The sequence below is a fragment of the Miniopterus natalensis genome, chromosome 1, assembly GCF_054644295.1.
Source record: "Miniopterus natalensis isolate mMinNat1 chromosome 1, mMinNat1.hap1, whole genome shotgun sequence".
NCBI lineage: Eukaryota > Metazoa > Chordata > Mammalia > Chiroptera > Miniopteridae > Miniopterus > Miniopterus natalensis.
In genome coordinates, this window is record NC_142081.1 from 118,279,626 (window position 1) to 118,398,665 (window position 119,040).

General features: G+C 37.6%; 2 protein-coding genes and 1 non-coding gene across 3 annotated transcripts in view; 1 reads left to right on the forward strand and 2 right to left on the reverse strand.

The window, feature by feature from the left end:
• HACD1 (3-hydroxyacyl-CoA dehydratase 1) overlaps nt 1–3,031 on the reverse strand; it is a 23,342-nt gene extending 20,311 nt beyond the window's left edge. Inside the window, exon 1 of the mRNA XM_087825287.1 lies at nt 2,767–3,031. Coding sequence (XP_087681413.1) covers nt 2,767–3,023 — 257 coding nt within the window. The 5' untranslated portion in view covers nt 3,024–3,031. The remainder of the gene's footprint in view (nt 1–2,766) is intronic.
• Nucleotides 3,032–17,354: 14,323 nt separating this feature from the next.
• On the reverse strand, nt 17,355–17,489 carry LOC148094372 (small nucleolar RNA SNORA48). The gene has a single exon (XR_015716542.1). It is a non-coding gene; the product is annotated as a small nucleolar RNA SNORA48 (small nucleolar RNA).
• Nucleotides 17,490–23,190: 5,701 nt separating this feature from the next.
• Nucleotides 23,191–89,761, forward strand: STAM (signal transducing adaptor molecule). Its single transcript, XM_016217414.2, has 14 exons — nt 23,191–23,417; nt 42,457–42,541; nt 56,954–57,029; nt 57,110–57,205; nt 59,637–59,783; nt 64,774–64,864; nt 66,648–66,840; nt 68,061–68,155; nt 71,370–71,458; nt 73,250–73,337; nt 73,782–73,836; nt 74,585–74,738; nt 76,500–76,672; nt 87,398–89,761. Exons 1-14 carry the CDS (start codon nt 23,378–23,380, stop codon nt 87,621–87,623), a joined length of 1,608 nt encoding a protein of 535 aa, XP_016072900.1. The 5' UTR covers nt 23,191–23,377; the 3' UTR covers nt 87,624–89,761.
• The last annotated feature ends 29,279 nt before the right edge of the window (nt 89,762–119,040 follow it).

Genomic DNA, 119,040 nt, shown 5'->3' on the forward strand with positions numbered 1-119,040 from the left:
AAATACTTGACAGAATAGTAAGTGAAAATAGAATATACAATAGAGCAGATACTATAACTACAATACTCTATAATACATATTCATTCACAATAAATATTTATTGAGTGCTTCATGGAGCTTACACTCTAAGAGGGAATGACTGGCTATAGGCAACAGGACAAATTATTAAAATACATTGTACAGTTAGTTATATGGCAATTAGTGGGACAGACATAAGCAGACAAGGGCAATACGAAATGTCTGGGTGGGGTTGCTATTTGAATGAAGATAGCCAGGGAGGGCTTCCCTGAGAATAGAGGTTTGAAAAGAAATCCTGAAGGAGGTTAGACACTCATATGAAAAATAAGTAAAAATGAAAGGTTGTGCTAAGCTTACAGAATTAGGCAAGTTTTTATACATTTATGTAAAAATATTATTTCTTAATTATTATTTTACTGTTTTCAAAACTATTACAAAAATTAATAAGCACTCCAAAGTTCTGCTAAGAGAAAAACAAAATAGGCAAGGTCAATAAACAAACAAAAAGACTTTTAGCTAACCCTCAGATATCCACCCCATTAAATGTAGACCTTGGTGTCCCACTTCCAACACAACATCCCCAACCTTGTAATTAAATCAAGAGAATATACCAAGCTTCCTTACATCTCATGCCTATTTCCAGAATTTATCACTTGAATTATCTACCCTCTCTACACATGCAAATCCTATTCCTTTTTCCCGCACCTCTAGAAAATCTCCCAAAGAGTTAGTTCTGTCGATTATTCCATTTCAGTTACCCTTGCCTTTAAACAGAGATGAAAATGACAAGAGACCTTCTCACTATAGGCAGGGAGATGGACAAGTTTCAGACAAGCCGTAATTTGCTGGGGCAGGTAGAAGGGAGAGGAATGAAGTGTGAGAGCACAAGGAGAGTGTGCTTAATTCTGCTCCGGGTCGGGTAAGAGACTTAGAATATACTAAAGAGGGTGGCTTGGTTAGAAGTCATGGGAGGTATATGTGGATATTAGACCAAGAAAGAACAGCTTGAGCAAAGATGGAGAGAGCCATGAAAATTAAAAGGCATGGTTCTTTGAGGGCATCATGCATTAGAGGGAATATCAAATGCAATAAAACTGAAAGGGGAAATCCAGAAGCATATTGCGAAGGGCCTTTAATGCCATACAGCCTAAGTCCCTTCGATTGCAGTGAAGGTAGTAATGGTGAGTCACTTAAGACTTTAAACTGGAGTTATACATTGCCTTTCATTTTTTAGAAGGTAACCTGGCCTTCTAAAGAAAGGCTGGACTTGAAAGAGAAGGGACAGCAGACCAGCTAATACATGGCAGGTGTTCCAAAAATGTTTATTAACTGGGTGAGACTACCACAGAGGAGAGAGAATTCTTTCAGCCTCCACTACACTTAGAGGCAGGAGCATATAGGGGGTGCTCAATTGTTCTCCAGTTGCTTTGAATGTATTAGTTTTCCACGTTCAAAATCATAGAATTTAGTAAATCAGGACGGTGAAGGAGAAACTCGTCTCTGGAGTCAGACTTGGCTGACGTTCAAGTCTGATAATTGCTAGTTGTGTGCTTGTGAGCAAACCACTTAACTTCTTTGTGCCTCAGTTTCCTAATCTATCAAGAATAATATTATATACCCCTCACAGGATTGTAGAAAATCAAAAATGATATGGTACCAACACAGTGCCTGGCACACAGTAAAACTTCAGTAAATATTATGTTTCTTATGAACTGTATTTGGTATTCAGGATTATACACTAAGCACAGAAGAGGTACACAGTACTGTGTCAAACCATTTATTAAATCTTTGACAATCCCATTTTTCTATAAACTGTCTATCAAAGCTTCTTAAACTTTCCCCCAGATTTATATAGGTGAGTTAGATTCAGGCCATAGGGAAAACAACTACTTTTTAAAGGCACTGCGAGTTAGAAATGGAAGAGCGTGTTCTTAACAGCTTTCGAAAAGCGGTCTACACAGAAGTCACTCTGCCAACTCTTTGAAGAGCGACAGTCATTGTGTAACCTTAACGTGTCAGTTAAACTCAAAGGCAGAAACAAAAGGACAGGGGATCGGGTAATGGAGCCTGGGGCCATAAAGATGATGGACACGAGAGACACGCTCCAGTAAGGCAGGGGTTTTTTTGGTTTTAAATCGTACCAAGTAAGAAGCTCTAGGGAGTACCAGAGCTGAAAAGAACCGTGGTGACATTAACAGTTCAGAAAACGGCCCGGCGATCTGCAACACGAGGAAACGCACGCCAGGGGCCGGCGTCCCGGGGTGTGGGCCACCCGGGGACGGCGCTGGGCTCCGGGAGGCTGGACCGAGGCGTTTCTTCACGAGCAGCGGCGGCGGCGGCGCCCGGGGCCGCCGGGCCGAGGCGGCCTCCCCCGCGGGTCGGCCCCGCGTTCCAGCCCCGGTCTATACTTAACCTCCGGCCCGCGCCCCGCGCCGCCGCGCCCCGCCGTGCACCGTATTAGGCAATGCCGGTGAGCCGGGCCCGATCCCCCGCCCAGCTCCATTCAACCCGCCGCCGCCCGCGGAGGCGGTGGCGGCGCCCGCGCCCCTCCCCCACGGGCTCTGCCCGGGTCCCGGGCGCCGCGACCGCCCCGCCGCCGGGGTCCGCACGCACCTCCACGCGCCCCACCCGCGCGCCCCGGGCGCCGGACGGCCCCCGCACCCCAGCCGCCGCCCCGGGCGCGGAGTACCCGGGAACAGCAGCGCGGGGAGGGCCTGAGGGACAGCGGGGACCTTCGGGCGCACGTACCCCGCGGTCATGGCGATGTTGTAGAGGGTGAGCCAGGCGGTGGCCACCCAGCCCCGGCGCCTTCTCTCGCCGGGGGCCTCCCTCTCGTCGCCGGCCTCCGAGGCGCCGCCGTTGCTGCCGTCCTCCTCGCTGAACGCCATGGTGGCCGTGCCGCCGGGGGAGGTGGCCGAGCGGGGCAGGGGAGCGGGCGGGGGCCCTGCAGAGCGCGCAGCCGAAGCGCCGCCGCCCGCTGCCGCCGCCTCGGTCGAGCGCCCCATGTGCGGCGCGCAGGGGGCTCGGCGCCGCCAGCCCGGCCGCTCGCGGGGGGAGGAGCGGGCGCCCCCGGCCGGCGCCCCGCGCGCCCCGCCCCCGGCCTCGTCAGCGCGCGCGAGGCGGAGACCCGGCCGCCCCGCCCGGAGCGCGGGCGAGTCCCTGGGCGTGACCTCGAGGCTCCCACGGAAAACCCATCCGCCTCGCTGGCCGGGGGACCTCCTCTCCGGACGCCCCGGACGGCGTGAGCCCTGGCCACGTGCGCCTTGCTGGTGCGTTCAGTCGGGGCAGAGGACTCACCTGGGCAGGGAGTGGGCACGCCCCGCCCAGCCCTTCATAGCCCGGTTTCTGCAGGCGAAGGCGGGTACTGGGACCTGGCCCCCAAAGACTCATCCTTAAGAGCTTTTGGAGAAGAGGTGTCCGCTTAACCCCATTCACTTTTACTGGCCTGTGGGGCGTGGATGGCGGGAAGGCAGTCGGACCTGGCCCCTTGTGTGGGTTCCCTGGAACGGGGTGTCCTAAGGGCGTTAATTTCCACGCGCAGTGTTGTGGGCGTGAGAGGGAAGCTGGAGGAAAGAAGAAATGGCGAGATACTGAAGGAGAAAAGTTTGAATAGATAGAGACCATCCAGGGCCGCAGGGCTACCAAGAACCCTTTTCCACAGAAAAAATAGTGTCCCTGTGTTCTCCGTGCTGTGTCTCTTTACTTTTTTTTAAATCTTCCTCCAAATACCCTTGTTTTCTCCTAATAGCTCTTGCCTAGTTTTCCTTCAAGCACACAGTTAAGGCAGGTTCTGAAGTCAGAGTACTGGAATTCAAACCCCCAATTTCTGGCTCCACCGGTGGTCTTAGCTGTGTGCATGTGGGCAACTAACCTTTCTATGCCTCAGTTTCCTCAATGGGAAGAATTTAAAAACCTACCTCATGAGGTAGCTGTGACACAATCACTTATGTTAACCACTTGCAGGCCTGAAACACTTTGAGTCACCCCAAATCAGCACCTCAGCTCTTTCTCTGGTGATTCCTGAACTCTGTCCATCTAGGGAAAGAAATTCTATGTAGACCAACAGAAGCGATCTGCTTTTTAGGCCTTCCTACTGGAACTTGAGCCTGACCGCAGTCAGGGGACCAGCTCCTGACAACCACCGAGACCAGGGGCTGGGAGCTTCTCAAGGTATGGAATCCTCCCCATGTGGCAAGAAGGGCTGGAGATGGCACCAAAGAGGAGAAAACAGAACCTGGTCCATGCGGGTCTCCATCCAGGCTCTCAGCCCATTGCCCAGGCCGCCCTATCAGCCTGCTCCAGAGAATTTAGATTTTGAGGAAGATATTCTAATAGGGAAAGGGGGAAAGAGGGGATGGGGAGTTTGAGGTGCACCCAGGGAAGAAATAATGGCTCAAAATTGTTCAAATTTGATGAACACTATGAACTACTATTTTTAAAGGCATTTAAATTGGGAAGGAAGAAGTGAAGTGATTTGCAAATGACATTGTGTAATTAGAAAATCCTAAGGAATCTACAAAAAAGTTACCAGAACTGTTTGCAGGACACAAGGTCAGTATAACAATCAATCATTTTCTACATAGTAGAAAAGAACAACTGGGAATAGAGTGATCATTTCTCAACATAATAAAGGCCATGTATGACAAACCCACAGCCAACGTCATACTCAATGGGCAAAAACTAAAACCATTTCCCTTAAAGAACAAGACAGGGGTTTCTGCTTTCATGGCTCTTATTTAACATAGTACTGCAAGTCCTAGCCATAGCCATAGCCATCAGACAAGAAGAAAAAGTCAAAGGCATCCAAATTGGAAAGGAGGAAGTTAAATTGTCATTATTCACAGATAACAAGATATTGTACATAGAAAACCCTAAAGACTCCACCAAAAAACTGCTAGATTTAATAAATGGGTTCTGCAAAGTAGCAGGATACAAAATTAACATCCAGCAATTAATGGCATTTTTATACACCAATAATGAACTCTTAAAAATAGAAACTTAAAAAAATATATACCATTTACCACTGCAACAACAGAAAAATAAGATACCTTGGAATAAACTTAATTATGGATGTAAAAGACCTGTACTCAGAAAACTACAGGACATTGAAAAAAGAAGTAGAGGAAGATACATACAAGTGGAAGCATATACCGTGTTCATGGATTGGAAGAATTAACATCATTAAAATGTCTATACTACCCAAAGCAATCTATAGATTCAGCACAATTCCAATTAAAATACCAATGGCATATTTCACAGGTCTAGAACAAATATTCCAAAAATTTATATGGAACCAAAAAAGAACCCAAATAGCTGCAGCAATCTTGACAAAGAACAAAGTTTGAAGGAATCGCAATACTAGACATCAAACTATAGTAATTTGTTATAGCCATTGTAATCAAAGCAGCCTGGTACTGGCACAAGAATAGGCATATAGATTAATAGAATAGAAGGAAGACCCCAGAAATAGACCCACATCATTATAGTTAATTAATATTTGACAAAGGAGGCAAGAACATACAATGGGGTAAAGACAGTCTATTCAATAAATGGTGTTGGGAAAATTGGACAGATACATGAAAAAAAGTGAAACTAGACCACCTTCTTACACCGCATATAAGAATAAACTAAAAATAGATAAAAGACTTAAATGTAAGTCAGGAAACCATAAAAATCCTAGAAGAAAAGAAGGGCAGCAAAATTTCAGACATCTCATGTAGCAGCATTTTCATTGATACATCTCCTAGGGCAAGAGAAACAAAGGAATAGATAAACAAATGGGACTACATCAAACAAAAGTTTCTGCACAGCAAAAGAAACCATTGTTAAAACGAAAAGGGAACTCACTGTATGGGAGAAGTATTTGCCAATGACACATCGAATAAGGGGTTAATGTCCAAAACTATGAAGAGCTCATACAGCTCAACAAGAGGAAGACAAACAATCCAATTAAAAAATGGGCACAGGACCTGAATAAGCACTTCTCCAAAGAGGACATACGGATGGCCAAGAGGCATATGAAAAAATGCTCAACATCACTAATTATCATAAAAATGCAAATTAGAATGACGATGAGGTATCACCTCACACCTGCAAGAATGTCTGCCATCAACAAATCAACAAACAAGTGCTGGCAAGGGTGTGGAGAAAGGGGAACCCTAGTACACTGCTGGTGGGAATGCAGACTGGTTCAGCCACTATGGAAAACAGTATGGAGGTTCTTCAAAAAATTAAAAATGGAACTGCTGTTTGACTGAGCAATCCCATTTCTGGGAATATGTCCTAAAACACCAATCACACCCTTATGCACCCCTATGTTCATAGCAGCACAATTTACAATAGCTAAGATCTGGAAACAGCCCAAGTGCCCATCAGTGGATGAGTGGGTAAGAAAGCTGTGGCACATTTTCACCATGGAATACTATGCAGCTGGAAAAAGAAGGATCTCTTACCCTTTGAGACAGGGTGGAGGGACCTGGAGAGTATTATGCTAAGCAAAACAAGCCAGTTAGAGAAAGACAAACATCACATGATCTCACTTATATGTAGAATCTAATGAACATAACAAACCGATGAACAAAATAGGTCCGGAGGTATGGATGCATGGAACAGAATAACAGATCATGGGGTTGGGGGGTGGACTGGAAGAGATTAACCAAAGAACATATATGCATAACCCACAGACACAGCTCATAGTATGGGGTAGGGTAGGGGTTGGTTGGAGGGGGCCAAAAAGGGAGAAAATGGGAGACATCTGTAATACTGTCAACAATTTTTAAAAAATTAAGATTGAAATGAAACAGTGAAGGACAAAGTGCTATGGGAGTTAAAGAGCTGTCAGAAAGTACAACTTCTTTGTGGGCTCAGAAATGCTTGCTTGAAATCACTTGAATACTTGAAGGATGAGTGCAATTCCAATGGACAAATTGCAAGAGGTTATTGCAGGTTAAAGGCTCGCCATGAACGTGGGGGCAGGGAAAAGAAGCCTGAGGAACACCACATTGTGCAGTTTGACTACATCTTTAAAGCATTAGGAGAAAGACAGAATAGAAATATGTTGAGAACCACTCTATTTTATTTATTTATTTTTTAGAAAGAAGAGTGTTTAATTCACAAAATTTGAGCTATGAGATATGAAATCAGTGTTCATTAATAATTTTATCAGGAATATACTCTGCTGAAAGCCCCAAAAAAATCTATCAAACAATGGCTTATACAAATAAGGCATTTTTATTTGTTTTTTTCACACAAAGTCCAGCACCCTGATGACATCAGTAACTCCTGTTTCTTCCATCTCCTACCTATTTTAAAATGCATTGGTGAACTTCTGAAGACGTGTGAGAAGGAAAATCATTTTAAAGAAACCACTTTTCAAAGGTTTGACAACAGTGTATTGAATAAATTGGCATGGGGGGTGGTCAGGAAAGGAGGTCAGTGACATAGAAGTAATAAAGGCCAGGACTAGGTTGGTGGTCAGTTTTGGCATGAAGAGGGGAATAATAAGGAGATATCTTGAGATGTCTTGAGATTTTTTAACAGAGTAAAAAAATGTTTTTGTTTATTTGCTGAAGTGAAGGTGCCATAAGATAGGGCGAGATTAATTGTCCATGTGAAAATAGGCTATTTTATGAAGCAAGATCCCTCTAATTGTTGGGAGAGTAGGATTTGCAAGATAGATTGGAGAAATTGGGTTTCAAAGAGAAAAGACAATTTTTATTTTATTTTCTTTTTTTTACCAGACAGAAATGAAGGAAGTGGAGATAGAGATATTTTGAAGTAGAGGAATAAAAATTGAGGTGGCTTAGCTGAAAGCGAGGACGGTTTGACTTCTCAAAACATCTTTTATTTTATCAATCTGGATTAGCCCTTGCATTTAGGATAAAAACTGATTATTTAGCTTGTCTTCAGGGCTCTCTACTATAACCTGAGCCCACGGGGGCCGATAGAACATAATTTCTCAGTAACCACCTGTCACCAAAATACTATGATCCATCCAAGCAGGTTTATTCATTGTCCGTGGACTAATTCAATTCTCTGTTCTCACCATCCTACCCAAACTGCTATTTTGGCTTCTTTCTGGTTTGTATAAATCTCACTCACTCTGCACGGCTGCATCCAATACCAGTTCTTTCAACTGGCGTTCCCTGACCGCTCCAACTCATACTGGATGCTTATGTTTCCCCAGCTAAAACAGTCTGAATTGGTACAGTGTCATTCACTTTAGCAGTTAATTATAGATTGTCTTCTGCTCTTGTGTATGTTGTGTCTGTGGGGAAGAATTGCATATCAGAGATGGTGACTATATTTTTAAAAAGCCTTCTCAAAGGTCAGTCAATGTTTTGCAATTTTAATAGCTCTATTGAGGTATTGGTGACATACAGTAAAATACATGCATTTTAAATGCATAATTTAATAAGTTTTGACATATGTATCACCTCTGAAGCCTTCACCACAATCAAAATAGTGAACATATCCATGATTCCAAAAAGTTTCCTTCTGCTGCTTTTTAATCCCTTCCCCCTACTCTATCCTATCCTCCGAATGTCCCCAGACAACCACTGATCGGTTTTTCCTCCCTACAAATTAGTTTCCATTTTCAATCATTTTATATAAATGAGGTCACACATCATATACTCTTTTCTGTCTGGCTTATTTTACTCAGATAATTATTTTGAGCAGGTCCAGCTTCATGGACGTGGAACTTATGCCGTCCTACTGGACCCTGTGCTTAAAAGGGCCTGGCACTTAGTTTAATGCTGTATTGTCACTGTTTTTGAAATTCTTAATAATGTATGAGCAAGGGGACCTATATTTTCATTTTGCACTGTGTCTCACAAATTATGTAGCTGGTCCTGAATTAGAGATTCATCCACACTAAGGGGTGTATCAATAATTCACTCCCTTTTACTGCCCAGTAGTAAGTATCCCATTGTATGCATTTGCCACAATTTGTTTATCCACTCACCACATTATTTGTTTATCCATTCATATTTAGACGTTTAGGCAGTTACAAATAAAGCATCTATGAACATTTGTTGACAAGTCTTTGTATAAAGATATGCTTTCATTTTTCTTAGATAAAAACTTAGGAATGGAATGACTGGGTCACATGGTAGGTATATGTCTGACTTTTTAAAAAAACTGCCAAAGTGTTTTCCATAGTGGTTGCACCATTTTACATTCTCATCAGCTATATTTGAGAATTTCAGTTGTTCCACATCCAGGCCAAGGCTTGGTATGGTCAGTCTTTGAAACTTTACATATTCTAATAGGTGTGTTGTGCTGTCTCATTGTGGTATTAATTTCCCTTTTCCTAATGACTAATGATGCTGAGCTTCTTTTCATGTGCTTATCAATTGTATATTTTCTTTGCTTTAGAGACTGTTCAAATCTTTTGCCAATTTTCTTAATGTACAGTTGTGTTATTAAGTTTTGAGAGTAATTTATATATTCTGGATACAAGCCCTTCATCAGATATATGATGGGCAAATATTTTCACTTTGTAGGTTGTTTTTCATTGTTTTAATGATGTCTTTCAAAAAGTAGAAGAATCCTAATTTCGATGTTCTAGTTACCATTTTTTTTCTGTGATATTGTATTTTTGATGTCATATTTAAGAACCTTTGCCTAACTCAAGGTCACAAAAGATTTTGTCCAGTTTTTTGATGGGAGATTAATAGTTTGAAATTCTACATTTAGGCCTATGATCCATTTTGAGTTAATTTTTGTATATAGTGTGAGATGTAGGCTGAAGTTCAGTTTTGAAATTGATTTTAGAGAGGGAGGAAGGGAAAGAGAGACAGAGAAACATCAATGTGAGAGAGCTACATTGAGCTGTTGCCTCCTGTATGCACCCCAACCGGGGATCGAACCCACAACCTAGGTATGTTCCCTGACCAGAAATCGAACCCAAGACCTTCTGGTACACAAGACGATGCTCCAACCAATTGAACCACACTGGCCAGGGCAAGTTCATATTTTTGCCTACAGTTATCCAAGTGTTCCAGCTTCATTGGTTGAAAACCCATTCTTTCTTCACTGAATTGCCTTTTTTTATATATATATCATTGATTTCAGAGAGAGGAAGGGAGAGGGAGAGAGAGAGAGAGAAACATCAATGAGAATCGTCATTGATCGGCTGCCTCCTGCATGCCCACAACTGGGGATTGAGCCTGCAACTGGGGCATGTGCCCTGACCAGGAATCAAACCATAGTCTTCTGGATCCTAGGTTGATGCTCCACTGCTGAGCTACACCCAGCCGGGCCACTGAATTACTTTTATACCTTTATCAAAAGTCAATGTCCATGCATGTATAGATGTATTTCTGAAATATCTGTTCTGTTCTATTCATCTATTTGTCTGTCTTTACACCATTATTGTACTATCTGCATTATCATAGCCTTATGAAAAATCTTGAAATCAGATAGAGTTAGTGACTTATGTTAGTGATAGTGTTAGTGACAGTGTTAGTGATGTTAGTGATCTGTAAAACATGTTTTTAGCATATAGGGATAAAACTTGACTAGGCCTGGTGTCGTTATTTTAAGAGGATATGAGCAATGATATCATTAATGTGAAGTAAAGCCATTAAGAGAGAAAAAAATTAATTTTAACTAGTTTTTATATTTGTTGGTCTCACATTTGGAATGAATATGAGAGAGAAGAAAGCTGGTAAATTCAGGAGGAGAGTTTTTGTGAAATGCAGCAGAAGTAATGAAGTACCATTAAAAGCAAATGCAGCCCGGCCAGTGTGGCTCAGTGGATGAGGGTGGACCCATGAACCAGGAGACCACTGTTCAATTCCTGGTCAGGGCACATGCCCAGGATAAGGGCTCAATCCCCAGTAGGGGGCACCGCGTGCAGGAGGCAGCCAGTCAATGACTCTCATCATTGATGTTTCTATCTCTCTCTCCCTCTCTCCCTGAAATCAATAATAAAAACATATTAAATATATATATATATAAGCTTTATTTTTATAAGAAAGCAAATGCAAAGAAAGAGAATGAGAACTGAAATGTGAAGAATGAGAAACCTCTAAACACAGAGGTATTTATCTAGAAAATGCTAAGTTGAGCACTGTGGTTTGGAAGGAATATTGGAGTTAATTTCTTTTTTTTTATTAAATATATCTTTATTGATTTCAGAGAGAGGAAAGAAGAGGGAGAGAGATAGAAACATCAATGATGAGAGAGTCATTGATTGGCCCACAACCTGGGCATGTGCCCTGACCAGGAATCGAACCCCCATCGCCTGGATCCTAGGTCGATGCTCAACCGCTGAGCCACACCTGGCGGGGCATGGAGTTAATTTCTTATTGATGTGGAAATGGAGGCACAGTGATGTCCTCACCTAGAGGTTATCTAGAATCTCCTTTAAAGCAGAATCAATCTGTACAAATTTGGTTCTAGGCTGACAGGTGAAAGTAAAATCTTTGTGAGTAAAATCCTTCTAATCTCTAGAAGTGTTGTTACACATAAGAACTTCATTCCCGAAGAACCGTTTCATACCTTACCAAATTGATCATGAAAATGAAACAAAACATACACATATGCTATTATAAACATTAATTATGTTAGGCTAAACACAATATAAAAGTTAATATTTTAGCCCTGGCTGGATAGCTCAGTTGGTTAGAGCATTGTTCGTCTACGCCAAGTTTCAGGTTTGATCTCTGACCAGGGCACATACAAGAATCAACCAATGAATGCATAAATAAGTGGAACAACAAATCATTGTTTCTCTCTCTCAAAAAAAAAAAAAAAAAGAATCAATCAATAAATAAAAATTTTTAAATTACTATTTTAAATGCTCCTTTAGGGAACAGTTTCTACACAGGTACATATGTATATAGTACAGGGAACTTGACAACGAAGATGACTTTTTTTCTTGTAAATTTTCCTACAGTAAGCACACACATTTTTATTGTGCCCAGAAACTTTGACTTGCCTTCAAAATTGGAGTTATCTGTTTTGAAAATCTGTGGCTTATTTTAATGTCCATGAAAGCCTCTGAAAAGTCTTTGAATGGTAAATGCTGGGGAGAAGCATAATTCCTTGGTGAGGTTTTCATTTTCAAAGAGCCTTCAGGATGCACCAGCTGCAGACTGAATCAGCCCAATCACCATAAGCCCTAACCAGCTGGTGAGTGTTGCTAATCCAGTTACCCAGTCCTGAGCAGTTGTTAGGTTAAAGAAAATATATGATCATTATAATAGCAAAGGGGGAAAAAGTGAGTCACGAGTTGAGCTATAACAAATCAAGGAAATTTATATTTATTATAAAACTATTGTTTGTTGGGAGGAGGCTATTTATAGACCCTGGCATTATACAGATTGGTCCAACCTGCTCAAGAAAAGATGTTAAACCATGCCAGAGAAGCAGCTGTTAGAGAATTACCTATCAGGAGAGGCTAGGGAGGTGAGGCCTTCTGCTTGTTGTGGAAGGGACTGAGGCTGTTGTTTTCAAACATTTTTATCTTCACTCATATTTTTAAGTGATCATCTAAGATTTTTCATCAAACCTGTAAAGGTTTGTTGCAAAGGATATAATTTATGGCTAACTGCTTTATTAAGTTATAATTTTCAGACAATAATCTACACATATTTAAACTGTACAATTTGATAAGTATTGACATATATGTAGATATAGATATATCCATGAAACTATTACCACTATCAAAATAATGAAGACAGTCCATCAACTGACTCACCCTCCCAGTGACCTCATACCCCTTTGCAATCCCAAGAAAACCCATCAAGCTGGAAGTTAGTTTTGTTGAAGATTTTAAAAAAGAAATTACATTTAACAGAAATAGAGTTATTCAAGTTAACTGTTTTTTTCATGAGCATTAGTAGTTCCTGCCTTTCAAGTAATTTGCCATTTCCATTAAGTCATCTAACTTATAAAGTGGTCATAATATTCCCTTATTACCCTTTTAATATCTGTAATATCTATAGTGATTTAACTTCTCTCATTCTTGAAATTGGTAATTTGCATCTTTTCTCTTTTTTTCATTAGTCTGACTATACATATAATTTTATCAATTTTCTTTGTCTCCTCAAAAAACTAGCTTTTACTTTTGTTTCCCCTGTTTTTGTTTTCTTTTCCTTTGCTTCCCCTTTGATGTCTATTATTTCTTATTTTCTGCTTACTATGGGTTTCATTTGCTATTTTTTTCTAGATTCTTAAAATGAAAGCTGAGATAATTGATTTGAGAGCTTTCCTTTTTTCTCATATATATGCTATATTACATTATAACTATCCCTCTAAATATTGATTTAACTGCTTCCCACACATTTTCATATGTTGTGTGTTTATTTTCATTCTATTTAAAATACTTTCTGATTTCCATTTTTGTTTCTCCTTTGACCCGTGGGTTATTTAGAAGTGTGTAATTTAATTTCCAAATATTTGGGGACTTTTAAATATCCTTCTGTATTTATTTTTAATTTATTCTGTTGTAGTCAGAGAACATACTTTATATGACTTGAATCCCTTTAAATTTATTGATATTTGTTTAATGGCCTGGAGTATTCTCTATCTTGATAAATATGTCATGTGCACTTGAAAAGAATATGTATTTAACTTTTATTGGATGTAGTATTCTATCAATTTCAATTAAGTCAAGTGGGTTGATGGTATTGTTCAAGTCTTCTGCAGCCTTACTGATTTTCTACTGTTCTATCATTATTGAGATAGGAGAGTTGACATTTCTAACTATAAACATGGAGTTGTCGGTTTTTCCTTCAAGTTCCATCATTTTTTGTTTCATGTTCTTTGAAGTTCTGTTACTATGTGAAAAACCATATAGGTTGTCATGTTTTATTATTTGACCCCATTTTCATTATAAAGTGGCATTCTGTATCTCTGGCAATATTGTCTGATCTGAAGCCTACTTTGATATTACCATAACTATTCCAGATTTCTTTTGATTAGTGTTAGCATGGTAGATTTTTATATACCATAATACAGGTTTATATTTGAAGTGGTTTTTTGTAGATAGCCTGGTAATTTTTTATTGGCTATCAGACATTGCATATTCTGTCTTGTCAGGTGATGGGTATATTGTGTCCTAGCATGTTTCTAGTACTGTGCCCTGCAAACCCAAACAGCCTTGGCCCCTCTGGATTCCCAGCTCTATTTTCTCAGCTCAAGGAAACTTTTGCAGGATACCATGGCGGGGAAAATCTATCCAGGCAGTAAGCTAGGGCACTCACGAGGCTCACTCCAGTTGTGTCCCATCTCTAAATGATCACTGTCCTTCATTGCCTGATGTCCAGTGTTATGAAAATTCCTGTTCACATATTTTGTCCAGCTTTTCAGTTGTTTCAGGCAGGAAGATAAATCCATTCTCTGTCACTCCATCTTGGCCAAGGGCAAAGTCTGAAACATATATTCCTTTTATTTTTTTCTTGATTTTAGCACCGTTATAATATTAAATAGCAGTGTGAAAATGGGCATTCTTGTGTTGCTGCTTATCGTAGAGAGAAACACCATTTTCTCTAGCCATTGAGTAAAATGTTACCTCTTAGTTTTTTACAGATGCTCTTTGCCAGGTTTAGAAGTTACTTCTATTCTTTGTTTGCTAAGAATTTTTATCACAAAGACTTTTGAATTTTGTCAAATATTTTTCTGCACCCATGAGATTATCATATGATTTTTCTCTTAAATTCTGTTAATCTGGTGAACTATGTTGATTGATTTTTCAAACGCTAAAGTAATTCCATATCCTGCAATACAATCTACTGGATCATGATGTATTATTCTTTTTATATATGGCTATACATTTCTATTTTAAAGGATTATTATATTTATGTTAATGAGAGATATTGTTTGAAGTTTTCTTATAATGTTTTTGTTTGATTTTGGTATCAGGGTAATGCTGGTCTTATAAAATGAGTAGAAAATTGTTCCCTCCTGGTATATTTTCTAAAGGATTTTGTACAAGTTTGATAGAATCAACTATTGAATTCATGGACCTGGAAATTTATGTGGAGTGTTTTAAACTAACAATTTAATTTCTGTTATTGATATATATTTTTTCAAGTTTACTGTTTCTTTTTGACTGAGTTGTGGTCATTTGTATCTTTCAAGGATTTTTTTCTCTTTTTCACCTATGTTGTCATATTTATTGGCATAATATCTTTCAAAAGAATATTCCTTTATGAATGTTTTAATATCATGTAATTCCTGTGATATTTTGATTACAGAATCTATAGTCACATTGCTTCTTTCATTCCTAATGTTGGTAATTTGTGTGCCCCTCTTTATCTTTTGATCTAAGTAGAATTTTATCAATTTTATTGATCTTTTTCAAGGATTAAATTTTGGTTTTATTGATTTTGTCATTTGTGTTTTACTGATTTCTGATATTATCTTTATTATTTCCTTTTTCTATTTATTTGAATCATTTTTCTATCTTCTTAAGGTAGAAGCATAGCTCACTGATGTTTGTAAATAATATCTAATGTTCGAAGCATTCCTCTATGCCAGTGATTTTCAATCTTTTTAATCTCATGGCACACATAAACTAATCACTAAAATTTGCAGCACAGCAAAAAATATATTATTTTTTGCCCAGCTGACAAAAAATAGATATAATTTTGATTAATTAATGAAAATAATAATAATCGCAATCACCTATTTTTTCTGCTCCAAAGTGATTTTTTAAAAAATCAGTTGCCTATACTTGCATATTAGAATTTCTGGAACCAAGGATTAACCAATCAGATGTAAATTTATTATTCGACATGAGCAATGTGATGCAACTCTGTTATATGACCTGTATGTTTATGGTTCAAGACTGTGCAGTCACACCAGATGGCTAGTGTTGTGTTGGCTGTTGTCATATTTTTATTTGATGATCTAAGGGAAAAGAGGTCAGTTCCCCTAATGAAACAGTCAGGTTTTGCAAGTTTTAAAAATTCTTGCAGCACACCGTTTGAAAATTGCTGCTCTATGCATCACTTTAATTGCACCTCACAAATTTTGGTGTTTTCACTTTCATCAGTTCAAAATATTTTGATTTTTTTTGACATGTAGGTTATTTAGAACTGTATTGTTTAATCTTTACATAAGATGAAATTTTTCATATAGGTATTTCTGTTATCTTTCTAAGTTAATCTTGTTTTAGTCAAGGAACAACAATTTATGTTATTTTATCTTTTAAATTTATTGAGTCATTTCAAGGGTCAGTCTACTGTCTATCTTTGTTAATGTGCTGTGTCCACTTGACAAGAATGTTTGCCTTGCATGCTTGGGCGGGCCATCATGAATGGCAGGTCAAGATGGTTGATACTGTTCTTTGAGTCTTCTGTGTAATTGCTGATTTTCTAATTGCAGTCTTTACCTGAGAGAAGTGTTAAAATAGCCAACAGAACTATGGGTGTGTTGATTTCTCCTTTTAGTTTTGTAAGTTTTGCTTCCTTTTTTTTTCTTCAAAATCTGTCATTAGGTTGATACACATTTCATATTATTATGTCTTCTTGGTGAATTTATTCCTTTATCATTATGAAATGTTCTTCATTGTCCCTGGGAAGTTTTCTGTTTTTTAGTTTATTTTGTGTGATATTAATATAGCTAGTCACTTTCTTTAAATTAGTGTTTTCAAAGTATGTCTCTTTTCACCCATTTACTTTTACCCTATCTTTGTCTTTATTTTTAAGACAAGTTTCTTGTACACATAATATAGTTGGGTCATCTTTTTTAAAAATTCAGTTTGATAATCTATTTTTAATTGGAATGTTTAGACATTTTGTATTTAATGGTTGGATTTAACTCTATCATCTTACTATTTGTTTTCTATTTGTTGCATTCATTCTTGTTTCTTTATGCCCTTTTTTACTGCCTTCTTTTGAATTATTTTAATTTTTTAAAATTCTGTTTATTTCCACCATTGCCTATCACCTTTATTTGATTTTCTTTTGGGGAAGGGTATTGCTCTAGGGCTTACAGCATACATTTTTAGCTTACCAATCTACTTTCAAATAATATTTATACCACTTTATGTGTAATATAAGAACTCTTCCAACACTACATTTCTATTTTCCTTCTCACATCCTTTGTGTTATTGTTTTCCTATATTTTACTTCTACCTATGTTATTAGCCCCATAATATCTGGTTAATATTGTTGTTTTTAAAGAAATTTAAAAATGAGTAGAAATGCGTGATCATTCTGATGCTCTTCATGCCTGTGTGAGGATTAATATCATAGAGGTAGTCCTTTTATCCGAAGAAGTTACTTTTGCTTATATGATTTAGCGTTTCTCATTGTATAGATCTGCTGGTGATCTTTTTTGTATGTAATTCGTGATTTCACCTTCTTCCCCCCGCCCCCCCATGTGCCCAAGGCATGAACCAGGCACAGGCACAGACCAAAAGCCAAGCCGGGATGAGCAAGGAGTTACTGTGTCCCTGGCTGATACGAGACGAGCACCACCAAGCCAGGTGCAACTCTCCAAGGTCAGGGACATCATCTTCTCTTCTGAAAGATACTTTTGCTGACCAAGAATTTTAGGTTGACAATTTGTAAGTTCAGGATTTTAAAGGTACTGTTCCACCGTTGTTGTTTTTTTATATTTGATTAGCAGTCTACTGTAATATTTATTTTTATTCCTGTTTATAATGTCTTTTTGTTTTCTGAATGTTTTAAAGACTTTGTCTTTATCGGTGATTTTCAGCAATTTACTCCTGCTGTGCCTTGATGTCATTTTTTATTGTTGTTGTTGTTAATTATGGGTAGGGTTCACTTATATTCTTAGGTCTGTGGGAATATAGTTTCCATTAAGTTTGGGAACATTTGGGCATATAAAAATTACTTTTACTCCCCCATTTTTTACTTCCTGTGAAATTCTATACATGTTATACTGCTTTATATTTTCCTACATGTCATTGAAGTTCTTTAATTTTTTTCCATTTTTGTCTTCTTTGTGCTTCAATTTGTAGACATCCAGTTACTGTATCTTCAAGTTTATTTTTCTTCTGCAGTGTTTAATCTGTTAATCCTATTTCATGAAAGTTTCAATTAAAAATTTTATTTTAATTTATTGATTTGAGAGAGTTAAGGGGGAGAGACAGAAGAGAGAGAGGGAGAGAGAGACATTGTTGTCCCACTTATTTATGCACTCATTGGTTGATTTTTGAATTTTGATCTCCTGATTGGAAATCAAACCTGAAACTTTGGCTTTGGCATATGGAGATGATGCTACAACCAGCTGGCTTACTTGGCCAGGGCCGAAAGTTTCATCTTAGACATTATATTTTCATCTCTAGAATTTCCATTTGCTTCTTTTTTATATCTTTTATTTCTCTTTTAGCTATGTTCATTGGTTTGTAATTTCCTTGAGTATATTGACCATAGTTCCAATAGCACTTTAAACATTCTTACGTGTTAGTTCAATCATCCTTTAATTTCTGGGTTTATTTCTAAGGACTGATTTTCCCACTGGTAATTGGTCACATTTTTCTGACCTTCATGTGTTCAGTAACTTTTTATTGGAGTCTAGCCATTGTAGAATTTTACATTTTTAACTGCTGCATTTATCTTTTTGGTGGGGGAGTATTCCTTTTAACTTTCATACTTTGTTCTGACGTTCATATAAGATAGTTATGTGTTATCCATTTTTATCTTTTGAAAAGTAACTTTTAAATTTAAATTTTTTTTTTTTTTTTTTTTTAGCAGATCTAGAGTGGCTTTCTCTCCCACTCTACTCCCCACTACTAAGACATTACCATTTGGGGGTATTTACTAAATGCCCTGTATATTCAATTAGGTATTTTCCCTCTGGCTTTGAGAACTCAAGTGATTCCCAGACTTGTATCTGTTCTTGGGATTTTTCAGATGTTGCTTCCTTGGTAATAGCTCTTGGTAAAGAACCCTGAAAGTTCTATACTCAAACTCGCAGAGTTTCACTACATGCATGTCTAGGTTAGCATTCAGCCACAGTCTCAAGACTATGCAGGTTTTGGAGCACTTCCTCTACATAACAGCACCCTCCCAGTATTCTGTCCTCCAAATTGTAGCCCCTTGGCTCCCCCAAACTCTGATTTTTATCTTTTTATATAGTTAGACCTCCTGGTTCGTTTTGGGTTTCCCATCCATACGGCACAGTTCAGAAAATGACTCTAGGCAGAATGTTGCAGCAACCATAGGGCTTATTGCGTGTTTCCTTTCTCCTAGGGATCACAGTCTGTTGTCCCATGTCTGAAATTGTTTCATTTTCCCCTCAGTGTTCTATTTGGTTATAGTGAAAAGATAAGTCCAGATCCTGTTACTCCCTTGTGGCTGGTAATGATAGTATACCATTTTAATCATGTCATTTATTTACTACATTTAACAAATATTTATGGAACACCTACTGCGAAAAGCCCAGAAATAGAAACGAATCACTGACTAAAACTTATACTGCAGTAGCTTTCAAATATGGCCCCCAAATTCTTTAATATTCCTTCCATCAAGAGGGGAGATTTATTTCTTCTCCTTGAGTATAGACATGGAGACTCCTTTTCCAATATACTATGACTGAAATAATAAGTTGTGTGATAGAGGTGACCAATATCAAAGTAACAAATATTTATTACGTGCCTATTACCAGTCAGGTACTGCACCAGGAAGGCTTTTGAAAAATGAAATATAAGTGGAGGTTTAGCGACGGTTGAAGATTGGAGAATCAGAACAGGAAAGGCAAAAAGAGTTCTTTGTTTAAAGCCATGGAAAGTATGGGGGACATCAGAAAAACTAGAGAGAATGAATAAAGACTGGGAGGAGAGGAGGTACTCAGGGACCAGTTCAGTAAGGCTGTAATATCAAGGAATTAAGATTTAATCTTGAAGGCAGGAGACTAATCTGCACACTTGTAATCATGCAATTAATTTTTTTATTTAATGACTATATTTCCCATAGGCTATACTCCAAAAAAAGCAGTTATCTCACATAGAGCTTTTATCCCTATGATGTTTCCAGCATCTAGAATGGTACCTGGCACACATAAGGAGCTAATAAATATGTATTGAATGACTGAGTGACTGAAGAACCATGTGAGAATTTCAGAGGAATAACATGATCAGATTTGTGTGCTAGAAAAATCTTTCAGCAGAGGTCTGGAGAATGGTTGGGAGATAGGCAGGCATATTAGTCAGCTTGGCTGCCACAAGAAATGATCATAGGCTGTGTAGCTTAAACAACAGAAATTTATTTCTTTTGTAGTTCTGGATTCTGGATCCTAGATCAGGTGCCTGCATGGGTAGGTTCTGGTGATAACTCTTGTCCTGGCTTCTCGCACCCAAGGCAAAGAGAAGAGAAATCAAGCTCCTGGTATTTCTTCTTAGAGGAGCACTAATCCCATCATGAGGACCCCACCCTCATGATCTCATCTAAATGTAATTAGTTAATTATGCACCAAAGGCCCCATCTCCAAATAATATCAGATTGATATTATGAGTATCAATATATGAATTTTGGGAGGACACAATTCAGTCCATATAGCAGGAAAGGAGAAAAACATAGTAGGAGGTGAATGTAATTATTCACCTAAGAGATGATGAGGGTGTGAACGAAAGTAGTGTTAATAATCTTCCTAGGATATTTTTTTCCCTAAACCTTAAAATTATAGATTTTTCTTGGAGTTACTCCACTTACATGTTGCTAACATTTTTTAATGTATAAGAATTTTCAAAATCAAACCAAAAAAGGGATTTAGCATTTTAAAATTAACCACAGAATTTAGTAAACACATGTTACTGAAACATTTGAAAGTGAAATTCATATATAGTCTCTACAGTATTTTTAAAGAACTATGGTAATACTAAAAATGAAACTCCTGCACTTTCAATGTTTTGAGGGATAATAATGAAAAGCTAACCTCAAAATAAAACCTACTTCGCTTTTTATATTTGGCTTTTATGTTAAACATAATAATAATGTTAAAAATTTTACATTTTATAAGTGTTTATTATTCACAGCATATTAATTATAAAAGGCCCCAAATAGCTAAATTCATCCTTCTAGGTCAGAATATATAGATAATGCTATCAAGATTAATAGTTTTTATTACCTCACTATTCTCAGTGCTCACATGTTGATAATTAAGGCTTGAACAATTTGATCAATAGATATTGCTGACAACAGAACAATTTAGTCTCATTACTGAACCAAAGAGCACATCCAAATGCATTTCCAGAAGCATTTGGCTGTGACGCAGAGTGATTATAATAATGTGCCCAGACTCTGCTCAGGAACTTGAGATGGACAAGTTGTCACCTGATTCTGTCAGCCCAGTAATCAAGAACTGTTTTTTTTTTTGAGAGAGAATGTTCTGGTTCACATTCCAATAGTGATGTTTTGGAAGGATTTTATACTGTCATAATGAAACACAAGCAAGCTTTTGGTACTGGCTCCTCAAAATGTTAAGAACCAGTGGTACAAACGTACTACATTTTTTCACTTTTTTTTTTTTTGCTTTTGAAAGGAAATAGGCTCATATTAAAATATTTGGAAAACATAAACTGCATAAAGAACTAAAAAGCATCCCAAATCTTATCACTCAAATCTGGATGATTTTCTGAGTGGTTTTGTAACCTGTTTTTAAAAATTTATGTATTTAGATGTCTTTCTATGTAAATATAGATCTATATTACCACCTTTAATAGCTGTGGAGTTTTTACATTGTTTCTATTGCAATTACTTGACCAATACTAATTATAACTCTTGCTTACTATATTTATTGCTTACTATATGCTAGGCACCTAAGGGTTTCACTTGCTTTAATTCACTTGCTCTTTGTAACCCTATTATTTCTCCTGTTTCTTACAGAAGAGGCAACTGGGGCACCAAGAAGTGAAGTAATTTGTCCAATCTCTTAATCTTGGACATTTTCGTGCTTAACAAAACTTTGATAATATAAGTAATGTTGCTACGAATATCTTTGTTCATGTTCTTAAAGAATGTCTTTAGGATAAATTTCAGAAAGTGGAATTGCTGGGTCCAAAGCTGTTCACATTTTTAAAGGCTTCGGTTACATACTTCCAAATATTTCCTTCAGGAAGAATATATTTACACTTAATTAACAATGTGAACGTATGATTCCCCACATTCCTGATTCTTTCTATTCTTTGTCTGAATGACAAAAATGTATCTAAATGCTGCTTTAATTTGCAGTTTCACTTTTAGAAATGGAACTTAATTCTTAACGGATTTTTGTAAACACTGTTTGTATACCACTAGTAATACTAATCCTGTTACTGACACTTCGCAAATACTCGTTTACAGGCTACTTTTGGAAGTGCTCTGTTTCTGGATACAATTGACATAATTTCAATTCTCGTGCAAGATGCTGTTTGTTCCAAGTGGGACGAAAAACCTAGCAGGTGCCCTTTAAAATTTCTACATGACAGAGTTTTTATTTGTTAAATAAACTTATACAGAAAATAACTAAACAAACATATCAATTTCTAGCTCCATTTTTCAGTTTTCTTTTTTTGCTCGGTGTAGGGGGACCTTCTTGGGCTGTGAAACTTACACCCCAACCAACACCACTGCTTAGTGACTCCATAGTTAGTCAGTACTAACCAACGCCCAACTAACTAGGAGCGCTTTCGACAGACTCCGAGGCTGGCGAGCGGGGACTCCGGGGACCGCGCCGGCGCCCGGCTCCCGGCGCCCGGCGCGCGCGCCCGGACACTCCCCTCTTCAGGGATTCGAGCCAAGCCTTCCAGCTCACATGACTTCATCCAAGCAAGTTTCTTGCCACCTCAGACAGCAAATTACTCATAGCCTTTTGACCTAGACGACTCCGAACGAAGGCGTTTCCATCCCCCTCCATAGGGAACTACCAAGTTAGGACCGACGGACCGGGGGGGAAAGGGGGTCTTGCTCAACCGAGACGCGACCCTTTTTCTTTCCTAGTGTCTGGATCACGCCAGGGACTGCTAGTCGGCTTCGGCGCGCCTGGAGGTCCCCGTCCCTCGGAGACTGCCGGCCAAGGCGAAAGGAGAAAACGCAGACATTACTGTTCCTCTCCTGTATGACTAATTAAAAGAGGAGTCCGGTAGAGGGGGGCGCTTTGGTTGGACTTGTTTGGGAAGGAGAGGTTCTGGGCAGGTTCTAGTCAGGCAGCGCTGAGGTCGCCCAGATTCCCGACAGGCTCCACGCGGGGGCCTTCTCGGCTCCTTAGCTGTGGCCACCGCTGTCGCTGCTGCTGCTGCCGCTGTCGCTGGGGTTCGGGGAGACGAGAACCTGTCGCGGACCCTGCAGAGTCCGTGTCTATTGCTGTTCTTGCCTGAGGAGTCTTCCTTCCTCCGTCGCACCCTGACTCCCTTGGTGTCGACGGGGAGTCCCTGCGGACAGCGCCGCACGCAGTGGAGATGCCTCTCTTTGCCACTAATCCCTTCGATCAGGATGTTGGTAAGCGCTCCTGCCGCTCCCCGTGCACCGGTCTCCGCGCTGCAAACCCGCTCTGCCCGCTCTCTGCGTACGTTCTGGATCCCCGGCCCGGGGTCGAGCTGTTCCCCTTCACTGAGGCTCCAACCTTAAGAGTTCGGAGGAGATTGCGGGCTTGGCGCATCCTCTTTGAAAGAAATGGGACTCAGAGAGCCTGCGAAATGGGCCTGGCGCTGGGACGGGGGGTTTGGAAAGAATTGCTTGGAGGGCTGCTGTAGGGAGCTTCGGAGGAACAGCTGGTGGAGCGTCTGGTGCTGGGGCAGCGATTCTGGAAGAAGGGAGCCGACGGGGCTGGGGAGGAGCATCTCGGCTAGGGTAGGATTATAATAAGCCCTCGCTGAAAATGGAACACTGGCAACAGCTGAGGCCGAATTGAGGCCCTGAGCTACTGGGCTGCTTGGCTTAGAGCGGGTCTCTGTACTGGAAGGAGTGTGGACGGGCACCTGGAATCCGAAAATGCTAATTTGTTTTGAATTTGAAATGTTCCTTCCTTTCGGTTTTCTGAATCATTGGTAGTAGCTACTGATCACACCAATTCAACAGGTTAGCTTTTGTTTATCTTTTTCTGGTTTAAGGGCAATAACTACAGGAGTTTGAGTTTCCGTGAAGAGAATTCGGGGTTGATTTGAATGCAGTTAGGAACTACCTTGGCACACAGGTGTGGAATGACAGCAAGCCAGATACCATATCCAGATCCCTTAAGGCAGAATTTACTAATTACTGTGGTAAAGAGATAAGAGGACAGCTTTAAGTGGAGTTGCTTGTATATTTTAATTGTGAATGGTAGGTGTCAAGTTTTGCTTTTTTAATCCTTCCTCACAGCATATCATTGAAGCTTGGAGATTTGGGTTAAATCTGGAAAAGGGTTCAGTTTTATCTGCCACTTCCTAGCTGAGTGAAATCAAGGGCAAGTTACTTAAGCTCTTTGAGTCCCAGTATCCTCATCTTTAAAGGTCGAAAAACACATTTTGTTCATGATTAAATGAAATAATGTGTAGAGTTCCTACTGTAGTGCCTTTATGTAGTAGTTACCTACTAAATGATAGTGCTTTTTTTGTTCGAGTTTAAATGAATGTCCTGAATACTAACAGTGGATGGAACTTTAGAGATCACCAATAATACTTATAAATAATTAATTGGAAAATTGATTTAATAAGCGCCTAGCACACACTATTTACAGGACACTTCAGTGAGAAATAGTTGCTTAGAAGACACGGTTACTGCTCTTTAAGTAGTTTTACAGCTTTCTACCTTAATTTCTACGGCAAATGCTTAAAATAAAACAATTTCTTAATACCCGTTTCTTTTGGTTCCAACTAGTTGGAGTTGGAAGTAAACTTAGTTTATGTAAAATCTAGCTTCCAATTACCCAATCACCTTTATATCTTACTGACTTTTTCAGTGCACGTTTTCTTTGAATTCAGATAAATTTCTTAATGTCAAAACCTTTCTCAGTACCTACACCACCAGTTCAAAGCAGGCTCCTTCTTGCCTTTATATGTTTGTTTCTTTTATTTCTTCTACCTTTCTACATGTCCTCATGATTAAAGGCCAACTCAGAATCCTACTCATTGTAAATGAATCATTTCCTGATTAGCCTAGGATTTTTCAATAGCAACACTATTGATGGTTTGGACCAGATAAATGTCTTTGTGGGGTGTGTGTGTGTGTGTGTATGTGGTGCGCGGGGGGGGGGTCTATCCTGTGCAATGTAAGCATCCCCCGACGTATACCTACTAGATGCTAGTGGCACTCCCCTCCCCCAGTCATGATTTAAAAGATTTCCAAAAATAGCTAAATGTCCCCCAGGCCCACAAAATAGCTCCCAGTTGAGAACCACTGCTCTAACCCACCATAATCTCAACTCTTTTTACAACTCCTGCAACACCTTTTATCTTCACCAAATTATTTAGCATTAAAGATAGTTATATCCTGTGTTATGCTCCTTAATTATTTTGTTGGTTGCTATATAATAGGTGCTTAATAAATATTTGTTGAATTGAGAATATGTCACTTGAGCCTGCTAGATAGTAAGTTTCTTGAGTATAAGAACATTGTTTTGCTTCAGAAAAGCTTACTTTTAAGAGTTAGTCAGGTTTGGGTATTTGGATCAATTCTCTCTTCATGATCGATGTATCAAAATATGCTGAAAGATTATCTAAGAAGACCTGTCAGAAACTTCCAGTAAATAATCCTTAGACAGAGTCCTGTAAATGCCTGTGTTAAATTTTTTGCTAGGATAGCATGTAGAATGTAGTATGTAGAATACATTTAACAATATTCCTTCTCACTTTGTCCATCAATGAATATGTCAGTGGAATTAAAGTGCTCCCACTAAATCACCTGATATAATTATTTACTATTTAGCATTAGTATACATTTGTACTTCTTCAAAATTATTTTCCACTTTATTCATAAACTAAAATGGTTAATCAGAAATTCATGAACTGATTTATGTAATATAACGTTTCATATGAAGAATCATAATAGTGGCAGTAGCTTTTCCCTTGAAGAAATGTCTAAACATGTTATCAAATGTAAGCTCCAAAAAAAAAAAGTAAGCTCCATGAGGACAGGGATTTTTGTTTGTTCACTATGATATTCCCAGCATGTAGTGTGTCTGATACTAATAATAAACATTCAGTAAGCATTTATTGAATAAATGAATCTCATTTTGGATGTATTTCTTGCAAAGTTCAACTCTTGAATTATAAAGGTAATTCATTCCATCAAACTTTTATTTCAAAATCCCTAGTGACTTCCATCTTGCCAAATCCAATGGTCAGCGATCAATTCCTAGTCCATTTTTTTGTTGCTCTCTTAAGCATTCCTCTTTGATATACTTTATTCACTTGGTTTCCAGGACACCAAACTTTTTCTGATTTTCTGCTTAGCCCTTTTTTAGTGTTTTTTTTTTTTTTTTTTTTTTGCTTCTCCTATTGTGACTTCCAAATGTTGAACTGAACCTGGAGCTCACATCTAGAACTTCTTTGAAATTTTTTTCCTTAGAGTCTTAGGAGGCAATTTAGCTTAGCTTTAAGAATTCAGATTCTGGAGCTACAGTGCCTGAATTCATTTCCCAGGTTTGCTGCTTACCAGCAGTGTGACTTTGGTTTAATTGCTTAGATATTCCATGCCTCAGTTTTCTTATCTTTAATATGGAATATAGAGATAGTGATAGTTCTTAGTTTCTTTCCCCAAACCTGCTCATTCCTTCATTATTACCTATTTCAGTAGATGGCACCATTGATATTCCCTGTCACTCATCTCCATTGTTTAGGAGTCGTCATTGATTCTTATGTTATATTTTAATTTTAATTTTTTAATCCTCACCTGAGGATGTTTTTTAAATTGATTTTTTAGAGATTGAGCAAGGAAGGTAGAGAGAAAGAGAGAAACATTGATCGGTTGCCTCCAGTACACACCGCGACAGGAAATGGAACCCCCAACCTGGGTATGTGTCCTGACCTGGAATCAGGCCCATGACCTTTCTGTGTCCACACAGTGCTTCAACCAACTGAGCCACACCAGCCAGGGCTCTATTTTTAAAATATATCCAGAATTTCATCACTTCTCCTTACCTCAGCACTATTGTCTTACTCCAGTTGACATTATGTCTTTCGTATACTGTGGCAAAAGCTTTCTGTTAGACTTCTTTGCTATCACTCTTGCCCCCTATAATCACTTCTCATCTACAAAGGTCAGTGATCTTTGAGAAATGTCAGGTAATGTCACCTGCTCAGCATCCTCCAGTAGCTTCCCATCCCACTTATGGGGAAATGCAAATTCCTTATTGTGCACAATCTGGCCCCTTCGTGTGTCTCTGATGTGATTATGATTCCTAAACACACTCTCTCATTCTAAGCTTCTTGCATCTGAACACTCCAAGCTCATTTCTGCCTCTGTATATTGTGCTGTTTTCTTTCCCAGGAATAATCTTCCCTCAGGTATTTGAAGGTCTTCCATCACATCATTCAAGACTGTTCACATTAGTTTCTAAGAGAAGCTTTCCCTAATTACCTTCTGTAAAAAAATATTCGTCTTTACTGACTCACTGGTTCCTTGTTCCATCTTCTTATTTTTTTGCAGTATTCAACTACCTGACATTGATTGATTGACTGACTGTATGAAATGTAAACTCTATAAGGATAAGAACTTTTCATTTCCTCCTTTTTTTATTGAATTTATTGAAGTGACATTGGTTAATAAAATTATATAGGTTTTAGGTGTACAGTTCTATAATTCATCATCTGTATATTGTATTGTGTGTTCACCACCCCAAGTCAGGTCTCCTTCCATCACCATTTAGCCCCCCTATATCTCTTCTAAGGACTTTTCATTTCTATCCCCAGTACCATGGGGGCAATACATAGTAAGCACTCAATAACTATTTATCAAAAATGAATTACTGATATTTTTCTAGATCTCCAGTCTTGCATTTCTATTTGATGTTCTGTTATCACCTAAATAATCTATCAGAAAACTGAATTTACCTTTCCGAGTCTGGTTCTTCTGTCATTATTTAGTAATTTGATAGTGTTTAGTTATTTTATTTTTTAAAATATCTTTATTGATTTCAGAGAGAGGAAAGGAGAAGGAGAGAGAGAGATAGAAACATCAATGATGAGAGAGTCATTCATCAGCTGCCTCCTGCATGCTCCCGACTGGGGACCGAGCCCGAAACCCTGGGCATGTGCCCTGACCGGGAATCGAACCCCGATAGCCTGGATCCTAGGTTGATGCTCAACTGCTGAGCCATGACTGGCCTGGCTGTTTAGTTATTTTGACTTGAAACCCAAGAGGCATTTTGAATCATTCCCCTGCCTCTGCTAAATCATCAAGTATTATTTTTATAATAGTAAATTTGCATTCCTTGTCAGATTATTTTGGACCAATTTTTATCCTACTCTTGGACATGTTTTTCCTTTGTTTTGCTTAGTCCACTCAGTATCATAAACTACAGCCAGATTGATCTTCATAAATATTAATGTTCCATTCTCCTACAGTATGGTGTGATGGAAGGACCTTGGGCTTTTGGTTTTAATTGCAGCTGAGGCAAAATATGGACTTGGGCAAGTATAGAACCCCTCAGAGTTCACTTTCCACCTTTGTAAATAGGGATAAAAATATTTGCCTCATGGAGTTGTTATGAGGAATACTTATAAAAACACTGACATTCTCTTTACTAGAGTTGAATATGCTTCAGATACCTTAGGTTCAGCATACCCAAAATCATACTCAAACTTTTCTTCTCTGGTGTGCTTCTGTTCTGATGACTGGTTCTCAGTTTATTTAGTCAAATACATATGTCAGGTATCTGTGGGTCGTTCTTGACCTCTGTACTGTAATTCTTTACATTCTTTTTCTTTAAATATTTCAGAGAGAGGAAGGGATGGGGAGAAAAAGAGAAAGAAACATCAGTGATGAGAAAGTCATTGATTGGCTGCCTTCTGCATGCCCCCTACTGGGGATTGAGCCCGAAACTTGGGCATGTGCCCTGACTGGGAATCAAACCTCAATCTCCTGGTTCTTGGGTCAATGTTCAACCACTGAGCCACTCAGCTGGGCATCCGTTGCTCATTTTTGAAGAACATCTCCCATCTCCAAGCTGATTGAATGACAGTTTTTTTTTCTGGAGTCTAAACATGGTGGGCAATCATCCTGTAAGCATTTCTAACCTCCTTAAATCTTTGAGTGTAGTAAATTTTGAGAAAATCAAAAGAAGGTGCTTATCAGAAAAATGTTCTCCAGTCCATTGAGGCTATTTAAATTTAAATGAGGCTGTATGTGTTATCTTCTGGATATTGCTAGGCAAATTTATCAGTCTCCTCTTATTAAGTATTTGTGTAAGAATAATCTGAGGATGAAACAAGATCATTTAGAATCTTTGGCCCAGTTGGGTGTGGCTCAGCAATTGAGTGTCGACCTAGGATTCAGGAGATTGGGGTTCGATTCCCGGTCAGGGCACATGCCTGGGTTGCAGGCTGCAGCCAGTCAATGACTGTCATCATTGATGTTTCTGTCTCTCTCCCTCCCTCTCCCTTTCTCTCTCAGATCAATAAAGATATATTTAAAAAAACAAAAAGAATCTTTGAATTCTTTGGAAGCAAGTCTTTTATATTTTTCACTTTTCTCTTTCCCACAAACCTTGTTTTTGTCTTAGAAACTAAATAGTTTTGACTTCATTTACTGTTCACAAAACCATGTTGAATTGCTGCAAGTAGTTTATATTTTTCTGATTTAAAAAATACTTGTTTTATTACTGAGAAGTTGATCTTGAGGCAACATCAATAACTGATGTGAACAGTTTTAGAGCTCTGAATAGGTGGCATTTCTGATCTGTATGTATACATTTAAGTTGGATACTGATACTTTTATGCGTAGCAGTATAACGAAGGTAGTTCATGAGTGTTCAGCATAATATCTGCTAATGACTATAATAGACACTCGACTTAATTCAGGAACTGTAAAATCATACTTAGTTATGGTAATAGGCAGTTTGTATTTGTTCAGACATAAGCCTGTCATTTCTAGTTAACTATTAACTTTTTAATATTATATTTTAATAAGCATAGCTATTATGCTTTTAAAAAAGGTGATAGATTTTAAGGTTTAAGTGTGTTCTTTTTAAAAAAATGCACTTTAAAAAAGTCTGCTTGGCTACCAGTCAGTAGGATGAATTAATTATTTAAAGGCACTACAGATCAAAGTAATAACTTGCTTTCCTTTTCTAAGAAGTAGTGAATGTTAGGCTGGAGGATATTGTTCAGGATGACTTACTCAATCTTCTTGGGCTTCAGAGGGGTTGAGGATCAGTTGGGTAGGGCTATGAGACTCCTCAATTAGAACAATTCCATTTAGAGTTGCTTTACATATTGGTGGTTGTATTTTTTTTTTAAGATAAGATTTTCCATTATAAAAGAGTGCTGAATAATAAAGAATTTGAATAGTCTTTGTTCCTGTTTCCTGGGAGGGAGCCTATAAATCCTTGCCATTTCCTGAATGATAAGAGCATCATTCTTAGTCATAGTAGGTTCCTGGTACTACACCTTAGTTTAGATGTACTCAGCAAGGGGGCTGGCCATTCTAGAAGGAATAACTTTGTGACTAGATAGTTGGAGCTTTGAACAGCCCCACCAGGAAGCAGGGAGGGGACTCGAAATAGAATTCCAAGAGATGGTTAGTCATACCTTAATAAGGATACTCCAGTAAAAACTCTGGAAACCGAAGCTCAGTTGAGCTTCCTAGTTAGTGACGTTAGCGGCGAAGCTGCATCAGAATGTTCCCTGTGATTGCGTTATTGGTGGAAATGAGGTGTCCACTGGTGGAAGTAGGGGATCCCTTTCCCCACTGGATGCTCGGGGTTGGGTCCTTGTGATAGCTTGAGAAAAAGAATTTTCTAAGACTTACATGGGAGGATGAGTGGTTTTTATTTGCCTGGAATTATATCCCTGTGTTTACAGAAAGTCCCATTTCCCTTAAACTGGTCTGGAAGAGGTGAAGCTGGGGATTTAGCAGAGCTAGAAGCATTCCATGGTGGAGCTGGGTCTGGTGTAGCATCAGGCTAGTCACAGTTCATCAGTCCATTGTGTGTGGTCCACATGGCTGTGAGCCATGTGGGTGAATGCAGGCGAGTGCGCCCCCTGCAACAAGAGAGCCAGGAGCCCAGTGCCCAAGAGAGATAACTCAGCTGTTTAGGAGAACTCAGTTAAATATCTGAAATCTTCCTGTGCTTGCAGTGGCCATGCCTATTCTGGCCAATGGCCTGTTCCCAGGTGTGACTGACAGGCAAGTACCTTCCCTATGTCACCCAGACTTTACTGGGTATGTGTCTATTTGGCCTTCCCTTTGTTCCTTTCCATTTAATTAATAATCAGGTTATTTATAACAGTATCAATTGGACTTGGTTCAGCAACCTTGGTACTTGAGTTCTTGCTAAGAAATAATTCAGAGCCAAGACTCCAATACAAACAAAAGTTTATTTAGAAAGTCACAGAGGTTGAAGAAGTGAGCCAGCCCAGCTAGGCATGGCTCAGCGGTTGAGCATCAACCTAGGATCCAGGCTATCGGGGTCGATTCCTGGTCAGGGCACATGCACGGGTTGTGGGCTCGATCAATGACTCTCTTATCATTGATGTTTCTATCTCTCTCTCTCCCTCTCCTTTCCTCTCTCTGAAATCAATAAAGATATATTTAAAAAAAAGAAAAAAGAAGTAAGCCAGTTGGGCTGCATGGGCTCAGAAAACAAGTTACAGAGGCAAAAGAAGGGTCCTTGGAGTTTAAGAGAAAGAAAGCAGAGACATACCTAATGGAAGAAGGCTTGGTTGGGTGTTGAGGCCTGTATATAGAAAGAGGGGTGGGAGGAGAAGGAACGGAGAGAGAGAAGGAGAGCCTGAGAATGCTTGCACGGCACACTGGGTCCTTTGTCTTGAGGGTCTTTAAAGGCAGGGATTTCAGGAGATATTTCAGGGAGGATCTCAGTAGAATATTCATCAGCTTTCCAGGTGTGTCCTTTCAGGTGTTTTTGGTGTCAACTGAATGGTCAGCCCTAGGGGAGGGGATCATTAGTTACTGCATCTGGTCTGGATGGCAGCCATGGTGTCACTATGTCTGGTTTTGCTGCTTTTCTGGGCCTGGGACTGAAACACAACTGGGACCTAAATGTCACCTCTAGTTTGACCTAAACTCTGTCTCTGTGGTCAACAGACCTGAGTCTTTGTTACTAAGATTTGATGTGGGCCAGAACCTTATTGTCATGAGGGCTCAATGCTTAAGGGAGTGATCATTGCAAGGGTTTGTATGGGAGTCATATGAGGTTATTCTACAGCCCCTTTCTTCCTCCTCTAAGGGGGTCTACTGCATGACTAGCAACATGCTAGAGGAAGAAAGGTCAGGGGAGGGTCCGAATCGCATCACCTGTATAGAGAGAGAGTAGAGAGGAGAGGGAAAAGGAGGGGGGAGAAAGAGGGAGGAAGGAAGGAAGGAAGGGAGGGAGGGAGGGAGGGAGGAAGGAAAGGGAAGGGAGGGGAGGGGAGGGAAGGGAAGGGAAGGGAAGGGAAGCGAAGGGAAGGGAAGCGAAGGGAAGCGAAGGGAAGGGAAGGGAAGGATCTAAACCACATAACCAGCCATATGCTAAGGGAGGAAAGGTCACCCTGGGGGTGAGGTCCTTGTTTTCCCAGTTTTACCTGTTGCTAGGTACCCGGGGCTTTCCACCTTGGTGACATTTTATTGTTTATTGTTTCTACTCTGCTCATGCCGGTCTAACTGCCTACTACAGTGACACACATGTGCTGGGAGGGTGATGCTTCCTGAGGGCTCAGAAGCTTGCTTTGCATTTGGGACCCTCCCAGAGCTAGTCCTGTGCATCGTGCATCTCTTCATTGCCTGGTTCAGATTTGTATCTTTTCTAATTAAAACTGTAATCATAAGTGCTTTCCTGAATTCTGTGAGTTGTCATTATAGTGATTTATTGAACTTGAGGGGATAGTGGTGCTTTCAGAGAAATGCATGGGTGGTCTTTCTCTGTTGTAGAGGGGGTGGGGTTCTTGGAGTACTGCTGGAATAAGCATTTCCGGAGGCGCCCACAGGAGGATGAGATGTGGTAGAAAGCTTTATCTTCGTGGAATTACATCCTTAGGTTCCCAAAGTTCCATTTCCCTTAATTCAGACCTGAAAGGTGTGTAGCTGGGGATTCAGTAGAGCTGGAAGCAAAACCATTTTACAAAGTTTCCTTTCCATGTTGGAATTGGGTCCAGTACAGCATTAGGCTAGTTGCAGTCTATCAGTTCATTGAGTGGGGTCCACATGGCCATGAGCCATGTGGGGGAACCAAGAGAGTAAACTCCTTTGTTTTAGGAGATTAAATATGTCAAATCTTCCATTGCTTGCAGTGGCCACACCTGTTTTGGCCAGTAACCTGTTCCCAGGTGTGACTAGCAGGTAAGTACCTTCCCTTTGTCACCCAGACTTTACTGGGCATGCTTCTATTCTCCCAGTGGTCTGTGGGGAATAGACCTGGGGAGTGTTAAAGCGCAGCTTCCTGGCAGAGTTGCACAGATGACATGCCTATATTATTTGGCCTTCCCTTTGCTCCTTTCCAGTTATTCATAGCTAGGTTAAATTACAGTGGTATCATTGGGAACCCCTATATTTGTAGCCAGTTGGTCAGAAGTGCATGTGGCTTGGGAACCCAAGAACTTACTGCTTTCTGACGTGAGGGTAGACTTGTGGAGTTCTATGCTCTCAGCTTGTGAAATCTGTATTAACTCTGGGTAGTTAGCATCAGAATCACATTGTAGAGGGTTTCTGCATTGAAGAGTAAAAATTGACAACAAATGAAGTAGTTGCTGTTAAAGTCTATGTGTTTCTGTGTCTTTTATAGATTCATATTGTAGTTATGTGATTAGATTTAGTATTTATTGAGCATAGATACTGAGAACATGGATATTGAAAGATTTACTCAAAGCAGAAATTATTACTTTCAAGGGATTTATAATATATTATTGAAGCTTGGACAGCAACAGGTAAATTTGAGTCAGTTATCTGTGGTCCCTGCTGACAAAATTAAACACCATGTTGCCTGGCAGGTGTGGCTCGGCGGTTGAACATTGACCTAAGATCTGGGAGAGGAGACTGTGGTTCTATTCCTGGTCAGGGCACATGTCTGGATTCTGGGCTCAATCCCCAGTGGGGAGCATGCAGGAGGCAGCCAGTCAATGACTCTCTCTTCATTGATGTTTCTGTCTCCCTCCCTCTCCCTACCTCTCTCTGAACTCAATAAAGACATATTAGAAAACAACAACAACACAACTAAACACCATGTCAGCATTTGGTTTGTAAGTAACCTATTTAATTTTCAGAGTAGAGTTAGTTTCTCATGTTTTCTTCCTTTCCCTGTACCAAACCATTTTTACTTATTGGCTGTAGATTCATTTTTTTCCTAAAAGTCCATCTCTGATCAGATTATTTCCTTGCTCAAAACTCTTTCTTGGCTCTTTGATGTTTTTTGAATTCATACTAACACCTCAACTGGTATTTTGGGCCTTACAATGGTTCTAACCTTTTACAAAGTGGTCTGTGATTCAGCCAGACTAGATTCTTCATTATACTTCTTCAGTTTTCGTAACTTTATTTCTTTCTGTATTCACTTAAATAGAAACAGTTTATTAGTAATCCTGTTCTCTTCTGTTTTAGTATACTAAGAAGAAGCCTTTTGGGATACTCCTTTTCTCTCCTCCAGGTCTTTCCCTGTTTCTCAGTTGTTTCAGCTTTGCATTTTTTGTGACTCCTTTTCTATTTTATATTTAGGTCTCTGCCAGTTTCTCTTTCCCTCCCTCCCCCCCTCCCTCCCTCCCCCCTCCCTCCCTCCCTCTTTCTCTCTCTCTTGCTAGTTGAGTCCTCAAATAACTTTTTTCTTTTTTTAATTAAATTTATTGGTTAATAAGATTATATAAGTTTCAAGTGTACAATATTATAATACATAATCTGTGTATTGCATCATGTGCTCATCACCCAAAGTTTAGTCTCCTTCTTTCACCATATATTTGACCTCCATTTACCCTCTTCAAATTCCCCCTACCTCCTCTTACCCTCTCTGGTAACCACCAGACTGTTGTCTGTGTCAATGAGTTTTTTGTTTGTTTTGTTCCTTCACTTGTTGCTTTCTGTTTTATATCCCATGTATGAGTGAAATCATATGATTCTTTTCCTTATCTGACTTCTTTTGCTTAGCATGATACTCTCAAGATCTATCCATGTTGTTGCAAATGGCAACATTTCATCTTTTCTTATGACTGAGTAGTATTTCATTGTATATATGTACCACATCTTCTTTATCCAATCATCCATTGAAGGACACTTGGGTTATTTCCATGTCTTACCCAACATGAACAATGCTCCAGTGAACATAGGGGACCATATGTCTTTATGAATAATTGCTTTCAAATTTTTTGGGAGACACCTAGAAGAGCGATTGCTGGGTCATATGGTAACTCTATTCTTAAGTTTTTATTTTCATTTTCGTTAATCCGCACTTGAGGATATTTTTTTCCATTGCTTTTCAGAGAGTGGAAGGGGAGTGAGGGGAGACAGAGACAGAGAGAGAGAGAAACACTGATGTGAGAGACACATCAACTGATTGCCTCCCGCATGTGCCTCGACTGGGGTTGGGGAGCAAATGTGCAGCCCAGGTACGTGCCCTTGACCAGGGAGAATCTAATCTAACCTTTCAGTGCCCGTGCCAATGCTCTAACCACTGAGAAACACTGGCCAGGCTCTTAAGTTTTTTGACGAACCTCCATATTGTTTTCCGTAGTGCCTGTGCCATTTTACATTCCTACCATTATTTTCTGTTTTAGCGGGTAAGTTGCTTCAGATCAGGCCTGGCATAGGCTAGAAACTTAATTCCATTTTGTTGCATATATGTTTACATTTTATAATTTCCTACAAATAAGTCACCTAACCAACATCTTAGATGTTTTAGACATTGATATTAATTCCTACACAAGGAATTCATCTGTATAAATGACTTCCTTTTGTTATTTTCTGTTTTAGGAGATAGTAGGGTGACTAGGCATAGATACTTTTCTTACCACTACCCATTGGTAATCCCCCTCTGCCATTTTATTACATACTAATTCTAGTTCTCTAGTGGCAGAGACTAACTGGTAGGTATTTGCTATGTCCCTTGGGGCTGTGATATGGATCAGGTATTGTAAGCCTGCAAAAATTTGGGTAAAGTTGGCTGCTTTCTATTTTCTCCTTTTAAACTGGCTATGTCCTACCTCCAGCTCTCAGTAGTAGGTCAGAATGGAGAAATGAGTGTTCTCTGTTGAACTAGATAGCAGGGCATTGACCGGAGCAGGGGAGCATGAATTTTACCATATCACCAAGACCAACCATTATAGATTAGAATGTTGGTATGGGTCAGACCTCTCACCCATAAACCATTTTAGGTTAAGAAAATGGGGAATGTTAGGATCTTTGTGATGTTATCTTTCAGCATATTTGTTCTTTGAATTGCAGTGCTTAAGTCAAGACGATTTATCGTCTACTTCTATATAGCTTTTGTTTCAGAAGATAAGGAAGATTTTTTTTTTCTCTCCTACTTAGGCTCTTGTTTCTAAGTTGCTTTCTTCTGTTTTTTTGTTGTTGTTTTTTTTTTTTTCTTTTCTGTATTTGTTTTGTCTTTTCTTTATCTTCCATGTTAGGTTTTCTCAGCTGACAGTCCTTGAATATCTGCTCATGATTAATACCAGAGAAATAAATAGCACTTTGGAAACTCTGGTTAGTGTCTGGGAATTTTATTGGGACCTAATTATGTAGGCATACTCTGCCTGGCACATACTCAACCTCCAGAATCTCAGAAGGAAAGCATGTGCTCAGCATAAAGCATATTGTTTGTACAACCAGTTTAGGTGTAGTGAGCCATTCTTCTCAGTCCAGAGAATGGTGGGAACCCTCCTGAAATCTTAATTTCCATATACCAGCCAACGCTTGTAAGTAGGCCTTTTAAAGGATGCTAGTCAGGCCTGTATGTTAACTTTTTTCTGCACAGCAGGTATCAGCATTCATGTAGTTGCTTATTTCCTTTATTTATATATATATATATATATATATATATATATATATATTTTTTTTTTTTTTTTTTAATATATCTTTATTGATTTCAGAGAGAGGAAAGGAGAGGGAGAGAGTGAAAGAAACATCAATGATGAGAGAGTCATTGATCGGCTGCAGCCCGCAACCCGGGCATGTGCCCTGGCCGGGAATCGAACCCTGATCGCCTGGATCCGAGGTTGACGCTCAACCGCTGAGCCACGCCCGGCTGGGCTATTAATATTTTTTAAATGGACTTTAGAGCAGTTTTAGATTCACAGGAAAATTGAGAAGATGGTACAGAGATTTCCCATATACTTCCTGCCCCCACACATATACACAGCCTCCCCCACTGTCAATATCCTGCAGCAGAGTGGTAACATTTGTTACAGTTGTGAACCTACCAGCACCCATCATCATCACTCAAAGTCCATAATTTACACTAATGTTCACTCTTGGTGTTACACATTGTGAAGGTTTTGAGAAATGAATGTATAATGACATGTATTCCAACATTATAAGATACAGAGTAGTTTCACTCTCCTACAGATCCTCTGTGCTCCACCCCTAACCCCTGGCAACCATTAATCTTTTTTTACTGTCTTCATAGTTTTGCCTTTTCTAGAATGTCATGTAGTTAGAAATGTGCACTATGTAACCTTTTCAGATTAGCTGCTTGTATTTAGTAGTATGCATTTGAAGTTTGTCTTGTCTTTACTTCATAGCTCATTTCTTTTTAGCACTGAATAATATTTTCCTGATGTTACCACAATTTTACCCATTTACCTACTGAAGAGCATCTTGGTTGCTCCCAAGTTTTGGCAATTATGAATAAAGCTGCCAAAAATGTTCGTGTGCACATTTTTGTGTGGACATGTTTCACCTCCTTTGAGTAAATACCAAGCTGTATGGTAAGAGTATGTTTAGCTTTATAAGAAACTGTCAAAATGTCTTCCAAAGTGTCCGTACCATTTTGCATTTTCACCAGCAATGAGTGAAAGTTTCTGTTCCTCTACATCCTTACCAGCATTTGCCGATGTTAGTGTTTTGGATTTTGGCCATTCTGATAGGTGTGTAATGATCTCTTATTGTTTTGATTTGTAATTCCCTAATGACATATGATGTGGAGCATCTTTTCATATATTTATTTGATATCTGTAGATCTTCTTTGGTGAGGTGCCTATGCAGGTCTTTTGCCCGTTTTTTAATTGGTTGTTTTCTTATTATTGAGTTTTAAGAGTTCTTTGTATTGTTTGGGTCATAGTCCTTTATCAGATGTGTTTGGCAAATGTTTTTCCCAGTCATTGGCTTATTGTCTCATTTTCTTTGCAGAGTCTTTTGGACAACAGAAGTTTTTAATTTTAATGAAGCCCATATTATCAGTTATTTCCTTCATGGATCATGTCTTTAGTGTTATATCTAAAAAGTCATTGCTATACTCAGGTCATCTAGATTTTATCCTGTGTTATCTTCTATGAGGTTTTCTTTTTTTTCCTTTTTAAAAATACTTTTATTGATTTTTAGAGAGAGAAGAAGGGAGAGGGAGAGAAAAACATCAGTCAGCTGCCTCGTACATGTCCCCTAGCAGGGACTGAGCCCTCATCCTGAGAATGTGCGCTGACAAGGAATCAAACCAGCCACGTTTTGGTTCATGGGACAGTGCCCAACCAAATGAGCCACACTGGCCAGGGCTCTAGGAGTTTTATAGGTTTTTACATTTAGATCCATGATCCATTGTGAGTTGGGAAGAACTGACATTTTGACAATATTGAGTCTTCTATCAGTGAATAAGGAATAGCTCTCCATTTCTTTAGTTCTTTGATTTCTTTCATCATCAGGGTTTTGTAGTTTTCCTTATATAGATCCTGTATATATTTTTTAGATTTATACTTCAGTATTTCATTTTTTGAGTGCTAATATAGTGCTAAGTGGTATTGTTTTTAATTTAAAATTCCAATTGTTCATTGCTGGTCTATAGGAAAGCAATTGACTTTATTGAATATATTTGACATGTAACATTGTATAAATTTAAGGTGTACAGCATATCAATTTAGCAAGTTTGATGGTTATACTATAATATTGTCTATTTTCATTATACTGTGCATTAGATCTCTATGGCATATTTACTAGTCCTTGCAAGTTTGTACTCTTAAACATCTGTCTTACCCTCCTAGCAATTGACTTCTGTATACTAATTTAACCTTGTATCTTGCAATCTTGCTATAACTGCTTATTCCAGTTTTTTTTTTTCTTTTTGTTGATTCTTTTGGATTTTCTATGTAGATGATTGTATTATCTGTGAATAAAGACAATTTTATTTCTTCCTTCTTTATCCGAGTACCTCTTATATTATTTTCTTGTCTTTTTGTAGTAGCTAGGACTTCCCATATGATAATGAAAAGATGTGGTGAGAGGGGACATCCTAGCCACAGTGGTAAAACTCCCAGTTTCTCACCGTTAAATATATTAGATTTTTTTGTAGATGTTCTTTATGTTCTTGAGGAAGTTCTCTTTTATAACTAGTTTGCTGAATATTATTTGCCTTCATTTCATTTATATACAAGCAAACGTGCCCATACCTCCCCCCCCCCCATCATTTCCCTCTCCCTCTGAAGAACTTTTTTTACATTTCTTGCAAGACCACTCTCTGGACAACAAATTTTCTCAGTGTTTCCATGTTTGAGAAAGTCTTTATTTCTCCTTTCCTTTTGATGAATAATTTCAGGGCTACATAATCCTAGATTGGTGGTTATTTTCTCTCAACACAGCTATTTCACTCCATTCTCTCCTGTTTGTATGGTTTCTGAGGCATCAGATGTAATTCTTATGTATATTCCTGTGTAGGTACAGTGCTTTTTCCTTCTGCTGGCTTCTTTTTCTATTTTTTTATCTATCGTTGATCTTCTGCACTTTGAATGTGATATGCCTAGATGTTGTTATTTTGACATTTATTCTGCTTGGTGTCCTCAGTGCTTTCAGGACCTGTGGTTTGGTATTTGACATTAATTTGGGGACGATATTAGTCACTATTGTTTCAAATATTTCTTCTGCTTTTTTCCTCTTTATTCTTCTCTGGTATTCCAGTTATGTCTATATTGCACCTTTTGTAGTTTGCCACAGTTCTTGGATAATCTGTTCCAATTATTTTTCCAGTCGTTTTTTTCTCCTTTTCAGTTTTGTAAGTTTCTATTGATATTATCCTCAAGCTTAGAGATTCTTTTTTTCAGGCATGTCCAGTTTACTGTAGAGCTCATCAATGGTGTTCTTCATTTTACACTGTTTTTGATCTCTGGTATTTCTCTTTGATTCTTTTTTAGAATTTTCATCTTTGCTTGCATTGCCCATTTGTTCTTGCATGTTGTCTCATTTTTCCATTAGAACTCTTACCCTATTAATCATAGTTTAAAAATTCCTGGTCCCATAATTCCAACATTCCTGCCACATCTGAGTCTGGCTCTGATGCTTGCTCTGTCTCTTCAGACAGTTTTTTGCCTTATAAGTGTGCATTAATGAAAGTTAGACATGATACACTAGATAAAAGGCACACCAACCCTTAATTGTCTTATAGTAAGATATCAGTGGAAAAATATTCTGTATTCCTGTGATTAGGTCTCAGTCTTGTAGTGAACCTCTGCCACTGGAGAATGAATTTTTCACATGCTTATCAGATCAGGATCCCCTGCCACCCCTCAGGTGGAAGGTGGCCAGAGTGGATTGGAGTTGGATATTTCCTTTAGCTAGGTGGGTTAATCTCTGGTAAACCCTAGTCTGTTAGGTGCTGGTAAATAGTTTCTCTTGAGAGTAGTGGGCCTTCTTAAGGAGAGAATACTCTGGTCTCTTTCACAATGGTTACTGTTCTCCTCCCGCTGGCTGGAAAAACAAGGAAACTTTTCTCCTATAAAACTCACAAAGAAGTGTTGGGGCTTCCCTATGACTGGTCCCCTCTGAAGTTTTGGCTCTTAGACTTGTACGCACTTAGCTCCCAGCAGTTTGTTAGTTTAAATTTTCATGCCCTGGTACTGGTTTCTGGTGATGCTTCTGCTTATGGGTTTCTGCTCTTAAGTTGTGATTCTGTGTATCCACCTGTTGGTGTTTCTGATTTTGGGAGCAGCAGTTTGCCCTGTGACCTCACTTTTGAGGCAGGTAAGAAAAGTTGTTAATTTTTCACTTTTGTAGTGCTTTACTTACTAGAATGGAGTGATGACTTCTAAGCCCCTTCCAAGCTAGACTGGAAACCAGAAGTTGATGCCTATGTCTCAAATATGTCCGATACCTCCTTGTCTAGAAAATCTTTGCTTTACCTTCAGGTAAAAAACCTTCACTCATTTTCTTAGGTGGAGGAGAGATGGTTGCTAGAGCCCTTGAATAAGGAAGGCAAAGTAGGAACCTGCCTACATTTCAAACAGCGTTAACCCATTACAACTAACTTTAAGTCTTCTTTATTCTTCACTCTCAATTGCAGACTTCCTTTTGCTACTGATACTTGAATTTTCTGAGAATTCAGTGGTGTAAAACAGGCTGGTTCTTATGCTTTTTTTCTTACTGCCAATATATGTTTCACCTTTCTTGGTCTTCTGTGTGAGTTATGTATCAACATTGTTATATAGCTTTTGAGGTATTGTTGCTGTTATTGCTTCCCATGTTTTCTATCTCTCGGTATCTTTAATTTGTCAAGTTTTTATTTAAGGGAAATATTCAGTTAAAGCTTGTTTTTCTTTTTTTAAAAAATATGTTTTTATTGATTGAAGGGAGAGGAAGGGAGAGGGAGGGAGAGATAAAAGCATCAATAGTAAGAAAGTCATTGATTGACTGCCTCCTGCACACACCCCCTCCTGGGGATCAAGTCTGCAACTGGGGGATGTGCCCTGACCAGGAATTGAACCTTGATCTCCTAGATCATAGGTCAACACTCAACCACTGAGCCATGCCAGCTGGGCAAAGCTTGCTTTTCTTTTGTTCAGTTTTTCCTTATCAGAACCCAAAATCAAAACTAGATAATTTAATTATCTGAAACATGTCATAGAGGTCTGTGCCCAGTCATGTTCCTTCACTAGCAAATAAAGCTAAGAATTATTCGATAATGAAAATTTCTTATTTTTGTCTTTCTATATATAGAAAGAGGTAGACCTGTATATAATTATTAAAAAGAAAAGAATGGCTTATTTTTTATACTAAGTAACAAGCGACTCGAATGTGAATGGGGAAAATAATTGTGATAGATAATAAAGGTACCCCTCCTTCCTTTTAAAAATGGACTTGAACATCTCATTAATCAGACTGTTGGCAATTATTATGATTTGTTGTTGATACTTGATTATACTACAGTTTGATGATTTGAATCTGATTATTTACCTTTTAAAGATTTTTAAAAAATAATATTTCTGCAATTTCTTTTTATAATATACAGAGAAAGCAACCAGTGAGATGAATACTGCTGAGGATTGGGGCCTCATTTTGGATATTTGTGATAAAGTCGGTCAGTCTCGCACTGGGTAAGTATTGCAAAGTTTCAAAGGATTTTTATTCATTTTTCCTTTTTATTAATATAGTACAACAAAGATAAGGTAGAACATATTACAATTATAATTTATTTTAAAAGATAATGTTTTTCCTAGAAAGATTTGAAGACTCATCCTATTTAGGTTACTTCTTATAACCAGTTAGAGTAACACGGCTGGTAAAAATGTTGCTACTTCAATTAATCACTCTTTTTCTCCTGAAATCCAGCTTTTTTCACTGATTTTTCAAGTCATCATGGATTTCTCAGTTACAAAGTTTGATGGTCATTTTTGAGTTCTTTTCGTCTTTGTCACATCTGCAACATTCTACCCAGCTGATGAGTGATTACTGAAAGAGGCACTTTAGGGAAATAGAATCTTAAACTTTTTGGCATATGGGCCTTTGGGAAATACAGAGCTTCTAAATAGTGCAATGAGTGGATTAACTGGTATATAGATTAATGCTTTTCTTAATTCCTGGGCTAATAACGTCCAACTATTGGCAGCCTTACTTAGGCCTTTATGCCCCACAAATGTTGGCTTATTCATGTACTTTCATGTGAAAAATGTTAGGGAGCACTGCTGCATTATACTGGGTTCTTCTGTTGGTGATCTTAACCTCTGATGTACCTTCTTTGGCTGTTCTTCTTTCCCTTCTAAATATAGTTTCTTAAACTTTCTTTGATCCATTTCCCCCCCCCCCCGTAATACATTTTTCTAATACTTTTTCTTTTGAAATCTGACAACTTCCAGTGATACATGTATTTTTCAGCTCTAATTTTTCTTAATTACCAGTTCTGTGGACACAGCATTATTTCTGGATAATCATACTGTATAGGCCTTAATCTTGCCATCCATAAACCTGACCTTGTGTCTCTTTTATCTTTAAACCTACTTTCCCTCCTTTGTTCCCTGCTTCTGTTAATGAAAAGATTATTCTCTTATTTTTACTTAAAACCTCAGTCACTGCCACATTTATGTTGTTACCCAGTTCTGTCAATCTGTCTCCATAATATCGCTCAGAATGTTGATGTTATAAAGTCTCCATGGCCAAACCAGGCTAGAGCAGTTTGTCTTCAAGTCCTTTTTATCCCTTCACTTTAGCCCTTTGAGGCCCCTACTGTATTCTGTCTGAGGTCCCCAAAAATGTTGCCTCCAAATGTGGCCTTATCCATCCCCTTTGTTGTCTTTATATTTAGTATACTAAGTCTTGTTCTTTCTGACCTTGTTAGTTCCTTAATATAATTGAAATTTGAGTAGCTACTGTGTGGTACATATCTATTCCTCTTTCTGTATTTCGATTGTCCCCTACCCCCTTTTTTATTTTTTACTTGAGACATTCTTTACTATGCCTAGATTTGTGAATTCACCTCTGGCATTTCTTTCCACTTCCATGTGGGTGCACCATTCTTTTCAACTCAAGCATTTTAGTTGTCAGTGCTTTTCTACCTTAGTTTAGTGCTGTCGGTCATTCTATTCCTTCAGTATGGAATATTTTCTTCTACCATTTCCTATCTCTGTGTCTCATATCCTCCCAGACCCAATATAGATACTATTTCTTCAGCAAAGCCTTTCCTTACTCCCTTCACTGAAAATCATATTATGGTCCTCTGAATCCTTAAAGCACCATACCAAAACTGTTTATATTTGTTTTGTCTTTTATGATAGTAATTTATATCCATTTAGTAGACTTAGATTTGTAGAATGAAAGGTCCATGAATTTTTGTTATACATAGGAAAGTAGCTTAGTGTTTGAGAGCATGGATTCTGGAGTGAGACTGCCTGGGTTCAAGTCCTAGCTCTTAACCCCTAACTACTCACATTGGTAAGTAACTGACCTTTCTAATTTGCTACATATGAAAATATTATCTTCATATGGGGCTTGTTTTGAGTATGAGACTTGTGTGTATGTGTGTATATATATATAGATAGATAGATAGATAGAGATATAGATAAATAGATATAGACATATGTAAATACATTTTTATATATAGTGTTTATAATAGTACCTGGCACACGGTTAAATGGGTGCACCTCTGCTTCTTTTTGATTAAAGTCATATTTTGTGACAGTTTGTTGAGGAGTGGGTATCAACCTAGTTCCATCCCTATATATTTTGGAGATAAAACCTTTATCTAGCATTCCAGTTGCAGAGTTCCTCCTCTCTGTTTTTTTTACTCCCTTGGTTTTCTTTTTATTGTTACTCTGGTGTTCTTCATTTTGTAGATATTTTTTATAATTTGGTTAGTCGCGTGACATGAAAAGGCAAACTGCTTTTCATTACTAGAAATAGTCCATATTTTTCTAGTTAAAAAATAAATTTGTAATTCTTCTGAAATTCTGTATGATGTATAATAAAGATGAGATCAATTTGTTTTTCTTCATGTTAACATTATTATACTAATAACATTTGTTTTTCTTCTCCCTATTTTTCTTGTGATGAGAACTTTTAAGATCTACACTCTTAGCAACTTTCAAATATATAATACAGTATTATAACTATACTCACTGTGCCATACATTACATTCTCAGAAGTTATTTATCTTGTAACTAGAAGTTTGTACATTTTGACCACATTCACTCATTTTGCCCCTCTTTTCTCTGTTTCTATGAGTTGTTTATATTTCACATATCAGTGAGATCATACAGTATTTGTCTTTGTTGATTCATTTCACTTGGCATTAATGCCCTCAAGGTTCATCCATGTTGTCCACATATATTTAAAATATACTAATTTATAGCTTTAAAGAACTACTTTTTATTTTTATTTTTTAAAAATACAGTACCAGTAGGTTTAGGTACATGCTCTTTTTAAAATTTTTTTTCAAATTTAGACAATGTTCCCTCTCTCAGTATAATGAGGGGTGGTTCTGTTTGTCCTTTTAATCACTATTTTTTCCCTTCCTCTTTCCTTCTTTGTCTTTTTTCCTTCCACTTGTTTCCCCCTCTCTTGACAGTTATGGCTCTCTAGTTCCTTTAAATCCTCATTAATTATTTATTTGTATAAATGCAATATTTTTTTATAGCTTTTGTTAATAAAGAATTGTTTGAAAAGGATTATCTAATAATTGTGATACCATTCTGATATTATTGGAGCTTTTTAAAAAAAATGTCAAACCCTCAGTATTTATTCTTGTGTATGATTTCTCTTCAAGAATGTTTTACATAAGGATCAGGACCACATTTTGACTTTCATGGACACTTGGTACCTTTGCTTTCCTGGGTCCCTTTCTCTGTTAAAAATAAAAATATTTTATGATTGCATTGTTGTAAAGACAAATGTACATTAAAACATTATTGTGGGCCCCTAAAATTATTGTGAGCCCTAGGCATTGTATCAATGTGCCTAAGGATAGTATTACAGAATTGAGTTATATATTATCAGGTCAACTTAATAATAGACAATTCTTAAGGTTTTTTTTAGATGAGCAATAAACTATGGGATACTTAGGAGGAGTTTTCTAATATGTAATTTATTTGTTGGTTTATTTATTTTTATTGTAGTAAAGTATATGGAACAAATTTATCACTGTAACATTTTTAAGCATTTGGTATGTTCACATTGTTGTGCGATCATCATAACCATCCATCTCCAGAACTTATTATCATCTCCAACTGATCTCTCTACCTGTTAAACAGCTTTCCATTCTCCCTTCCCCCAGCACCTGAAAATTACTTATATAGTTTGTTTTTAATCTTTTAAATCATTTTATGGCTAGTGTATATGGAAAACTTATGGAGATCTATCTGGTTTATGTTATCTAGGAACCTAGATACACATGTTTAGATATGGGTTACTGATGGTAACATAAGAATATTGAACAATATTCAGTATTCTAGATACCTGGTGTGCTTTATAGAAGATCGAGATGTATAATTGGTGTGAGAGAGGAAGGGGGACATCAGTTTTCCTGAGACAAATTTAGACAGGGTAGGTTAATGTAGAGAGAAGTTATGGATTGGAATGCAATTCATAAGTTTATTTTTTTAGGCAATAGTCTAGATTTTTTTTTTTTTTTTTTTAAAGTATTACCATTTGGTATTAATCTGTAGTTTTATAAATATAGACCTATTTAAGAGGGCTGACTTAGGGATGGTGAAGGGAACTTTAGGAAAAACATTTCTCTTTTAGTAAGACTTTTTTTTATCAAAATGATTTGTAACCAGCAATATATTATAAAATTATTTAATGCATAAATACAATAATTTATTTTAATTTAAATCCTTCTTTCCTAAGGAAATAATATTTTTAAATCCTTTGGTCCCTCCTCCTCCCCCTCCCCCACTCTCCTCCTTAGACCCTTTTTGTTGTAGTCATCTGTTTTAGAGTTCTGGTAGTTTGGAAAATATTCTCTAGTTTTAAGGGGGGAAAAAAGAGCCATTACGGTGAAATTTTCTTTAGTCAGAACTATGACTCAAAAACATGGCTCCTGGTGGTGGTGTTTGTTTGTTTGTTTGTTTGTTAATCCTCACCTGAGGATATTTTTCCCATTGATATTTTAGAGATAGTGGCGGGGGGGGGGGGGGGGGGGGCGCGGCAGGGAGAGATAGAGAGAAACATGGATGTGGGAGAGACACATCGATTGGTTGCCTCCCGAATGTGCTTTGACTGGGGCAGGGATCCTATGCAACCTAGGTAGGTACCCTTGTCCGGGAATCAAACCTGTGACTCTGGTGCACCGGCTGATGCTCTAATCACTGCGCAGTGCGGGCCAGGGCTCAGTGATGTTTTGAAAATCTCTCAATTCTTTGCCTCTTAAAAAAAAATCTTACTACTGTTCTGTTCTTTAATTATATATATGTATGTGTGTGTGTATTTGTTATTTTAAAAAAATTTATAGTATTTTTATATAATAAATGCACTTTTTTGTTTTAAAAATAAATACATGTTCACATCGCTCAGACATTAAAACAATTTAAAAAGATGAACATTCATAAATATCCCTTTTTTCTCCCTCATCCTCTGTAGATAACCACTTTTGTTTCTCTTATATCTTTCCATTGTTTCTTTACACAGATATGAATATATTTTCCCTATTCATACACAATAGGCATATTGTATACACTATTCTACATTTGTAATTTCTTAATATTTCCTGTCAGACTTAGAAATATATATTTTTTACTGTCTCTCAGTATTAAATTTGTTGTAAAAATTGACAAATTTAGAAATAATTTTCTAGTTTAGCATCAGTTTTGATTAGTGACATATAGAATATTTAACATACTTTAATAATTATTAAAGTTATTCAGTAATTTTAAATAATTGTCTAATTTTCAGGAAACCTAATAGATGTAATTCCTGTTTGTGTCATATAGGTTATAGGGTTTTTTAAAAGCCTGAAATGTTTGAATATACTGGACTTAAAGCCTTAGGAGCATTCTGAAAATATTTTTCTAACTGCCTAAGATATTCACATGATTTTTAGTGTGCAGTTCCAGTGTATGAGTAAGTACTGAGAAGTGCCTAGCCAATGAGGTCATATGGTGGACTAAAAAGCCTGTTTGTTTAGAATCAAGAGAACTTTCAGAAGGGTAGTACCAGTTTTCTTTAACACATCTCCACATAATAAAAATGCTTTTGTTAGTTTTGATTGATTTGTTTATATTATTTGTAAAAAATGTGAGCATAGGTATTGCTTCTCCACAACAAAGTTAAAATTAAAGTTTTGTAATTGACAGTGAGATTAATTTGTGCTATTATTTTATATTTTAACTCCTTGCTTAGGTTGACTGAAGGTGGAAAACATACCTTTTTTTTAACTTGGCTAAGGGATTTACTTAGGTTGTAAGTTTTGATTTATTCAAACAGAATTAGAAGGATAAAATAGTAGTCATTACTAACATTTTGTGAAAAGTATAAGCCTTTTGGAAAGAGTTTGTTAAAAATATTTTTCATTGGCTTTCTATTGCCCTGTCCTCGACTTGGGCTGTGACTTTTTCTGACAGTCAACTGGAAGTTGATAGACTACTGTATCCTGATTTTTTTAAGGAAAAACTAATCTTTGATCTAGACTTCTTCAAGTTAGAAGGGCAGAATCAGGGAGAGAAATAGTTTTCTTGCAGTATATATTTTATTATAATCGTATCTTCAATTTCCAGGCCTTAATTTTCAAAGTCTTTTAAGTCCTCTTTTAAGAATAATAGCCAACATTTATTGACTGCTTATTATTTGCCAGGTTTTTTCTCAGTCCCTTATAAATATTTTATGTAGTCATCAGAGCAGCTCTAAGTACTGTAGTTTTTCCAGTTTACAGATGGGAATCTGATCCAAATTTGGGATTCTTTAATGTAATTTAAATTAGAGGGAAATTAAGATGATGGATGAGGATTCAGGAGAAAGTGGGGATAGTAGCAGAAGCCACATTACTGATTAGGGAATAAGATCTTATTAGATCTTTTTTTTCATCTTTGTTTGCCCTGGACAGTGATATTACTTTTGTATTTTAGTATGATTTTTAAAACACCATGTATTTTATAGATTGGGACCTATAGAATTCTAGCAACTGTAGAGATCATTTCATGGATAAGGAAATTAAAGTTTCCTTATTTTAATGTGACTTGTAGTAGTAGAGAGGCAAAATTAAAGTCAGATTTTTTACTCCCAGATTTATGTTTTTGCTCAGTTCTCTGTGCTGTGTCCTTCAGTGCCTATAGTGAACAGTTATTTGAAAGTTAAAATTATTACTAAGACATACCAATTTTATATTGAAAGTTTTAGTGATTCTTCTCTCTCTTATACATTATGTTGCATTACGTTTTGTTTGAAATATACCTTACTGTTATATAGTCTGGGAAATTCAGAATATCATCATACTCAATTTAAGTATGTGGTGACTGTTATCTATCCTTTCATAATTCTCAATGTTTAGTATGTAGAAGTTTAGTTACCTTTCTTTTCTGATAAAGTCTTTTGGGATCATGAACTTTTTTTGTTTTTTGTAAATTTTTAATTTATTGGGGTGACATTGGTTAATAAAATTATATGGGCTTCAGGTGTACAATTTTATAATACATCATCTGTACATTGTATTGTGTGTTCACCACCCTACGTCAAGTCTCCTTCCATCACCATTTATCTCACCTTTACTTTCTCCTACCTCCTACCACCCTCCTTTCCTTCTGATAGTTACCATAGTGGTGTGAGTCTATGAGGGGTTTTTTTGTTTTATTTTAATTTTAATTTTTTGCTTAATCCCTTCACCTTTTTTCACCCAGCCCCCAACCACACCCTCCCTCTGACAGCTGTTAGTCTATTTTCTCTGTATTTGTGAGCCTGTGTCTGTTTTGTTTATTTATTTTGTTCGTTAGATTCCACATATAAGTGAAATCATATGGTATTTGTCTTTCTCTGACTGGCTTATTTCAGTTACTATAATACTCTCCAGGTCCATCCATGCTTTTGAAAAAGGTAAGATTTCTTCTTCTTTTATGGCTGAGTAGCAGTCTATTGTGTGAATTTACCACAGCTTTTTTATTCACTCATCTACTGATGGGCACTTGGGATGCTTCCAGATCTTGGCTATTGTAAATAGTGCTGCAGTGAACATAGGGCTGCCTATTTTTTTTCGAATTAGTGTTTCGAAATTCTTTGGATATATTCCTGGAAGTGGAATTGCTGGGTTCTTTAAATAGCCAAATAACATTGTCTATTATATTCATGTCCCACCACTCATCATACAAGAAATACCTACTGTATTTGAGAATTTGATATTTGTACTCAGTGTTTCCCCCTTTTCCCCCTTATGTTGTGTAGACTGTATTTTATGTAATGTGTATTACAAATCAAATACACATTTTGAATGTTAGTGAATATACAGCTATTATTCATTCCAGTTCTGATTTCTTTCACATTTTATATTAGAGTTCCCTTACAGTTATATACATATATATGTATTGACTTCATTCAGCAAAGATTTGAGTTCCCATATCACAGTGTGTGCCTGCTAGGCACTATATACTAAGTATAAGTATAAAAGACCTATAAAAGCTATGCATACACATTATTCTCCCTCCCTCCACAATATAGATACACTTACGGGGGTGGGCAAAAGTGGGTTTACAGTTTGTATGGAAAAAGACATGCAGGTTAGAATTATTACAATAGCTTTTATTAACTGTTTCACATACTCAAAACAGTAAACCTACTTTTGTCCACCCCTGTATATTCTTGAATGGTAAGTTGTAAAGCACTTTCTATAGCATGTCAGATGAAAATGTAAAATTTAAATCACTTTAAAATAGCTTTGAAAATTAAAGTTGTAAAAGTAACTTGACGGAACAATAAGATATGTTTGTGCTTTCTAGAACTAACATTGTTGACTGTCTCTAAGTCCCTGGCACCATTCTAATATTGTAATAGCATATTGATAAGCATAAGAATTCCCTATTACAAATGAGGTCTGTCAATCTACAAATCTTTTTCTACTGTACCACAATACTGCTTTTGTCTAACAGTGGTTCTCAGCCCTGGCAGTATTGCTCTATTAGGGATGGTTTTGGTGGTTACACTGATGGGGTTACTACTGACATTGATTGGGCAGGGACCCAGGTGTGTGATACGCCAGATAGTCTTACTCTACAAATAATTTTTCTGTCCTGAACACCCAGGCGTGCTCCTGTTTAGAAACATATTACTAGTGTCTTTATACATTTTAAGTTCTATTTCATAGGTAATTAGAACTATGTGAGCACATTCATTAACTGAGCTTAATATTATTATTGCTATTAATATATATTTTACTGTTTTTCTTTTATATTTGCAATACTTTAAGGAAAATGTCCTTTTATTCTTTTTTAGGGCCCCATGAGGGAGATAATGAAGAGATTGTACCTTTATTTTGAGAAGTTGATGGCTCTAGAATCATTGATTGATTTAGTAATAGATGCAATAATTAGAATTTAAATTTACTGTCTTTCAATGGTAATAATTTCCTTAAGAGTATAAAATAACCTTTTTATCATAGCTTAACTTATTATTTTTATGATACAAAAGTACTTTTCAAATGGGATATAGAGACATAATTTGAAATAATTTGAAAAAGCTTTATAAAGCATAAGATGCCACAAAATCTTGACTTCTTTATCTAACAAAGTTATTAAATATTTTTGGCTTTCTCCTTATATATTAATGGAAGGACCTTTTCAGGTAATCTCACTAACTGGTGACTATGGACTAATGTGGAGCTATCTATCTGTCATAACTACACAACATCATAGATATAAGTGGATAGACATTTATAAATAATGTGTGGTGACAATTTTGGAAATTTACTTGGAGCTATTCTCAAAGAGATTTGAAATTTCATTATTATTTGAAAAGAGAATTGTAGGATTGCAAAATTAGTTTTAAGTTTTCCTTGATCCTCTGACAATAGATTTGAGCTATATCATATGCATATTTAACTTATTGAATTTAACTGTATTCTTTTACAGCCCCTCAAGTGTTACTTGTCCTAAGAACTTGTCCCTGCTTTTCATTTAGTGAACAGCTTATATGTGCTGTTTCACAATTTTAGTTCCCATTTCTCTTATAGACTGTGAATGTCTCACTGAGTGCAAGTCTTGCTCAGAGTAAGCATGTTTTAAACAACATGGCCCTATATGCAAGCTAACTTCTTCACCTGGTGCTAAAAGTAAGTTTGCTTCAGTAATTGAGGAAAGATTGCCTGTATTGAGCATATTTGAGAGATGACAGAGTATTTTCTTCAAAAGGTAACCCCTTAATCAAGAACAGTTGATGAACTGCAGTATTCCCATTATAACCTTGATTTTGCAAACAAACCCCTGGAATGGTACTATTCCATTACATTTTACAATGGTGTGATTTATGCTATTGTCCTTTATCACATGGAAGAAAAACAGTTATTTTGGGGTTGGGAAATTGGGAGAGATAAGAGAGAATTCTCCTTTCCTGTTTTTTTCTTTGTTCGTTTGGTGGTGGTGTTTTTTTACCTCTATCTTCTTGTTTTCCCATCTAATGGTAAGGGAAAGAGAGGCTACATCTTACAAAAAGTTTTAAAATATCAAAATGTGGTTTTGAGAAGTTTTTGAGAGAGATGAATTTGGTTACCCTTACAAAGGTAGGTGATAGAAACCATTGTAGCCTCCTAAATGCACATGCAGATTTTATTGTAGCATGTATTTTTACAAAATACTTCATTTGTGTTTATTATTTCCTCACATCCTGTGTTCCTTCCAGTACTACTTATTGTGCATTTTTCCCTTATGGTCTTACTATAATTCTGAGAAATACATTTTATGAACGTATGTATATTTTTCACGTAGAAAACAAGCTCAGTGGAAGACATGCAGAAATTGGTAACAAATAGCTTTATAAGGGAGAATATTTAATTCTAAATAATAATTACTGTACAACAGTGAAAAGTACAAAATATATTTTCTATAGCTCAACAGCTTCTTATTGAGCATCAACCATGTGGACAGTACTATTCTAGGCAACGTGCAGAATGAGAGTGTATTATCTTCAGTCACTGGAGAGCAACAATAGTTGCTAAATAATTCTTATTTTTCTCTCAAATTTCAGTTGAGAATTTATTATGTGGCCTGGCTAGGGAGTAAGGAACCCAGGATGAACAGTGTAGCCCTGGACCATGTCTTTAGGAACTCTCAAGATGGGGGAGATAAACAGTTAAGGAAATTTTACTTAAAAAGGAAGATGAAAAATAATTCTAAATAACACAAGTTAGTACTGTTTAAAGCTGACATCTTTCAGCCCACTTTGTTAGAGGCTATTCTGTTGCTACATAACAAACCATGCTAAGACTTAGTGGCCTAAAAGAGCAATCTGTTATCTTCTCAGTTCTGTGAATTAATTAAGATCTGGGCACTACTTACTTGGGGTTTTCATGAAGTTGCAGTCAGATAGTGGCTGGAACTGGAGTCATCTGAAGGCCTAACTGGGATGGATGCTCAAAATGGCTGGTAGTTGATGGCTGGCTATCAGCTAGGACCTCAGCTAGGGCTATCCACTGCATGTGGCTTGAGTTTCTCACAGAAAGGTGACTGGGTTCCCAGAGGGAACATCCTAAGAGCAAATGTTTTAAGAGACCTAGGCATATAATGTGCATGGCTTCTTATGAACTGTACATCTCAGAACATCACTTCTTTTAAATTCAGTTGGTCAAGCAGGTCACTGAGTTCAGCCCAGAGTCAAGGTGAGGGTTAGACATTACCTATTGATTCCTGAAAAGTCTGTTTTCTGTCTCATCTACAATTTGAGAAGAAGGCCAGTAGAAGCCACAACTATGTGAAAGTACTGCCCTCTTTCCCCCTCAACCTCATGAACTAACTACATGACCCAGGTTTATGCATAAAAAGATGGTTTTGTGGATGAACAGTTTTGGCTGGGGTTTCCCATACATCCAGTGTGCCTTGGAAAATTCCAGTTATGTCTGCTGTTCCTGTACTATATTCACTTGGCACTCCCTTTCACTCTCAAAAGGATACTTGATTAGATGATAAACTGTACAGATACTGTGTATGTGGTCAACTTTCTTTTGTCATTCAGAGGTTAATAATCATAATATACCTACTTTAAATTCACTTATTAACTCTTAAACCTTTTTTAAAACAGTACTTTAATAATAATTTTTCAGTAAATTGTAGGATTTAATAATCAAAATATAACAAGTCACATCTGTGGTTTTTTATCGTCTTGTGGAAATACTGAAAAACTGAATTGAAAAAAAAAAATGCACAAAAGAGAATGAGATAGTATCAAATTTTTGTGGGTCACTTGTATTGTTGAATACTGCCAGTTTTATACACAATTCCAAAGTGAGTTTTTTAAGCTTATAGTTTAAATGATACTGCTGTGTTGACATACATAAAGTGTTCATCAGCATTTGTAAGCATTTTGATTGGCTTTGCAGCCCTATCCTTTTTATGGTGTAATAGCCAACTTTGTTTTGGTGCCAGAGATATCTTTTGCCTTAGTTTTAAAAATAGCTATGGTAAAATATCCAAACAATATAGAAATGAATGAAATACAAAGTAAAAGTTCCCTTTCAGAGCCCCTTTCTCCACTCCCCTTTACAAAATCATCACAACTTTAGATTTTCTTACTTTAAAAAAAGTGGTTTACAACCAATACACCAGAAATTTTATTTAAAAATTTGGTGGTAGCCCTGGCCAGGTTGCTCAGTTAGAACGTTGGATCCCGTACACCAAAAGATTGCTGGTCCAATTCGTGATTTGGGCACATGCCTAGGTTGTGTGTTTCATCCCCATTCTGGGTACATTTGGGAGGCAGCCATCCATGTTTCTCACATCCATGTGTTGTCATTGTGTTTGTGTGTGCTCCCCCCCCCCGCCTCCCTTTCTCTCTCAAATCAATAAGCATATTCTCCAATAAGGATTGGAAAAAAAAAAACCTTAAAAAATTGGTAGTAAAGCAAGTATAAAGGATTACTTTCTAAAAATGTTCATTCACTAAGCTAAATTATCATTGGATCTTTAATTTTAATGGTTTTAATTTTGCTATTTGGATAATTCTTTTTATATATGGCTTTTACTAGTGCTTTGAAATGCTGGTTTTGTGTTTTTATATCAACATGGTTTTTATAACTGCAAAAATTAGCATGGGGCCACAGATTCCGGCTCCTAAAATAAGTCCAACTGTCAAAAAGGCAAAATGTTATATATATATAATGTCTTCAGTCTAATGGTGCTATCAGATACTTTTAATATTATACAAAATCAGTAGAAAAAGAGCTTTAGAATTGTTAATAGTTGAATGCTTGACACATAATGGGTAGTCAATAAATATTACTTCTTTTGTTTATGTTTTTCTCTTACCCCATGCTCTTGAAGTGGAAACTTCCCAACAGGCAATGAAACATCCTTAGAAACAGATATCCTATTTTTTATCCAAATTTTTCTCTGTTAAGAATTTCCCCCCCTCTTTACCATGATGCTTGGTAATGTTTTTTCCATTCTTAAAGAACTTTCCTAGGATAATTATTCTTACTGGCCAAATTTTCCAGGGCTCATTAGAATCCAGTTCACTTGATAATGTTTTTCCTTTTGTGTGTGTGATTATATTTACATACTTATTTCACATACCGTAAAATCCATCAATTCATTAGTTTTTAATGTAGTCAGGTGTTTGTTCAACTGTCACCACTGTCTAATTTCAAAACATTTGTCACCCCAAAAATAAACCCTTAACGCTTTCTTCCTCAGCCCTCCTCAGCCCCAGAAGCCACTAATTTACTTCCTATCAGTACAGTCTTACCTATTTTAGGCATTTCGTGTAAATGGAATCAAACAGTATGTGGTTTTTGTGACCAGCTTCTTTCACTTAGTATGTTTTCAAGGTTTATCTTCGTTGTAGTATGTATCGGTACTTCTCTTTTTTTCTTTTTTTCATTTTATTTATTGTGGCACAATACAAGTAACATGAAATTTACTATTTTAACCATTTTTAGGTGTGCAATTCGGTGGCATTCAGTACATTTACCGAGTTGTGCAGCTATCACATCCAAAACCTTTTTATCATCCCAAACTCTGTATACATTGTAAAGAACTCTTTATTCCCCCTCCTCCTAGCCACTGATGACTTCTCTTTTACTTTCTGTCTCTATTTATTTGCCTGTTTTAGTTACTTCATGTAAGTGAAGTCATACATTTGTCGTTTTGTGTTTGGCTCTTCAACACATAGATCTCACTTTTGCCCACCTTGTGGTGCCTGGGTTTTCCCACAGCAAATTGAAATGAACCCTTATGCTGGTATATAGAACTCTTTCTTCATATAGTTCCTTCTACTCTGTCCTTCAAATTTTAGCTCCCTCAGCCTTTTGAATTCTGATTTCTGTCCTCTCAACTCAGTGAGATATTGTTCTCTTCTTGGGATCACCTTCTGTGCACTGAGATCCAGAAACTGTCTTTAGACAGAAAGCCTATATTGATATCTGGACAGTGCCTCTAGGTAGAAGTTGAGGCAGAGGCCTGGCTTATCTAATTTGTATTCCTTCTTAGAGATCATCATTATGCACTGTCTGTGGTCTTGTGTACTAAACAGTTACCTCAGTGTATGTTTTACATATATATTTTTCTTTTTTTGTAATTGTTTATAGCAGGAGTGTAAGTCTGGTTCCAGTTATTCCATCATGACTGGAAGTGGAAGTCTTGTTCTACCATTTTATTTTCAAAACTTTTTTCACTCAAAATTAGCCTACAGTGCCTAACCTATGATTGCTAAGGAAAAGAGTTTGTTAATCTTGTTTGAAAATGTAAAGGAACTTGTCAGCATACAATTTTTCAATTGTGTCATTAATAAAAATTAAACTTCTTTACCATAGTCTCCCTATTGCCTAGTATAGTTGTGGGGGGAGGGGCGGCTGGATGTACTACTAATTGATTGTTACATTTCTCATATTTTAGACCTAAAGATTGTCTTCGGTCTATTATGAGGAGGGTGAACCATAAAGATCCTCATGTTGCTATGCAAGCTCTGACTGTGAGTGATTTGATTCTAGGTTCTATCACAAAATTACCTGCTGAAATTGAGCCCTTTTAACTTGGGAATTTTGCTTTTAGCTTCTAGGAGCATGTGTATCAAACTGTGGCAAAATTTTTCATTTAGAAGTATGTTCAAGAGATTTTGCTAGTGAAGTAAGCAACGTATTAAATAAGGTAAGGAACATTATTCCCAGAAATGAATTCAGACAGTGATTTTTCTTTATGTATTTTATTGTTCAGTTCCCTACATTTTAAATCACAGAGGACTAGTCTGTGCCTTTTTTTTTTTTTAACTCTTTCTTGCCTATGTCTATCCAATATATAAGTAAATGTTACATTTTGCTGAAGAAACAACACTTTTGTAACTTTAAGAGTTGGTTTTTTCAAGCCAAATTAGAATATACTTAACCTTTTTTTTCTTTATCATTCCTTTCATCTGGTAAGTAAATGTGTGTATTTCTCTGATTAAATAATACCAGTCAATTTTTAGGCACAGTTTTTGTTACCACATAATTATTTTGTAGCCACAGATTTATTTTCCCAATGTAGAAGTATTCAGAAGTACTCCAAAAATATGGCACTGTTGAGTTTCATCTTGATATGAATAAGGCCACTACTTGACCATCACAGGATTTTAATACTGTATATCTACTTAACTATAGAATAAAGAATTCAAATCCTGCAATTTTAAGACTTTAAAAAATTTAAGTTACTAAGTGATATGAGAGTTTTCCCAGTAAAAATCTGTGCATTCTAGAGGCAATTATTTCTGTCTTCTTTTCTGGTGGGTGGGAGGATGTATTATATCTCAAGAAAGCATTTTTAAGTGTTAAAAGGGAAAATGCCTTTATTGGAAAAATAAGTGTTTTCAGGTTTTTCATAGAAAACAGTACAGAAATAAGAACTTAAAATTCTGTACTTCTTTTCAAACATGATTATGTGATAATTTTTTTCCTATTCTGCTTTATTAAGTTATACTTAGACATTTTCTATTAATTAATAACCACTCTTTCTTTTTCTTTTTTTCTAATCCTCACCCAACAATATGTTTTTATTGGTTTTTAGAGAGAGAAAAAAAGGAGGGGCATCAATGTGAGAGAGAAATATAGATCGGTTGCCTCACATACCCCGACTAGGGATCAAACCCGAATCTAGGTATGTACCCTGACCGGGAATCAGACTCGCAAACTTTAAGTATATGGGATGATGCTCCAACCAACTGAGCCACCTGGCCAGGGCAGTAACCATTCTTAGAATGTCCTGAATATCCATCGAAACATACCACTGTTTATGAAGAGACTATTATGTTTTCTCTAATTTAATTGAAGATGTGGTACTCAAACTTATACTTAGTAGCATGAACAAATATTTTGAAAAACAGCTACTTATAGGAGAAAGGACTTCTCTTTCCAAATGTTTTGTTTGTTTATTTATTTAATAAGAGAATCTTTATTTGGAAAATCACAGAGGTAGAAGTAATTCATAAAAGAAATGGGCTTAGGAAACAAACTGAACTACCAAGCATAACAGAGATAGATTCATAGATAGAGAGCAGGCAGATAGCTCTGGTTGGGGAGTGTGGGGTGTGGATTGAGAAAAAAAAAAAACCAAAAAACTCATGGACATGGACAACAATGTGGTGATTGTGGGGAGCAGAGTGGGAGCAGGGGGGAGGTGGAAGGGGGCATAGAGGGGATACATGATGATGGAAAAATAAAGTAAAATAAATAAAAAAGGAAACAGGTATAGAAACGAAGGAAAGGTCCTTAGAGCTTAGAAATGAGGAAGGTAGAGGTGAGGTGCCTTAGGGGAGGGGAAAGCGAAAGGCACAAGCATGCTCTTGGGTGAGCCCCAAATGTTTTAGAATAAACATACTGGTTTTATACTTTAGGTGAGGTATTATTTTGTAGAAATAAAGTTTCCAAGGATAACTACATGCAGTGGGCCTCAACTCAGACTTTAACTAATTAAGCAGCTTGGAAAAAAAAACATAAACACATTAAAAATCAGGAATTAGGAATAAAGGAAGTGCGCCACTTATTGTTTCTAACTTTTTATAATATTGGTTTGCAAAAAGCAAAACAAACTACCTTCTTTCTCTTCCTGATATACAAAGCTGTGTTAGTTTTAAAATACTCTGAAAAGTTCTGTCTTTCTGACCTCCAAAATAGGTTATTACTTATTTAATCTGTTTGAATTTCATGTGAGGTATTTAAGAAGGTATCTTTTCTTGTTTTTTCATAGTGTGAAAATAAAATTAGTTTATTTTTAATAACCACCTATAGTTTCTTATGTATTGTCCATAGGGTTAATTTGTGATTTAGAAAGAGAACTACAACACTTCATAATTTTTATATTTAAGGTATCTACATTAAATCATTGGCCGGGAAATTAATGCTTTATTTATTTATTTTTTTTGGTATGAAAACTTTAATGAAAACATTAATCACACAAAACTTAAATAACAAAACCATTTAAAATGACTTACAATTCAAGCATATTTGGCTTACTGATCTTTTTCTATCAACTGATTATTTCCAGGTATATTTCTCTATCAGCTGATTATTTACAGATAAAATCTTATTAATTTTTTCTCTATTTTTAGGGTCATCCTAAAGTATGTGAAAAATTAAAAGCCCTCATGGTTGAATGGACAGATGAATTTAAGAATGATCCACAGCTTAGTCTAATATCGGCAATGATTAAGAACCTTAAGGAACAAGGAGTTACGTTTCCAGCGGTTGGTTCTCAGGTATTTTGTATAGTTGTGTGTGTGCTACAATTTATTTTTCTAAAGTAGCTGTGTTTATTTTAATTTTTTCCCCTCCTCCAAACCCAGGTAGTTTTTATTACTTCAAAGGAATTTTTGTTAATAGTAATAATCTTGCATTTAGAGGTGCCATAAAAATATAGTGGAATATTAATGTGTTCCAACTTCTACTTTCCCACTGTTTCTCCTTTTTTATAAATGAACTTGCTTTAACATTTTGCAATTAAAAAATTTTTTAATTTAGTTTTAATAATATAGACAAAATTATTATATCAAGTAACACAGCCTTGTTAAATGCTCTTATGATGTAAGAAAGCGGGATAGCTTTAAAATTTAAGGATGAGTTTAGAGGTTCTTTTGATTATGAAATTTATGAATACCTGTATTAAAAGTAGGAAGGAGATACAAGTGAGTCAGTGGGAAGAGAAGCACCTGAAGCATTTCTTCCCTTAATAAAAACTGACGAGTTGCCTTCACCTTTTCCCTTTCTTCTAATAAATATGACTGACAGAAAGGCTTAACTTTCCTTTTCAAAAAGAAAAGTATGTAATGAGACCGATCTCTAATTTGTCATATTAAAAATGAAAGGGGCCCAGCTGGGTAGCTCAGTTGGTTGGAGTGTTTTCCCCGTACACAAAAAAGGTTTCGGGTTTCATTCCCAGTCAGAGCACATACTTAGGTTGTGGGTTCCATCCCTGGTTGGGACGAGTATGGGAGGCAACTGATCCATCTTTCTCTCTCACATTCCTCTCCTGCTCTCTCTCTCCCCTCCCCTCTCTCCCCTCCCCTCCCTTTCTCCCTCCCTCCCTTTCTCCCTCTTCCTCCATCCCTCTTCCTCCCTCTCTCTCCCTTTCCAAAATCAATAAACATATCCTCATGTATATCTGTTTTATTCTTTTTCTACTCTAAGTAACCATCCTTTAGGATGTCCCACTAATCGAGGGGGTTTAAAATGTAAGGATTGGAGTAAAATATACTGAGTGGTACAAAAGCATGAGCAGAAAACTGAGCTGTGGAGGGCTCAAGTTCAGGGTTGTGACCACCTCAGGGAATCATGAGGTGATTCATCCAGACTTTTCTAGGCTTTCTTCCCAAGGCATATCTAGTTTATCTGTGTACTCTTGAACTGTAAAAAACCAGAAATATACTTAGGAGAGGAAGGAAGGATGTTTTTCTTCTTACTTGAAAAAAGTTGGCTTTTGAATAGTTTTACAATGATAAATTATATCTTTTAGAAGTATTCATTCATAATTGACAGCTGGCTTTTACTATTCTCAGAATAATTTCTAAAACTGTATAATTAAGGAATCGTTTTATGCAAAATAATCCAAGAGTCTTACAAGTTTATTGACAATAGAAGCAATGTGTAATTATCAAAGTAGATTCACTACGGAGAACCAAAGTGTAGACGCAATTTCTTTGCCTCAAGAACCTAGTCTAGAGCTTGTTACTGAAAATGTGGTTCATTGCCCATCATCATCAGTATCACCTGGAAGCTTGTTAGAAATGCAGCATCTCATGTCCCACTCCAGACTCATGGATTTATTATCTTCATTTTAACAAGGTCCCCAGATGATTCTGTATGCACATTGATGTTTGAGAAGCACTGCTTTAGAGTACAGCTTTCAGTGCAAGTGAAAACTGCACATCTGTCCACAAGGAGACTTGTTGTTATAAGAGAAGGAAGAATTAATGATATATTTGATATATAGCATTGTTTGGTTAACCTAGAGTCTTAGTTGTGGGAACAACTTTAGGGATTTTCTAATTTAATCCCCTCATTTTACAGATGAGGAAACTGAGACCCAGAATGGTTAAGTGACTTGCCCAGGGCCACTTGGGCAAGAGTAGTTGACAGAGCTGGAAGTAGAACACAGGCCTCCTGACTTTCAGTACAGTGTTCTTTCCACTACACGATCCTGCCTTCCGTTTGATATAGAGGTTAGTGGATATGTGTCTGTCCTGACTGGGCTTCAAAGGACGAGAAGTGGAGTGAACACTGGCAAGAGAATTTATTTATTGATTGGCGTAGATGTTAGGTTACTCTCCTGTTCAAAAGATTCAGGACATAGATCAGCAACAGTAAAGTTAAGAGTTACTTTCCTTCTTTTCATCTAGATCAGGGGTGGAGAACATCCGGCCTGCAGGCTGTGTCATTTGCTCTGGCCCTGCCAAGGCAACCGCAGGTGTGGGACTCAAAATTTAATAAATCTAGGAGCTTTTTTCATAGCTAGTTTTTAAGTTGATAATTTCGTATGGCTCGTGAATGCTGTTACAAATATCCAAATGGCCCTTGGCAGAAAAAAGGTTCCCCACCCTTGGTCTAGATGTTACAAAATATGTGAAAGCTAATTTTGTTATAGTTACTATCATTTAGCCACAAGAAACATATAAAATGCATATAAAGTAAAATATGATGAAGTAGAATGGTGATTTTTTTTTTACAGTAGTTTCTAAAAAGTGTGTCATTGAAAACCCTATTTGTAAGGAGCTTCATATTTAATGAAAAAATGTATCATCTAGGATCAACTGTAGAAGTCCCTCTGGATTTTGAAGTCACTTAGTTGTTTGTCATCACATTTAGTCAGACTAGATCTTTGTTAACATACTTAACAAAAGCCTTTGAAAATATAAGAATTTTTAAAGTTTATTTATTTTTGTTAATTCTCACCTGAGGATACCTTTTCCATTGATTTTTAGAGAGAGTGGAAGGGAGGGAGGGAAGGAGGGAGAAAGAGAGAAGGAGAGACAGAGAGAGAAAGAAAGAGACAGATATCTAGACATCAATTGACTGCCTCCTGCACGCACCCAGACTGGGGTGGGGATTGAACCTGCAATCTAGATATGTGCCTTTGACTGGGAATTGAACCCATGACCCTCCGTGCGCCAACGTTCCAACCACTGAGGCACACTGGCTAGGGCTCTTTATTATTTATCCAAGTATAGAAAGGAAATAATATAAAAATATTAAGAAAAGTCATACTTTAGTCACTTAACTTATTTTTATGTTGCTGTGATTTTGGTTTTTTGGTACTAACTTTTGATATAGAGATAAAAGTAATGCTACACTGCTACTCTGTTTGGCTAGTTAATAAGACAAGTGTCATTGCTACACTTAGAACCTGATGATAGAAAGGAACTTTGAAAAGTGTGCAGTGCAGGAATGCAGGGCTTAATGCAGCTTCTTCTGCACTTTTTTCTTAACTAATAGACATTTCTTCATAGAGCACAAAGGATCTCCATGTCTTTTTTGTGAAAGTCACCAAATTGTGAAAAAATTTTACATATTATGAAAAAGGTTGCCTCTGACCAAAGCATACCTTCAATTTTCAGTCATATAATGATTAAAACAAGAGATGGATCATAATTGAAAGTACTTAAAGTTCTATGAAGTGAACTGTAAAAAGCTTTTTTGTAATCAGCTTTTCTAAAAATAAATGCCTTTTGTATTTGACATTATAAAATATACTAACTGAAGAATATAGAACTGCATTTATTATACTACTTTGCCTTTAATTTACTCAACAATCATTTAAAAATTAGAATTTCATTTTTTATTGGTTTCTCTGGTAATTACAATATACATTTGTGATTTAAAAATCTGTTTTGAGTTAATATTATATTACTTCATGTAAAATTTAGAAACCTTGCAACAATATAGGGTGTACCTACTCCCAGTTCAGCATCCTTTATGCTATAGTCGTGTTATGTATGACATATATCCTCCTACATGCATTATAGATCCCAGGAGACAGTGTTATACTTTTTGTTTTAAACCCTGAAGGGCCCCCATTTTATCTGGTTTTGGAAGCTGCATGTTTTGTTTTAATCCTCTTAATATCCTGCACTGTGTAGGTGCTGTTATCCTCATTTTGTAGATGAAGGACTTGAGGCACAAAGAGGATGGATCTGGTATTTGATCCCATGTTTGCCTGACTTTATAGCCTGCATTCTTAACTATCCATGTCATAGCACCTTATTTGAAAGTGTTATCAGGAACACAAAGGAACGAATGCTTAATTAAGAGGCTTAGGGATGGTTCACTGCGAAAGTGATATTTTAGCTGTTTACTCAGTGATGAGTTGAAACTCAACAGGGAAAAATGTGGATGGAGTAAAAAGAACCAGCGGGAGGACATCAGTAGAAGGAAGTGTGTCAGGTGTAGAAGAACCAGTGTGTATATATGTGTATGTGTATGTATGTATGCATGCATGTGTGTGTGTGTATTATATACATATAATATATCTATATATGTGCTAGCAGTTTCTGATAACTGATAGAATGGTTGAAAATAAGACTGGTAAGATAGGGTAGAGTCTGATTTGCCTTGATTGCCATGGAAAAACTAAGAGGCCATTGAGGCTTAGCAGTGTGACTCAATTTATGTACTTATTTACTTGTATACTGCCGTATTTACAAAATATATTTAAGATGGACAGTAATATATTCCCAGAATTAACTACAAGTATTTTGGTTTACCAAAAAGTATAATTTTATGAGCATTTATATTTTTATATATAAATCTGGGTCGCTAAAGATAACACCCTGACTTTTGATCTGGAAGCAAGCAATAGAATACAACCCTTAAATACATACTAAAATTTTTTTTTAAGCTATCTGTTTTTGAAATAGTCATCTCCCTCTCTCAGCTTTTTTTCCAGTTTTATAATTTTTCTAAAAATTTTTAAATCTCTAGTTTTTCTTTGGTTTGCATACTGTCTGCTTTTAGTTTATCCTCTTTACACAAGTCTGTACAATGTTATTAGGCTGCTGGCTCTAAGTATCCAATTGCCCTCAGTCTGTTTTCTCCTATTCTAACTCTTCTCCTTCGCAGGCTGCTCCAGTTGGATTTCTTTATTCTTCAGAAGTTTGTTTTAGATTGACAAGAATGATCTTGCTCCTGTGCAGATTAGGTAGGATAGGAATATTTGAGATCAACCCTCAAATATTGTGTTCCGTTTTTTTTTGTTAGGCTGCAGAACAAGCAAAAGCAAGCCCAGCTCTCGTAGCCAAGGATCCTGGTACTGTGGCTAACAAAAAAGAAGAGGAAGATTTAGCAAAAGGTATGGGGTTTTTTTTTTAAAGTCCCTGAATGGTGGCAAGAAGATGGGTCACTTAATTTTTCCCCCTGAGCTATTTTAAAAGAAATAGGACTTTACAGCTACAGCTGAAATCTACTTTGTTTTTCCCCTCAGTATCACTTCTTCCTCTCCCCTCCCAAGGTGACTATCATGTATGTCTTACTTGTCAATATTTTTACTACACAATTTACCTATAAATATCCATAAACTGTACCAAAAACTTTTTGTGACCAACAAAATTTTTTTTTTCATAAATAGTATACTCTCGGTATCATCTATCTACAATTGTTTTCTTCATGCAACATTTGAAATCTATTAGTGATTAGACATATAAGTCAGATTTATTTGTTTTAACTACTGTTCCAACCTACTAATAAATGCATACTGTAATTTTCCTCCTACTGATGGACATTTGGGTTTTCTGGTTTTTATTTTTACTATAACAATTATACTGCATTGAATATCCTTGTACATGTTCTCTCTTTGTGTGTGTGTGTGTGTGTGTGGTTATTTTGTGTGACTAAAAGTGAAGTATTCTTGGCTCATGAGGTAGGCATATCTTCAGTTTTACTAAGTAGCTTTATTTCCTCTTCCATCAGCAATGTATGAAAGCTATTTATTATTTTTAACCTCCTGATAACATTTGGTATTGTCAGATTTTTAGGTTTTATGAATCTGATAGGTTTAAAATGATGTCCTATTATTTTAAATTTTATTTCCTTTATTACTAGTGAGGCTGATTCCTTTTTTTGTATGTTTATTACCTGTTCTGATTGTCTCTCTCTGTTGAGTCTCTTAATAGAAAACATAATGATATGTAGAAAATCTTTATTTTGGATGCTAATCTTTTGCCTATATATCTATAGTAGATATAGTTGATTTTTGGCTTATACTTTAACTTTAATGGTCTATTTTATCAAGCAAGTTTTAAATTTTGATGTCAAAATTTTTGCTTTTCTGTTATTTTTGCTTTTTTATATCTTAAGACATATTTTTCCTACACCAAGATCCTAAGATATATTTTCCTATGATTGTTTTAAAGTTTTATTTTCTCCTTAGGTCTTTTATTGATCCAGAACAGAGGTGGAAGGGAAGAAGGGGTTAAGAGTTGATTTGAAAGCAGAGTAATCAATCCCTTAAGATTACATTGCAGAGCCCAAGTGACACATGGTGATGACCTGCATTGGGGGAGGAGTGGTGGAGATAGAGGAGTCACATTTGAAATTATTTTGGGGAATTTGTTAGGTGAGACTTTACTGCAGTTATTTCTAAATTCCAATTCTTAGACTGATTATATAAGAATTATCTCTGGAGCAATAAAATACAGGTTCTCAGCAGCTACCTTTGAGGCTCTTATATTAAGTCCCCAATGAGGCTTGAGACTCTTTACTTCTCAAGTGATTTTGATTATCATTTTGGGAACTCAGGCTATAGGAATACATTGAAAAGACAAAAGAATATATCTGCAGCTAAAATTTTTAAAATGGATCTAAGAGTTTATATCTTTTTATTACCCAGAATCATTTTGATTGTATTAGTTCAGTAAAAAATAGTCATCATGCTGTTCAGTTTTCTTGCTCATTTATTTTTTTTAACTTTGAGTTGTGAATGAATGAATAAAATTGATGAAATGATTTTTGTTGTCCTAGTTCCCAGCTATACTACTGAGAGAAGAATATTTTTTACCTTCAGATATCTTTTTGTACTTCTCTGGATTATTGGATATATTAACATTTTGGGTCATTTTAAACCCATTATTTTCTAGCCATTGAATTGTCCCTGAAGGAACAAAGGCAGCAGTCCACCACTCTTTCCACTTTGTATCCAAGCACATCCAGTCTCTTAACTAACCACCAACATGAAGGCCGAAAAGTTCGTGCTATATATGACTTTGAAGCTGCTGAAGATAATGAGCTTACTTTTAAAGCTGGGGAAATTATTACCGTTCTTGATGACAGGTGAAGGAACATTCGTGTGAAAATATATAACATATTACTTTTGTGTTTCATATTATTCCTATTGGATGCTGTCACCAAATGCAACAGAAAAAAATACTGATCCAGCTATTTTCTTTGTATGACAGTTGGTTGCTTTACTTATGTTATACTGGCTAGATTCTTATTTTGTAGTTTAATTTTTAAAAATCTGTTTAAATACTTAAACATTTTTTTTTGGAGGCCTAGTTTCATCTATTCATTTTTGGTTCCATCTAATAATATAGATTATTAAATTAGTAAAAAAGTTAAGATTTTAGAAAATATGCCAAATATGCATGTATATGTATTTATGAAATTTGTAAGAAATACAGAATATAGTGAATTTATTTATTATTTAGTGTATTTGTTTGGAACAAATTCACTTTACAAGGAATTATTTGCATTTACATTATCATAGGGGAGATGATTCAGTGCATCTGTCTCTTACTACAGCTATATGTTTACATGAAAATTGTTACTGATAATGAAGTACTAAACTTGGCAAATAAATGGTTTTTTAAAATCAATTCAAATAGATTTAAGGTTATTTCTATAATATCACAGTATAGTATGATTTCTTGAGTAGGAGAAAATGAAGTTATGTTTGAGCTGTTTTACTGGAAATTGCACAAAACCTTGATCATTCATTCAAAAATACTTATTGAGAGCTTGCTAGTTTTTCTTTTTGACACTGGGATACAGTGAAGAACATGAGTATACACCTTAAAGTGTGTTCCTTGTAAATGTTTTGTGCTATAAACAGTGTCATCTGTGATATGTGTTTTCTTGTGGGGAAAAAGTTGCTGATATGTACTACATAGAGCACAAGAATAGACATCTTGATTAAGAGCCTACTATATATCATTACAAAGGATTCTTACATTGGAGCCCACAAACTGCCTGAAATGAACAATTCTTAAGTGTGGGGGCCTCTTTTTTTGGGAGAGAGTTTAGAACTTTTTATTAGTTCCTTAAAGCATTCACCAGCCTTCCAAAAAATAAAGAACTGTGTGTTTAATAACTTCTTATTTTCTCTGAGTCCTCATCTCTTATTTGTAATAATGATACATTCATTTTATTCTTCACTGGATTGTTGTGGGATTCAAATCTGGTAATAATGCAAGTTAAACACTATAAAAGGGAAAGATTCATAGAAATAAAAATCTTTATTATAATCAGTATTCTTTTTTTGTTCTTTATAGTGATCCCAACTGGTGGAAAGGTGAAACCAATCAAGGCATGGGGTTATTTCCCTCTAATTTTGTAACTGCAGATCTCACTGCTGAACCAGAAATGAGTAAGTATTTTTCCGTCTGTCAATGGATGATAGATAATCTTCTTAATGAAAGTTGAATAAATTCAACTTTTTGGAGCAGGGACTTTCAAATGTTAGTGCCTTCAAGATGTTTATTAGAAATGCAACTTCCCGAGCAGTAGGTTATTTACCAGAAATCGTCTAAGAATTGCAATCATTTGTCTATCAAGATTATCTTTAGAGAGACTATGGACTTTTTCTTTAAAAAAAAAAAAATCTGTATCTTATCTATATATATCTATCTACACCCACACACAGATATATGTATATATGTGCTATTGTAAAAATGCACACTAAAAAGTGTTAATGGAATTTATGCATTATCTATTTTCATTGTCATCAGTTGATAAAAGTGTGACAAATACAGTGTAACCTCATAGAGAAGTCTTCCTATTCAAAAGTTGAGACCATTTCTCTAGTGTTATAGTCTCAAACTTGGAAGCTGTGGCCTCTAAGCAACCATAATGGCTTTTCTAAACCCTTGGGTCAGGTATTCAGAAGCACCTATAACTAATCATACAAATAGTTTTTTCGTTGTTTTATTTCCAAATCTTTGGTGACTAGGAGAAATAAACTAGAAAGTGGCGCCAAGGAGGAAGTGATATTACTGACAGGCATAATAGTCGCGCGAGATGTAACTGGCGGTAGGTAGCCTATTAAAATTTTGGTAGACAGTTGACTATATTTTTTCATAATACTGTACTTTAATGAATCTTCATAATGATGAGTTTGAGTCATCAAGATTAAGCCGTAACTCCCCTCTGTTTAAGGAAACAGAAATATATTCTAGTCTAGAAAAATTTCTCTTAGTGTCTGAAATTTTTAGAATTTTAAAAGAGTTTTTGTATATAAGTTGGTAAGCTACAGTTATCTGGCAGAATATCTCAAGTCATCTGTTTTTGTAATGACAGGTAGAAGGAATCAGAGTTATAAACTGCAGGATGCTTAGATCTTTTTAAGTTTACAAGAATTCTAAGAATAGATCTTTTTGTCTTAGTCATCTTTTTATTTTCAACAGCACCAAGTGCTGGGTCTTATCCAGAATACAAACTATATATATATAAATATTTATACAATAAATAATACGTAAGTGTCTATAGAGAGAAATATTTGTTAACAATAGATACTTTTCTTTAAAAGCATAAACATAAGGCTTTCACAACAAACCAGACATTGCAACTCTGATAAAATGATGCCCTTTTATAGTTATTGCAGAGTTGTTTTTTGTCATTTTTATAGAGACAGATTCCTGAGACCTATTCCTTTAATGGAATTCTTTTTTGTTAGAATTAAAAAAAGCATGTTGTAGAACCTTTTTTAAATGGCAGTGCATACTGTGCTCACTTTTAACCTGGGTTGATAGTGGTGGGGTTTTTTTGTTTGTTTTTGGGGGTTTGTATTTTCTTGTCCTAAATGAGCTGTTCGAAAGGGTAGAATAGCATTGGATTTCTATACCCATCTCATCTTTTTTCCCCATTATATAGCATTGCCTTTTTAAAATGAGCATTTCAGCTCATCTCATATGTTTCACTCTGGACCACCCAAAACAAAAACAGGAGCTGTAATAGTTACAGCTCTTGAGTTTGGAAAATGAGTGCTAGCATGATCCTCACAGCATCATTCTTGATGAGGAAACAGAAACCCACTTAATGTGTCAAGTAGAAATACCTGACCTCCTTAGTTTGCTTTTATTTTGGAGGCGCAGTTAGATATTGTGAAAGCACTTTATCTTTTACATATGTAAATATATTTTATATGTATATTCACACACATACTATACACATATACATGTGTAATATAGTAGTATTAGTTCCTATGAGAAAGAGCTCTGCAAATTTGTGCATGGTCAGCAGTCAGAATGTAAAGTCTATCATGGATAGAAGACAATACAGTGTTCTCCCAGCTTTTTACTTGTTAATAGCTCAAGATATAAAAAGCAAAAATATGTATAGCAGATGTCTCTTTTTCCCCCATGGGAAAATGAAATCCGCTGAAATTTTTTTCGTATGTAGAAGTTTACTTTATGGTGACTTGAATGGGATGAATTAAACTATTTATATGTAATCACACAACACAGAATACTCTGTTCTCAGAGTAAAATCACAGGCCAGATTCCAGTAGTTTTGGCTTGTAGAGCCAGATAGATTGGCATTCAAATCCAGGCTTTGCCATTTATTAGCTTTCATCTGTGCAAGAATTTATACTCGTTCTAAGCCACCGTTAACCTCATTTTAAAATGAAGCCTGTCTCATAGGATTGTATTATAGATTCATTGGAGGAAATGTAATATGTATTCCATTAAGCACATTTAATAATTTAATAGATATTATTTCCCTTCCTAATTCTACCCCTTGCCCCCCACCTCCCTTTCCTCTTGATTCTTAATATCTTTATGAATACTGATTGACATTGTGGATACATGGATGAAAAATTCAGAGAGGAAGGTCATTTCTTTTAAGCTGTATATGCCTCGGTATTCTTTTGGAGGCTAATTGCTATGTTAATCATATCCTTGTATGTACCAGTTAATGTTATATTGACTAGATTTTTAACTTTTGCTTTGTTGAGCAAGAGAAATATGTATTTCTGCCAATGGTTTGTGGATCCCTTAATAATCATTTTTTCATTGCAAAGAATAATACAACTAAAAAAGATAGGCTGATATAGTGAAAAATCAGATCCCTACCAAGGCCATTTATAAAGTCTCTATTGGCCTGGATGTTTTTCTCTTAGTAAGAAGTCTTAGTGGCATGCTGGAGAACATACAGCTAACTTTCCAATTCATTACCTTGAAATAACATGGCCTAGCAAACAAGATTTTTCTTTGAAAAGACGGATAATTTAAAAAGTGTATTTATTTTTGCCATTGTAAAACTTTGCTTTTCTTTCACCAATTTACTAAACTCTCTTGTGTAGTAGATGATTAATCTTTGTTTCAGAAATGTACCTCTTCTTTTTAGAAAGTGTCTTTTATGGAAAATGTAAAATCTTTAGAAGAGACAATTAAGAAATCTTGAGATGAAGTAATGTTCTATCATTATTGCCTAAATCTGCAACCTAATTTTTCTTTAAATTGAGTCTCTCAGCTTAAGGGAAATATTAAAAAACCCTCAGATTCTTTCTTGAAACTTAAAGTGTTCTCATATAGACTTTTAAATTTATTATAAGGAAAAGATAAATATTGCATGTTTTACAGTAAAAACGGAGAAGAAGACGGTACAATTTAGTGATGATGTTCAGGTAGAAACAATAGAGCCAGAGCCGGAACAAGCCTTTATTGATGAAGTAAGTGATTTCCTCCATGAGAGCGATTCATACTGGTATTGATGTTGAAATATTTTTCTTGTCGTCTGTAAAACAAAAAGATTAATTAATGCATGTATTTTGTTATTATAAAAATATAAACAATATAGTCCTATTCTTAACCATGTCAGCACATATAGTTCTACCTCATTATTTTAAATTTCTGCTTAATATTTTATAGAACGGATATATCATGATTTTTTTTCTGTTGGACAGTAAGGTTGTTTTCAATGGGGTTTTTTTGTGTGGTGTGTTTTGCTATTACAAACTATTGTGAGATTTTTTGGGGATATATTTCAAATAATGTATAATTTTATTTTAAAATGTCTGTACTTAATGCTCTGGAAATTATATTCTTGGTAACATTTTAAACTTATAATGAAAAATGAGAAGTCATCTTCAAAATATGTGAAGGGATTTACAGGTTTTTAGCCTTCTTTAAGGGGAGCCAGAAGCAGAAAGTTTGAAGGGTGCTTTTTTACAGAAGTAGATTGTAGAAGACTGTGCTAGGAGCTAAGGAAACAACTGGATCAGGGAAAGTTAATTAGCTGATTGCATTACATAAGAAAATGCATGTAGACTCAGTTTAGGGGTCTATCTAGAAACCTTTCTCTGATAGGTGATTTCAAATTGGGTGTATGTAGTATTCTGTAATACAACAAAAAATATCCACATGTTAGTTGCTCTCTCATTTTACCACGACCCTCCCCCCAACTTTTTGTTGTAGGCAAACTTTTCTGGCATGTGCCTTATTTTTTAGGGTGCTTAACATGAAAATTATGAACCTTTTACATTGAAAAATAGTACCCATTTCAAAATATAAAATGATTTTGACTTCAGAAGTTTCTTATATGCTGTGTCACTTTCACTCTCTAGTAATTAATACATCTCTCAATCTGTTTTATATATAATGCAGATTTTCTGCTTCAGTTTAAATAACTACTTTGGTTTGAATTTGTAGTCTTTACATTATTTACCTAATGTACCTATGTTTAATATCATAACGATGTAAAAACCATGAATGGAGAAAAGTTTGTAATTATTACAGTAGTATGTAAGATCTATATTTTGATTTTAAAACCTACATATAAATACACATGTACTTATATAATGTATAGTGGTACTTATTTAATGATGGTTTCATTAGTCCCATTGATGATTAATATAAAAGATTCTGAAATAGATCTAAGTCATTACCTTGAAGTCAAGCCTTCCAGCCTTTCCCACATGGGAGAATAGAGAGACCACAAAGTGAAACATTGGTGGAACGAAAATGTAGACTAAGTCCTTATGGCCCTACTTAGAAAGAGAACAGCTGTAATATAGCTGAGCTATGCCTTTCTAAAACAGCTGTTGTACTCATCCTGGCAGAGAAGTAATAACTGAGTTGTTAGTCATAAGTAATGCCATCTTAAGAGAGAGGTTACACCTGTCAGCATGTTGAGGCTACAGCTGCTTCAAAACAGTGAAATTCACTACCATGACATGAGATTGAAGAACTCACACATTATAAGTTTAAATATGACTCTATTTCTTCTCATTTAAGAAAATCTCTGTGAGCACTTTCAAAAATAAGTAGGTAGAGCTTTCAAGGCTCTGACTTCATATGGTACTTAAAGAGAGTACACAGATACTAAACACATAAAAACAAAATTGGAGTCTCCATATCTGTGAATTACAAAAGTTCTCTATCCATTATCTAATTTACAAAGTGAGAACATAGTGTTGCATTACGGTTTGTTGCTTTTTATATCAACTATTTAATTCCTGTAGGATAAAATGGACCAATTGCTACAGATGTTGCAAAGTACAGATCCCAGTGATGATCAGCCAGATCTTCCAGAGTTACTTCATCTTGAAGGTAAACCTTGTGTTTCATTTACCTTGCAAATAAAGGGTAGTTAGTGGTTATATCTACTGTTCTGTTACAGGATGGTTTATATTTAAATAAAATTGAGAATGATATGAAAAATGTTCACATTTCTCACTTTTCTATGACCCAGTCTCACATTTATATTCCATTTAAACCTTTGGTAGAATGCACATTCCTGTATTTCTCTATCCAAATTAAATATTTTATTTAACCAAATATTCTATTCAACATTTTAGAATGTTGTAAAATAAATACTGTTAGTTTAATATTTTTGAGATCAAGAAAATCATTCTTGGGTTCTCTGGGCTAAGGTTTATCAATATCACCTTTATTACCCCAGATTACATCTTGTGTTTCTTATATGAATATCCGTCAGAGATTTGCTGTCTTTTGCTGTGTTTTCTTATATTTCTTCAAATCTTGTCATCTTAGCAATGTGTCACCAGATGGGACCTCTCATTGATGAAAAGCTGGAAGATATTGATAGGTAAAAGAGCATGTTCCATCTCTATATTGTGTACCTTCTTCCCTGAAGTTCTCTGTAAACTTCGACTCGGATAGAGCTGCCATTTTATTTATTTTATTATTTTATTTATTTTATTTTATTTTATTTTATTTTATTTTATTTTAATTTAATTTAATTTAATTTTTTTATTTTATTTTATTATTTTATTTTATTTTATATTATTTTATTTTATTATTTTATTATTTTACTAATACTTTTGTTTATTTATATTCTTCTATTTTATTTTTTTAATTTTTCTATTCTGTTTCATTTGAATTTTTTATTTTTTAATGTTTTTTATTTTTATATGCCAAAGGAACCAGTTCTCATTTACTTGTTTTCTAGACCAGCTCTCCTCTATTTTTTTTTTCTTCAAGGTGAGGATTTATTTTACCTTACCTATGTTAGTCTTTTTTAAAAATAAGGGTTAACTATTATAATCATGTTTGCAATGAATGGAGTTACCAAAACCCAAGTGACTCATTAGCAATTATCTGGGGAAACCTAGGTATTTCAAAGTAAAGTCAAGTACAATAAGCTTTCCCAGCACAGTACCTAAATCTTGGTTTTGATTACCTTGGAGCTAACACACAAGATATTTTCTTTCACAAGGTTAAATTTTTAATAATGTCTACTTATACCACTTTTTGCTATTTTGATGTGCCTTATTATTTACAACATTGTATTACTTAAATAGCAATTATGTTTCAACTATTCTATAATATTTCAGAAAACATTCAGAACTCTCAGAACTTAATGTTAAAGTGATGGAGGCACTTTCACTGTATACCAAGTTAATGAATGAAGACCCAATGTATTCCATGTATGCAAAATTACAGAATCAGCAGTATTATATGCAGTCATCTGGTGTTTCTGCTTCTCAGGCAAGTTTTTAAAAACTTAAGTATATTATTTTAAATTCTCAAATATGTTTGAGATTATTTGGAATAGCTGTGTTTTTGTAAAATTTGAAACTTTCTAAAAGTAATGTAAAAATAGATTTTAAAATAATTTTTTACTTGACAAATATGATATATAGTATACAGTTATACCAGTTATTCTTTTTTTTTTAAACAAAATTATTTTTTTGTACGAGTATGCATCAGAATCTCCCATCAAGCTTTTTGAAAAAATACAAATCTGTTGAATCAGAATCTTCAGGAGGGAGGCCCAATCATCTGTATATATTTAAAGCTTTATGTGTACTTATCTGGTCAAGAACTGTAGTTTTTGTCTCAGTAAAATTCTAATTATTACTAAATTCTTCTAAATATCTACTGTTACCAGTTTTATAGTGAGCTGCTTTAATCTGGATCCCCACCCCCCACTTCTTTACGTAATACTTGTAATGCAATAGAGAGCCCTTTCTCTCTTTTCACCTCAAGCAACTATTTGAAGCGCTCCTTTCCCATGAACTCAGTAACTTTAGGGTATAGGAAGTAATTATCCAGGCACTCCCATTTTCTCCATGTAGAGTGGCACAAACATTGTGTAGATTAATTTTTTTTTTTGGCTTGACCATTTTCTCTGAAATAAGGGGCCAGAACCTTGGATGTGCAGCCATGCTTGAGTAACGTGGCTAGATGACACCTACTCACAGGTGTTGATATCAATTTGAGCAAAAAAAAAAAAAAAAAAAGCCCTTCATGTTCAGTTTGCAAAGTACAAAAAAATGCATTTATGAGGACCAGAATAGCTGTGTTTACAATGAAGCAATGAAGACCTTTTGGATTCTGATGCATGGTGCGTCTCTTAGGGCTTAACAGAAGTGCTAAAATTATTGTTGTCTTGTCTCCTGATGATTGTGTTGCTGTCTTCACAATTGATTAAAAAGCCTTACTACATAGATAGTGGTGTTCTATTATCAAACATGTGAAATGGAAGGATCTAATGAATACTACAGAAAACTAGAATATTATTTGTATTTAAAACTTTGGGAATTTAAGACTTCAATCTCTTTAGGTTCAGACAAATATAGGTTTTAGATGCAGGAGTAGGCAAACAATGGCCCAAGGGCCAAATCCTGCCTCCTGTCTGTTTAAACTTTTTTTGGAACACAGCCACTCTCTTTCCCTTATGAATTGTTTCTGGATGCTTTCTAAATGCGTCTAGGTCAGTAGTTGTGACAGAGACCATACGGCCCACAAAGCCTAAAATATTTACTATCAGGAACTTGACAAAAATGTTTGCTGACTGATCCCTGCTTTAGAAAGTTAGTTTGCTTTGTGTTCAATAAACTGTAGTTTAGGAAATGTAAATTGTATTTATAACTAAATGCAGTCTATTGATATAAACAATGAATTCAAAGACATTTCTTAAACATTCTTTGGGATTCCTTTTAGGGAAGTACTTAAAATATTAACCTGGAAAAAGAGATTATATTAGTATAAAGTTTCAAGATGAGTTCCTTTACTATTTCTGGATAAGGATAAACATGAATTTAGCCAATGTTTACCTAAGAATAAAAATCGTCAGAAGCCAGCTTCACTGAAAAATATATTTTTTAATGCCTGTTAACAGAAGTTACTATGAAAGAAGGTTTCAGCGATGTAATTGTTCTTTTTGTTAACTGAATGTCTCTACAAAGAGTGTGGTGTGCTTATTAAAATCTTAAAAATCTAATATGTTATTATGAACTCTTGTAGGTGTATCCAGGGCCTCAGAGTGGTGCTTACCTGGTTGCAGGGAACGCCCAGATGAACCATCTCCAGAGCTACAGTCTTCCTCCAGAGCAACTGTCTTCTCTCAGCCAAGGAACAGTTCCACCTTCTGCAAATCCAGCCCTTCCTAGTCAGCAGACTCAGGCTTCTTACCCAAAGTAATTTGATTATTGACTATTCCTGGGAGTTAGTGCTGTTAAAATTCTTTTTTTTTTTTTTTTTTTTAATATCTTTAAAAAAATTTTTAATGTTATTTTAGAGAGAGACAGAGAGAGAAAAAGAGAGATGTGAGAGAGAAACATCGATCAGTTGCCTCCCGTATGTACCCCGGTGCATAAACCTGCAACCTGGGTATGTGCCCTGATCAGGAATCAAACCTGCTAACCTTTCAGTGTATGGGACGATACTCCAGCCGACTGAACCACACTGGCCAGGGCAAAATTCTTAAGTGCCTTTGATCATCTGTAACCATAAGGACCAGATAGGAAAGCTCCAGAATAGATGTCATCACTGATGTCAGATTTAGCTCTGTGTGGTGATGAGTGGGTTCTACAGGAACCCCTGCACTATTGCAGCACTAGCCAGCAAGCCAGTCCTCTGTCTTACTGACTCACTGAACTGCTGTATTCTGTTTTTAACTCTGTCATAATTTGTTTTTGTTTTTATTTGACTCTATATGGTATTTGCTAAGGACTTTAATGAGACTTAGATATCAACTATGTATCGTTTTCCACTAATTTCATAGAAAATGTAAATGTTTTTATCATTATTGTTTCAGAATGTATGGCTCTAAAAGACACATATTTCCTTCTTTTTGCCCTGTGTTGGAGTTTAGTGTATATCATAGCAAGATAAGTCATTTGAAAAGAGATGGTGCAAGAAACTATTTGCCCCTGTGGTTCATGGGGCAAGTAGTTGAATATAAAATGACAGGCTCATTGTTTTGGTCATTTACTTATAATGCCCTCTATCACATAGTTAAATGATTATATATTATGTAATTTATAATTACATAAATGCCTTTTCTGCTTCAGTGTGAATCTAAGTTGAAGTCTTTCCCTCGAAACAAAAGATAGGCTTTAGAGGTCATCAGTGTATAATTTCTAGAAGTCATGTTGTTCTGACTCACAATAGAAGTTTCTTGGTGGCACAGGCACAACTTCTAGAAACCTTTTCTTCAGCATTGCGGTTGTTCATGAATGCTTCTATGCTGCCCTTACTGTTGTATTACTCATCCTCAAAAGAGTCACACTTTGGGGATGCTTAGGGATTTGCAGACATTATTTTCTGGTCACTTCTAGTATCATGAAGTGACCTTAAGAAGGAGGGTAGTGAGGAAAGTAGCTCAGAAAAAAAGTTAGGTGTGTAGCTCTTTTTTTCCCAGGACTTTTTTTTTTTAGTTGAAATTGGTTGAAAATAAATAATACCCTTTCATGGAGAAGAAGCAAACAGGTAGGGAGCAGCTATTAGAAGAATAGCATGCTGCCTTAGAAACCAGATACAAAGTGAGTAGAGGTAGGTATTGTTGAGAAATCAGCCAGTGTGCATGAGTTATGTAGGAACCTCTTAGATGTTTTAGTGTCCTACAGAAATGTTGCCTTTTTCCCAGCTAGTCCTCTATTACTGTGTTACATGCTGCTCTAGCTACCTTGTTTCTTGTTCCCTGAGACCCTTTCTTAGTTCAGGACCTTTAGAAATTTCCTTATAAATGAGAGGATCATTTGGTAGGTGTTTAAGCATGCCGTGCTATAGAGCTGTAACACCTTGTTGCTGTTCTCTGTGGGTTGTTCTGTCTGCTTCCATAGTCCAGATGTGAAATATCTGGTGCAGAGCCTGCATTGTATTCCAGGGCCTGACTCTACTGATACACTGTAGCTATTAATGTCACCTCTCAAGAAACGTGTACTTCAACAGATGCCTTGTGTAGAGCATTTCCTTGACATCTTTAGGCCTCGTTGTCTCACTAATTCCAATTTATTTCTTCTTGGCTTCGTCTTTACTAGAACACCTTCCCACCACTCCAACAGTATTCCTGTTCTCTTGCTGTCACAGGACCCCAGCCACTGTGTACTGTACTGTCTTGTAATCACCTTTAGGCTTGCCTGTATCCCTACTAAGCTATTATATCTTGAGAGCTGGAATCAAGTTTCTTTTACCTTTATATCTATTGTGTAGCACAGTTTTAGACTTGGGAGAAGCTCAGTAAATATTTGATAAATTAATGTTTAAGATGAGAATTTGAAGTGCTATGTTAGGCCAGTGAAATATATTTTAAAATTCTTTATGGAGGCTTCACAAAGACTTTGAGGCAGTTTTTAAAAAGATATATAAATGTGTAACATAATATATAAGAACAGTTACACAGAGTGGGGCAAAAGTAGATTTACAGCTGTGAGTATGCAAAACAGAGCTTATTGTATTATTATTTATTAATTATTGTATTTTCCATGTGAACAACTGTATTTGATTCAAGCTTTCTAATTGCAGATCAAGGTCAATGAGGAAATTTTTTTTCCCCATTTTTGATGGGCAGGTTTTTTTTAGTTGCCCTAGTTCATATCTAGGAGGCAATTTCTTACTCTTTTTTTTTTTTTTACATATATATATATATTTATATTGATTTCAAAGAGAGGGAGGGGGAGGGAGAGAAAGATAGAAACATCAATGATGAGAGAGTCATTGATTGGCTGCCTCCTGCACGTGTCCCTACTAGGGAGTGAGTCTGAAACCTGGGCATGTGCCCTGATCAGAAATTGAACTGTGACTTCCTGGTTCTATTTGGAGTGGCTGGGCCAATTTCTTATTCTTTTACATATAATTTTGGTTCTAGGGTTATCACTTTTCCAGACTATGTCACCTTAGGATGATCTTATAATTAGGGAAGGTAGTATGGATTCAGTTTCCTAAACTCGCCTATAGTGATGGTGGTGATGATAGTATTCAGGTGACCAAAGCTTTGTACTTACTTGTCTGTTATTTCAAGCTACTCTGTTAAAAAGGTTTATTGAACACTTAGTCTTTGCCAGACGCTATGGTAGACACTTCACATACAAATGTTTCTTCCCCTCTGCACAACTTTATTGAGACAACTGACATATAACATTCTGTAAATTAAGGTGGACAACTTGTTGATTTGATACATTTATATGTTGGAAAATGATTACCACCATGCCATTACCTACCACCTTCATCCCGTCAGGTAGTTACCAGTTCTTTTTTCTTTTTCTTTTTAAATTTATCTTTATTGTTGAAAGTATTACAGGTGGCCCATTTTTCCCCCCAACTCACCTCGCTCCCACCCGCTCCCCAGGCCATCACCCCGTCATTGTCTGTGTCCATGGGTTATGCATATATGCATATAACTTCTTTGGTTAATCTCTTCCCACCCTCCACCCCCCTTCCCTCTTGCCTCTGAAATATGATCATCTGTTACATGCATCAATGTCTCTGGATCTGTTTAGTTCATCAGATTCTTTTGTTCATTAGCTTCTTGTTAAAGAAGACCCTTCCTTCAACATTTCCTGTAGTGCTGGTTTGGTGGTGATGAACTCCTTTAGCTTTTCCTTGTCTGAGAAGCTCTTTATGTGACCTTCCATTCTAAATGATAGCTTTGCTGGGTAGACTAATCTTGGTTGTAGTTCCATGTTTTTCATCACTTTGAATATTCCTTCAATATTTCTCCCTTCTGACCTGCAAAGTTTCTGTTGAGAATCAGCTGACAGTCGTATGGGTGCATCCTTATAGGTAACTAACTGCTTTTCTCTTGCTGCTTTTAAGATTCTCTCTTTGTCTTTGACCTTTGGCATTTTAATTATGATGTGTCTTGCTGTGGGCCTCTTTGGGTTCCTCTTGTTTGGGACCCTCTGTGCTTCCTGGACTTGTAAGTCAATTTCTTTCCCCAGGTAGGGGAAGTTTTCTGTCATTATTTTTTCAAACAGGTTTTTAATTTCTTGCTCTCTTTCCTCTCCTTCTGGCACCCCAATAATACAAATGTTGGGCCTCTTGAAGTTGTCCCAGGGGCTCCTTATGCTATCTTTATATTTCTGGATTCTTTTTTCTTTTGCTTTTCTGGTTGGGTGTTTTTTGTTTCTTCATGTTCCAAATTGCTGATTTGATTCTCAGCATCCTCTACTGTTGATTCCCTGTAAATTATTCTTCATTTCAGTTCCTGTAGCCTTCATTTCAAATTGGTCCTTTATTATGTCACCGATTTTCTCAGTTATTTTTGCCATACTCTTACTAATATCCTTGAGCATCCTTATAACCATTATTCTAAACTCTGTATCTGTTAGCTTGCTTGGATCTATTTCATTTAGTTCCTCTTCCAGAGAGTTCTTCTGTTATTTCCTTTGTGACATGTTTCTTTGCCTCCACATTTTGGCTGCTTCCAGGTGTTTGTTTCTATGTATGAGGTAGAGCTGCTATATCTCCTGGAATTTGTAGAGTGGCTTTGTGTAGTAGGTGTCCTGTAGGGTCCAGTGGCTCAGCTTCCCCAATCACCTGAGCTGGGCCTTCTAGGTGCTCCCCTGTGTGGGCTGTGTGTATTGTCCTGTTGTAGTTGAGCCTTGGTTGCTGTTGGCGTCACTGGGAGGATCTAACCCCCAGACCAATCAGCCGTGAGGACCAGCTGCAGCTACAGCCAAAGAGCTGCTGTGCTGGAGACACCCCTATGGAGCAGGATTTACTTTAGTGGAGCTTTGGTGTTCACCAAGTGCTCCCCTTGAGTGTGTCACTTGTGGATGTGGTAGGGTTGTAATCCAGCGTGGTCAAGTCTGACGATCAGGTGCACTGTCTCTGAGGCCTCCCAGGAGGTGCACAATCAGCCTGTGCCAGTGCCTTGCCCAGGGCCACCCAGCATGAGCTACACAGCAAACCATAGATGGCTGCTACTTGTGCTGGGCTTGGAGGTGTCCAGGAGAGGCCAAGCTATGAGCCATTGCAGGCTGCTATTAGTGTCAGGCCTGGAGCCACTTATCAAGCCATATGGGGCCCGCTGCTGCTAGTTTGAGAGATTTTAGGGAAGTCCTAAGCATAAGGCTCGAGAGGCCACTTGCACAGAAAAACCACTGGAAATGGCCTGGATGAGCCTGCAGGTGGGGAGGGGCGGGGGCTCCGGGAATCGGGAGGCGGGGCCAATGGTGTGAGTCAGGTGCTGGCGACTCACATATGGCGCCTGCCTGCTGGCTGTGTGTGGGGAGGACTCTCCAAAGGAGTACTGGCCTCTGCCAGCTCTTCTGCCTGGGAGGAAGCCGCCCCTCCAGCTCTCTCCCGGATCTCAGGCAGGTTAGTTCCTCCCCAAGTGTCCCAGGTTCCTTTCAAGCTGCTGCCTGGCGCTGAGGCTCAGAAGGAGAGCGTCTGAGTGAGTCCATGCGCGGGCCCTTTAAGAGGAGCTGCTGGGGCTCCCGCAGCCTCCAAGACCCTCAGAGACAGTCCCCGCTGGTTTCACAGCCCGGAGTTGTGGGGATGTCTCTTCCCAGCCCTGGAGTCCTGGGCTGGAGGCCTATTGTGGGGCTGGGACCCCTCACTCTTCCGGGAAACCCCCACCGCCAAGATTCCCTCCCGGGTTTCAACTGCTGCACCAGGTATGGGTCCGAGGCCACGTCTCTGCGATTCAGCCCCCATCTGCCTGCGTCTCCACCCCTCCTACCGGTCTCGATTCTTCTTCAGTTCCCTGGTTGTAGGGCTTCTGTTAAGCTGGATTTCAGGAGGTTCTGAGTGGTGGTGGTTCTGTATTTTAGTTGTAATTTTGATGTTGTTGCGGGAGGTGGCGAGTGCAGCTGTTACCTACGCCGTCATCTTGTTTCTCCAATCACCAATTCCTTTTTGAGATAAGAATATTTAAGGTTTATTCTCATCAGCATTCAAGTATATAACAGTATTATTAGGTAAAATTGCTGTGCTGTACATTAGATTCCTAAACTTGTTCATCTTATAAATGGAAGTTTGTACCCTTTGTCTAATATCTCTGTATTTTCTCCACTCCCTAATCTCTAGTAATCATCACTCTACTGTTCGTCTTTTTTAGATTCCACATGTAAGTGAGGTCATACAGTATTTATCTTTCTCTGTTTTACTTATTTTACTTAGCATAATGCCCTCAAGTCTTATCCAGGTTCTTACAAATGACAGAATTTTCTTTTTTCTCATGGCTGAATAATATTCCATAGTGTGAGAGTGTGTGTGTACACATATACTACAACTTCTTTACCCATTCATCTGTTGATGGATGCTTAGGTGGTTTCCATATTTTGGCTGTTTTGAATAATGTTGCAGTGAACATGGTGTAGATCTCCTGTAAAATCATGATTTCATCACTTTGAGATATATACTCAGAAATGTGACTGCTGGATCATGTGGTAGTTTAAGTTTTAATTTTTTGAGGTACCTCCATACTGTTTTCCAAGTGGCTGCACCAATTTCCATTTCCACGAACACTGCCTAAGGGCTTCCTTTCCTCCACATCCCTGCTAACACTTGTTACCTCTTGTCTTTAATGAGAGCCATTCTAACAGGTGTGAGGTAATATCTCAGTTAGTTTTGATTTGCATTTCCCTGATGGTTAGTGATACTGAGCACCTTTTCCTATACCTGTTGGCCATTTGTATGTCTTCTTTGGAAAACTGTGTATTCATTTCCTCTGCCTATTTTTAATCTGGTAGTTTCTTTACTATTGAGTTGTGTGGGTTCTTTATATATTTTGGGTATTAACTCCTCATTAGATATATGACTTGCAAATATTTTCTCCTATTCCATAGGTTATGTTTTAATATTGATTGTTTCTTTTGCTGTTCAGAATCTTTTTAGTTTAATGTAGTCCCAGTTGTTGATTTTTGCTTTTGTTGCTTGTGCTTTTGCTGTCACATCCAGGAAATTACTGCTGAGACCACTGTCAAGAAGCCTTTCCCCTATGTTTTCTTCTAGAGGTTTCATGGTTTCAGGTCTTAATTCAGGTCTTTAATCCATTTCAAGTTCCTCTTTTTGTGAATGGTATGACAGGATTTCAGTTTCATTCTTCTGCCTGTGGTTATCGAGTTCTTCCAACACCATTTATGGAAGAGACCGACCATTCTCCACTGAGTATTCCTAGCTCCCTGGTCATATTAGTTGACCACTGGTTTAGAGTTTGTTAGCTTCAATGACCTTACTGGTTAGTAGAGTCAACCATACAAAGAAATTGTAATTATAACATAAATTACAAATAAAGGTACATGCAGGATGCTTTAAGAGCCTCAGGGTCCAGGGAAGGTTTCCAAGAAAATATGCCCAAGCTGTGTTATTCTTAGCCTGGAGGAAAAAGTAAGAAAGATTTTTTTATCATGAGCAAATATATGGCAGCATGAAATGGCACGGTACCCATGGACTGGGGAGTTGTGAAAATGTGTGTTACCAAAGGATTAAAGTCTATGGTGGGAGACGTGAGAGATGTTCTTGGAGTTATTGCCAAAGATAGTAAATGGTCCTAGATACCATGTTAAGGAGTTTGGGTCTTGTCTGGGGAAGCCCACAAGGGGCTTTAAGTGGCAATAGGATAGGTGAATTTATAGTAGCTAGGTTAGAAGCTGGGAGACTTTGTATATTAGACAAGAAATTATGAATGTCTAAGTGCAAGATATAATGAAAGAGATGGAAAAAGTTTAGGAGATTAGCAAATGATTGCATGTGGGTGACAAGCTGGGGAGATAGTGAAGAGCAGATGTAAGAGAGAAAAGTATTGGTGAATTGCTGGATTTTGCCTTGGGCAGCTGGGTGAATGGTGGAACTGTAAGTTGAGATAAGGAATATAGTACAAAGTATGAATAATTACAGTAATAGCGATCATTTATTGGGATGTTTAGTAAATGCCAGGCACTGTACTATTTGCTTTACATGTATTAGCTTATTTACTGTAATAACCTATGAAGTACATACACTGTTATTCCATGTCTCAGATGAGGACACTGAGGCAGGAGGTGAGGACTAAGGTTCCATTTAGCTCCAGGCATTTTGGCTCCAGAGCTTAGCCCTTAGTCCCAACATTATATTGTAGCTGTATTGTGGCCCTTATTGATGTAAATAATAGTATGAACTCTGACTTCTTGTAATACTTTTTATCTCACAAAGCAACACATTTGGAATAAGAGTGCTGCCTTTCAGCATTACAGTAATGCCTCAGTATAATGGACTAATTTGGGGCGTCTGTTAAAGCCAAAAGTCCGTTATATAATAAAGAAGGTTTATCTGAATGCGTATGTTAAAAAACTGACAAATTAGTTAGTTTGCCTGTTTTTATTTATGTAGACATGTTTGTGTAATTTAAGTATTTATGAGAAGTTTAATTTTACACAAAAGTTTATGTATTACATTAATTTTTAACTTATAATGAATAGGTCTAATAAATGCAAGCATTCACCAGTCACCGTGTGTAAACAAATGCGCTTGGCTGGGGTGTGGCTTATCATACTTTGGAGCATCAGCTGGCGCACATTAAAACTGCTGCAGAAGGTCATTCCATGCCACATGACAAACAGAACCAATTACTGAGTGTAATGTGTTGTGATTATTTGCTGAACATTGTTTATGAGCCGTGACTCTTGGATTTAAATATGTAGACTGTAGTTGTAGATATGTAATATTTATTTATGTTGGTGAAATTACTACATTTCTTCCAATGTGTAGCCTGTTCAATAAAATTTGTTAAAAATAACAGTAACTTAATAACAAAAAAAATAACCTATTAATTTAATTATAAGCAAATATTGATTAAAAGCATTTTAAAATTTATCAGGATGTTAATTTTCACATATGACGTATAGACCAGAAATTTAGTTAAATCCAGAGTTCATTAAATCGAGGTCCACAAAATCGAGGGCTTACTGTAATTAAGTGGCTACATTAGTTGGTGGACTGTAGCACTAAAAGACAGTCTAATCTAGCAGTTGAAGAGTTCAGAAATAGAAATGTGGGGGGAAATCTCAATGTTAAAGCTGTTAGTATTTCTCTTTAAATAGCTACACTAGTGTCTTCACATGGTAGAAACTCAAATGCCAGTCTGGGAATGGGGAGAGAGGAAGCAGAGACAGTGAGCAGACAAGTCTGAAGGAATTCTTTGTAGAATGGGAGCAGTGCACAAGTGGAGAACACCTTGCGTGGGGGCACTGACAGCTGAGGAGTTCTAGCAGCAGCCAAGGCACAGCGTATGAATGGGCATAGGGACAGGTAGTTGGTAAATGTGGTAGAGGAGATAGAAGGTCTCTTTTATTTGCTTCTTTATTTTCAGGGAAATAAGAGAAACAAGGTTATCAGGCTTTCATCTCCCCTAGTCCACCAGAGCTGCTCTTGTCAAGGACTGGTGATTTCCATATTGCCAGATCCAGTGATCACTTCCTTTTTGAAATACTTTCTTCACTTGACCATGACCATTCTCTTTTAGGTCCTTTTGCCTTGTTGCCACTCCTCAGTCTTCTTTGCCTAGTGCTTCTCTGTCTTCCTGACTTCTAGTGTAGGGTTCAGAATATGTACTGCTTTATTCTCTAGTCCTTCCCCAGGGGATCTTATTCCTGCCCATGATTCTGAACACCAAGTGCATGCTGATTACTCCCAAATATATATTCCTAGTCCTAACTCCCCACTGGTCTCTACAGTTGACTAGCTAACCTCCTATTCATTATCTTTTCTTGTGAGCCTCCTAGATATCTCACGTTATGTGTCCCAAACTGTACTTTGATTCTTCTTCCCCAACTTTACTGTAGTCTTTATGTGCCAGCTGTAGTCTTTTGTTGTTGTTGTTAATCCTCACGTGAGGACATTTTTCTTTTGATTTTTTAGAGAGAGCAGAAAGGAAGGAGAGAGGGACGAGGGGAGAGAGAGGGAGACAGATAGACATTGATTGGTTGCCTCCCACCCGCTCCCCTACCCCTACCAGGGCCTGGGATGGAACCAGCAACCCTTCGGTGCTCGGGCCGGCTCTAACCACGGAGCGGCACTGGCCAGGGCTCATCTGTAGTCTTTAGTGAATCACCACTATACCAGTTATTTCTACCATTCAGTTCTAAAACCTCAGGCATTCCTGACCACTCTGTCCACTTGCAAATTTTGATGGTAATGCCTTCAAAATCTTACCCTTTCCTCTCTTGACCAAGTCTACCATGGCTTGAGCCACCTGCCAACTCTTACCTGGACAATTGTAATAGCCTATAGTCAGATATCCTTGCTTGTATCCTTGGCCCACAGTGAGCCTTTTAAAACCTAAGTCTAATCGTATCATTCTTCTGTCCAAAATCAACCAGTGTCTTTCCATTTCACTCAGATATAATCCAGAATCCTTACTATGGCCTATAAGGCTCTAAGGCTCTAATACTCCAAGGCTCCTCCCCTTTAATTCTGCCACTTTATCTTGGGCTACTTTCCTCCTTGCTCACTCTGCTTCAGCCATAGTGGCCTCCTTTCTGGTTCATGAACATGCCTGGCATTTTCTTTTCTCAAAGCCTTCTGTGCTTGCCATTCTCTGCTTCCTCAGCTTGTTTTCCTATATAATTGACAGGATTCCCCCTCTCTCTCTTTTATCAAGTCTCTGCTTAAATTTTCCCTTATCTGAAATGCCTTTCCGTACTACACTATATAAGCCAGAATCTCTTGTCTCAGAATCTATTTGTCTTCCTACTAAGCTTTATTTTTCTTCATATCAGTTATTACCACTTGACATATTATAAATGTATTTGTTTTTTCCTACTAGAATGTAAGTAGGGACTTTTTCCCTTTTTTTTTTAACTATATCCCAGCACCTAAAATAGCACATAACCTTTGATACATTATAGGTATGTAATAAATATTTGAGTGAGTGTTTAATGGTTTTCCTGTTTATCTCTAAGAGTCAATATTGATCTGAGTGTTTTTTCCTTCTACAGCTCAATGGTCAGTTCTGTTCAAGGAAATACATATCCCAACCAAGCTTCAGTATATAGTCCGCCTCCTGTTGCTCCTGCTGCTGATGTCACTATATACCAGAATGCAGGAACTAATATGTCTCATGTGCCAAACTATAATTTAACATCATCAGCACTGCCTCAACCAGGAGGCAGTCAACAGCCACCTCAGCCACAGCAACCATATTCTCAGAAGGCTCTGCTATAGGATTTGGGATTCCTCTTTGATCGGCTAAATGCCACTGACAATGTTATGAGATTCTTTGATATCTTAAGATTTGCTTATCCTCAGCTTATAGGAATCTGTCTTGGTCAACAAGTTCAAATATTCAAGATTATGTTGTCAAGAAGGTAGAACTCTCTTCAATTTGCACTGACTTTTCAGAGGTTCTCCCCTCCCCCTCACCCAGAGGAATGAAACTACTTATAACATTTAATTCCTTTCATAATATGAAAGAATTGATACAAGAATATTTGTCTCATAAAATTACCCGGTCTGCAAAAAGTCAAACTTAACAAAAGTTGTTGTGGTAAATGTTATGTACATATATTGCTATGTGACTTCATTAGTGGCCATTTGGAATCACAGTGGTGATCATGTGAATATATTTAACACTGTTAAATTAATTTACATTGCTATTTTATTTTAATCATGAACAACTACCATTTTCATAATGTTTTGTGTAAATTTAAGATAATTACACTATCCTTTTAAAGTACAAGAGAACAAAGCTGTAGCATATTTACATGAAGGCAGTGTTTTGGTTTTACATTAAACTGAACTTTCTTTTGACTGATTGTGAGCTAAACATATGTACATTATGTCTTTCTGTAGCCTCTGCATACTACTAGCTGTCATCACACCAGCATACAGTAGCTAAATTTTTGGTGCAGTTATAGCAAATGATGTTCCCTTTTAAACTTTTACATTTTGGCATGATATTTCAGAATATTGTGGGACCATGACACAAAATTAAGTATGATCATGTTCTTTATATCTTATTTTTAAAGATAATGTTGATTTACTTTTTCCTAGTTGAAGATAGTAATTAGGTTTATAAACTGTATACTGTGTTTATTGGTGGCAGTGACACCAAAGATAGAGGCAATGGATAGAAAATTTTAAACTGGAAAGAAACCACGAATAACACTACATTTTCAGTCTCTTGTAATTATTTAGGATATTAAAAAAAATTGATTCATTTGTCTTATCCCACTACTAGTCTTTTAAATGTCTTTAACACATTGTATCCTTTAATTCTTCATTAAAATGGATATAAGCAGATGTTTCAAAGTAATCAATATTCCTGACTTTGCTTAACAGTTTGTATGTTTATTCTGTCTTTCAAACTGGATTATGGGGCTGCTCTCTCTTTTTAAAGTTCTAATGGAATTATGTTGGCTTCCTATTCAGGAGTATTTTTCACTGAATGCTTTTCTTTTAATCCACATGAAATATGTTTTCCACTGACATTTAATCTTCTTAAACATTTATAATTTTCCTGGTTGTATTATACCGTTACTTAACACTATTATTTAAACAACTGAACAAATTGAGTTGAGCATCACATTCAATGTGTTGATCTAACAGATTTCATACCATAAATGAAAATTTAATCTGTATTTTCTAAGACTATTATAATCAGATAACTTGTTTCTTTCCTTTTTGACAAATGATTCCATCTTTGGCAAAGAATCTTTTTTTTCTGTTTTTTTTTTTTCTTCTCCAGTTCATCAGACAATTATATTTTTCACTGAAATAAATGATTTTTACATAATTTGATGTCATATACATTTTACCCAGTCTGAGTCAGTTTCTTGATCCCAGTTCCCTCTGGATACTTATCAGAAAGGTTATCTGGGTGTTCAAAGAGACAAAATATAGAATCCAAGGACCTAATCACAGTATCACCAAAAGAAGCATTTCTTCATTATGCTTTCCCTAACACAACACTACCCCCTCTCTTTTTTTTAATCTTTATTGTTGAAAATATTACGGATGTCCCCTTTTTACCCCCCATTTATCTCCTCCACCCCGCATCCACCCCACCCCCAGGCAAAGAATCTTAATAGTGACCAAATTAGTTTCAAATTTAAAGTACCATCTTCAACGTAAGTGTTTTACCCCAGTGTTGTGTTTTCCTGACTTTAGAGTTTGTTGCCCTCAAATAGAAATTTTAAATTTGAATTCAAACTTTACATTAAAAAAATTTAATATGTTTTTTAATCAACATTGTCAAACATTGTAATCTTGATTCCAATTTGAATATTCTAGTTTAATATACTTTCCCTTGTCATATTGTATTTTCTCTGCCTTTTGATAAATTTCTGTTGACCAATGGCAAATGTGTCATTTTCCCATTTTGTTTTGATATCCTCCATCCTGTAAGATCAATTACATATTCTCTTACTTGCTTTTTGCCCTGTAAAAGTCAAAGAATGGTAAAATGAAAAAAACAAACTACCCTTATTACAGTGCATATACTTTTTTTTTACCTTTTATATTAGTATGCTTACAAAGATTTTAATGATGAATACTTAAAACTAATACTACATTAGTTTGTGCTTTTAATATCAGATGGAAAAATTCCAATAAAAAGGAACCACTGGGTTTTTTATCTTTTAGATGACATGGTGAGGACAGGAATAGTAAAGGGCAGTTAGGAGCACTGATTTGCTCTGAGACTAGTGTACATGTAGTATTTAAAAAATATCTGTCTTTAAAATATCTTTTTTTTAAGGAATAGAATTATTTATAAGATGAACTGACTATAATGTGAATTTCTATGAAGCAAATTTCACTTCTCAGTTTATTTCCTTTATAAAGTTTGTGTTTGCATACACCAGTGACATCTAAGTAGAAAAATTTAAGTGCAGCTACTATCTAGCATAAATAGCCAACATGGCCAGTTGGATGTGATATTATAGCAGTGCCCTAAACCTACTAGGAGCAATATATGGTACTTGTGATTTTACAGTCTTTTCTAACTCTGGGGTCCTCTTTTACTGTTACCTGTCTCCTCAGTGAGGGACCTTTTTATGTGCCAAGAGATTCCCTTCTTTTTAAAAACTTCTGGAGCTTTGTTTTTATACCTCTTAAGTTTTGTATTTAAAATGCTTTCTAGACCACTGTTATTATTTTCTGATATAGTTTTCATATATGACATGTATAATTCAGAGTGAAAATATCTTTAATCCAAAGCTTCAAGTTTATATAAGACAAATTAATGCCCTATATGATAAACTATGCCACTCTAAAAACTATAAAATTATTTCCTATTTTTTTAAAAATATGTTTTTATTTTTAGAGAGAGAGAGAGAAACATCAATGAGAGAGGAACGTCAACATCTATCACTTGCCTCCTGCATGACCCCCACAGGGAATCGACCCTGCAATCCGGGCTTGCACGCTAACCAGGCATTGGACCAGTGACCTGGCGCACGGGTCAACACTCAGCCACTGAGCAACACTGGCTGGGCAATTTTTTTTTAAATGAGGCCCATTGGTATAATTTTGTCAAATTTTTCTCGGTTTAGTACATGAAAATCAGTTTTCCTTTTCTCATATATTTCCTTGGTTTACTTACCAGTTGTGCTAATAATTATAGTTTTCTGTTATAACTTTAAATATTTAATAATTATAGTTTAAATTTTCACTCTTGTATTCAATTTTTTTAAAAATCCTCACCCGAGGATATTTTTTCCATAACTTTTCAGAGAGAGTGGGAAAGAGAGAAAGAGAAACATTGATGTGAGAGAGACACACCTCCCATATGTGCCCCAACCAGGACCAAGGATTGAACCTGCAACCAAGGTACATGCCCGTTGGTGGAATCGAACCCGGGACCCTTCAGTCCGAGGGCCAACACTCTTAATCACTGAGCCAAACTGTCTAGGGCCATTTGCAGTTTCATTTATTTGTTGATGAGCTGCTTGTATCCTTTAGACTAAAATATATAGGAGAAACTTATCTAAACATTTTCTTAAAGGTTTATGTTTACTTATGTTTTATTTTAAAATCATGGTTTAAGTGTTCTTGTCAATATCTAGGTTATTTTCTATAGTATATGTAATGACATGCCTCCTGATTTTTAAGCAAAGCTGTCTGAGTTTTAAGTATTTTTTTTAGTATGATCTTTCTTTAAAATTATAAAACTTAGTAATTTTTTTTCTGAAGTTTTCCTAGCTTCCACAGTATATTTTTTTCTTATGGTGTTCTATAGCATTTTAAACCTCAGTATTTAAAATCTTAAATTTCCTTGCTGAACAAAATAATGTTTTATTGGCAATAACTTGTGGTCATACTGAATTTAGATGATTTTCAGACTCTAGTTTATGCTAATACTTCCCACTACCGTTATTGCCTGTTTGCTGCTGCTTATAGACTCACAGAATTTCTGATAAGGATTACATATTAAATTAAGAATTATCAAACTCCTGGACAAAAGTAAAAGGTACTAGTTTTAATGATCTTTTAGTTGTCAAGAGACTTAAAAATTAGTTTTGTCTGTAAAAAAAAGAAGAGTAGCCTAGTTTTTTTTGTCTGATACCCTTATCAGTAACAAATATTTTCAAATATATAACCTCAAAATATGTATATATATGTATTTAAAAATTGTACAAATTCTACTGTATGAATATATATTGTACATTATAAAACATAACCAAAAAATAGTCTTAAGAGGGTAAGTGAAAAATTAATAGAAATTCTATTTTCTTTCTATATCCCTGTTTCTGGTAGTTTATGCCCCAAGATGTGTATGTACCTGATTTGGAGACCACTATTTTAGATGTTGAGATTAAACAGAGAAAGGGAGTAGGATTAAGTTGGTCCCTTGAAGTAAATATCTGTTACTCTAAGTGGTGTTTTTCCCAGCAACTTTTCATGTTGAGAATTTTCCAACCCACAGAAAGATTGAAAGAATAATACACTTAACATCCAAATATTCTTCGTCTAGATTCACTGGCCATTAACATTATCACATTTGCTTTATTTCTTTGTGTTTATATATATATATGTACATGTGTATATGTATACAAATGTACTTTATTGTGTGGACAGACAAATTATAGATGTTGTAAACTATACTCCTAAGTATTTCATTATGTATTTTATAAGTACATTCTTCTAAGGGTAAGTACAGACATCTAAGGAAATTAACAGTAATTCTATAATATGTTATCAAGTGTACCCCAAACTTTTATACATTTTTTAAGAAATCTAGGAAGATATATACCACATTCTAATGTCCCTTTATTGTGTTAATCTAGATTAATCTTGTCTTTTTTCCTCCATGACATTGACTTTTTAAACATGTACACTAGTTATCTCATAGAATGCCCCATATTCTGGATTTATCTTTTTTCTTCATGGTGTTATTTAACTTGATGCTCTGTTCTCATTATAATCTCTTTATTCTTACTTAATCCTAAAAGAATTAAAATTAGAACCATTTTAGTTAGTTAATCCTCACCTGAGGATATTTTTTCCATTGTTTTTTTTTTTTTTTTTTTTTTGAGTGGAAGGGTGGCGGAGAAGACAGAGAGAGAGAAACGCCCACGTGAGAGAGAGACATCGATTGATTGCCTCATGCCCATGCCGGACGGGCTGGGGATCGGGTCTGAAAGCAAGGCCTGTGCCCGTGACCGGAATCAGACCAGAGACCCTTCAGTCTCCTGGGCAGAACTCCAACCGCTGACTCAAACTGACTAGGGTCAGAACCATATTATTTATGATTAAAAGTGATAAGTCTAGAATTTTCAGGCTCATAACAGAAAACTACATGTACGTGAACATGGTTAACCTTAAGGTGTAGTTGCTCTGTATGATAGACTATGCTCAGGCCATGGGTGCTACTGTAGTTCAGCACAGTTCTATGTTCATTTCAAATTGCATTCAGAGCCACAGAAGAAAATTTGTGCTTTTAAAGTAGAAATAAGCCTCCCTTTTCCCCATTCAAACCAAAATCAGCTTTTCTCAAGCTTATTCATACTTGATTCACTCTGGATGGCTTTTAGGTAATTTTAGAAAATGTAATCAACAAATACAGGACTTTGTTTTTGGAGCATACATTTTGGCATGTTTTAAAAGACCTCATTACCTTATTGTCATAACTATTAAGATACTGAAATCACTTAAGAGGAAGGAAAGTTCTTTTTAAAACTTCTGATTGTTATTTTTCTTAATTTGGTTATCAAATTCAACTTAGAAACACAGGCAAATTATAGTAATGTACATTACTAGGCTATTAAGTAGCCAGTTTAGGCCCTTATATTTCAGTTGGTTAATGGCTTTTAAAAAATGGGATAAATGTTTGTAATCCATTGTTTCTGTGGCAAGATATATGAAGATTTTTAGTGCAGGATCCATTACATATCTTGTTACTTTAAAAAAAGATATATAAACAGTTGAGAATGTTTTCAATTAATTATGTGTAATCTCTGTTAGCCAGTTTGAAGGCTAAATATTGTGAAACATCATATGATTTAGTTTCCTCAGAATCCAAAATGCAGGGGTAAAACAAAAACCTATGTACTGTTTTGGAATTTGTTTTTCTTTCCTCAGAGAAAAGAACTTTGCAATATGAGTACCCTTGATATTCTGTGATTTAAAAATAAAATGGTAACTTATGTCGAAGGAGTTGCTAAAAATGACTGAAGAAGTTGTAATCAAGAATACAGGTAAATTCACTTCATAGGTACCAAAGAGGCTTCTTTAGAACAAGTTCATTTCTACAAATGGTGGATGGCACATTATAAAAGGGTTTCATTAATATGCATTATAAATTGTATCTGTTTGTGACCAAGGGGTTTGTTTAAAGGAAGAACTGGTACTTTTGGTTGAAGAGTAAAAAGTAAATTACATTGTAGGGGTTCTATGAAGTAGAAATTTCAGTAAATTGCCCTAGGTATTCAGAGAACTGTATTTTGTTTTCCTTTTTTTTTAATCCTCAACTGAGGCTACATTTCCTTTGATTTCCAGAGAGAAAAGGAGGGGGGAAGAGAGAAATATCAATTGGTTGTCTCTCACATGTGCCCCGATGGGATCAAACTTGAAACCTAGGTATGTGCCAGACTAGAAATTGAACCCGCAATCTTTTGGTGTATGAGAAGACACCCCAACAAACTGAGAGACACCTGACCAGGGTAGAGAACTGGATTTTAACCCAGGTATATGTTCTGTTAAAAGCATGTCTTGCTGGATACATGATCTTTCAATTTCACTAGGCCTTCTACTTATTTATAAACGGAAGTGGTTAATGTAACTACATGGTTCTTGGAAGGTTGTGGAAAGGCTGTGCTTCAGATCCTCTGCATCTGTGTACTTTGAGTATTTGTGCCTTTCAGCCTCTTGAATATCCCGGCTGTTCCTCCAGAATAGCTCACTGATACCACTGAAGTTACCCTCTTGTAGCTTAGAGGAGGAAAAGGGGTGGGAATGGAATTGAGCTCTCTGGTACTGAAAGTTGGAAACATGATTTCTAACCGACTTCCTGAAAGTAATCTGGCTAAGAGAGTCTCTGATATTCCGAATAAAATGCAAAATCAGCATTGGCATTTTTTTCATCACAAATATTTGACCTAGAAAAAGCCATTATATGTTTAGTTAACAGTTAATATAAATAAACATTAGCTAGCTAAAGAAAGGTTTTTTCCTAATCAACATTTCTTATGAGTCAGTTACATATGTTTATTATTTTATAGTTATATAGAAAACATTTACCAGAATAAAATATATCTGTTTTTAATTTCCTTGTTTGCACTTTAGAAAATGAGATTCTTTTCTGGCACTAAAAAAAATTATTTCCTAAATTAGTTTGTTGTGTAATGGCATCTTATAAAGAAGGCTTATATCAGGTATTGAAAAGAGTAGATAAGCTTTTTTTGTAGAGGGGAAAAGACATTGTTTTCCAGTTGTCACTGGTTGTGTTATAGTCTCCCCTTGTAAGCAAGAATAGGCACTACCTTAGAATCTTTTTTGCTCTCATAATAATTTTTTAAAGAGTAATCCTAGGAGTGAATACTGGTTGGGTTTCGCCTGGCCAACGGGACTCAGTGGATGAGCATCAGTCCATGAACCTGGAGATCAGGGTTCAATTCCCCGTCAGGGCACATGCCTGGGTTTGGGGCTCATTCCCCAGCAGGGGGTGTGCAGGAGGCAGTCAATTGGTGATTCTCTCTCATCATTGATGTTTCTACCTCTCCCTCTCTCTGAAATCAATAAAAGCATTTTTTTTTTTTTTAAATTTTTTTAAAAAATACTAGTTGGGTTTTACACCCTCCCTCCCAAAAAAAGTTACCTTATGTTATGGTAAAGACCAATTTTGTGCTTCTATGGTTAATGTTTTGTTCTTTTTAAAAGATTACTTAGGTTCTAATTGGTCTTAGTGAAATGTTTTAATAGCAAAACATCAGGATAACCTAATTCAGGTGGTTGCCAGCTATTAATTTACTTGGGTGGGGAGGAAGGTATGCCACTGGATTCTCTTCAGGTAAGTTAAATATATACTTGAAATATGAAGACTTCTGGCATCTGGAGTGAAACTAGATTAGGCTGCAAGTTAAATTATTCTGCTTTTGCTTATTTCATCAAGCTAAGGCATATTTCTCTGCATGCCTTTTATGTATTTGAAAGAATAATTTCTGTAAGGTTTTTAGTGTGATAGGAGTAAATTTCTGTTTTTATGTTAACTTTCACTCCATATTTGTATATATTTGACTATGCTGACACATATTTGAAAGGCAGAAATACCCCCAAATTTTTATTTGCTAAAGAATGCTTATTGGAACAGTTCTGTTTATGCTTTTAGTGAGGAACAATAAAACTGAATGAGGTTATACTAAATGTTTGTTTTATCTATGTTATAACTGAAAATTCTCAGGAAAATTGTTCTCAGAACATTCAGTCAAAGAGGATAGATTAATAGCTAAAGGAGCTGAGTTTAGGAAATACATTTTAGCAGTTTTTTCAGGATAATTTTTGAGATTAAAAACTCTGTACTACTATTTTCCATTTTAAAAAATTTACCTTTATTGTTGAAAGTATTAGAGATATCCCCCCTTTTTCCCCCAATTGATCCCCTCCACCCCACATCCGCCCCCAGGCCTTCACCACACTATTGTCTGTGTCCATGGGTTATGCATATATGCATATAAGTTCTTTGATCTCTCCCCACCCACTCCCCCACCCCCACTTTCCCTCTGAGATTCATCAGTCTGTTCCATGCTTCTAAATCTCTGGATCTATTTTGTTCCTCAGTCTATTTTGTTTATTAGATTCCACATATGAGTGAGATTATGTAAAATTGAATCAGGAAGAATCACAAAACCTGAATAGGCTAATAACAACTTATGAAATTGAAGTAGTAATAAGAAGACTCCCAGCAAACAAAAGCCCTTGCTCAAGCAGCTTCAAAGGGGAGCTTTCTAATTCTTTAGGTTGTAGGGTTAGATAGTTTACTAAAAATTTGTCTTGCTTTTTTTTTTTTTTTTTAATATATATTGATTTCAGAGAGAGGAAGGGAGAGGGAGAGAAAGAGAGAAACATCAATGATGAGAGAGTCATTGATCGGCTGCCTCCTGCACACCCCCGACTGGGGATTGAGCCCATAACCCGGGCATTGCCCTGACCAGGAATCGAACCTCGATCTCCTGGATCATAGGTCGATGCTCAACCAACCACTGAGCCACGCCTGACTGGGTTGTCTTGCTTTTTGAGGTAGGCCTGCAGTGCTATGAACTTTCCTCTTAGGACTACTTTCACCGTGTCCCATAGATTTGGGCCTGTGTGTTCATTTTCATTTGTTTCCAGGAAGTTTTTGCTTTCTTTCATGATCTTATTGGTAACCCATTCATTGTTTAATAACATGCTATTTAGCCTCCATGTGTTTGAATGTTTTTGAGTGTTTTTACTGTAGTTGATTTCTAATTTTATGCCATTGTGATCTGAGATGCTTAATATGATTTCGATCTTCTTGAACTTGTAGAGACTTGTGTCCTAACATGTGGTCTATCTTTGAGCATGACTCATGTGCACTTGAGAGGAATGTATATTCTGCAGCTTTGGGGTGAAATGTTCTGTAAATATCAGTTAAATCCACCTGATGTAGTGTGCCATTTAGAGTCACTGTTTCTGTGTTGACTTTTTGTCTGGAAGATCTATCTAGTAAAGCCAGAGGGGTGTGAAAGTCCATGACTATGACTGTACTGCTGTTGATCTCTCCCTTAAAGTCCTTAAGGTTATTATTGATAGGTCCTTATTTATTGCCATTTTAATTCTTTATGCCTATGTTTCTATTTTTCCTTCTAATTACAGCAGTCCCTTTGACATTCCCTGCAATGCTGGTTTGATGGTGATAAAATCCTTCAGCCTTTTTTTTTGTCTGGGAAGCTCTTTGATTCACCATCTATTTTAAATTACAGCCTTGCTGGATGGAGTAGTCTTGGTTTCAGATCCTTGTTTTGCATTACCTTGAATACTTCATGCCATTCCCTTCTGACCTGTAGAGTTTCTGATGAGAAGTCAGATGACAACCTTATGAGGGCTCCTTTATAGGTAACAGATTGCTTTTCTCTAGCTTCCTTTAAGATTCTCTGTATATCTTGAATTTTTTGCATTTTAATTATTATGTGTCTGGGTGTGGACCTCTTTGAGTTCTTCTTGCTTGGGACTCCCTGTGCCTCCTGAATTTATGTGACTTTTTCCTTGACCAGGTTAGGGAAGTTTTCTGCCATTATTTCTTCAAACAGGTTCTCTAACCTTTGCTTACTTTTGACCTCTTCTGGCACTCCTATGATGTGAATATTGTTACATTTCATGTTGTCCCACAGCTCCCTTAGAATGTCCTGTTTTTGAATCGTTTTTTCTCTTTGGATCTCTGATTGTGTGATTTTTTCCTACTTTGTCTTCTAATTTGCTGATTTGATCCTCAGCTTCCCCTAATCTGTTTATTCCTTCCAATGTATTTTTTATTTCTGATATGTCATTCTTAATTTCCTTCATTGTTCTATCTTTTTTCATGCTGTTGAGCATCCTTACAATCAGTATTCTGAACTCTATATCTGATAGATTGCTTATGTCCATTTCATTTAGCTCTTTTTCTGGAGACTTTTCTTGTTCTTTCATTTGGGGCTTGATTTTGTTGTCCCATTTTGGCTGCCTATTTGGGTTTTTTTTTTATGTATTAGGTAGGCCTGCTAGGACTCTCAGTCTTTTTGGAAGGCCAATGTCAGATGCTGTTTGTGAGTGGCCTTGAGTACCCTGTTTGGAACTATCAACAACCCACAACTTGAGGTCCCATCTGTTGGGGCTGGGTGCATTTGGACAGGACCAAGATGCACACCAAAGTCTGCTTTTCCAAGGCCTGGGTCCAGAAGCAGATCAGGCAAAGACTCAAAGCCCTCTGAGGTCTGCCTCTGCCTGCAGGCTGATTAATCTGATTCTCTTAATGAGCCTCAGGCTGTAGAAACTCCATGGGGTAGGGGGAGAAGTTTTCCAGTAGGGTGGGTTAGTTGCTTCCCCCTCAGGCAAAAGCTGCTCAGAAGGTAAATGTATGCCTCTGAGGTGTGGGGGAATGACTCCGAGGCACAGGGATCCATAGGGGTGCCCTCTGAGCTCTATCACCTGAGCCCACAACCCTAGGTTCTCCTCACACAACTCCAGTCCACTGTGCCCTCCTTCTGTTCAAGCCCAAGGTGAGTGGCTACCCCTATGAAACTTTGTGTGTTGGCTCTTTAAGATGGTGCCAGCATTTCCAGCCGTCTCTCCCTGGCAGACAGAAACCCAGCTGCTTTTCACAGCCAGATGTTATGTGAGCACCTTTCTCAGTGCTGGTGCTCTTGGCTGGGAAGCCCTGCCTGGACTCTTAGTCCCCCAGAGTCCTCCGTGGGAACCCCCCACAGCTGAGATCTCCCTCCTGACCTTCAGCTGCTGCCTGTGGAAGCCCAACCAGCCCTCTCGCCTCTGCACTTCCTACCAGTCTCTATGGGGTCTTCACTTTTCCTCCTTGGCTATGAGGGTGCTCTCCAGCTCGCCTTCAGTTGCAGCTGATTATTTAGGATTTTTTTTTACATTTTAGTTGTAATTCCAGTTTATTCCTGGGAGAGTGTCAGTGGAGTTGTAATTCCATTCAGTCCCCCGCCATCTTTAATCTACTGCTTTTCATTTTTGAATAAGAGGTATCACTAAATTAAAATTAAGTAAATTGCTGTGGTTAATATCTGTTGAAAGTGGTATTTCTAAGTATTCTTTTTATTTAGTAATTCATGGCTATTAATCAAGTGCTGCTTATAACTCATTTTTTTCTAGATATTCTAAGAACTATTGTTTGAGAAATGTAAAATTCTCTATGGAATGCTTAAAACCAGCATAAGAGAAACCTGAACATTGGCAGTGGTTTCTAGCAGATAACTCTTGTATATAGGACTTGAATTTTAATATCGATGAACTGGAGCTCATAGTAGAATGCAGTGAAGTCTGCTGTAACACACACTTGTGTTCCAAGTATCATTGTGCTGTGCATAGCTGTGAAATAAAAAAGCCTTAAGGCTCATGGGGAAAACTGGGTTAGAGGCACAACACGAAAACTTCAGCAATAATACACTAAAGAATAAAGATAGGAACCTAATAAAATCACAGTTTCACTCATGTTACATGGTTAATAAATACATGAATATTACAATAAATATGGTACTTAACCTTTGAAAAAGACCTGAAGTGTGCCCAGTGAAGTGGATGTTAGAAAGTTTGCATTTTGTGAGTTATTGTGAAAGTGGAAGGAAGAACTGCTGAAATTGGAGGTCAAGTTGTGACACCGGATGTGGGTGAGTTTAATTCAGCCTTGGCAGTGAACCAAGGGTGCTGGTGGTGGTGTGAGGTGGTGTGTGTGTGTGTGAGTGCCTGTGTGTGTGTGTTCTCTGTGTTCCTGCACAGCTCAGTTCAGCTGGGTGCAGTTTTCTACATTTCGCCTGATGTTTCTCCTGGACGAAATCATGTATAAACAGACATTTGCATTTTGCTCATAATGTTTCCTAGTATATCAATCTGCAACATGTTTATGTTTTCCAAGAAAATACTATATCAAAACTGACAAAGTTATTAAGAGATGGAGAATGAGTGGCTTCTCACCGTTTGTTTCTAGCTTTAGAAAAATACCTTTTATTTTTATTTTTAAGCAATTGCTAAGAATTAAGGACATGTAGGATATAAAACTTTTTCCCTGTTATCAGATCTGAAAGTATCCCAATTACCATGTGATCACATTCAAGAATTACATATTTTGCTTAAATACAGTGTATAAGAAATAATGCCCTACAATCCTGACACACCACCCCAAAAAAATAAGGAAAGAAAAGGAAAGTTAAGATGAATCATCATTTTCTGAGTTAAATGGATGTAGACATTACATTATTATTTTCATTGATTTTTGTGTGTTGACTTGGTTAATTTCATTTAGTTGACTTTTGAATGTATACCAGGTTTTCAAGGTTTACTAATTGCTTTCAAAATTTTTACATGCCATAGATGAAAATGTGGTAGATATTTATTTAAATATTTAAATATCTTTATAAATCAGAAAATATGAATGCAGATTATTTACAAATTTGGTTTGATATCAACAGATAAACTTCCTTTAAAAATGAACAATAAAGAAACATAATAATGGGTGCAGTCTTGTCAAAATTTGATATACGGTGTGTTATGAGGTCTTTTACATGTCATGCGTAATTTATGTTCTCTGAGCTTATTTGTAACCTAGTACTGAGAAGCATTTGAGCGACAATGTTGAACTGGTGATTAGGATGCCAGGCTAGTACCTAAACTCTATTAAATCCAACCTGTAACCAAGTGTAGCATTGTGTTAATGGTGTGTTAAATTTATATATCATGGTTGCTTTATAGGAAGACACTCAAGAGCCTAAACTGAGGTTGCCTGGAGCATATCTCCTAATTCCAATTGGGTTCTGAGACTTCATCTGCTCATAAGCAGTGGGGCTTACCTCATTTCAACCCTCAGAATCCCAGGCTAGGCCAGTTTGCTCTCCTGTTCTTTTGAAGAGCTCCAGAGATGACTCTACCTGTAGTCTTCCCCCATTTTCACAACTTGCAGCTCCAGATCGCTTTTTCTCTTAACCTGACCCATTGGAGGACTAATGTCTCATGGCTCCTCCCTTTCTCCAAAGCACCTTTTTTGTGTGTGTGTGGTTTTCTGACTACAGCTGGAAGCACCAAGGCTGAACTGAAACAAAGGCCCCAGGCAGGCTAATTTGATGTCTGTTCAACATGATAATCCTTAAATTTGTTTACCTTTATTTCACAGGCTACAACTCATATACTCACTAGGGAATCCAAAGCCCTATACCTGTCCTTAGAAGACAACCATCTGTTGTTGGATCATAGCCTTTGGTGGGAGGGGTGGGGGGAACAGAAGGGCGGGTGGCCTTTTTCACCCCCAAGCACCTTCCCAAGCCATCTTTCCCTTTAGCACCCTTTCTGTGGATTTCGAAGTAAATAATCAGCAAAACATACATACCCTTTTTCTTGACATTTAAGAGTTGGAGGAAGAGAATCTAATGAAAAGAGGAGATCCCTGCTTCCTCTCAGACTGCCCTTTAGAGACAAAAGGCAGGCATGGGGTGGGATCTCAGGAAAGGCTGGGGAAGAGAGATTCTTGCCGCTTAAGAGAAGCCTTTCCTCTCTGGATGGTTGTCCCTGTATGTGGTCAGTGATGTAGCTACCGCAAACTTTGGAAGTAAAGGAAATAAGATTACCCCTTGCAATTAAACTGAAAAACTAATGAACCACAGTAGAAAATCCGGCACCTCAATTAAGTACGTGTTCAACACCAGTGGTTCAGCCCAATACAGTTGACATGTTTTATTTTGCCTGCTTAGAGTTAATTTAAAAAAATAATAATAATAAATGTTATATATATGCCTGGGTGATTTCCCATGAAAAATACAGATTTTCAGCTTGGGAAAAAATGAGGTGCTCTAACAGTGTGAGGCCTGCATTATTCTCACAGCTGGCCATGCCGCCCCTGGTTTTCCACTGAGTTCTCCATTTCTTACATTTCATCCCTCCACTGTCAAAGGGAACCAGAACCTGACACTAGTTGATGTGAATCAGAAACTTGCAGTAGAGTAACAGTGGCCTCATATAGAACTGGGCCGAATTCCAAATATAATAAAGACAACTACGGGTTTATAGCTGAGTAGCAGAGTAGAGAGGTCTGTAGGTGGAAAATAGAGGAGATGGCAAGGGTAGGGGGATTCTCGCTGAGTTCAGGCCAAGGTGATACCAAGGAGGGTGGATGGATTTTTGCTAAAACTAGGCTATTCAGGCCTTTCAAGGACAGGGCACAGGTTGAGGCCTCGTTGAGATGAGGGTTTAGAGGAGCCTGGCTTTAGCCTGGCCAAGGAGAGCATCTTTTCACCACTTCACTCAGTTTTGTCCAACCCTGGAGATATTTGAGGCTTTGATTCCTGCTTTAAAGGGAGTGGATCTAAGGCTGCACCGTCCAAAGGGACTACTGAGGCCTTGTAATGGGATCATTAAGGAACTGAATTTTAGATCTTATTGAATTTTAATTGACTTAAATTTAAAACATGCAGCAATTTAAAAAATAGTTTTTCTGTTAATTATCATTATGGTGGGACTATATTCCACTGTAACCACTGCCTCACATAAAGGAGTATTGTTCTAATGTGTATTTATAAAAAAAATTTTAAATGTAGCTACTAGAGCCCGGCCAGGCGTGGCTCAGAGGTTGAGTGTTGACCTAGGATCCAGGTGATTGGAGTTCGATTCCCAGTCAGGACACATGCCCGGGTTGCGGGCTCGATCAATGACTCTCTCATTGATGTTTCTCTCTCTCTCTCTCTCCCTCTCCTTTCCTCTCTCTGAAATCAATAAAGATATATTAATAAATAAATAAATAAATAAATAAATAAATAAATAAATAAATAAATAAATAAATAAATAAAATGTAGCTACTAGAAAACATTAAACATGTGGTTCACATTCTATTCCTATAGGACAGTGCTGATCTAAGTCTCCGAGGACCATGTCACTCTCAAGAATGTGCCTGGTTGATGTGTCAGACAGACTCCAGAGTGGACTTTCCCATGATCTCATCCTGCTGAGGCTCATACCTTTGTTTAATCCCCTCCCTTTGAATGAGGGCAGGACTTACAACTTGCTAATAACCAGGAGACAATGGAAAGGTGACGGGACATTGCTCCTGTGGATATGTTCTATAAGACTCCATGTTGCTAGGTGACGGAGCTTGGCAGCAGATCCTTCCTGAGTGGCATCTCCGGATGAGAGCCCGGCTCTGGCCACCATCTGTGTGCAGTGAGCAGAGGACCCAGCTCGGCCGTGCCCGGGCTCCTCACCCACAGAAACTGAGATAATACATGTGTGTTGTCCTAAGCCATTAAATGTGCATTAATTTGTTACTCAGTAATGGAAAACATAAAGCCTGGGAGAAGGAGGGGCAGTGTGGAACTATTGAAGTCTAGCAGAAGGGATCTACTGGGAAGAGTGAAGCTTCGCCAGGTATTTGGAGTATCCTAGCGCCTGAATAAACTGTTCTCCTGGTAATGCATAAAGCTTTGGTTCAGATTAGCTTAACTGCCCTTGTTTTGGTTTCATGCCCACAGAACAATTTGTTGAGTATTACTTGCTCCCTGTGTAGGCCCACTTTAGGGAGAGGTGTTCAGGTTCATCTGACTTGAAGGTGAACGCAGTGGTTTGTAGGATTTGTTTAACTGGGTGCAGGCCCCTGGGACATGGTTAAAATTGGCCCCATCCTGCTGCCTGGTTCCTGTTGACTGTCACTTTGATTAAATGCTGCATGAGACAAACAGATTGATCCCAGCCTCTGTCAGACACATTAATCAGAGTTACCGATGGAATGTTAATATTCATGAAAATATGCCAAAAACTAAGATAATGTAGAAACAAAGGCTAGAAATTGTTTAGAGAAAATTCTCCATCGTTCTTTCATGTTTCTGCACATGTAGCAAGTGGAGGCACTGACTTTTTTCTAAACTGGCTTTTCAAGGATGTTTATATTTCACACAGCCTTGGAAGAGAGAGATGCTGTCTCCCTTTGGAGCAAAGTGCAGGCAGGCTCACCAATGTAAAAGATGGGGGTTCCTGAAACTCAGGGTTTCTCTTTTGTTTTGCAACTCACTGCATGTGCAGGTGTCAGCTGACTCTCTTCTTACATTCCTGTGCTCAGGGAACTGGCACAAGAAAATGCTGATATTTTAGCTACTGCTAATGCTAAAAATAATACAGTTCTTAGTCTTGGACCCATGCATCTTATGTCTCTGTCAGCATTCACAGAATGGTGCAGGGCTCACTGTTAGCTTGCAAGTAAGGTAAAATCTTGGAGTCTTCATAGGACTCACACTTGTGTTGGATAATAATAAAGTCAAGACATTGTTTCTAGTGGAATGGAAATTAATCTATTCATGACTGAACCTTTTCCAGAATGGACTGGGTGCCCATATGCTTTTCTACTCTGTGGAAGGAAATGATTTTATTTGTTTTGTTGGATATGATCACTCCATTTCTCTCTAAAGGATCCTGTATCAATGAGTGGATCTTCCTAGGAGTGAGGTTATCTGGGGCAGTGACACCTTCTACACTAGCTCATTGCATTAACTTCTTGTGGGCTTCAGTTATATCATCTTTAAAATGAAAGAATTATATCTCTTAAGGTCATTTCCAGCTACAGCACTTCCAGGCAATGGAAAAACATCACTTTAATTTTATGTATTAACAAGCACTTACATTGTCCTGACTGTGGGATGGATACTACTCGAATGCTTTTCAAAGAACTCACTCAAGGGTGATATAGGTGAGGAAAATGAGGAGGAGTTTAGAAATTTGCCAAGGTCATTCAGCTAGAAAGTGGCATAGCTGGGTTCAAGCGAGGGAAAGTTTGTGTTCCCATGCACTGTGCTGTATGCTCTCTGCTTGTCACTGAGAATCTGATTCAGTCTCTACCATGAGAACTGGGGAAGCTGCAGGGTTAGAATGCGAATGAGGCAGGTCCCTGCTCTCTAGAACCTTCACACTAAGGGAGAATTTTGTACTCGTGTGTGTGTGTGTGTGTGTGTGTGTGTGTGTGTGTGTGTCTTCCACAGGAGGACCCCAAGGTAATCACTTGTATGTGAGAATAACTCATTAGAATGTTAAAGCATACATTCTCAGGTTAAGTAATTGGTTTCAGGTTTTTAACTGATTTAAGATTGTTTAAATCTTAACATTCTAATCTGGGGACTGTGGAGACACACTTGGCCAGCGGGTTACCTAATTGATGCCTAATAATAAATTTATGTATAGAAAATAAAATTATGCTGAATCATTTTTCTTAAAAGTTTTACTCAGCTCTCCTTTTCTCTATATGTTAGTATGAGCTTCTTGAAAATAATAATGGGCTATTTTTCATCTTTGTATCTGTATTGTTCCTAGAACAGTACTTTTCAATGTATTTACTTAAGTGTTGAGTGAATGATCAATTCAATTTTATTGTATGCAAGATGATTCTCCAGAGAGCTCTATGTATCGGCCAGGGCCCTGGCAGGAAGCAGAATTACTCAGGAGGTTCAACTGAACAGACTTTTGTGGAAGAACTATTTCCTGAAGACTAAGGGGACAAACAAGGGATGTTGAAGCACCCACTACTGTCATGACTCCTAGGCCAAAAGGAGCAACTGTTTGGAGTTACACAGCAACTGCATGGAGCCCAGTGGGAGCTGGAGTTGATGGAGGGGGGACAGAGTGACAGAGCCACGACTGGCACAGCAGGCAGGACAGAGGGACAAGGGGATAAATATCCCAGTGTCTCTGCTGCCCTCTGATCTGCCAGTCCTCTCATTGGATGAACCCAACTGGAATATCAAATGATGCAGAATGCATCTAGGGGTAGCAGGACAAATGGAAAATAGCCAGCATGCTTGAACCATATCTGGACATGTCTTAGTCCGTCCAGGCTGCTAAACAGAGCACCATAGACGGGCTGGCTTGTAAACAACAGAAAGTTATTCCTCGCAGTTCTGGAAGCTAGGAGTCCAAGATCAAGGTACTGGCAGATCCAGTGTCTGGTGAGAACCCAAATGTCCTGGTTTGTAGAAGGCCCTCTTCTCACTGTAACCTTACCTGGCAGAAGGAAGGGATAGGCCACTCTTTGGGGCTTCTTTTATAAGGACACTAATCCATTCATGAGGGCTCTGCGCTCATGACCTAATCACCTCCCCAAAGCCCCGCCTCCTACTGTCATCACCTTAGTGGCTAGGTTTCAACATGAATTTTGGGGGACACAAACATTCATTCTGTAGCAGGATTGAAGCATGTGTTGTCTTTTAATGCAATTTGATTTCACCACCTGTAAAAATAACTAAAAATTTTCCTCTATCAAATATGCATATTTTATGAAAAGCCAACATCTTCTAAGTGTTTTCAAGTTAACTGTTTGATATTAACATTACTAAGAATTCACATAAAGTACTGAATTTGAATTATCAGTAGGTGGTGCTGCTGATATTAAATCCTGGAAAATCTAAACTAGACATTTAACTGAAGATTATGGAGGGTTCAGACAGGTCATTTGGGACAGGTAGGGTAGTCAGTTTGTGACTCACTGTTTTTCATGACATTTGCAAAGTATTGCTTTTTACAATTTCGATTTGCTTAATGGAATATTCTGGATTTGCCCAACAATCAGAGGAGCAGCAACTGACTTATCTCCACAGAATCGGGAAGATGGGCATGTTATAGAGTGTATTATGGATAATTTCTGACATGCTGTACTGGGAGGGTAACTATTGCCTTCTTGCTCTAATTCACTTGTAGAAATATAAGGAATGATATAAGTGTGTCAGGATTTTTAAAATGATTCCATTTCCTGGAGAAGAAAACTACTTGCAAGGAACTTCACAGCTCTGTTTTCCAGTAGCATCACCTCAGGAGACAACCATGAGCAATGGCTTGTTGGCACTAGGAGCTACCATTTGCCTGTCAAATCCCAGGAAACAGAGAGTATTGCAGCCCTTTACCAACAGTAGTAGGCCCATAAAATCATGGAGTTTAAAAAGGTCTAACCTGGCATGGATTTGAATGGTGCTTCAGTCTTCTAGTCCTCAAATTGCATCACAGGGCTAACAGATCCCCAGGCCGTTTCTGACTTTTTGCTCTGGGTTGGAAAGGAACTCTAATCTAACAAGGACCCCAAGTGATCCACATGGTCACACTAGTTTGGGAAACAATGATACTGTGCAACTTTCTTTTGACCTAAGTTTCCATAAGCACGTGGCCCTTGGCTTCACAAAAATTCTGGGGTCGCAAAAGCCTTTGAAGGGTTGAAGAAAGCTACGGACCCTCTCCCCAGAAACACACTCCTACCCAGGGTTTTACATGTCATTTTGGGTGCTTCGCAGACCCCTTAGCGTCCTACCTTCCGAACCCCTGTCCTATAGATTCTGTTTAAAACGTCCCAGCTTAGATTTCAAGGCCTCACAATCTCGGTCCACCCTACTGACTGAGCCTTTGCCCACTGTTCCCATTATCGTCAGGAGCTGTGGAAATGAACATCTTTTACCATTTATATTCCTGGACACATTGAAAAATAAAATCAAAGGAACCTGTATGGTTCCCTTAAAGCCTACAGGAGTTCTTAACAACGCAGAATATAGTTTATTAAGAAAATGCTCTAGGCAGAATTTCATAGTTTGCAGTCATTGGCATCTTCCAGAAAAAAAGAAAAAAAGTGGACTGTTGATCTGTCAAGGTGTGTGTTTCAATTTCTTATATTTTCAAAGACAAGCCTCTTGTTTAGAGTATAATTTGGGGGCATATCGTACCACAGTAAAAGTCATTCCGTTAGCATGGGAGCTCTCAGTCTTCTATGAAAATATCCTTCAGCACCAGGCCTGATTCTACCAGCAGGTACATTGTCAAGTCACTCAAAGGTTTTTCATTTTTGGGGGAGGGATTGTTTTTTTAATGATGTTAGAGAGAGGAAGGAAGGGAGGGAGGGAGAGAGAAAAAGAGAGAAATATCAGTTGCTTCCTGTGTGTGCCCCTACTAGGAATTGAACCCCAAACCTGGGTATGTGCCCTGACTGGGAATCGGACTTGCCCCACCTTTTGGTGTAGGGGACAACACTCCAACCCACTGAGCCACCTGGCCAGAGCTCAAAGGTTTTGAATTATTGAAACTAAGGTTTGTTACTAGTCTGAGTCAGTTTATCAGCAGTCTGATAATGACTGTAATATGAGTCCCAAGTATTACAGAAGATCTATAGATTAAATACCTTAGGTCAGATCCTAAGCAGACGTTAAAAACAGAAGTCATGTTTGGGCCCTTACCTTTGTGGGGGTGATATAACCATTACGTTTTGTCTACTTCTGTATTTAGTGTAGTGATTAGCTAGATATTTACATGACATTGATTTATCCAAGCTTAAGTAATATAGGGAAAAACAACTCATTAGTGGCAAGACACAGGGTGTTTCAACACACACACAGGCATGTTTAAGATGTAAACTTTTTTATTTATTTCCCAGTGTCTCATTTTAGCAATAGCATGTAGTTGAAAATGGAATGCAGCAGGTGTTTGAGCACTAGTGGGCTCTCACAATGACTAAAAGGAGAGGAAAGAGCATGCAGAGCAGCCTGACCGCTATCTGTGAAAGTCCTGTTTACAAGGTTGGCCCTTGGCTGGTATTTGGGAACTTGGATTTTGGGAGGGTTCCACCATTCCTAGCACTGATAAGGGTGGTTCCCTGTGCCCAAATGATTTGCACAGACATCGTGGTTTATGCTGAGCACCTGCTTTCCTTCTGGAAGTCTGGAATTTGGGTACGTGCCAGGCAAAGCGTGCCTACATGGTCAGCCCCCAGTAAAAGCCCAGGCATGAAGTCTAATGAGCTTCCCTGGTTGGCAGTGTGTCACACGCGTGGTCACAACTTGTTGCTAGGGAAATTAAACTCATCCTGCATCACTCTACTAGGGGAAGACTTTTGGAAGCTTGTGCCTGGTTTCCCCTGGACGTTACCTCATGCACCTTCTCCCTCTGCTGATTTTGTGTTGTGTGCTTTTGGTGTAATAAATCATAGCCATGAGTATCGTATGCTGAGCCCTGTGGTCCTCCTGGTGAATCATCAAAGTTAGGGGTGGTGGTGGGGTTTCTGCAACACAAGACACTGTCCCCGCCTTTAAGGAGGTTATAACTGTGTGAGGAAATAAAACATCTACATTTAAAAGTACAGCACAGTCCCGGCCGGGCGTGGCTCAGCGGTTAAGCGTAGACCTAGGATCCAGGCGATCGGGGTTCGATTCCCGGTCAGGGCCCATGCCCGGGTTGCGGGCTGCAGCCGATCAATGACTCTCTCATCATTGACGTTTCTATCCCTCTCTCCCTCTCCTTTCCTCTCTCTGAAATCAATAAAGATATATTAAAATAAAATAAAATAAAGTAAAAAATAAAAGTACAGCACAGGTAGAATTTAGTACAATAATGTATTAAGTACCATAAGAAGAGGTAGGGAATAATTTGCTTGCAACTGGGAAGTTAGATATAGTCTTTAGTCATTTCAATGTTTGGAGCAACTTTATTGAAGTAATAACTGGTATATAAAAATTGCGCACAATGTGTATAATTTTGTGAGTTTGGACATATGTACACACTCATGTTACTATCACCACAGTCAAGGTAATAAACATACCAGTCACTTCCAAAAGTTTTGTATTGTAGTAAGAATATCTAACTGAGATCTCTCCTCTTAACGAATGTTCTAGTGCGCAGTGCCCTGTTGGCTGCTGGCACACTGCTCTCCAGCAGCTCTCCGGAACCTACTCATCTTGAATAACTAACTGTACCCACTGAACAACAGCTCCCCCAGTCTCCCTCCACCCCTGATAACCATCCTTGTCTACGTCTGTACATTGACTGTTTTAGATGCCTCATGTAAAAGGAATATGTAGTATTTGTCCTCCTGTGACTGCTTTCTTTTTAAAAAAATGCTTTTATTGATTTTTAGAGAGAGAGGAAGGGAGAGGGAGAGAGAGATAGAAACATTGATCGGCTGCGTCCTGCACGCCCCCTACTGGGGATCGGCCGAAACCGGGCATGTGCCCCTACCGGGAATCGAACCCTGACCTCCGGGATCCTAGGTCAACGCTCAACCGCTGAGCCACACCAGCCAGGCTTTTTTTTGAGAGGGTCTTAATTATTGACTCAATCTCATTTGTTATAGATCTGTTCAGTATTTCTATTTCTTCTTTTTTAAAAAATCCTCGCCTGAGTATATTTTTTCCGCTGCTTTTCAGAGAGAGTGGAGGGAGAGAAAGATAGAGAAACATGGATGTGAGAGAGACATCAATTGGTTGCCTCCCGCACACGCCCCGGCCTGGGCCAGGGATCGAGCCCGCAACCGAGGTCCGAGCCCTTGGCCACACCCGACGCCCAGACCCTTCAGTTCAGGGGCGACGCTCTAACCACTGAGCCAAGCCAGCCAGGGCTCTATTTCTTCTTGATTTAGTCTTGGTAGGTTTTATGTTTCTAGGAATTTATCTGTTTCTTTATAGTTGTTCAGTTTGTTGGTGTGTAATTGTTTATTACAGTCCCTTATGATCTTTTTCTATTTCTGTGGCATCAGTTGTAAAATCTCCTCTCTCATTTCTGATTTTATTTGAGTCTTCTCACTTTTTTCGTAATAAGTCTTGCTAAGGGTTTGTTAATTTTGTTTGTATTTTAAAAAAACCACCTCTTATTTTTGTCAGTGTTTAATGTTTTTCTACTTTTTATTTAGTCTGTTTCTTCTCTAATATTCATTATGTTCTTTCTCCTGCTAACTTTGGGCTTATTTTTCTTTTTCTAGTTACTTGAGGTGTAAAGTTAGGTTGTATCTTTACAATCTTTTAAAATGTAGTTGTTTATCACTGTAAACTCCCCTCTAATTGCTGTTTTTGCTGTTTAAGCTTTGGTACGTCATGTTTTTGTTTTCATTTGTCTTAGGATATTTTTAAATCTCCCTTTTGGTTCTTATATTTGAATATTACATCTGCCTACCCAGATTAGTGTCTTGAGCACAGAGAATGTGGCTTTTTTTTGCTGTTCAGGAAATTCTACCTGAACCTCTAGGTTGACCATATGCCTCTCTTCTTTGCTCCCATAATGATGGGCTTACATCCCTCACTGTGCTTCTACTGAAATTACTGGTGGAAATAATATCTCTCTTCAACTAGGCTGTAAGCCTGCAAAGGCAGAGAGAATGTGTTGGCCATTTTTCACCCAAGGATTAGCGTAGTAGCTAGGAGAGAGTCCACTCATTCATTTGTGAATTCGTTCTGGCACTCATTCAGTCAGCAGGTATTTATTGAGATCTTACTATGTGTAAGCAGTAGTCTGAATATGAGCATATAACAGAAATCAAAATTGGTAAAAATTCCTGCCCTAAAGGAACTTATGTTCTAGTTGGAGGAGCAGACAATTAATGTAAAAAATAAATAAGTGTTATATTATTGTTAAGTAATAAGAGGAAAAATAAAGCAGGGAGAAGGCTAGGGAATTTTGGGCAAGCAGTCTCACTGGGAAAGTGTCATTACATACAACCCTAAAGGAAATGAGGTGGTTGGCTTTTTGTATATCTGGGGAACAGAACAGCGAGGCCAAAGCCTGGTGTTAAGAAGCTGTGTTTGAAGGTGCTTTTAAAGAATACTGAGGACAACGAGAGTGACAGTAATAGGACATTCAGTTGGAGGGGGGGGCAGCAGGGAGATTGTGTAGGGTCTTGAAAATTCTGGTAAAGCCTTGGTCCTTTACTCTAAATGAGATGGGGTGCCCCTGGGGGTCTTTTGATAGAGAAAAGTTGACATATTTATTAAATGTTTGTAAAATAAAATGGGCCAGATATGCATAGCATAGGAAGACATATTACTTATATGCCTTTAGAGTCTAAGATTAAAAAGGGTAATTTAGGTTAGGAGATTCCAAACCCACAATATCTTTTAAAATATCCACTTAAAAACTGTGAGTAAAGCGAAACGTGCACCACCCAGTGGAGTCAGGGAGCACTGCATGTAGGTTAACCACTTGGAAACTATTTTATCTACATGAACCAAAATAACTGGATAGCTGTCATTTTTGCACGCTTTGTGATGCCATGGGCACTACTACTAATTTCAAGCTATTTTACCTTAAGGAGAAAACTGAAGAGCTGCAAACATATCAAATTCTTCACAGTGCAGATTTGGGAAATTTAGATTAAATCGTTTTTGTGAACTTTGGGATGAATGTACACTAATTAATTAGGACTGTGTCTACATTTAAATATATTTTATTTCTTGCTTAAATTTGTTACTTTAGAATATTGAAAGACCAACTCGGATTACTATAGTTTCTTGAAAAATAAAATCTGAGAATCATAAAGAATGAAGTCACTTCCTCTTTTCTTTAATATTTCTATTTATTTTAAAATAAGATTTTATTTGAGCCAAATTGATGACGTGGAGAAGCAAGATCTTAAATACTCCCTTTAAAATTCTATTTCTAATTCCTAGCTCTCATTCATTGATACACCACTACACACAATTTGTGTTGTGGTTATGTGGTGGGATGGGAAGTCTCAATTCTTCTCCCTCCCTCCCTCCCTCCCTCCCTCCCTCCCTCCCTCCCTCCCTCCCTCCCTCCCTCCCTCCCTCCCTCCCTCCCTTCCTTCCTTCCTTCCTTCCTTCCTTCCTTCCTTCCTTCCTTCCTTCCTTCCTTCCTTCCTTCCTTCCTTCCTTCCTTCCTTAAGACCTGGACAATTATCATAGAAAAGCATATTGTAAGGGAGCATTATTTTTTAAAAAGTAAGGACATTTTCTACATTTTGTTAAATTCAAGAATACAGTCACTAGATAAATACTGGATATTAAAAGGGTTTCAAAAGTGAAAACTTTGCTCTTACAAGTTTGTTTATTTAATAGAGAGATGAAATTATATATATTTTTCATAATATAAATTTAATGTAGTCTGGACTATGATAACTTAACATTGGTAAAAGGGGCCTCTATCAAATGGTGATGTAATCTTACTGAGTTCACTTCACGTGATTTATTTGGTGACACGAGAATCAGCGATGTATTTTGGAAATTGTAAATAATCAGTAAGTTAGGCCCAGGGACACGCTTTCACTTCTTCCCCAGGCTTTCCACAGATCCAGCTGGATCTGCAGAACAGTCCCACTGCCACCAGCTCCTGCCTCTGCACATCGACCCCATAGGATCACAGGAAACAAACCTCAGATATGCCAGAACTTTCCTGGAAGTTTGTACATTTTATTTCACAGACGCGACACCAAAAACAATGAACAAACCTTGAGATTACAAATGGTCTCGCTAACAGTTTCAGAGCCCGCAGGAAGGAAATGACAGTTGGAAGTGTGGGGAACAGGTGTTGCCCTGGGCTGCAGGATGTCTTCTGCTTACTAAAATAAAAACTCTGCATCAACACTCCTACGTGGAAGTGAGCTCCGACCGCAAGACTCAGTCTTTCCACCACAGACCCAGCTTCAGAAAACCAAATATGCTTCCTCCTAGGAAGTTGTTAAAGCCAGCATTAAAGAGCAGATGAGGGGGCACAGTTGTTTCAATCAGTCTTGGATGAATCCAAGTAAAGAATTTGGGTGGTTTGAAAATGTCCCCTTTCAATGACTGGCAGTGCAATTGTATGGCCCACTCCGCAGGGGACTTAGAAGGGAAAGAGTGGGGATTGGCATGAGCTGATCCCAGCTGAAGGGTAGGTGATTTTAACCCCTCTCTCATCTCCCTTTGCCTTTTTCTTCAAGTCTGGGATCTGCCATTATTTCCTCCCTGTAGCTTAATGTTGGCATAATGGCATTCTTTTTCTTTGCCAAGCTAGCTAATTCCTCTATTACTCCTGAAGAAACCTTCCCTGCCTCCCAATGTCACCGAAAATATAGACAAATGACACTTTAGAAGGACTGAGGACTGAAATAATTGAAGGCTGTGCCTTGGACCAAATGCCAAACAGTCCACTTGGGCCTCCTTCACCAATGGAGGCCCTTCATCATCGAATATGCCTTTTGAGGACACATGGGTTGGAAAAGGGTGGGGAAGATATTGTGCCACTGGGACCCCTCAGGTCTTTGTGAGTGCCTTTTCCTAACATGCATGCTGAGATTAAGAGACTGCAATCCCCAGGGATTTTTTTCTTTCCTCTCTTTTCTGTGGAGACTCTAAGAAGCCATGACTATGGAGGAAGGAAGCTTGGGGGCTGCAATTGGGACCATGCAAGGAAACTGAAGCTCGTGAGTGAACAGATTGTACTGCACCAGCTAGTACCTGCTTTCTCCTTCCGAAAGGTCAGCGCGAAGGACAGCATTTCTTTGGGACAAAGATGAGTGAGTTAGCGATCATCAAAGCCCGGCACCCCCTCCTGCCCAGCGCTTGTTTATTCCTCCCTTCCACAGACAGGCATCATGTGGTGGGTGCTGTGCTGGGACGTGATGATACCAAGTTGAAAGCAGATGTCCTCTGTCTTCAAAGACCTCTGGATTTGGTAGGGGACCCAGTACCAAAGGACAGGCAGGGAAGTGCTGCAGTAGAGGCCTCGGTGACACACAGTGTCCAACAGATGTTCTGGCACAAAGGAGGAAATGCTCACTGCTGCTGGGAGGAGGGAGCAGGGAGAGGAGTCACACAGGGCTGCTCTGGGGACTGAGGGATGAAGCTGTGCCTTTTCACCCTCCTGTGAGATCAGGAGAAGGCAATCAGATTCAGTCCCAAATGCCCAGCCAGGAAACAGCTACTCAAGGCTTTCTCCTATCTTCTGTATGCCTTTGGCTGTTTCACGGCTCCTTGGTATTGCCATTAAAGAGAGAAAGTGGAAGTGAAATTTGTTTATTTTGCTTCCGCTGAGAGGTTAGGGAAAACACATTGGTGGAGGAGAGAGAGGAAAAAAAATAAAGCAAAAATTTTTATTAAGCTGGCATTGCTTTGTTTAATTGATTTTTACTGGTCTAAAATTATTTTCTTTCTTTTTTTTTTGCTTGTGAAATATTGCAACTGTACAGATATTGATAAATAAAATGAAAACTCCCCTCTACCCCACCTCCCCCATTCTCCAGGGCCAGCACTGTTAACAGTTTGATGAGTGTCTTTCTGGATTTTTAAATTTACAGCTATATTTTAAATTTACAGCTATATTTTAAAACAAAAATGAGATTTTGTCAACTACATTTTTATACATAGCACCGGCCACTTGCTTTTCTCTCCCAACCCTCTCCCCAACTCAGTACATCATGAACATTCTTAGAACTATTTTTCAAAGGAAATGTCATTATATGATGCAGAGAAGATGCTGAAGCAATATGTAGACAGTGCGTTTGAATCAATAGAAAAATCAGGATAGGTCAAAACTCCCCTCCTCTGAGAGGCCTTTTTTGATCAACTCTACTTTAATTTTTTTGTTTGTCCTTTCCTCTGAATCATCCAGTAGTTTTACATATTATTTCTATATGATATTTGGCCCCTGCCCATAAACATATTCTTTTGTCTTATACTGAAGCCCTTTTGGTTGCAAAGAGCAAGGCCCCGTTTTGTAAGACTGCACGTGAACTGGAAGGTTCAACTGAGGGGCTGGTCTTTCTTGGTGTGCTGATTTGTTCCAGTTATCCTTTTGTCTGGACTGGCTTCCTTTCTCTATCAACTCTTCGTCTTCTTCTTTTAAGACTTGTAAATTGATTTTTAGAGAGAGAGGAGGGAAAAGGAAAAGAGAGAGAGAGAAACGAGTCCACAACCCAGGCATGTGCCTGGACTGGGAATCGAACCGGCAACCTTTCCATGCACTAGATGATGCCCAACCAACTGAGCCACACCTCTCACCAGCCAGGGCTCTACCAACTCTTCTCTTCCCTCTCCATTTGGCTTCCATTTGTTCACTCATTCATTCACTCATTCACTCAGCAAGTAGTTACCGCATGTCAGCGACACGCTAGAAGTGGTTCTGGCATGTACAGTTTGGGCCGCTCTAATCCTGACTCCATTAAAATCATGGCCTCCTTTAATTCCACTTATCAAGTTTTCCCCATGTTTCTTAGTTTAAACTCCTAAGGGTGGGAAAGTGATTGGCCCAACCGATGCCAGGCCATACTTAGATGTCTGGACAGCCTGTGGCCCAGAGCCTGTTCATCCAGATGTGGCTGGAGAAAGCCCTTCACAGACCTAACCTGCTCAGCTCACTCCATAAGTGTCCTCAGGTCTTACCTGCGCGTTTGTGTCATCTCCCCAACCAGAGTGGATGTCAGTACGAACTGTGTGTCTACCATGACCTGCACACAATAAGTGTTCAATGAACAATGTTAACACAACCTTCCCTTTGCATGGAGTTGGGCTCACTGTGGGCAGAGGCAAGAATCACAACCTCCCTGCTGCTCAGAGACCCACAGCAGGTTTTCACAGCCCTCCACTCGGTAGACAGCAGCAGGTCTCATCACAGGAATGCGCACACTCTTAGTGTGGTCTTTGAAGGTACAGATGGAGAGATATCAGGAACCAGAGGAGAATTATAGGTAAAAAATACAGAGTGAGTGTCAATTTTAATTCCCATACATGGAAACAAAATTTAAGCATTTAATATGTAATTATAGACCTGGGCAAGGTTTCTTTTCCCTGGAGCCAGGATATTTTTATTCAACAACTGTCTTCAAATGATCAGGTCACCATTCCCATTAATACACAAAATGTGTATAAGAAATTGCAATACAACATAGCATTGATGACTCAAGACAGAGGGTTAGGAGGTTAACATATAATTTGTATCTAGTATATTTTATTTTTATTTTTTAGTTAATCCTCACCTAAGGATATTTTTCCATTGATTTTTTAGAGAGACTGAAGGGGAGAGGGGAGAAACATGGATATGAGGATATGAGAGAGACACATGGATTGGTTGCCTCCTGCACACGCCTCGACGGGGGCCAGGGATCGACCTTGCAACCCAGGTATGTGACCTTGATTGGGAATCTAACTCGCAACCCTACTGGGCACAGACCTGCACTCTAACCATTGAGCAACACCAGCCAGGGCTGTATCCAGTATCTTTTAAATATCAATTTTTGTTAGGGATGATATAAAGAATGAATGTCAGTTACATGGTATCAGAAATAGTTGGCCACCGAACCGCTGCCCAGATGGCTTTCTGCCCCATCCTCTCACATTCTTGTCACCGTTCTTCCAAATCTCCTTTCATTCGAGAGCACTTCAGCCAAACTTCAATGAATTCAAACTTCAAGTTCACATAAAAATAACTAGATAGCTTGAGGGACTGACTGACTGTTCCTCAGGGGAGGGCAGGAAGGAGGTGTTACTTCTCAGAGCCAGCACCAGAACCCCGGGTCCCTCTGGAGAGCCGGCCAGGGCCTTGGGGGAGAGGAGCCTAGAGAAATATTGGCTTGCACCCCTCTGACAGCAGCTCCAGGGGAAGCCGCCCGGGGGGCAAGCACAGAGAAGGGATTCGGTCCGTGTCTGCGGGCGTGGTGCTTCGCTCATCACTCCCGCCCCATGTTTTAGACGAGGCCCTCGTCTCTCACCCAGGCGCCTCGATTGCCCCAGCTGGCCTCCTGCCTCCAGAGTAAAGTTGCTCCTGTGCTTCCTCCACTCCTGCACTCACTCTCTTTCCGGATGATTAAGTGACTCCTCTGTTCAGAAAAAAATTGCTTACATACACCCCCCCCCCAGATCCTTCATGGGACATTTATGTTCTGACCCCAGCTGATTTCCTAACATCACCTTCCCCTGTTTCCTGCAGCCACACCAGGCGGACTCTGTAACCCGTTCCAGCCTCCTTGCCTCTTTTCACTGCCTGAATTGTCACTGACACAGCAACACCTGCCATCCATCTTCCTCATCTTTATTGTCCCCTCCCCTTCCCACAGCCCAAAGAGGAAGTTCTCTTCTGTGTTACCATAGCAGTTAGGCTATAATTCTGACCTCATTTATTTTTGTTGCTCATAGGTTTGTCTCCTCCTGTGGACTGTGAGCATTTTCAGACCAGGAACCTCTGTCACGTAATCTTCCGACACCCCAACGCCCAGCAAAGTGCTCAGCACAGGTGCTGAGGAAGGAGATTCATGGAAACGATTGTCCTGTGTTAGGCATTTGATGTGCTTTCAGGCTATATGCAGATAGCTCCTAATTTAGTGTTAATCCTGATAACAGGTTTCTCATATTGCCATGTTAGTTTCCTGACCAACAAAATTTAAAAAGGATAACAAGAAATACATAGCAACTTGTGTGTAAGAACAAATAAACACTTCAAGTACCAGGAAGAAGTCTGATTAGAAAGTTAGCAAAGTAATTCCAAACTGCCTTTTCAAGCACGTTGAAGATAAACGAGGTGTCATTTTCCAAGATGAAGATTTGGGTTTCGGATATTTCGCTTTGCCTGGATTTGCTTAGATATAAAAATAAGGGATTGAAGAAAAAAATAAAAATAAAAAGAAAAATAAATAAAAATAAGGGATTGGATTCTCCCTTACCTATAAAATTATATTCTTGTTTATCACTTAACAAGTGATAAATATTACATCAGCTTTTTTTGGTGCTCA

Excerpts from the sequence above, each read along its gene's own strand:
- STAM (XM_016217414.2), top strand. The coding sequence starts at position 23,378 with ATGCCTCTCTTTGCCACTAATCCCTTCGATCAGGATGTTG. Across the intron at positions 68,156-71,369 it reads CACTGCTGAACCAGAAATGA|TAAAAACGGAGAAGAAGACG; the intron begins GTAAGTATTTTT and ends CATGTTTTACAG. Across the intron at positions 73,338-73,781 it reads AGAGTTACTTCATCTTGAAG|CAATGTGTCACCAGATGGGA; the intron begins GTAAACCTTGTG and ends TTGTCATCTTAG.